At 42.7% G+C, this 104417-nt stretch overlaps 1 protein-coding gene across 1 annotated transcript; it reads right to left on the minus strand.

Moving 5' to 3' along the window:
- Nucleotides 1-8058: 8058 nt before the first annotated feature.
- On the minus strand, nucleotides 8059-74744 carry LOC126252579 (sialin-like). Its single transcript, XM_049953480.1, has 9 exons — nucleotides 74676-74744; nucleotides 73685-73918; nucleotides 73210-73294; nucleotides 69103-69317; nucleotides 59768-59920; nucleotides 50102-50234; nucleotides 25379-25617; nucleotides 15906-16026; nucleotides 8059-8282 (listed from the first exon to the last, which is right to left on the minus strand). The coding sequence occupies exons 1-9, from the start codon at nucleotides 74742-74744 to the stop codon at nucleotides 8059-8061; spliced, it is 1473 nt and encodes a 490-aa protein (XP_049809437.1).
- Nucleotides 74745-104417: the final 29673 nt, after the last annotated feature.

Here is a 104417-nt window from a genome sequence, read left to right on the forward strand (position 1 = left end):
ACTATGGTCGCAGGTTCGAATCCTGCCTCGGGCATGGATGTGTGTGATGTCCTTAGGTTAGTTAGGTTTAATTAGTTCTAAGTTCTAGGCGACCGATGACCTCAGAGGTTAAGTCGCATAGTGCTCAGAGCCATATTTAACTTATGTTTTATTTTATTGCTGGACCATCGACACCAACAGGTGTTTTACAGTAATAAGTGGCATTCTTAAAGGTACTTCTGCTATCGTACTCAACATTTAAAGTCGTTAAACTAGTACCTAAAGATTTCAAATGGCTCTGAGCACTATGGGACTTAACATCTGTGGTCATCAGTCCCCTAGAACTTAGAACTACTTAAACCTAACTAACCTAAGGACAGCACACACATCCATGCCCGAGGCAGGATTCGAACCTGCGAACGTAGCAGTCGCGCGGTTCCGGACTGCGCGCCTAGAACCGCGAGACAACCGCGGCCGGCCCTGAAGATTTCATTTAATTGTAATCTTTCATTTATAAATTAATATGTTACATTCAAATTTCGCAATTGGCGAGTGATAGAAACCTTCGACCATTCGATTCATGTGTGTATTCATATTGTATACTGTAGATTCAGTAGTATCTGGCATGTAATGCGGCTACTACGTATCTCAGCCTCTAGACAACAAACCCAGCCCAAAATTTTAAATATTTCAACTCTGAGTCTGAGGGTTCGTAGTTGAGGGCCACCATTAATTTTTTTTTTTTTTTTTTTGAAATACCGCAACTCTTCTTTATAGACACATCAAAGCTTAAGTTGAAAAAACGTTTTTAGTTTACCAAACCAATTCCAGGCCTCTTCTGTTAATTTCTTTCTCTGCGACATTCAGCCGTTGTCTTCGACTGCTAAATGTAAAATCTCCTTTACAGATTGGTATCTTAATTTTTGATTTATGCTTTTTTCGCTTCAGTGTATTGGCTGGCGAGAACAGTTTTGGTGATTTTTCTGACTCGTCTTTCGTTTCTGATGAAGTCTGGTGGAAGCTGTAGAATTGACGTATATATTCTTCAGTAAGCCTTGATCTTCAAGAGCTGTGAGTAATGGTTTTGATCAACCTGATCAAAAAACTCTCTCTTAAGATATGTGTTCCAGATCAGTCTGTAATTCATACTACATGTTTCACTTACGACTAGCAAATGGTACACAATGCTACAGAATGAGGTGACGAAAGTCACGTGACACCTCCTAATATCGTGTCGGACCTCTTTTGCCCAATATAGTGCAGCAACTCGACGTGACATGGACTTATCAGGTCTCTGGCAGTCCCCTTCAGAAATATTTACCCTTGCTGCCTCTATAGCCGTCCATAATTGCTAAAGTGTTACCTTTGTAGAATTTTATGCACGAATTGACCTCTAGATTATGTCCCCTAAAGGTTCGATAAAATTCATGTCGAGTGATATTGGTGGCCAAACCATTCGCTCGAATTGTCCAAAATGTTCTTCAAACCAATCGCAAACAATTGTGTGACATGGCACTTGTCATCCATAGAAATTATATCGTTGTTTACGAACGTGACCTCCACGAATGGCTGCAAATGGTGTCGAAGCAGTCGAACATCCGAAGAACCCAGTCAGTTCCATGTAAACAGAGCCCACACCATTACAGAACTACTATCAGCTTGGACAGTGCCTTGTTGACAGCTTGAGTCCTTGGCCTCGTGGGGTCTGCGCCTCACTCAAACCCTACCATCTGCTCTTACCAGCTGGAATCTGGACTCATCAGACCAGGTCACGTTTTTCCAGTCGTCTAGGTTCCAAGCGATATGTTCACGAGACCAGGAGAGGAGCAGCAGGCGATATCGCCTGCGGCCATAGCCCATTAGCGCCAAATTTATCCGCACTGTGCTAACAAATACGTTCGTCGTAAGTCCCACATTGATTTCTGTAGGCAGTGTTATTTATCCGTTAGCACCGAAAACTGCACGCAAACGCCGCTACTCTTAATCTTTAAGTGGAGGTCGTCGAACACTGCGTTGACCATAGTGAGAGGATTATCTGAAATTTGATATTCTCGGTACACTCTTGACACAGTGTATCGCGGAGTATTGGATTCCCTAACGATTTCCGAAATGGAATGTCTCGTGGGTCTGACTCCAACTACCATTTCTACATCTACATCTACATCCATACTCCGCAAGCCACCTGACGGTGTGTGGCGGATGGTACCCTGAGTACCTCTATCGGTTCTCCCTTCTATTCCAGTCTCGTATTGTTCGTGGAGAGAAGGATTGCCTGTATGCTTCTGTGTGGGCTCTAATCTCTCTGATTTTATCCTCATGGTCTCTTCGCGAGATATACGTAGGAGGGAGCAATATACTGCTGGACTCTTCGGTGAAGGTATGTTCTCGAAACTTCAACAAAAGCCCGTACCGAGCTACTGAGCGTCACTCCTGCAGAGTCTTCCACTGGAGTTTATCTATCATCTCCGTAACGCTTTCGCGATTACTAAATGATCCTGTAACGAAGCGCGCTGCTCTCCGTTGGATCTTCGCTATCTCTTCTATCAATCCTATCCGGTACGGATCCCACACTGTTCAGCAGTATTCAAGCAGTGGGCGAACAAGCGTACTGTAACCTACTTCCTTTGTTTTCGGATTGCATTTCCTTAGGATTCTTCCAATGAATCTCAGTCTGGCATCTGCTTTACCGACGATCAACTTTATATGATCATTCCATTTTAAATCACTCCTAATGCGTACTCCCAGATAATTTATGGAATTAACTGCTTCCAGTTGCTGTAGCTAAATGATAAGGGATCTTTCTTTCTATGTATTTGGAACACATTACACTTGTCTACATTGATATTCAATTGCCATTCCCTGCACCATGCGTCAGTTCGCTGCAGATCCTCCTGCATTTCAGTACAATTTTCCATTGTTACAACCTCTCGATATACTACAGCATCATCCGCAAAAAGCCTCAGTGAACTTCCGATGTCATCCACCAGGTCATTTATGTATATTGTCCCATGACACTCCCCTATGGCACACCTGAAATCACTCTTACTTCGGAAGACTTCTCTCCATTGAGAATGACAGGGGAAACACGTGAAACCTAAACCACGGCAGTCAGAAAGGAATTCGAAATCGGTTCTTGGCAAACCTGAGTCCTTAGCATTTCTGTTATCTAGGAACTCCTCAATCCCATCACACAATTGGTCTGATAGTCCATATGCTCTTACTTTGTTCATTAAACGACTGTGGGGAACTGTATCGAACGCCTTACGGAAGTCAAGAAACACGGCATCTACCTGTGAACCCTTGTCTATGGCCCTCTGAGTGTCGTGGACGAATAGCGCGAGCTGGGTTTCACACGACCGTCTTTTTCGAAACCCATGCTGATTCCTACAGAGTAGATTTCTAGTCTCCAAAAAAGTCATAATATTCGAACATAACACGCGTTCCAAAATTCTACAACTGATGGACGTTAGAGATATAGGTCTATAGTTCTGCAAATCTGTTCGACGTCCCTTCTTGAAAACAGGGATGACCTGTGCCCTTTTCCAATCCTTTGGAACGCTACGCTCTTTTAGAGACCTACGGTACACCGCTGCAAGAAGAGGGGCAAGTTCCTTCGCGTACTCTGTGTAGAACAGAACTGGTATCCCATCAGGTCCAGCGGCCTTTCCTCTTTTGAGCGATTTTAATTGTTTCTCTATCCCTCTGTCATCTATTTTGATATCTACCATTTTGTCATTTGTGCGACAATCTAGAGAAGGAACTACAGTGCAGTCTTCCTCTGTGAAACAGCTTTGGAAAAAGGCATTTAGTATTTCGGCCTTTAGTCTGTCATCCTCTGTTTCAGTACCATTTTGGTCACAGAGTGTCTGGACATTTTGTTTTGATCCACCTACGGCTTTGACATAAGACCAGAATTTCTTAGGATTTTCTGCCAAATCAGTACATAGAACTTTACTTTCGAATTCATTGAACGCCTCTCGCATAGCCCCCCTCACCCTACATTTCGCTTCGCGTAATTTTTGTTTGCAAGGTTTTGGTTATGTTTATGTTTGCTGTGAAGTTCTCTTTGCTTCCGCAGCAGTTTTCTAACTCGGTTGTTGTACCACGGTGGCTCTTTTCCATTCGCGTTCTAAGTCTGTTAATTCTCTTCGTGCTGCCATAATAACGTCGGAAATCTTTTCGCGTGAATCACTTGAATACAAATGACGGCTCCGTCAGTGCACTGCCCTTTGATATCTTGTGTACCCGAGATTGTCGCCATCTGTATGCAGGGTGTTCGGAAATTCCCGCTACAAACTTAAAGGATTTTAGAGGGGGTGCGTACGCAATATTCTGAATAGGAACCTTTGTCCGGAAACGCTGACCTTACCCAAAGTTTAATTTGTGAGACTCATGAAGAGATAGAGGAAGATCCGCTGGCACGAGGTATGGTCGTTGCACCACAAACTGAAGAGACACCAGGTGGGATGGAGAATGTGTATCAGAAAATGCTTCGTGGGCACCGTGTCTATGACAACTCTGATGGTCGCCACATCGCGCCGCATCAGTATAGGTAAAGGTGGATAAATGGGCCCCTACTTTGTTTTTTTTATATAACACCTTTTATTTTTAGTATAATCACCTGAAATTAACATAAAGCATTTCTCTAGTATATCCTGCAAATAGTGACGACATGTTTTGGTTTAACCTTTTAATAGTTTAAACAAAATTTTATTTTTCCTGATAGTCTGCATTTTGTGGCGTCAAGAATTTGTGCTGGTAATATGGGCCCCGATGTAGTTTGAAATAAAAAGAAACAAAAATTTGAAAAAATAATTTTATTTAATTTTTGTGTATAATGAAAGAAAGATTCACTCTGAACATTGTTAATTGAGTCTACTGGTGGGATGATTTTCACAGCCTACGCCTAGTCTATTCACTAACGTCACACACATAAGTATCAAGTGATCCTGTTACAGCTGCAGATAATGCACCAACTTGCCTTTTTCCCTGCAGGCCGATGACACGAGAAATTTTTCTTTGAACGACACTAAGACCTGACTCATGTGCCGGCTGGGGTGGTCGAGCGGTTCTAGGCGCTACAGTCTGGAACCGCGCGACCGCTACGGTCGCAGGTTCTAATCCTGCCTCGGGAATGGATGTGTGTGATGTCCTTAGGTTAGGGACAGAGTACACTTTAACCGCTTTTTTCAACCCAATCTTTTTCTCTTTAATAGCTACAATAGCATTTGACATATTTGCTTTGTCCCACGATTGCCGTTTCGATTGTTTTGGTGGTACAAGATGTCTTCGAGGCATCTGAAACATAAAGAGTAGCAATATTTGTAAATGGTCCCATACAATCTGATTGATTTTACGGGGCCCATAATACCAGCAGCAAAAGGGGCCCATATATCCACCCTCGACATCTTGGGGAAAACGATTTTGCCCACGGTTAGTTGGTTCGCAACCGACGTTAATTAATGTAAAACGGCATCCCAACAACAACCCAAATAAGTACCTTACCTTAGTTTTAGTAATAAAATGTTAGAAATTTGAGTTTTATTCAAATAAACACTAACCTTTCAAACTTTTGATGACAGCGAAAAAATTCACAGCACAACTACTCACAAACCATGACAGCTACTACGTCTGCACACTCTACAGTGAAGTTAGGCAACTAGCTCTAGTAGCTCATGTGCTCTCCGCTAGAATTCATGGCCTGTACTTCCAAATATGTAGGGGGCCCATAATACCAGCAGGGGCCCATTTTTCCACCTTTGCCTCTACTGTTCTGTACGTAGAATTTGCTGGTTTTTTTTTGTTCTGGGATAGTGTAAACATGCAATGTGTAGTGTTAATACAAACAAATCTGCTTCAGGTTCAAGTGGCTCTGAGCACTATGGGACTTAGCTGCTGAGGTCATCAGTCCCCTAGAACTTAGAACTACTTAAACCTAACTACCCTAAGGACATCACACACGTCCATGCCCGAGGCAGGATTCGAACCTGCGACCGTAACGGTCGCGCGGTTCCAGACTGTAGCGCCTAGAACCTCTCGGCCACCCCGGCCGGCTCTGCTTAAGGGATTAATGTATGTTTCATTATGTTTGCTTTCGAATTGTTATTTTATAATCGTACTGCATCACTCCTAATTCCGTTCCGCAAGCAGAAGTTCGGTAAAACCATAATAGAGTCGAAACGGTACGTTTCCAGAAATGGTTCCTGTTCAAAATATTATGTACTCACTCCCCTCTACAACTCCTACAATTTTGTAAGACAGAAACGCTGTTCCTTCTTAATTAAATGATGTAGGAAATCGGCAGTAACCTTCTTGGAAAAAAAGAAACCTGCTCGATTGATTCAGGGGAAACACGTGAAACCTAAACCACGGCAGTCAGAAAGGAATTCGAAATCGGTTCTTAGCAAACCTGAGTCCTTAGCATCACTTCCTCCAGTCTTTGCTTTTTTTTTTTGCGGTCGTAGTGCACCATTTAGTCGTAGAGACGTATTGATGGCTACTTTCTAAAGAAATAGAGATTGGTTAATGTAGTCATAGTAGGAGCAACACTCGTAAGAAGAATCTTGGAGTAACAGGAAAAATACTGGAATGTGTAACGTAGAATGTTAAATACATTCTACCTGAAACTATTGTAAATACGGCAAAAATTATCACTCTGAAAAGAAGAGGGATGAATTGTTCATAAGTAGTTCAAATTTTATCTTTTTTTATTTATTGATATAAATTATGTACAAAAATTGCACCCACTGTATACGAGGTCCATTCGTAACAGTATAAATATACCACAACGATTCAATCATCATATTTCACTACATACACTTCACACATTTAACACAATAAACACAGATCGGACAAATGCCGTGGAAATCGTCTTTACATTGTTGTCAGGATAAGTTGGCGTGTTATACGTGAGTCAAATGCACAAGTCTGCTTACATTTATACTGTTACTTTCATGTGAAATTGTAGTTGTAATGCTTGCTACCAGAGCGGGCAAAGAGTGATGCTTTGAATTCCATCACACACAGAAGGTCAGTAATACAGTTTTGCAGATAGTATTCTTGTGACTTTTAAATCATTTTATGCTGAGAAGATGAGGTATGTCATGGATAGTTACAAATGAGATTCGTGACAGTAATGAAATAGGCTCTGGTGCAGGTCATTCTGAGTAATAAGTAGTTAACTGCTGTTATAAGATACACAGTGCCACTAAACATAACAGCTTTAAAATTTATCCTTTATTTCACTGTGTCAGTTGGACATTTATTTTTATGACTACTATTTTCTATCAATATTTGATCAGGTTCAGAACAGTGGAGTTGTGTACTGTCTGATGTATAGTTCCACAGCGATACGAAGCTTTGCTTACGGAACTACACTGCTTTGAAGAAGATAAAACATTGATCGAAATTGTGCCTGACAAAAACAAATATGCGACTGTGGCGTTGAAATAAAGGATAATTTTTTAATTTGCTGAATATCATAATCTTTAAAATGGCTGTTAAGAGCAACTGCGGGTAAGCTTCGATCATAAAGTAAACAGCCAATCAATTGCCGGAACTGTTCCGGTAACTGATTGGCTGTTCCCTTTATTAATCGAAGCTGTTAAATATCTTACGCGAATATGTCGGCAATAGCGAAATACAACAACTATTGTAAATAATACTGACAGATTTAGGGCCAGAGGCTATAATGTAGGCTCCTGCAATGTGGGCCATATTTCTAACATTGCTTCGTATCTACATCAGAAAGACCACTGGAATGTCTACGAAACTGATATGGAAAACGGCAGTCACATTCCGTGAAAGTACATGAGAAAACCTGGAAATAAGACGCTTACTTAGACATTGTACACTACGTATAATGCTAAACTGTAAACATTACTAAATTTACACGCACCAGATACGTGTCTTGAAGGAACTACAAAAATTGATGTATGCGACTCTATGGAGACTTGAACATAATTTAAACTGGAGTAAATGAGTATTTCATATGTCCACGAGCATCTAAATGCTTCCATTCTCTGAACATCTGTTCAGATCGTTCATCCCGATACGGGTTAGCGGTCCTTTGTGCTTGCTCTAAACAACAGGTACAGACGTGGTATTGTCTACAGCGTGCTGGTTGGCTTTACTAGGAGAGGATGTGGTACTGTATTCAGTGTGCTGGTTCGCTTTAATAGAAGAGGACGTGGTATTTTCTACAGTGTCATGGTTGGCTTTAATAGAAGAGCTAGGAGATCTCTGATCACCATCGAAGATCATGCTGTCGATTCCTCTTCCGCAGTTTTCTTTGGGTTGCTCGTCTGAAACAAGAAAAAAGACGTAAACACGTGAATTAAGTAAAAAGAAAGAAGATTCGTAAGACTAGAAGGAAAAGTAATGCACGAAGCATGCTTGCTAAAGCAATAAAGTGCAAGAGAAAATACCAAGAGAGTCATTTATCATTTGTTTTTTGAAATTCTTGTTGTGCAATGAAGACACTGTGAATTTTTTTTTTTTTGACGAAGCCTTTACAAATACTTCACAGAATTCTTTTACTTGATGCACTGAATATACAGGGTGTTACAAAAAGGTACGGCCAAACTTTCAGGAAACATTACTCACACACAAATAAAGAAAAGATGTTATGTGGACATGTGTCCGGAAACGCTTAATTTCCATGTTAGAGCTCATTTTAGTTTCGTCAGTATGTACTGTACTTCCTCAAAAAAAAAAAAAAAAATGGTTCAAATGGCTCTGAGCACTATGGGACTTAACATCTGTGGTCATCAGTCCCTTAGAGCTTAGAACTACTTAAACCTAACTAACCTAAGGACATCACACACATCCATGCCCGAGGCAGGATTCGAACCTGCGACCGTAGCACACCGCCAGTTGGCCCAATTGAAGGAAGGTAATGTTGACTTCGGTGCTTGTGTGAACGTTCTGTGAACATTTGGGCAGGCATTGTTGGTGATATCTTGATTGGGCCCCATGTTCTTCCACCTACGCTCAATGGATCACGTTATCATGATTTCATACGGGATACTCTACCTGTGCTGCTAGAACATGTGCCTTTACAAGTACCACACAACATGTGGTTCATGCACGATGGAGCTCCTGCATATTTCAGTCGAAGTGCTCAACAACAGATTCAGTGACCGATGTATTGGTAGAGGCGGACCAATTCCATGGCCTCCACGCTCTCCTGACGTCAACCCTCTTGACTTTCATTTATGGGAGCATTTGAAAGCTCTTGTCTACGCAACCCCGGTACCAAATGTAGAGACTCTTCGTGCTCGTATTGTGGACGGCTGTGATGCAATACGCCATTCTCCAGGGCTGCATCAGCGCATCAGGGATTCCATGCGACGGAGGGTGGATGCATGTATCCTCGCTAACGGAGGACATTTTGAACATTTCCTGTAACAAAGTGTTTGAAGTCACGCTGGTACGTTCTGATGCTGTGTGTTTCCATTCCATGATTAATGTGATTTGAAGAGAAGTAATAAAATGAGCTCTAACATGGAAAGTAAGCGTTTCCGGACACATGTCCACATAACATATTTTCTTTCTTTGTGTGTGAGGAATGTTTCCTGAAAGTTTGGCTGTACCTTTTTGTAACACCCTGTATAACTTAACTTGCCAAAGTAATGACTTTACACGTTCAAAAACACTACGACTTAACACCTGTGTTTCACTTTCAACCGTATGATTCAATGTGTGACAAATATTCCGTGATATATGTGGACGGTTCTAAATCCTCACATGTTTTCAGGAGGGTTCAGATCATGTGAATTTTGTGGACAAGACATCAACGTGAGCACTGGCAGGCTCTTGAAAAAGACTGTACTACGATTCTGAATTTGTTACACATACAGTTATTCTGCTGGAAGATGATGTCGCCGTCAGAGAAAACATCAAGCCTGAAGGAATGCAGGTGGTCCACAGTCCCTTTCACGAACTCCACAGCTGTTACAGTGCATTCGATTACTTCCACAGGTCCTACGGAAGCCCGAGTGAATGTCCGACATAACGTAAAGCTACTAATGGCTCGCGTCCGTGGCGCGGAACATTTTTCGAGCAGCCATACTCCTGGATGACGGTGTATCGACCTGATGTAACAAGAAACGTGATTCCATTGATCCATGATCCAATCTCGATGATCCTGTACTCACTGCAATAGTAATCGATGAGGCCGTTGGGCCAACATCGCAATACGTTGCACTCGTCTTCTACGAAGCCTCCTGTTCATCAATGTGAACTGAACGGTGTTCTCCGAACCACTTATGTCTGAAAACTCATTGTACTTTGGCGTCAAATATTCCACAGATCGCCGCCCATCCTGTTTTATCGAGTTGGTATGCGTCCGACCCCCAATTTTTGTGATGAGGTGTGGCTATCTTACAGCCTGTCGAATGCTCGTGATTTCACCGTCCTTGAACTACTTTCTATATGTGCTCAACACAGTAGCACACGAACCAACGACCAGCTTCGCGGTTTGGAAAATGCTCGTTTTCAGGCGCCAGATCATTACAATCTGCCCTTTTGTCAAGGTCGTTTGCGTCACCACGTATTTTTCCAGTTTGCGACCCGTATCTCCCTTGGAATGATTTCCCATTCATATCCACTCTGTTTACATAATTTTCTTAGTGTATCACATGCTCGCAGTGACGGTCAGCCGTGTTCAGTCTACTGGTATCTGGCAGCCACAATGATTTTACTCATCAATACAGACCTCGTTGTGCCGGCCGCGGTGGTCTCGCGGTTCTAGGCGCGCAGTCCGGAACAGTGCGACTGCTGCGGTCGCAGGTTCGAATCCTGCCTCGGGCATGGATGTGTGTGATGTCCTTAGGTTAGTTAGGTTTAAGTAGTTCTAAGTTCTAGGGGACTGATGACCAAAGCAGTTGAGTCCCATAGTGCTCAGAGCCATTTGAACCATTTGAAGACGTCGTTGTGGATATATAGGTTGTCTGAAACCTTTTGGGTCAAATTGAAACAGGTGATAGTGGGCCCACAACCGATTATATTGAGACAAGTAACTAATGGTCGAAAATCGATAGTTATCGTGTTATGGACATACACAGTGTACACCACGGAACAACATCTTGGTTCATAGTAACTGTTTAAAGCGATGACCTCAAATCTCAGTGCATGTATTGCAACGGTTCATGCAGTTGTGGCTCTCTCTCGCAAGTATCCCAGGTGTTGCACACTGGAAACAAACATACTGTACATATCCCAGCTCCTAGCACGTCGTCATGTGACAAATGCATGCATTGCATCAGCGCATTAACCTGTTCCAAACGCACACCACTATCATTGGTGTCACATGTCCATTGCATCAGGCAGCTTGTGATCTGTCCATGGTGAGGTGTGTAACTGTGCTCAACGCATGATGCGAAGTTAAAGATGGGACATTACTTGTCACGAGAGTAGCCATACAATCATTTAATGTGTGGTGTGGCAGGATGTAGTACCCGTAAAACAGCGCGAATATACACGGAACGCTTCCCAATGAGGCGTTATCCTAACTGTATAAGGCATCCAGATTTTACGGACCTTACATGAGCTAGATCGATAACGACAGGACGATACAGTATGAGATCCTCAGAAAATAATAATTATATGAGGGTCACTCCAAAAGAAATGCACACTATTTTTGTAAAAATACAGTTTTCATTCTGTATGTGTGAAAGTTTTACAGTGTGTAGATACATCCTTCCTGCTTGTTTTCAAACTTAGTTCAACCTGTTCCCGTGAGTGGCGCCGTCACAGCATGTCTTCAAGATGATTGCTACACTTGATGTTCGTCAGAAGCAACGTGCTGTCATAGAATTCCTGTGCTGTGAAAACGAGACAGTGGGAAACATCCACAAGAGGTTGAAAAGGGTGTATGGAGATGCTGCTGTCGATCGCAGTACAGTTAGTCCGTGGGCAAGCAGGTTATGTGATGAAAGCAGGCATGTCAATATTTAGGACTGTCCTCGCAGAGGCAGGCCTCGTACAGCACACACTCCAGACAATGTGCAGGGAGTTAACGAATTGGTGACTGCTGACAGACGCATCACAGTGAACGAATTGTCACGCTACGTTGGGATAGACGAAGTTTTTGCAGAACACTGAAATTGTTGGCGTTAAAAAGGGTTTGCGCCAGGTGGTTTCCCAGGATGTTGACAGTGGCTCACAAAGAAACAAGAAAAACGGTATGCAGTGAACTTTTGGAACAGTAAGAGAATGGTGGAGATGAATTTCTTGGAAGAATTGTGACAGGTAATGAAAAATGGCTCCATCATCTTTCACCGGAGACGAAGAGGTAATCAATGGAGTGGCGTCATGCAAATTCACCCAAGGAAAAAAAAATTCAAAACCACTCCTTCTGCTGGAAAAGTTATGGCTACTGTGTTTTTCGATTCCGAAGGACTCTTGCTTGTGGATATCATGCCAAGTGGAACCACCAAAAATTCTGATACATATGTGACGACACTGAAGAAACTTCAAGCTCGACTGAGTCATGTTCAACCACATTGGCAAAAGCAGGATGTTTTTCTGCTGCACGACAATGCACGGCCACATGTTAGTCAAAAAACCATGGAAGCGATCACAAAACTCGGATGGACAACACTGAAACACCCGCCTTACAGTCCATGGCTCCATGTGACTATCATCTCTTTGGGAAACTGAAAGACTCTCTTCATGGAACACGGTTTGAAGATGATGACTCCCTTGTGCACGCTGCCAAACTATGGCTCTGACATTTTGGTCCAGAATTTTACCGTGAGGGTATACAGGCGCTGGTTCCAAGATGGTGTAAGGCAGTTGAGAGGGGTGGAAATTATGTGGAGGAATGAAAATACTGTTCCTAAGGGATGTATCTACACACTGTAAAACGTTCAAACATATAGAATAAAAGATGGATTTAAAAAAATAGTGTGCGTTTCTTTTGGAGTGAACCTCATTTTATATCAACAAAAGGCAATTACAGTTAATCTCATCTACCAAAAACTAACAAAACAATCTCTACCAATATGGACAATGGCGTGGAACAAACAAGTTGAATAAACGCCGGCCGTTATGACCGAGCGGTTCTAGGTTAGTTAGGTTTAAGTAGTTCTAAGTCTAGGGGACTGATGACCTCAGATGTTAAGTCTCATGGTGCTCACAGCCATTTGAACCATTTGAACTAGAATAAACCCCAAACTTTCATTTTTATTAATTCATGCATTCTAGGTACGTAACAAAAGCATTTATAATGATTTTTGTTATGGTCCGCACCTGATATTAGCTGCCTTACAGGGCCAGTGTCATATTTATTTAGAATGTCTGTTTGACACCCTAAGTTTGAGAAGACAGTTAAGATGTTTTGTCTATTTGCATGCTAAGTGGTAAGCGAAGTTTGCATACATTAGTACACACTCTGTGCAGATACAAAGGTTGGATGTACGACAACTGAAAGAAGTTTATCTATGTGCACATAAGATTACGAGAGATGGGGTCATTCATGCCACAGAGAGCCGGCAAAGCTTCCTGTCAAAGATGTGTCCTAACACCAGACCTTGAGGAGATGGTGTTGGATCGTGGCCGACCACCTAGCACTACGCATCCCTCATTATGCCTGTGAAATGTACACTTCTAAGGACACAATGTGAAGAGTGCTGGTGGAACAGTTATTACATCCCTATCATAATGAACATGTGCAAACAACAGGGCTAAAGGATTTTCAGCCCTGCAGTCACTTCTGTCAATGGATTATCTGCAGCAGTGCTTTATTGCCAAACTTGTACAGTTTGTATTGTTCGCAGATGAGGCCTCATTCACCCGTGATAGTGTTTACAACAGCTGCAACACCCACATCGGTGGCCACTAACAATGATTCTCTGTCAACATATGAGTGGGCACTTTCCAAGATCACCTTCTAGGACCTTATTTGCTGCCTCTCCATCTGACTGGTCCATGTTACCAGGTATAGCTGCAAGATGTGCTGACACAGTTCTTGGAGACTGTTCCCCTGATGTTTGTGAAAGGATATGCGTTCAAGACAATGGTGCACCAACACACTTCGATGTCAATGTTCATGAGCACCTAAACAACACGGACCCTCGTCATAGTATTGGAAGGGGAAGTCCTGTCCAACAGTCAGCACGATCTCCATATCTCACCAGACTTTGAGGAGATGGTGTCAGGTCGTGGGCGACCACCTAGCAGTATGCATCCATTGGTGTATGAAACCTCCGTAGAAGCGGATGAAGACCTGCTTGTTAGGGTCAGAGCTGTCTCTCTCCTGGTACAACAAACAACAGGGACCATTGAGAGAGTGTGGCAGAACTCCATGCGCCGTTGCATCTCATTGAGACTGACGGTCACCACTTTTTAATAATTTCTATGAGCTACATTGTTGTTAAGTGATGAACACTGTTTATGTCCATAACACAATAACAATGCTTATCTCAATACGAGGTGCATTCAAGTTCTAAGGCCTCCGATTTTTTTCTAATTAACTACTCACCCAAAATCGATGAAACTGGCGTTACTTCTCGACGTAATCGCCCTGCAGACGTACACATTTTTCACAACGCTGACGCCATGATTCCATGGCAGCGGCGAAGGCTTCTTTAGGAGTCTGTTTTGTCCACTGGAAGATCGCTGAGGCAATAGCAGCACGGCTGGTGAATGTGCGGCCACGGAGAGTGTCTTTCATTGTTGGAAAAAGCCAAAACTCACTAGGAGTCAGGTCAGGTGAGTAGGGAGCATGAGGAATCACTTCAAAGTTGTTATCACGAAGAAACTGTTGTGTAACGTTAGCTCGATGTGCGGGTGCGTTGTCTCGGTGAAACAGCACACGCGCAGCCCTTCCCGGATGTTTTTGTTGCAGTGCAGGAAGGAATTTGTTCTTCCAAACATTTTCGTAGGGTGCACCTGTTACCGTAGTGCCCTTTGGAACGCAATGGGTAAGGATTACGCCCTCGCTGTCCCAGAACATGGACACCATCATTTTTTCAGCACTGGCGGTTACCCGAAATTTTTTTGGTGGCGGTGAATCTGTGTGCTTCCATTGAGCTGACTGGCGCTTTGTTTGTGGATTGAAAAATGGCATCCGCGTCTCATCCATTGTCACACCCGACGAAAGGAAAGTCCCATTCATGCTGTCGTTGCGCGTCAACATTGCTTGGCAACATGCCACACGGGCAGCCATGTGGTCGTCCGTCAGCATTCGTGGCACCCACCTGGATGACACTTTTCGCATTTTCAGGTCGTCATGCAGGATTGTGTGCACAGAACCCACAGAAATGCCAACTCTGGAGGCGATCTGTTCAACAGTCATTCGGCGATCCCCCAAAACAATTCTCTCCACTTTCTCGATCATGTCATCAGACCGGCTTGTGCGAGCCCGAGGTTGTTTTGGTTTGTTGTCACACGATGTTCTGCCTTCATTAAAATGTCGCACCCACGAACGCACTTTCGACACATCCATAACTCCATCACCACATGTCTCCTTCAACTGCCGATGAATTTCAGTTGGTTTCACACCACGCAAATTCAGAAAACGAATGATTGCACACTGTTCAAGTAAGGAAAACGTCGCCATTTTAAGTATTTAAAACAGTTCTCATTCTCGCCGCTGGCGGTAAAATTCCATCTGCCGTACGGTGCTGCCATCTCTGGGACGTATTGACAATGAACGTGGCCTCATTTTGAAACAATGCGCATGTTCCTATCTCTTTCCAGTCCGGAGAAAAAAAATCGGAGGCCTTAGAACTTGAATGCACCTCGTACAATCGGTTGTGGATCTGGTATCCCCTTCTTCAACTTGACCCAAAAAGTGTGAAACACCCTGTGTTTGTGGTGGACTGTTCTAGCTGTCACAAGAACTAGTGTGTATCTTTAAGAGTATGGAGAACAACTTGGTATATGGCGCCTGCAGAAGGCGAGTTCCCTGGAGAGCTTACCTGGAGGGGGCGTGTTCCATGGCTGCTCCTCAGCTCTGGTGCACGTGGCGTAGATGGTGTAGCCCGCCACAGCCAGGCCCGCTGACAGGTAGAACACCGCGTCCCATCCTGATCGCGTCCTCTGTAGACATACAAGATCAGGAGTTACCCCACCGTGCAGCTTTACTGAAAGGGCCGCTGACTGGCCAGAGCTACTGAATCTGCAAAACAACGAAAATTTGAACCGTAACAGAACTCGAATAGGGATTTTCTTCTTTTCCTGAAGAGATCCTTTAACCTTTAGGGCATCTGAAGACGTCTCCAGCCCTGTATCAAGTTTTCATTGTCAATAATGTGTGCACCAACGAATTTACAACAGAACTAACTTGGATTCCAGAAGGATTTCTCGACTCAGAATGCTATTTATACGTTCACTCATCAAACAATTCAAGCTTTATGTAATAGCACATCACCAGTTGGTATTTTTGGTGATTCTTGCAAGGCGTTTGATTGAGCAGACATGATACCCTCTTAGAAAAACTCAAGTTTTATGGAACTGATGGCTTTACACACATCTAATCTGAATCACTTAACAAACAGCATGCAAAGAGTTGTGCTGAATAATGCAGACGTTGTCGTAAAGATAGAAAATTCTAGTGGCTCAGGATAAAACAATCACAGAAAGAGTCCCATAGGGTCCAATTTTGGGTCCACTGCTATTCCTTATATAAGTGAATGACCTTCCACCTAAGATTCAACAAGAAAAACTGGTATTTTTGGAGGTGATACTAGTGTTATAATAAATTCCATATGAGAGAAATCAACAGAATAGTTGTTAAAAGACATTTTTCAAAGAATTATTAAGTGTTCTCTGAAAATAGGCTTTCCATAAATTTGGAAAAAGAAAAAAACACTATATTCACTTCTGAACAACAAGTAAAGTCATACCAAAAACTGATTTCATACATGAGCAGCAGTCAGTAAATAGATTGAATGCTCCAGATTTTTTGGTGTAAATATTCACGAAAAATTGAACTGAAACAAAGATATTACTAAGCTTCTCAAACAATTAAAAAAGTAAGAATACCACTTGCTGTTCACCTAGAGGCGTGTTCAAGGAGGTAGGCATTTAAGCTGAGCCGTCCCAATATATATATTCGCTAATGAAATTCGTCATAAATAATCCATCATAACTTGAGAAGAACAGTAATGTACATACCCAAAACATTAAAGGGAAAAAAGTTTTTTTTTTTTTTACTTATTGTTAAATCTGTCAGTAGTCAGAAAGGAGTTCACTACGTAGCAACCAAATTTTTTATCATTTGACCAATAACACAGAATGCCTGACAGGTAGAGAAGCAAGTTTTAAATATAATTTAAAACCATTACTCGTGGACAATTCTACTCCATTGATGAATTTCCACTTAAAAAAATCGCAGCCAGGACTAAAAATAATGTGTCCATTTATGTTAACACCAATCATTTACACTATCCTGTGAACTGAATCGTTCCACATCATTCTACACAAAAAAAAAGGTTCAAATGGCTCTAAGCACTATGGGACTTAACATCTGAGGTCATCAGTCCCCTAGACCTAGAATTACTTAAACCTAACTAACTTAAGGACAACACACACATCCATGCCAGAAGCAGGATTCGAACCTGCGACCGTAGCAGCAGCGCGGTTCCGGACTGAAGCGCCTAGAACCGCCGGCCACAGCGGCCGTCATTCAATAAAAGAATCGTTCAAACAATCTATGGACCATGCAACTAACTAACACAATTTGTCCCATGGGACATGTGATAATAGCGCACCTGGGGGAATTTAGTCGGTGTGGGGACGTGGATTATGATTCCACGTCAATGAATATACCACATGTCCTTCATAAGAATCATAAGGCCTCATTTTCTCTCGTATTTCAGCAGATACTTAGAATTTGATTTTTGCAGTGTGTAGAAGACCAAAGAACTCACCACTTTCATGTGATGCCTAGCGTAGAGGAAAGTTTCGATTTGTTTACCATTTCAAGAAAAATAATTTTTAAAGTAGGTTTTACGTGCCCATTCGATAGAGTAGTCCCAAATCGGTCAATTGGTATATTCGTATATACATGAAAAGGAACATTAAAACACTACGATGATGGGTTGCCCAGCAACGAGCCAAATACCACCCTGACGCGCGATGCCTGCTACTGCCATGCAGCACAGTAACGTATTCGCTGCTGGAGTATTGTTTAATCATGGTGTTTTATTGCACCTGTTAATACCGTAGCAATAAAAGGAATATCGTAACTGACTAATTTGGGAAGCTCTATCTACATCTAAATCTACATCTACATTTATACTCCGCAAGCCACCCAACTGTGTGTGGCGGAGGGCACTTTACGTGCCACTGTCATTACCTCCCTTTTCTGTTCCAGTCACGTATGGTTCGCGGGAAGAACGACTGTCTGAAAGCCTCCGTGCGCGCTCGAATCTCTCTAATTTTACATTCGTGATCTCCTCGGGAGGTATAAGTAGGGGGAAGCAATATATTCGATACCTCATCCAGAAACGCACCCTCTCGAAACCTGGACAGCAAGCTACACCGCGATGCAGAGCGCCTCTCTTGCAGAGTCTGCCACTTGAGTTTGCTAAACATCTCCGTAACGCTATCACGGTTACCAAATAACCCTGTGACGAAACGCGCCGCTCTTCTTTGGATCTTCTCTGTCTCCTCTGGCCGACCTCGGTGGCCACGCGGTTCTAGGCGCTGCAGTCCGGAACCGCGCGACTGCTACGGTCGCAGGTTCGAATCCTGCCTCGGGCATGGATGTGTGTGATGTCCTTAGGTTAGTTAGGTTTAAGTCGTTCTAAGTTCTAGGGGACTGATGACCTCAGATGTTAAGTCCCATAGTGCTCAGACCCATTTGAACCATTTGTCTCCTCTGTCAACTCGACCTGGTACGGATCCCACACTGATGAGCAATACTCAAGTATAGGTCGAACGAGTGTTTTGTAAGCCACCTCCTTTGTTGATGGACTACATTTTCTAAGGACTCTCCCAATGAATCTCAACCTGGTACCCGCCTTACCAACAATTAATTTTATATGATCATTCCACTTCAAATCGTTCCGTACGCATACTCCCAGATATTTTACAGAAGTAACTGCTACCAGTGTCTGTTCCGCTATCATATAATCGTGCAATAAAGGATCCCTATTTCTATGTATTCGCAATACATTACGTTTGTCTACGTTAAGGGTCAGTTGCCACTCCCTGCACCAAGTGCCTATCCGCTGCAGATCTTCCTGCATTTCGCTACAATTTTCTAAAGCTGCAACTTCTCTGTATACTACAGCATCATCCGCGAAAAGTCACATGGAACTTCCGACACTATCTACTAGGTCATTTATATATATATATAGTGAAAAGCAATGGTCCCATAACACTCCCCTGTGGCACGTCAGAGGTTACTTTAACGTCTGTAGATGTCTCTCCATTGATAACAACATGGTGTGTTCTGTTTGCTAAAAACTCTTCAATCCAGCCATACAGCTTGTTTGATATTCCGTAGGCTCTTACTTTGTTTATCAGGCGATAGTGCGGAACTGTATCGAACGCCTTCCGGAAGTCAAGGAAAATAGCATCTACCTGGGGGCCTGTATCTAATATTTTCTGGGTCTGATGAACAAATAAAGCGTGGAAAGGCAACGGCCATGCCACAGTGGTAACACCGGTTTCTGTCAGATAATCGAAGTTAACTGCTATCGGTCTCGGATAGCACTTGGATGGGTCACCATTCGGTCTATCGATCTCTGTTGACAAGCGGGGTGCACTCAGCCCTTGTGAGGCAAACTGAGGGAGCTACTTGACAGAGGAGCTGACAACGGCGGGGAGTACGGGGTGTTGAACACGTGCTCCTCCATATCCGATTTAATGACGCCTATAGGGTGAGGATGGCACGGCGGTCTGACTGTTTCGTTGGGCCTTTAATGCCTGTTGGGACGGAGTTTAGATTTTCTATCGAATGGAAACGTAAAATTCCGCTTTAAAAATCATTTTGTTGCAATGTGGTAACAACTGACACTTTGTGTCCACACTGGGCGTCCTATGGTGGAGCTGATAAGCAGTATTTATTTGGGATGACTCCAGCTACATATTGGTAGGGCATGTTCTGAGGCATCAAGGGATCACAAATTTAGCATTGGAGGGCAGCGTGGAAGGTAAAAATCGTATAGGGAGACCAAGAGATGAATACATTAAGCAGATTCAGAAGGATGTAGGTTGCAGTAAGTACTGGGAGATGAAGAACCTTGCACAGGATAGAGTAGCATGGAGAGCTGCATCAAACCAGTCTCAGGACTGAAGACCACAACAACAACAACATATTGAAAAAAAGAAATTGCAAACATCTGCCGAAACACCAGAGAAAATGCGCATGACGACTATTAGGAGGGAGTCCCTATGTAAATATTGCTTGACGGAAAAACTGAAGCAGCCAGAAGACATTGGCAGATGTCAGTGTAACTTTGTACCCGCAGAGCTGCTGTTTTGTGTTGCAGGTAGAACTGCCATCAGACTGCATTAGTCATTGCTGCTGTTCTTATTTGGTGGTGTTACCACGCCTCGTACTGGGTGTCAACAGCGTCGAATGTTGAGTGTGCACTGCGAACGAAACGGAGATGCCGCGTACTCATGTGAAACGGTGTTATCAGCTCCTAACCGTCTGAAAGGGGCGGAACTGTGGGTCTCCATTTGGCCTGCTGGGCGAATGATGTTATATATAGATTTGTGTGGCGTTCGAATATTATAGTGGCCCGATGTTGCACTGCATGGCAACTTTAGGGCTGCAGTACTCGGCGTCAAGTTACCGGTCGACAACGTTTGATCGCAGCAGGGTAATATAGGCCTACTGTGCAGCAAGAACATCATCACTTCTTATCTATGCTTGTCATCCGAGGAAGAGTAACGGACTCAGTGCACCATTCTGTGTGATCCCACACTATTGGTCGGACACTAGGAGCAGTCAAACTAGGGAATTACCCTCCCATACACAGGTTGCCGTTAACAACACGAAGGTCTGATATATAGTGGTGCTGTGCCTGGGGCGCATGGACTGTTGAATAATGGCTTCGCATTGTGTTGAGCAAAGCGTCGCGGTTTTGCACTACTACGGAGTATGACGGCAACTTGTGGAGAGCTCCCATTCTTCCAGTACTTCGGAGAGACACAGTGGTTTTGCTCCTGGAGTCATAGTGCAGGGATCTGTTGCGTGTGACCTCAGATCATGACTGGTAGCGTCCGCCTCCATAGCGTAGCGGCAGCTTTCCGCCTATCACGCAGGGGGCCCGGTTCCATTCCCGGCAGGGGACTGGGTGTTGAGTGTCCTTCATCATCACTGACCCGCAAGTCGCCAAAGTGGTGTCAACTAAAAAGGACTTACAACATGGCAGCCGAACTCCCCCGCTTGGGGCCTCCCGGCCAACAATGCCATACGATCATTTAATTTTTATGGCTGGTAGCGATTGAGGGAGCTCAGACGGCACAGCAGTGCGTCAAGGTCATCCTATGTCGTCAGGTGTTACCTCTCATACTACAGTACCGTGGTTCCTGTTTTCAACAGGACTGTATCGGTCCACTTATGGAATGTGTGTCTATGAAATGTCTGCATAATACTGAGGAACTCGAGTGGCCGGCAAGATCCGCAGACCTGTCTCAGATAAAGCAGGCGCGGAACCATCTCGGACGTCAACTCAGTTCCAGTGTTAGTTTCCAGGATGTGACAGGCAGTTACAACAACTGTGGGACAACGTGCTTCAAGGAAGATGCAACGATTTTGTGATACCCTTCCCAAACGAACAGTGCCTGCATAAAGGACAGACAGTGTGCAACGTCGCACTGACTCATGCTGCTAAATTTGACTCAGTTTTGTAATCACTGAAGTAACATCACATGTGCTATCAACCTGTGAAGTTTCTTTTCGTTTCCTCCTCCCCTTCTGAGTGCTTCAGATTTCTGTCGGGCAGCCTATGCCGTGTGGATTATATTCACTAAAAGGAAATGAACTGAGCTATGTGTCCCTCTGTTAAGACGCTGCAATCGTATTTGGGTAGGCGGCGGTTCAAATTTTTGTCCGGCCATCCGTATTTACGTTTTCCATTATTTCATTAAATCTCATGAGACGAAAGCTGGGATGGTTCCATTGAAAGGGCACGGCCATCTTCCTTCCCCGTTCTTCTCCAATCCGATCATGTAGTCCTCGTCGTTGAGCGAACGTTAAATCCTAATCTTTCTCTTTCCTTTCTTGAAATAAAATGAATAGATCACTGGCCCTGAAATGAAGGAAGTAGCACTGACGTGAAATGATTAGAGAGCGGTCGGACATGCTGCACGGCTACGTCTACAGCAGGTACCTTATGAATTTTATGTCTCGTGAAGTGCAAGGGACTTTTAAATGAGCCAAAAGTCTGTTTGAAATATTTACTGCTGTTATGGGTAACAGAGAGAATTAACTGTGTACCGGAAAAGAATGTTAATTTATTTTTCGTTGAGAGGATGTCTCTGTAGCAAAGCATGTGATGGTCGATGTGCAGACAGGCATGGAGACAGGAGAGAAAGCATTTTGCCACACAATGTCGCAACACTTCGTGGTCCTCCCCTCTTTGTAGGGAACGTTCTTAAGGACCCATAGTTGAGAATAATTCAAGAAATAAAACCTCTGCAGCTACGTTTCACTCCTTTATGTATTTATTCTGTCACTTACAGTTTCAAGGCTACGGTCTCATTACCAAATATTGCCATCTCCATAGCCGAGGTTTTGCCGGCACGGTACCTCAGCGTTTTCGGTCAGACGTTTAGCAGCCTTGTGTAATAAAAAAAACTGAGTGAACGGAGCAACGATGAACTTGAAGGGGTGCCATGGGACGTCCGCCATGAACGAATACAACGAACAAAAGGAAATTAAAAAAAAAAGTCCTTAACGAACTCCCTTGCGGTGGTGGATGGCATTTTTAGCCTGGAGGGAAGGGAGAAGTGATGACGTAAAGTTCCTGATCAACATTTTTTGACTCACAAAAAGAGGGCATGTGACACTGTTGGTGGCGATCTGTCCTTCGGATTGGTACGTTAAGCTATTCGAGACAAGTAGGCTATGTGCCGAGCTACACTCTCTTCCTTTTATTAGCAACATCATACGACACAAAAGATAACACAACACTGTACACACATCCATTACAATCCCTTTTCTTGAATCATCTGTCATCTGACTGGTTTCATACGGCCTGTCACGAGTTCCTCTCCTGCGCTAACCTACCTCCTCAATTACTTGCTGCAGGTATTAACATATCAGTCTGCCTCTAAACTTTCTACTCTCTACAGCTCCTTCTAGTACCATAGAGGTTACTCCCTGATGTCTTAACACAAATTATATTATCGTGTCCCTTCTACTTTTCACTGTTTTCCGTAAGTTTCTCGCTTCATCATTCTATATCTTATCAGTCCACCTAAGTTTTAACATTCTTCTGCATCAGCACATCTCAAAAGCTTCGATTCTCTTTTGTTACGGTTTTCCCACCATCCATGGTTTGCTACCATACAATGCTGCGCTTCAAACGTGCATTCTCAGAAATTTCTTCCTCAAATTATGGCCTATGTTTGATATGAGTAGACTACTCTTGGCCAGGAATGCCCTCTTTACTTGTGCTAGGCTATTTTTCTTGCGTGCATTGCTTACCCGTCACGCATAATTTTGCTTCCAAGGTAGCTGAATTCCTTAATTTCGTCTATTTCGGGATCACCAATTCTGATGCTAAGTTTCTCGCTATTCCATTTTTCTAGTACATTTCACTATGTTTCTCTTGTTGTCGGTTTACTTTCAATCCATATTCTGTAATCAGTAGACTTTTCAAGTCATCCAACAGATCCTGTAATCTTCTACACATTCACGGGGGATGGCAGTGTTATGAGTGAATGTTACCGTTATATTCCACCCTGAACTTTAACCTCACTCTTGAACGTTTCTTTTGTTTCTGTTATTGCTTCTTCGATGTATAGATTCAACAGTACTGCATCCCTTTCTTACACCTTTTTTAATTCGAGCAGTTAGTTCTTGGTCTTATAATCTTACACTCATTCACAGCCCACAAATATGTGCACATACGACACATTTCTCACTTATTCTTAAGGGAAGGAGCCAATGTGAGCGCAGAAAGAACATACTTTCCAACAGTCGGCTGAAGCTACCTCGTGCTACGCCATAGCTATGAATGCCACACGAGGTTTTACACCAAATATCGCCATCAACGTTATCATGCAGCCTTAAAACTTTTAATGTGAGCACAAGGAATTTGAGCACTTATGCCTGATACTGTCGAAGGCTGCTTGACAGCCATCTTGTTGTAACTTCAGAATTCGATTCGTGGACCGTGATTATTCTGATGTATTAGATGCCACACATTGAACTGCAGGCGCAAAACATTACTAATAGGTAGTTTCTTTTTGCATGCTATCGGGTTACAGATGCAGGCATGACAGATAGACGAGTGGTGTTTCAACGATCGCTGCCTGCACATTATTGTGATCTTAGGTGGAAATTATACTTGTGAATTATGTGGTTATTTTGATGGGTTAAGTGTTCTTTTGTGTTTAAAGTCAATGACAAAAAACAGAGGATCAACGTCATTAGCACTATTGGACGCTATAAGCAGAAGGAAAACACTTATTCAAATCTCGATCACTTTTTTGATGAATTGTTCGGTATTTAAATGGTAGCTGTTTCAAGCCCTTTTTTTGATGAACTGGATTATGTTAGTGTGTGTGTGTGTGACCATTTGTATTGAACACTGTGAGTCAGACTGTGCTTCACAGTCGTTTTCTGAGGTATAAGTTTCATACTTACTGTAGCGTAGCTCAGAGGCTCAAGGCTTAGCTATCACTAGGTCCTTTTAGATCACACAAACCTACAACTGCCAATGAAATGAAGTAGGTAAGTGATTAATGCAAAACAATTACTTATACTTTTATTGCCGGCCGTGGTGGCCGAGCGGTTCTAGGCGCTTCCGTCTGGAACCGCGCGACCGCTACAGTCGCAGGTTCGAATCCTGCCTCGGGCATGTATGTGTGTGATGTCCTTAGGTTAGTTAGGTTTAAGTAGTTCTAAGTTCTAGGGGACTGATGACCTCAGATGTTAAGTCCCATAGTGCTCAGAGCCATTTGAACCATTTGTACATTTATTTACATTCTGACATCAGTCACTCGCCTTCAGGCGAAATTATGTGAAAATCAGGTAATTGGCAGCAATAACCGCAGGACTAACGGTAGTGGAATTAACGTTGGGCAGCACATACTGCGACAGATATCAAGTCACTTTCATAAATCCGTACGTGATGCTGAGGACTGCTTGCTTTTAACGTATGCATCATCAAGCCATTAACGTTATATCCAGTGGAAGATATGCCCGCTCTGTAGCGGGCAGCCTAATCGCTCGGAAGCAGTGACTTTTTAAGTTACGTACATCGGCATTCGTGAAGGCTCCGACGACGTAAGGGACTGCGATGCCCGTCAGGTTGGCGATGCTGTTGACGATGCCGGTCATGGTACCAGAGTAGTTGGGCGAGGTCGTCTGCATGTTCATGTAGGGCGCGGCGCAGTAGGTGGACAGGCAGAAGCCGCTGATGGCCAGCATGGTCACGACCACGGCCGTGTCGTCCACCAGAGTCACCACGATCAGCGTGGCGGCCGGCACCAGAGTGTCTGCACACACACACACACACGGAGCAGCCGTTACACACTTCTAGTCACTCCGCAACAAAGAGAAAACAAAAACACACTCTACATTCACGCTCCTATGACAGTTTTCAACATGTAAGCGTATTGTCATATCGCTGGCTTAGTTGTGGAGTATCTTTGCGGGCAGCTGCGTCAGTAGTGAGTCGAGCACGGGACACGAAACTGTTATATTGTGTAGTGTGTAGCTCTGCATGTAGAAGCATTGTTAATATTCAGGTTGAAGTGTTGCTACAAGTGCTATTATAGTAAAGTGATGACATATGGAAATGGTTCAAAGGAAAGTGCGTCAAGAACTAATTGAAAATGAGCAGTGGCGTTAATAACGTATTTATGTATCCTCTCGTTGCATGTCGCATAGCATCGATCATCCGCACCGTGTTCGGTCTCCCAGAATGAACAAATGTGAATCAGTAGTTATTAATTACCATAAAAGAGTGCAGTCAAGTGCCTGTGTCTTGTAGCGAGTGTGAGGATGTGCGTTCGATCATCGCGTTTCCGCATTATCAACAATCAGCCGCGCCGCGACGGTTACGCGCACGCTCGTACAAGTGAGAACTTAACTTTACGAACAGTGTTATATCATTACTAGTGACAAGGAGGACTATTACCAGACATCTGTATGTGTGACGAGCGTAAGAACTTTCGTTCGATCATTCGGCTTCCGCATCATCAACAATCACCCGCGTCGTGTCGGTTACGTGTACGCTCGTCTAAATGATATTTTTTGGACTGTTAATCATCCATTAATTGGGATAACACTTCTGAACTGGAATGTAAACAGGGCAACCTGCGATTTTCCTTTAATCGTCTCAGAATATAGTTGTTCATACCAGACGCCGAAGAGTGTTGTGTTGTAACGTTGAGTGGCTCCCCTTATTCGCTTCCATATTTCGATAAATAATTTCAGGCAAGCAAGCAGCAGTGTGGAGCAGAACAGTACGACCGCCGCGGGATTACTAGGTACGTGGTGTGGACAGGGCGCACAGTCACGAAACGAGAAGTCAGTATAAGGAACCCCCCCCCCCCCACTTATTCGTACTCCCGGGCTTGTTACAAACAGAAATACACATATTCTCCCGATAATAATTTACTGATCGGCACAATGACAACAACTTCAGTAGGAAATCACCGGTTTCGGCCGTCAGTGGCAATCCGCACATCATAAAACGGAAGCCATGATTCACGCCCGCCAGTGCTGTGGTGGAAGTGAATCATGGTTTCTGTTGTATGACCTGAGGATGGCGGGTGACGGCTGAAACACAAAATTTTATACTGAAATTGTTATGATTGTTCTGGTCAATACATTATTTTCAAAACAAGCAATCACTCGCGTCTCCAGTAGGAATGAAATGTCGTTCTTTCTGAAACATATATTGCTTACTAATCAATTTAACCGATTTGACTGTAGGTTCTGGGTAACATGTCTCTATCCCTAAATGGCTAACCCGGTGCATGGTCCTCCTCACATCAGGTTGCAGGTTGCCTATCTAACGGCTTCCACGAAAAAAAAAAAAAAAAAAAAGTTTTGAATATGTCATGGAGTTACTGAATTGAAAAACTTAAAATTATGGCATAATGTTATTCATAGATTTTTCCATTACTTCTTGGGATAACAGTTCTAGATTTAAGGTTGAATAACAAGTGCACTGCTTTTGTTTTACTGATTTTTGTTCATTTCAAACTAGTTTTCGGCTTATTGGACCATCTTCAGGGAACAACTAACTAGCGTAGGGGAGGGACACTAGTTCTTTGGTAACCAAACATTACAAGCAAAGATACAATCCACTTGTTTAGAGTGTTGTGCTTCAAACTTGTTTCTTAGCGTTGAAATTACGCTTTACCCAACGAAGAATATGAAGGACGGTAAATAATTAATCTACACAATATTACAGGTTGAATAGTTATAATGCTGAAGTTTGTTAGTACATGGAATTGACAGAGGTACTGTTAAACAGAGTACTCTTTATTTATGTTGTCCAACGAACATGTTTTTTAACATTGTAAATTATACTTTAGGCAATGGACAACATTATACTCAATAATAAAAATACACACTCTTACAGTATTACAGGTTATACTGTTACGATGCCGTAGTTCGTAAGGTCTTGACACTACTTGATAGCTGTCTAACTGAGCACTAGTAACTTATATTGTGCAACAAATATGTTTTACTTTGTAAATTACGTTTTATGCAATGGGTTATATTAAACACAGTACGGTGTTCAAATACACATTATTACAGTGTTACAGTTTATATTGTTGAAGTTTGTGGGGAAGGCAAGTAAGGAATAGGAAATTCTAATGTGTTTCAATTTTGTGTAGGAGTTATGCCATTTAGGCGGACTAAGGGTATGTGGCTGGTTGATTGCAGCATGTGAAACTTAAAAGTGGAGATGCGCATAGCTGCAATTGAACATTTAGAACCTCCCATACAAAATTCAAAACATAAACTGTGATACTGTAATAGTCTGTATTCCAACCGTGTACTGTGTTTAGCGTTATCCATTGCATAAAATGTTACAATGTGAAACATGTTTGTTGCACAGTACAATTTACTAGTGGTCAGCTAGACAGTTCTCAACCAATGTCGCGAGCTCACAAACTATGGCATCATAACAATACAACCCGTAATACTGTAACACTGTGTATTTTAATTATTTTGTATAACATTGTACATTGCCTAAAGTATAATTTACAATGTTAAAAAAAGATGTTTGTTGCACAACATAAATGATCTCGCAAACTTCAGCATTATAACCATATAACTCGTAATATTGTGTAGTTTAATTATTTATTGTGCTTAATAGTGGCCATTGAATAAAGGGTAATTTCAATGTTCAGAAACAAGTTCATGCACAGCACTCTATGCAAGTGGATTATATCTCTGCTTGTAACGTTTGGTTATCTAAGAACTAGTGTCTCTTCCAGACGCTAGTCAGTTATTTCCTGAAAATGGCTCAATAATCCGAAAACTAGTTTGAAATAAACAAAGAGCAGTAGAACAGAAACAGTGCACTTGCTATTCAGCCTTGAAAAACTCTGTCATAATCTATACGTTAAGAGGAACGGGCTGCTTATCATTAAACATTCGCCACGTGAGACGGTCTCCATGAATAACGAGCGATCGCAGGACAACGAAACTTTGTGGTAACATTTGTAAGAACAAACGGAAGAAAAATAACGAATAAACTATTGAAAGAAACACACTTTAATTTCCACATGAGAGGATAAGATTTGTTAATTGCGTACCGTATTTAGGGTCCAGTTTACAAACTTTGCTCATTGTGACGACCATATGCATCCACGACAGCCCTGAAAAGCTCTAGAGATACCATGTTACTTATTTTCACAGCAATTTTCAAAGGGTGGAGCATGTAACGATCAACGATCGTGACACAGCTCGTGCGCTGCTTGAAGATCGAGCATTGCGTCCAGCATTCCAAGCCATGGCAACAGTAACTTCTTCAACAATTTTGTGGTGAAATTGGCCGTCGGCCTCTTGCAGGAGCGGTTCACAGATCGCCAGTTAATTTAAATTTCCAAATCATGTTCTTCACGCCCCAAATGCAAAGACGACATATCCGATTACGCAAAGAGCAGTGGCACTATTTCTGTTGTTTTGATAAAGCTTGTCCAGGCTGTCTGTTTGCAACTCTAATGCACACTGATAGGTGTGTTTCAGCCCTAGGTCACCGTATCAGTACCGACGCCTAAACCACTCCGAACAACGTAAGCACACAGTCTGAACACCTTTCCTATAAAGTTTGGTGTCCATACGATGATGATGATGATGATGATGTTTGGTTTGTTGGGCGCTCAACAGTGCGGTTATCAGCATCCTTACAAACTTCTAATCCTTACACAGTCCAATCTAGTCACTTTCACGAATGATGATGAAATGATGAGGACAACAGAAACACCCAGTCCCCGGGCAGAGAAAATCCCCAACCCGGCTGGGAATCGAAGCCGGGACCCCGTGAGGTGCCCATTCGGTACTTTTCCTTCTACACCGGCTGAGGTAGCGAAAGTTTGAAATGTGTATATATCATGAGAAATATCGATGTGTTTTGGTATGTTTGTCATCATTATAAGCATCTTTGCATACCTGAACACACAAGTGAGACGTATTCTTTACCTACCAGATGTTGTATTATTGAATGGAGCTCCAGCGAGCGAGCGAGTAAGTTGGAGTGTGTGTGTGTGTGTGTGTGAGAGAGAGAGAGAGAGAGAGAGAGAGAGAGAGAGAGAGGAGAGAGGAGAGAGTTTTTGAGAGTGTTGTGTCATAGTACATTGAGGAGCTTGGTTAGCGGACGTGCCGCACAGAGAATGAATTTTATTTGAGATGCTCCCTGATGTCTAATTGAGGATTAAAGATAAATGATGATTTTTAAGATGAGTTTATGGAGAGAAAGCTCATCTGGACAAAGGTAATCTTTCTTCTTCGTTTATAAATATTTCAGTGAAACTAATCCCTCCTGTAGACGCGTGTATGTGTGAAAGCTCCAAGAACAGGGAACGTTCATGGTTTGTATTCGCATTTGTTATAGGCCTATGTCGTTGATGTCAGTCTGTTGTATAATTATGGAACATGTTTTATGCGTATTTGTTATGACGTTTCCAGGGAACGAAAATCTCTTCCATAAAAATTAACATGGAATTCGCGAACAGAGATCCTGCGAAACTCAACTTGCTCTGTTCCCGCATTAGATCCATAGCGCCGTAGAGAACGGCATACAAGTATATTTGTTCCTTGACTGCAGAAAGGGGTTTGACACTGTTTCGCACTGTTGTTTAGTGAAAAAAAGTACGAGGTTACCGAATGTCGGACTAGATTTACGAGTGGCTTCACACAGAACTCAGCACGTCGCTCTAACCGAAAAAAAGGACAGATGTAAAATTAGTTTCGAGAGTACCCCAGGGAACCGTTTACAGTGTTTATAAATGATCTAGCAGAATGCGTTCAAATGGCTCTGAGAACTATGGGACTTAACTTCTGAGGTCATCAGTCCCCTAGAACTTAGAACTACTTAAACCTAACTAACCTAAGGACATCACACACATCCATGCCCGAGACAGGATTCGAACCTGCGACCTTAGCGGTCGCGCGGTTCCAGACTGTAGCGCCTATAACCGCTCGGCCACTCCGGCCGGTAAAGCGTCGGAAGCTATTTAAGACTGTTCCCAGCTGGCGCGTTTGTCTGTAAGAAAGTAGCAACGCCAGAAGACGGAATAGATTTGCGAAATGACCTACAAGCTCTGGCAGTTGACGCTGGACGTGGATAAATGTAACATGCTGTGCATACATAGGAAAAGAAATCCACTACTGTACAGCTACACTATTGATGAGAAACTGCTGGAAACGGTGTATACTGTAAAATATCTAGCAGTAACTATCCAGAGGGGCCTTGAGTGGAACGACCACATAAAACAAATAGTAGGAAAGCAGATGCCGCACTGAGATTCATAGGAAGAAGTGGCTTACAAGGCGCTTGTTCGACCGATTCTTGAGTATTGTTGATCGATCTGGGACACTTACCACGAAGGAATGATAGAAGCGATAGAGATCGTGTAGTCAGCGAGAGAGCGTTACAGAAATGCTCAACAAACTCCAGTAGTAGATACTATAACGGAGCCGTTTTGCATTACGAAGAAGTTTACTATTCAAATTTTCAGGGAGTACTTTCCGTAAAGAGTCGGACAACGTATTACTTCCTCTCTCAGATATCTCGCGAAATGTCCACGATGAGAAAATTCTAGAAATTAGATCAAATGCAGACACTTACTAACAATCATTCTTACCATGCGCCATTCGCGAATGGAACGCCGCCTGTGTGGCTGATCCCGGCGGAGGTTCGAGACCTCCCTCGGGTATGGGTGTGTGTGTTTGTCCTTAGGATGATTTAGGTTAAGTAGTGTGTAAGCTTAGGGACTGATGACCTCAGCTGTTAAGTCCCATAAGATTTCACACACATTTTTTTGGGACGAATTCAATGCACTCTTTTCTCCTATCTAATCTCGGCTCTGCATTTAAAAGTGAAACTTCCTGTTCATCTCTTAATGTTTACGCTATTTGTTTTAATGTCGTCGAAAACTGTTTTGATTTGTATGCTGAATCAGTCCTTGCGACGATCAGCTCCTTTTCGATTTGTTCGTGGTTCTCTTGCAGCCATTTCGCCTTTGCTTTTCTGCAATTTCCAGTTATTTCATTCCTAACTGACTTATATTACTGCATTTCTGGCTTTCCCTGAACATTTTTATATCTCCTTCTTTTGTTGATCAATTGAAGTGTATCTTCCGTTATCCACCGTTTCTTATCAGTTATCTGCCAAGTAGTGCCTGATGGGCTAGTGGTAAAACACGTGCATGGAAGCACAGAAGTCGAACCATGGAAATTTTCAGGCTGCCTTTAATATTTCCTTCACCTTTCAACGATGTGAGCAGTCTAAAGGAATGACACGTGGTTCAAATTTCAAGTTAAACTGCAGGTCTTGTTTCCCCTGTTGGGTAACTGGGATAGATTTGCAAGGCTCCACTAGTGTTTGATCCTAGTCAATCTGCTTCACTACTGACGTGCACTGAGTAACCACTGTAACGAAACAAGGGTTACAATTTAAGTACATTTATTCTTTATGAATTCAATGACTGCACAGAAAAATGATTAAATACTCATCACGGAAGAATGAGTGGACATACATATCATTGTGAATCTTCAGAGGGAAAGAACTCGAAAAGTTCTCATAAAATAGACGAAACGAACAAGAAATCGTGTTGTTGTTGTTGTGGTCTTCAGTCCTGAGACTGGTTTGATGCAGCTCTCCATGCTACGCTATCCTGTGCAAGCTTCTTCATCTCCCAGTACCTACTACAACCTACATCCTTCTGAATCTGCTTAGTGTACTCATCTCTTGGTCTCCCTCTACGATTTTTACCCTCCACACTGCCCTCCAATCCAAAATTTGTGATCCCTTGATGCCTCAAAACATGTCCTACCAACCGATCCCTTCTTCTAGTCAAGTTGTGCCACAAACTTCTCTTCTCCCCAATCCTATTCAATACCTCCTCATTAGTTACGTGATCTACCCACCTTATCTTCAGCATTCTTCTGTAGCACCACATTTCGAAAGCTTCTATTCTCTTCTTGTCCAAACTGGTTATCGTCCATGTTTCACTTCCATACATGGCTACACTCCATACAAATACTTTCAGAAACGACTTCCTGACACTTAAATCTATACTCGATGTTAACAAATTTCTCTTCTTCAGAAACGATTTCCTTGCCATTGCCAGTCTACATTTTATATCCTCTCTACTTCGACCATCATTAGTTATTTTACTCCCTAAATAGCAAAACTCCTTTACTACTTTAAGTGTCTCATTTCCTAATCTAATCCCCTCAGCATCACCCGATTTAATTTGACTACATTCCATTATCCTCGTTTTGCTTTTGTTGATGTTCATCTTATATCCTCCTTTCAAGACACTGTCCATTCCGTTCAACTGCTCTTCCAAGTCCTTTGCTGTCTCTGACAGAATTACAATGTCATCGGCGAACCTCAAAGTTTTTTCTTCTTCTCCATGAATTTTAATACCTACTCCGAATTTTTCTTTTGTTTCCTTTACTGCTTGCTCAATATACAGATTGAATAACATCGGGGAGAGGCTACAACCCTGTCTCACTCCTTTCCCAACCACTGCTTCCCTTTCATGCCCCTCGACTCTTATAACTGCCATCTGGTTTCTGTACAAATTGTAAATAGCCTTTCGCTCCCTGTATTTTACCCCTGCCACCTTCAGAATTTGAAAGAGAGTATTCCAGTTAACGTTGTCAATAGCTTTCTCTAAGTCTACAAATGCTAGAAACGTAGGTTTGCCTTTTCTTAATCTTTCTTCTAAGATAAGTCGTAAGGTTAGTATTGCCTCACGTGTTCCAACATTTCTACGGAATCCAAACTGATCTTCCCCGAGGTCCACTTCTACCAGATTTTCCATTCGTCTGTAAAGAATTCGCGTCAGTATTTTGCAGCTGTGACTTATTAAACTGATAGTTCGGTAATTTTCACATCTGTCAACACCTGCTTTCTTTGGGATTGGAATTATTATATTCTTCTTGAAGTCTGTGGGTATTTCGCCTGTCTCATACATCTTGCTCACCAGATGGTAGAGTTTTGTCATGACTGGTTCTCCCAAGGCCATCAGTAGTTCTAATGGAATGTTGTCTACTCCCGGGCCCTTGTTTCGACTCAGGTCTTTCAGTGCTCTGTCAAACTCTTCACGCAGTATCACTGAAAATCGCGGAATTGGTGTATTGGTGGAGATTGCATCGGAAGGTTTGTGAGTAAAGAGAAGTAGAACCCCAAAGAGTAAAATCATGGCCTAAAGGTCGCTACACTATGATACGTGTTCTTCCAGGCAACTTGCAATGCCATCCTATGGTACATTGCCGCTCCCAAAGATTCCGTGATCCAGCCTATCAAACGGCGTTCCTCCAAAAACTTTCCATAACATTGACTTCTCGATGTTTATGCTCAAGGTGTTAGCGGCCCGTCGGCACTGCACAGAGGGCTTGCCTGTGCTGGCTCCCACTGGTTATTGCACAATATTGCGTTTTTATCGCACGAAACACGCCATTTGCGTAGGCGGTCTGTCGTTCGGAGAAACCTCTGTATTAATATTCGTCAACTGGCGAGGACAGGGCGAGTTCACTGCCCTTGGTAGCTGAGTGGTCAGCACGACGGAATGTCATGCCTAGCGACCCGGGTTCGATTCCCGGCTGGGTCGGAGATTTTCTATGCTCAGGGACTGGGTGGTGTGTTGTCCTTATCACCATCATTTCATCCCCATCGACACGCAAGTCGCCGAAGTGGTGTCAACTCGAAAGACTTGCACCAGGCGAACGGTCTACCCGACGGGAGACCATAGCCACACGGCATTTCCATTTTATCACGCAAGTGTATTCTTCCCTGTGCGTGGCTAATTTTGTCAAATACGCTCACCGCACTCTGCCAAGGCAGGGCAGGCAAAGACTAGTAGAAACTGTAAGGGCCATGCTTTTTCAGGTTCAAATGGCTCTGAGCACTATGAGACTTAACATCAGATGTCATCAGTCCCCTAGAACTTAGAACTACTTAAACCTAACTAACCTAAGGACATCACACACATCCATGCCCGAGGCAGGATTCGAAACTGTAGCGCCTAGAACCGCTCGGCCACTCCGGCCGGCGTTGAATTCAGGTTGCGCTTTTGAATTAGGGGAATTTAAAGGAAATCTTCTACAATCATCACCCACTGTTACGAATAGTACCTCTCTTTTGCATATACATGGGAATTTATTGATGAATTAGGTCTATCTTATCGGTGGATTAAGTGTGCTGAGGTAAGAAAAGGAGAATGAAACACGAGGCTGGCTACAGCCAGATGCGTTCGGATTAGGGACACCCAAGCCGTCGAAGAGGCGTCAAATTGAAAGGTCACGCCTTATCTGGCAATTAAGCCACGCGAAATTATTATTAGTTACCTTCCATGTACCTACGTTTGTCCTACTTCTGTGATTGACCTTGTTATGCATGTCTATTCATCTTCAACTGGCTTATGTACCATGGTATCCGTTATAGAATCTTCTACAATCTTAGAGACCTTCAAACTTTCCTCATCATTTCTCGGTTTATCACAATTCGTTCCACATTGATTTTTACGGACGATTCTCTTAACTTAGCCTATTCTTCATCATTACTAAATTGTGATCTGAGTCTGTATCTGCTCCTCAGAACGCCTTACAATGCAATATCTGATTTCAGAATCTCTGCCTGAGCATGACGTAATACAACCGGATATCTTCTCGTGTCCTCGGGCTGATTCAAAGTGTACTTTCCCTTCTTGTGAGTTTTGAACAATTTATTCGCTCTTGCTAATTCATATTTCTTGCAGAACTCGATTAGGCTTTCTTCTCTGTCTTTTCTACTACCAATCCCCTGTTCTGCGTCTATCCTTCCTACATCTACTATCTCATTACAATTTCCCACGATTACTAAATTTTCATCTCTCTTTATATACTGAAATGCCCGCTCAATATCATCACTTACTTTCTCTGTATGTTCATATTCTGCTTATGACACCGGCACTTTGCCTGAAAGTATTACTGTGGACGTTGATTTGCTGTTGAACTTGATGAGAACAACTCTGTCACAGAACTGTTCACAGTTAGACACTCTCTGTCCTACCTTCCTATTCACGACTAAATCTACTCCCTTTATATAATTTTTGCTACTGTTCATTGGAACAGAAATCTTTATATTCTTTCCATTTAATTTTAGCGCCCCCTTACTGAATACATATTGAACCTTTACATTTCCCTTTTCACATTTTGTAGTTATTATACCACATTCAAACTTTGACATTCCACAGTCTGACTAACAGAATGTTACCCTTTCGTTGGTTATTCAATCTTTTTCTCGTGGCTACTTCCCCTTGTGAGTCTCTTCCCTGAGATCAGAACAGGGTATCAATTCGGAGTCTTTCGCCAGTGAAGAAGTCAGAATGGCACTATTTCAGTAACATACCATGTGTTTGGATACACATTCCGCGTACGGACACACTTTATTTCTCTTTAATTCAGGAATTTCTGTTGCCTTCTGCATGCTCGTGCAGTTTATTGCTGATTCTTCCGCCTTTCAGAGCTAGTTCCCCCTCAAGGGCAACTGAAACTATGTCCACTCCTCCGCCCTTTTTGATGAGGCCATTTGTAGAACGAGGGTCACGATTGCTGATTATTTTTATTCAAAATTTAAGGAATAGCTGAATTCGAAAACAGGGACTCAAGATGTCCTGACTAGTAGTCAATGGAGCTACCCATATACCGTACAGTTCACCGAAATTGAGAATATGAGCCGGCCGCTGTGGCCGAGCGGTTCTACGCACTTCAGTCCGGAACCGCGTTGCTGCTACGGTAGCAGGTTCGAATCCTGCCTCGGGCATGGATGTGTGTGATGTCCTTAGGTTAGGTTTAATTAGTTCTAAGTGTAGGGGACTGATGACCTCAGATGTTAGGTCCCATAGTACTTAGAGCCATTTGAGCCATTTGAGCCATTTGAGAAAATGAAAATAGTTGCAGTGTATATTTCACTTATATGTTGAAGGACGTAGATAATGTCACTGACGATTTACGGCACGGGGTACGGTAGTGATGAAGACTCGGAATTTGCATTCTGGATTATTAGGGCTCACATCATCATTCTGTCACCCTTATTTAATTTCTCTGTTATCTCTCTAAATAGCTGAAGGTAAATATTGGCATGATTCCTTTGAAAAAGAGGATGGTGGTCCTTATCTGAAATTAGCTGAATTTTGGTTCTCTTTTAACGTAACTCTATATTTGTAAACTAAAGGGGTCATCTACCATTATCTTGTGTTACACATTACTGGACGGTATCCTAGCGGAAACGGAATGCCGTTTCCTTCGTCCTCATTGAGAACCAGCTAAACTGGAGTGCTGAAGGGGATCTATAACGTGGAATAGCGATCACGGCGTACAGAAAACATTTTTGCAATTCAGATTTGGATTTACGGCAAACTTAATCCTAGGGTTGACTACTGGTCAAATTTCAAAACAATGCATCAGCCATCAACTCTTAGTCCTACTCTGCTGTAGGCGATTTCGACGCTCTTCTCTTTGATAAACTTTTTTGAAGTGAACATGTCACTAAAGCGTTAATCACACTTCTCAAAGCGGAAAAGCCTTCCTCGTAGCGGAGCAACTACGCTTTGAAACTTTGAGGCTTTAAATTATAAGACACAAACTGCATACCAAGTGCGAAGCTTAAGTATTGCAACCAACGATTCTTCAAGATGCGTTTCGATGACATAGCAGCGTCTTTCGAAAGTAATTCTTGGAAGCTTTCGCGAACTTAATATGCATTCATCAACGCATTCATTAATACGCCTACAGATTCATCATTAGTGTTGAAAAACTGAAGCAGGGAAACAGTGTCCCACTGAATACATTTAGACAGCCGTCTCAAGAAGATTTTGCCAGAAACACATTTGTCGGAGGCAGGGAATGATCGCCGTTCAAAGTGACATTTCCCCTATGGCCTCATAAACAAGTGAAATTTACGATAATGATGGAAGCTGAAGAAATGAATCAAATTTTGTGCCATCCCTAGGACTTCAAACCGGGTGTTCTTGTTTACCATGAAGGTATGCTAGCCATTACACCACCACAGCGTAATAGGTAACATAGCTGAACTTCTAGTTCGATGCCCTCCCCCCCCCCCCCCTATCCCAATACAAACCTCAAATCACATCTTCAGAAGGGGGAAATAAGCTGAAGATGTGAATTGAAGCTTATGTTAGGGTGTAATGGCTAGCATACCTGTATGGTAAACCAGAAGTCTTGGGGTCAAGTCCTGAAGGTAGAACACATTTTAATTCATTTTTTCAGCTTCCATCATTATCATAGATAAAGATGAGACTCAAATGTCTCGAGTAAAATCTAATAATATAAGTGAATTTTAGATATCTTCATTAGACACCTTCTAACAATGTACGAGGCGCCTTCAATAATTAATGCGATACTTTTCTCTGAAAGCAAGTTGTTTGCTTCAGGATTCCAATACACAATATTATTCGCTACTCTTTTGCCTACAAACTTCTGTTTTTCAACATAATCTCAGTTCAATGTGATGACCTTACGCCATCTTACTGGGAGGGTCTGTATGCCCGCTTTGTACCACCTTACTGGTACTGTTGGAGCGAACGTCTTACTGCATCAATAACCTCCCGATCATCCACGTACTTCTCCCCATGGAGAGCATCCTGCATTCGGCGAAACAGATGGAAGTCAGAAAGTGCGAGATCCGTTCTGTAGGGTGGACGAGGAAGAACAGTCCTGTGAAGATCTGTGAGCTCCTCTCGGGTGCGCAGACCTGTGTGAGGCCTTGCTTTCCGTTTGCATTTTTGTGGTGGCGAATAAGCTGAAGCCTTTTCTTCATTTTGCTGAGGGTAGCACAGCACACTTCAGAATTGGTCGTTGCACCATCAGAGAGGACATCAAATAGAATAACCTCTTCACACTTCCAGAAGATCGTCGTCATGACTTTACCTGTCGAGAGTGCGGCTTTGATCGTTTTCTTCGGAGGACAGGTGGTCTGGCGCCACTCCATGGATTGCCGTTTTGTTTCCGGTTCGAAGTAATGAACCCATGTTTCATCCCCTGTCACGATGTTCAACCAAAAAAGCGAGAAAAAAGCAAAAACAACTAGAATAATTCATCACACAGGAGTAACGCATGATCGGGAAATCTTACACAAGGGCCCTCTAAAGCATTAACGTCCCCGGCGCAGCAAATGACAGAAAATCAAACAAGCAGCAATACTATCATGGACAACGAAGCATGCGAGCGTCTCCCACAGGAGTGGATGCAGACAATAACAACGATACAGGGTATGAAATAAGCCGTAGGAAACCAGATTCATTGGTAATACATCTACATCTACATCTGCATTTATACTCCGCAAGCCACCCAACGGTGTGTGATGGAGGGCACTTTACTTGCCACTGTCATTACCTCTCTTTCCTGTTCCAGTCGCATATGGTTCGCGGGAAGAACGACTGCCGGAAAGCCTCCGTGTGCCCTCGAATCTCTCTAATTTTACATTCGTGATCTCCTCGGGAGGTATAAGTAGGGGGAAGCAATATATTCGATACCTCATCCAGAAACGCACCCTCTCGAAACCTGGACAGCAAGCTACACCGCGATGCAGAGCGCCTCTCTTGCAGAGTCTGCCACTTGAGTTTGCTAAACATCTCCGTAACGCTATCACGCTTACCAAATAACCCTGTGACGAAACGCACCGCTCTTCTTTGGATCTTCTCTGTCTCCTCTGGCCGACCTCGGTGGCCACGCGGTTCTAGGCGCTGCAGTCCGGAACCGCGCGACTGCTACGGTCGCAGGTTCGAATCCTACCTCGGGCATGGATGTGTGTGATTTCCTTAGGTTAGTTAGGTTTAAGTCGTTCTAAGTTCTAGGGGACTGATGACCTCAGATGTTAAGTCCCATAGTGCTCAGACCCATTTGAACCATTTGTCTCCTCTGTCAACTCGACCTGGTACGGATCCCACACTGATGAGCAATACTCAAGTATAGGTCGAACGAGTGTTTTGTAAGCCACCTCCTTTGTTGATGGACTACATTTTCTAAGGACTCTCCCAATGAATCTCAACCTGGCACCCGCCTTATCAACAATTAATTTTATATGATCATTCCATTTCAAATCGTTCCGTACGCATACTCTCAGATATTTTACAGAAGTAACTGCTACCAGTGTCTGTTCCGCTATAATATAATCATACAATAAAGGATCCCTATTTCTATGTATTCGCAATACATTACATTTGTCTATGTTAAGGGTCAGTTGCCACTCCCTGCACCAAGTGCCTATCCGCTGCAGATCTTCCTGCATTTCGCTGCAACTTTCTAATGCTGCAACTTCTCTGTATACTACAGCATCATCCGAGAAAAGCCGCATGGAACTTCCGACACTATCTACCAGGTCATTTATATATATTGTGAAAAGCAATGGTCCCATGAAACTCCCCTGGGGCACGCCAGAGGTTACTTTAACGTCTGTAGACGTCTCTCCATTGAGAACAACATGCTACAGGCCTACAAGTCAAATATCTTAAACGTAGTAATATCTGAACAAGTTAGTTATCTTATCAGAGCAGGCCAAATCTGTTTTTTGTTGGTGACCATCACAGTTTTAATAATGACACATATACTTGCAAAAGGCATGGATGGAGACACGAATGATATCAGGCAATCACAGACGTTGGACACAGGTTAACACATGTACGAGGAATGTAACTGTGAATAAGTTGAAGAAGTCTAGGTAACAGAAGAAATACGTCATCTGCTCGTCGAAAGAATACTAGTACAAAAATTTTCAGGGAAAGACAGGAATAAACAAATATCTCACTTAGGAATGAAATAAATATGAAGTACAGGAAGCTAACACGAATCTCCTACAGGAAACGTGTGAAGAAATCAGAAAAGAATGGTCATCCGAAGGACTGATTCGGAAAATATAAGAATAAAAACAAAATTAGGTGAAATTACATATTATTCCTACGTGCAATCAATTGCTGACCTAACAGATGCCGTACAAAAATGGGAGTACCAGAAAACGACTAGACATCTGTTCTGTAGAAGCCAAAATTAGTGAATGTAGACAAGAAGGATTCGGACATGTTTTGAGAAAGAACAAAAGCTTCGTAGTAAAATAAACACGAGGTACGGTTCATGCAAATAGATGTAAACACGATGCACAGTAGCCTCCGTACAGTCGATCACCATTGTCGGACATGTTGCCTTCCTGTTAGGCAGAGCGGAGCGCTCCACTACTACAGACCCACTCGAAGTTGAAGATACCACCAAATGAAACAAGTTAAAGGGCAAATTTCTTTTTAGACAAACACGTGATGTAGTTGCAAATGTCTGTCACTTTATAGAGAAAGAAGCTGTGTTAGGTGCTCCACATTGAAACGAGTGGCCAAAGCAACTGATGTGTCCTTTACTTCCGTTCAGCAAATCAAGAGAGAACTGAAAAGAGTCCATGCAGGTGAATCCTCGACATTTTCAACATCTCATAAGAAAAAACCCAGAAGATCTCGAAAGGCCAGTTTAGACAATTTTAATGAGCAAGTCGTTCACCACGGGATGAATAATTTCTACATTACAGATAAAAGAAGATTCACTAAGAAGGAAATTCATTAAAATTTACAGAGTTTAATAAATTTTTAAGGAGGTATAAATACGCCTCGTAAAATTCTTCGCAATTTAAGAGAGGCGGATAGCCAAAAAGTTCTCCTGGAACAAAGTAGCATCAGGGTAAACGAATTGCTTAGAGCGAAACGAATTGCTTACTTAGAAAGTATCCCACAGTGCAGATATGAGTGTCACCCAACTGTCTGTTGGTCGAGACATACCTTCTGCGCTGATAACCTCGGCATACAGCACCCGTAAGCTCCGATTTACGTTCTCACTTCTCACACAGCTTCGTACGGATGGAGTAACAGTTCACTACAGGGTCTGCTGAAACCTGTTTCGAAAGGAAGCAGAATTATCGTCCTACATGCTGGCGGGGACGACGGTTTTGTACCGAAGGCCTACGTATGGTTTAAATCTGGCCAGAAAACAGGGGATTACCAAAATTTCGTGGATTTCCTAAATTATGAGAAGTGCCTGAGAGAGAGGTTTATATACCTAATCTAATATCCAATACTATCTTCATTATAGACAACGCCCCTTACCATGTCGTCATGGTTAACAGGAAAGGGATCCCATTTGTATTCATTGATGAAAATGAACAAACCAGGCAACATCACTTATAAAATAGACATAAATGAGCGCACGCTGTTACGACTACCCACATGGCACCCAGAATTGAATACTACAGAGCTGATATGGGCAAGAGTCAACTACGGCGTTTCTGAACGCAGTGAGACATTCAGAATGGACACGTTATTAAAGCTTACAGATGAACAAACTGCTTCCATAACAAGACTGGAAAGAAGCTGCGAGCTCCTTAAGTAAATTGAAGAGCAGTATGTTTCAAGGGACCTTTTACTGGACGAAGCACTGGAGATGATGATAAATGTGCGAATTGGTATAGATTCGAATAGGGATAGTTATATTTATGGAAGCAATACTGATTCCGCAAGCGAAGGTGACAGTGAACGAACTGACGCTGCCAGTGGAAGCGAAACAGACATGGCCTCTATTATTTGTAATGTGCAGTTGTGTCTGCAATTACTGTAACCATCTGTTTATATATTAACGCCGAAATTACTGTTTCCGACCAAATTGTACGTTTCACATGGCTATACTTGTAAAATAAACCCACTACCATTTTCTTATGTTTGTTCGAGCCGCCTCTAACCGCTTTGCTCGTCCGCTGCCCTCCTCCCTCATATTTCCTCTCCTGGGCATACGAGTGTACCCTGTCTGCATGAAGTGTAACATATATAACCGCTGAGTAAGCGCCACAGAGTCAGCACGAGTTAGCGGCGTTGTCGTGAGATAAGCGAAACCACAACACAGAAAATTTAGCTGCGTGAATCTGCAAAAGTGCCTCAATTCCGTGACGAAGGTATCACTGCGAAGACTTTGCTCGGACAACGTGGCAGTTCATATTTGTCTTGCAATAAAACTGCAAGGCCAGAGAGCTATTTTCTTCTCTATGAAAATCCCAAAACAGGTCTCGTTTACTGAAATATCGCAGTGACCTTGGAGCGCGTTTCTGGATGATCCTATTTGTTCCTTGGTGATAACGAGTGAGGTCAGCAGAAACAGGTGGCAGTAGTTGTTTACCACGTTACATTGCCCCCCAGACCATTTATTTCAGTACCTTCGGCAACACGTTTACCTGATGTATGTTTATGAAAATCGAAATTAACTTGAAGATACAACTCAAACATGTGAACTGTGGCAGTACATACCGAAAATTCTTAACGAGATACTGTTTACCAGAGCATCTTCTCATATTTACAGCATTCGTTTAAGAATCCTTGTCTCGTTTGCTATAGTCGAAAAATATTTCACATCTAAAGATAATTTTAATTAGGAGCTGTATAATACTACAGCACCGTACATTCCAAGAGCTTTGCGCGAAGTAAAATTCCAGCTGCCTCATTTCCCTGTGGAGTAACTGCTTGTGAGTATTGTCTAGTCGGTTGCGGCGCACTTTTCGGTAGTCACTGGTCATAAAATCATAATTCTGGAGCTAGGGCAACGCAGCACACTAAATTTTGGAGGAACATTTTTGGCTGAGAGCCCATATTCGTCGTGCGTTGAATGCTCAAGAGTATAATGAAGCCGGCCGTTGTGGCCGAGCGGTTCTAGGCACTTCAGTCCGGAACCGAGCTGCTGCTACGGTCGCAGGTTCGAATACTGCCTCGGGCATGGGTGTGTATGATGTCCTTAGGTTAGTTAGGTTTAAGTAGTTCTAAGTCGGGGGGACTGATGACCTCAGATGTTAAGTCCGATAGTGCTTAGAGCCATTTGAACCATTTAGTATAATGAAGAAGTACAAAATCGAATCGAGAAGAAAAGAAATTAATAGAACAACTTATTTAAAAGAAGGGCTCTGTTGACAGAGCACATCCTGAAGCATCAAGGAAGAGTGAGTTTGTGGAGGGAAGTTTGAGGGTGAAACTTCTAGACGGTGACCAACGTTTGACTACAACAAACAGGTTCAAGTGGAATGTTTGCAAATGATAAACCAGCATGGAGAGATGCATCAAATCAGTCTTAAAAAATCAAGAACGCGGCTAGCAACGGTAGATACGAATCTTAGTGATACATTGAAAAGTAAAAGTGACTGCATTCAAAACAATGATTAGTATTAAAATGTTATGCGAAACACATTTCATATCCGGAAATGATCGTAATTTCGAGACTACCTATCTACTCACTAATATGGGCCCTTTATTCTGCTATAAACAGTCTACAAAATGTGGTTATAAGAGTATCTTAAATAAATAGATGTTTCAGAACTATCTGGAAGTACAAGGTTATTTTCTTTGAAGGGTTACAGGACATTTCTCAGCATGAGGTTAAATTGAGTCTTGATTCTCGTAAGTACACGGTTACGCGCGAATCACAGGACAACCACGAGGACTAACTTGTGAAGCGAATGTTTGCCGAATCCGTAAACTTTTCAGACTATCCTGGTAAAGACAATGTATGACACAGGTCAATTATCCCACCGTCACCTTCACGAGCTCCCGTAGACTTTTCGATACTGTAAGAGGAGATCAACGTTTGAAGGCCAAACTATCTCATTGCCTACATGTCGGTGATTACATACCAGCATCGGAGTCGTACTGGGTTGTATATATGCTGCAATAACGCTTCAAAAGGAAATGTTTTCGCTCGTGATATGTTTAATGTATTTCAGTCTATTAAGATGTATTCAGTTACTTTTGTAACCCACTTATGCTCCAGTCTGCTTATGGTTCTCAGTTGTAGAAGGGCACAGATTCATCTTATAACAAAATTCAGATTTGCCCAATCAACATAGTGACTACTCTTGTATTTAAATGGACATAAATACAATGTTTAACATGAGCGTTTATTACTCTCTCTTAAGACTTTTCAATGGATTATTGATAGCCATTCTAGACGTGTGCTGCGATGGTTTCTCAAACAAGGCAAACCAGCTTCGTTCCCTATCCGTCTGTAACATCACGGAAATTATAAGTTTCGTTCTGGAAACATCCCCCAGGCTGTGGCTAAGCCATGTCTCCGCAGTATCCTTTCTTTCAGGAGTGCTAGTTCTGCTAGGTTCGCAGGAGAGCTTCTGTAAAGTTTGGAAGGTAGGAGACGGATACTGGCAGAAGTAAAGATGTGAGTACCGGGCGTGAGTCGTGCTTCGGTAGCTCAGATGGTAGAGCACTTGCCCGCGAAAGGCAAAGGTCCCGATTTCGAATCTGCCAGGAAGTTTCATAAGTTTCGTTCTTAGACGCTCTATATAATTCGCTTTGCATACTCAATCAGCGGTTTCACTGTACAAGCATTCTCAAATCATGAGCGAGTGTGTGTTTCTGTTGTTGATATATGCTGATATATGCTGATCCCGCATGAAACTGATTTTAGCAGTAATACTAGCCATCACAGTTACACGGCTGCTGAATTCCCTGTATCATAATAATATTCCGACAATAGTAAACACTCTTTGCCCTGTTACATTGTCGCATGTAGCGAGGGAAAAGACCTTATGCCTCACCATGCAACTTAATTCTACTATTAACTGTTTCTTCCGTCGCTTCTTAGCAGACAGGCATAATAATAAAGAAAAAGCAGAACACTGTGTATGTTGTACAGGAATAATGTATTCAGTTAACCGGTTTTCAGCCTACAAGAGCATCATCAGACTTGGACTATTGTCGACAAAGAAGTTACAATATTTGTAAATAATATCGGAAAAATGTTACTCATTAGACTGATGAACCAACAAACAGTAAATGTTGAACAATGGAAATGGAAATGATCGTATGGCATTGTTGGCCGGGAGGCCCCTTTCGGGGGAGTTCGGCCGCCGTATTGCAAGTCCTTTTTAGGTGACGCCACATCGGCGACTTGCGAGTCAATGATGATGAAAATGATGATGGACACACAAAACCCAGTCCCCTGCCGGGAATCGAACCCGGAAATACTCGTACATATGAACGAAGCGAAGCAGGAAAAACATTATCACTAAACGCGAAAAACAGTATCCATATAAAAACTGAAATTGAATTAACAATCTGAGTAAAATAAAATTAGACCTGACAGGCCTACTTAAGAGTAGCTTGGTGTTTGACAAGATTGCTAAAGAATTGCTGAAACAGGCATTACATATGAAAAGTAATACAGAATCAGAGTACTCTTGTTTTCATTCTTGGCACTGCTCGAGATAGAGGTAATGTTCTCCAGGCACAGGCCAGACCCAGACTCTTCCATAGGACTGCCACAGGCTATAACGTACTTCGTCACTTAAAATCAAAAGTTTCCAGTCATCCAGTGTCCAGTGGCGTCGCTCTTTACGCCACCTCAGGCGTCACTTATTATTGGTTACAAAAATGTGTGGTTTATGAGGATCTGGTCGACCATTGTCCCCACTCTTTTCATGTCCCTACGCACAATCACTGTACTAGATGGATTACTGGGAACATGTTTGAAACTCAAGAATGATTGCTTCCGTTGATTTTAGGCGAGTCATTACAACCACTCTCCGCCATGCTCAATGATCCCCGTGCGTCACTACATGCGGTTTGTCTGCTCTGTCCTTAGCTGTTGTTCCTTCGCGTTTCCACTTCACAATCACATCACCATCTGTCTATTTGGGCAGCTTCACAAAGGTTGTGTCTGACAAACGACATCCGATGATTAACCCACGTTCGACGTCACTGAGCTCTGCTGACCGACCCATTCTGTTGTTCCTGCCCCCCCCCCCCCCCCCCTACTGACAACACAGTATTCCCCGCCTCCTGCCACACTGCCTCGTCCGACATCTGGTGGTCAATTTCGCATTACATAATGGTTTTAGGACGCTTTCAATCAGATAGTGTACGACGCAGTAGCATTATTGCGTCATTTATATCAAATATTGGTACTCCACATTTACCCAATAGGTTTTGCAAGAACAACATCGACTTCCTTCCAACGATTTGCACTTTAGTTTCCTTTTTATCTCTTTAACTCTTTCGTACGATCCATCACGATTCTAGCAGCGTATCTCTGTATTCCTCCATGATGACACATTCGTTATAAGGATCCCAAATGTTGGAGTGTTGCTCAGTATCTTGCAGGTGATTTGCCTAAGTTTTCACTGCACCTAAACATAATCCTCATAACAAATGTATATGTTACATTCGCCTTCCCAGACATGATGTGCTTGTTCATTCCATTTCCTATTGCACCGATTACACTTAGATATTTAAAGTGCCTGAGGGGCTCCGAAATTTTACACTGTTAGTGAACAACTTGGTAGTGCTGGTGACCCTATTGAAAAGAAAATGTTTATGCTTATTGAGAACATTAAACACTTTCAGTCATCCTTACCTTTGTTAATACACTTAGTAATACAGTATTTTCGTTACCAACCGGCAACACTGTACATGACTGATTATTTTCCGGGTGTCCTGGAAGGCAGAATCTACTTACCATATAAATACTCGGTAACACGGTTCATAATATGCTTACATACAACTCAAGGACTACACTTTCTGTCTTCCGTCTACTTTGAGAGCGTAACGAATGAGCGATTTTGCTTTACAATGTCACACCCGAAAGCGACATAACATTTTTATTTTACCGCTCGCCTTCCAGAAATTTATTGCCATAAAGACTTCCTTGCAACCATGGTTTGGTCTGCTTCGTTTCTGTCTGTTTGCAGGAAAATACTTCCAAACGATTCTGGCAACTTCTCTTTGGTTAAACTCCTTACGTGACCGTAGCATGATAAATGCTTGTCTTCTGCAATACGAAATAAAGTTTTCTTTACATTCCCGTTGTTCCCTTAATTCTCGTCTTCGTAATTTTATCTCCTAAAGTCGCCCAGCAGCATCGCTCTCAACCCTCTTCCCCCACCCCAAAGAAAGTTGTTTACATTGCTTATTCTTGATTGTAAATTTACGTAAAAACCCATGTTCCGATATATAGATAACAGTAACCTATACAAATAAACTGAACATATGGATCTTTTTCCTTTATCTGGCTTTGGTATTCCACAAGATATGGATTTTACTTGTCCCATTTTTGCAGCATATCTTTTTCATGTGTTCCCTCTGCAGTTAGTGACCAACAGCTATATGAACTCTTCAACATTTGACTTTTTCAATTATTACATAAGGTCGACAACTGCTTGTATAGCGTAACGTGCAGTGCGCTGGCCTTCGAGATAGGAAGGCGAGCCAGACCTAGATCGAAACAGCGTGGCAGATTATCAGTTGTGGATGGTACTTCGATCAACCTGAGTTTGGTTTTGAGGCGGTTTCTCACGCTCGTTTAAGCAAATTCTGTGTTGGCCCTAATTACCGTCTCAGAAAATACGATACACAAACATTAAAAATGCGATCACACACCCGACGAAGTTTACACAGTTCACAGACAAGTAGCCCATCCGGTTTCGCCCCTCACTCAGGTAATTGACGGCTGCGGCGACATCTACATTTACATCTACATGTACATCCTTACTCCGCAAGCCACCTGATGGTGTGTGGCGAAGGGCACCTTGAGTACCTCTATCGGATCTCCCTTCTATTCAAGTCTCGTATTGTTCGTGGAAAGAAGGATTGTCGGTATGCCTATGTGTGGGCTCTAACCTTTCTCATTTTATCCTCATGGTCACTTCGCGAGATTTACGTAGGAGGGAGCAATATACTGCTTGACTCCTCGGTGAACGTATGTTCTCGAAAATTCAGCAAAAGCCCATACCGAGCTACTGAGCGTCTCTCCTGCAGAGTCTTCTACTGGAGTTTATCTATCATCTCCGTAACGCTTTCGCGATTACTAAATGATCCTGTAACGAAGCGCGCTGCTCTCCGTTGGATCTTCTCTATCTCTTCTATCAACCCTATTTGGTACGGATCCCACACTGCTGAGCAGTATTCAAGCAGTGGGCAAACAAGCGTACTGTATTCCTTTGTTTTCGGATTGCATTTCCTTAGGATTCTTCCAATGAATCTCAGTCTGGCATCTGCTTTACCGACGATCAAATTCATATGATCATTCCATTTTAAATCACTCCTAATGCGTACTCCCAGATAATTTATGGAATTAACTGCTTCCAGTTGCTGTAGCTAAATGATAAGGGATCTTTCTTCCTATGTATTCGGAGCACATTACACTTGTCTACATTGAGATTCAATTGCCATTCCCTGCACCATGCGTCAATTCGCTGCAGATCCTCCTGCATTTCAGTACAATTCTCCATTGTTACAACCTCTCGACATACTACAGCATCATCCGCAAAAAGCCTCAGTGAACTTCCGATGACATTCACAAGGTCATTTATGTATATTGTGAATAGCAACGGTCCTACGACACTCCCCTGCGCCACACCTGAAATCACTCTTACTTCAGAAGACTTCTTTCCATTGAGAATGACATGTTGCGTTCTGTTATCTAGGAACTCTTCAATCCAATCACACAATTGGTCTGATAATCCATATGCTCTTACTTTGTTCATTAAACGACTGTGGGGAACTGTATCGAACGCCTTGCGGAAGTCAAGAAACACGGCATCTACCTGTGAACCCGTGTCTATTGCCCTCTGAGTCTTGTGGACGAACAGCGCGAGCTGGGTTCACAGGCTGATTCCTACAGAGTAGATTTCTAGTCTCTAGAAAAGTCATTATACTGGAACATAAGACGTGTTCCAAAATTTTGCAACTGATCGACGTTAGAGATATAGGTCTATAGTTCTGCACATCTGTTCGACGTCCCTTTTTGAAAACGGGGTGACCTGTGCCCTCTTCCAATCCTTTGGAACGCTACGCTCTTCTAGAGACCTACGGTACACCGCTGCAAGAAGGGGTCCAGGTTCCTTCGCGTACTCTGTGTAAAATCGAACTGGTATTCCATCAGGTCCAGCGGCCTTTCCTCTTTTGAGCGATTTTAATTGTTTCTCTATCCCTCTGTCGTCTCTTTCGATATCTACCATTTTGTCATCTGTGCGACAATCTAGAGAAGGAACTACAGTGCAGTCTTCCTCTGTGAAATAGCTTTGGACAGAAAGGTCGTCCGACCGCAAAGTTGAATATAAAATTTTACCAAGTCTTGACCACAGCGGACCTCAACTAGACGCGATTAACGCTCAGTAGAAGAAGTTGAATTAAATAATGGCGACGGAGACGTAAGAGTTTAGTCTGGAGCTCCATACTGCAAAGCAGGAGCGTCAGCAGCACTTACTCAGTCCGTTTATGAGGCGGAACCCGTTGAGCTTGGATATGCAGCCCTTCCGGAACCACGGGTCGCCCAGCCAGCCGAAGAGCAGGCTCCCCACCACTGCGGCGATTTGTGGAATGGCGGACAGCAGCCCATTCTGCAAAGAGATGTCAAAAACATTGATTTTAGTTCTCGATATACGTGCCAAAACTTATCTCTCTTTCATCCTCGTTCTTGTACCAGTACGTAGGTAAAAACAAAAACTATTTCTGTTAACAACAGAGTTTACTCTTATGCATAAAATGCAATAGTGTGTTCCTTGCAATTGGCGACTCTCTTTTTCGTTTGTGTTTTACAGAACACAGTGTGAGCCGCCTAGGACGTAAAGTCTTGTAACTCGTGAACGGTCTTCCTCCACAGTTCTTTTCCAGCTTTTCCACTGTTCATCATTCACTACCATACAATGTTGTGCTCCAAAAGAACATTCTAAGAAGCTTCTAGCTCAAATTAAGGCTTGTATTTGATACTAGTAGATTTCTTTTGGCCAGGAATGTCCACAGTGCGTGTGCTAGTCTGTTTTTTATGCCCTACTTGCTTCGTCCGTCATGGATTATTTCGCTTCCTAGGTAGCATAATTTCTTAACTTCGTCTACTTCGTGATCAACAGTTTTGATGTTTTCTCGCTATTATCATTTGTGGCTACATCTCACTATATTTGTCTTTCTTCGATTTATTCTTACAAGGCGACCGCGCCTACGTGCCATCACCGATTTCGTCCAAATTTATTGTATATGCAGAGAAAGGGCTGAAATGAAATTGAGGGGAGCAGGAGATCCAGATGGCCAAGCATTAACAAAAAATAGCATTTTTGGTGAGCGTCGGGTGACTTGAAATATTTATATTAATATCGGATCCAGGCAGCGGTTAGCGCAGCGGAAAGACAACAGAATCCGAAGCTCGTGGGATTGAATCCTTAAGCGGGACTATTTTTATTTTCAATTTTCTGTTATTTATTTCGCAAATAAATCGAAAAAATTCTCAGTATACTTTGTTATTAATATTTACATGAAAGATACGAAAACAAAAGGCAAAGAAAAATTTGGCATTGCAGATATTTCCAACAAGAGACTGTAAAGCAACACGAGGGTTTCGTATGTGAAATTATATACCCCCATTGATCGGTTACATGTGCTGGCGTGATAATCGACATGAAAATGGGGGAAGCAATAATTTTCTCAGCAGCTTACACACGTTACAAACGCCGCAATTTTACAATTACGTGGTCGTTTTAAAGTTTCCATAGAAAACAAACGTAGTTTACATTTGTAAATGGTTCTCTCTTATCACACAATGTGGTAGCAAACTACGCATGACGCATTATTTCTCCAAATGTGGGGGAGGACAGCTGCTGATGTACTGTATTTTGATGCCGTCTGCTCCAAGGTGAAAATGAAACCAATGGAATACGAAGTCCTGTAAGCTTTAATTACAATCTTTTGCTCAAATGTTATATTCAAAGTCCTCGTGGACACTGCAAGTACAATCCTTTATTGGAATTTTATTTGTAATACCAGATTTTACCTTGCCTTTCTTCTTCATTCCTTTTATGAAACTTTTAACTCCAGTATACTGAACATTATTTTGGTTTATTTGTGGTATAACTGAGGCAAAAACTGATAACAAAAGAAGAAAAAAGTCTCCGCATTTGAATTTAACCCCATGGCGGGCGCACTACCATTCCGTAATTTCCATTTGCAAATCACGTAAAGTAAATGGCTCATGTCTCGTGCGAGCCGTTCCGAAAATGATATTTTTTATAAACGGTTGGCCATCTGGAGCTTCTACTCTGTTGCTTTCATTTCTGGCCAAGTTATGCATATAGCATAAATTTGGAAGAAATCGGTGAGGTCCCCTTGTCAGTACATATTCTATACTCGGATTGTCCTTTTCATTCAACAGATCCTGTAATTCTTCTTCATCTTCAATGATGATAGTAATGTCATCAGAAAATTTTATCATTGATATCCTTTTGTGCTGAATTTTTATCCCACTCTTGAACCTTTCTTTCATTTCCGTCATTGCTTCTTTGATGTAAAAACTGAACGGTATAGCTGAAAGACTGCATCTTTGCTTTACCCCTTTTTAATCCTTTTTCAATCCTTTGTTCCCCCTTGTCTCTTGTACATATTGTATATTAACCCGTCTTTCCCTGTAGCTTACTTCTATTTTCTCAGAATTTCGATCACGTTGCACCATTTTATATTGTCGAACGCTTTTTCCAGATCGACAAATCCTATGAACGTGTTTTGATTTTACATCGGTCTTGCTTCCACTGTGAAGCGCAACGTCAGAACTGCCATTGGTGTCTTTACCTGTCCTATAACCAATGTGATCGTCGTCTAAGAGATACTCAATTTTCTTTTCCATTTTTCTATATATTATACTTGTCAGAGCTTGGATGCACGAGGTGTTAAGCTGACTGTGCGATAGTTCTCGCACTTATCTACCCCTGCTATCTTTCTATCTGTATGGATGATATTTTTCCGAAAGTCTGATGGAATATCGTCAGTCTCATAAATTCTACATACATCTCGACAGTCGCTTGGTTTTTAAAGCTCTGTTAATGTCTTTCCACTTTATTTTTAGATTAATTTTTGCAACTATCGGACTATCTGAGGCGAGTAATGGGTTTTACATAGAGAACATGCTTCGTTACGAAATAAACCTGACCATGAGTCTAATACGAATAACCATCGCTGATACTTTTCAAATACTAAAGTTATTCATTAGAAAAATCGAAAATTCAAATAATAACACAACACGTCAAATTACTTTAAGGCACAAAGGAATTACAGACATTGGCTGCGAGCGGGCATTGAGTGAAATCGATGGGGAAAGTTGGAAATTAAGACGGGGTTGGGATTCGAATGTGGGTATCCCTCTTACGAGGCAGATGCTCTGACCACTTTTTTTATTTATCTCATTTTGTTCGTAATTGATCGTTGTATTTGTTCGGGCTGGACGTTCTATGACACTTGTTGAAGTTCATCGTTGACACATTAACTCAGGCTTTTTAAATTTTTTTTAAAATTTTATTTGCAGAGGGCAGCTATCTCACTGACCGAATACGCTGAGCTACCGTGCCGGCGTCGGAACACACTGCTCATTACAACTGCACGGAGTACCTTAGTACGCCTCGCGTGAGAACCAAAACCTCAACTTATCCACACGTAGTGCCCCTTGCCCGTTATTCTCATTACTCACGACATTTCGCCGATTCACGTATGAATTCTCACTGACCGAATACGCTGAGCTACCGTGCCGGCGTCGGAACACACTGCTCATTACAACTGCACGGAGTACCTTAGTACGCCTCGCGTGAGAACCAAAACCTCAACTTATCCACACGTAGTGCCCCTTGCCCGTTATTCTCATTACTCACGACATTTCGCCGATTCACGTATGAATTCGAGCTTGTCTTTTTTCTGCACTAAAGGTATCATTTGTCGGCCCGCTTATGTATGTAATTACTTTGTTTTATTGTCCCTTTACTACATAACACACTTCCATAACAATGTCATTGCTGATGATTTTTTTTTCAAAATTTTATCAGGGGCTGAGTTCGAACAAGGGTCCCAGTACGTTTTTATTACTAGTAAAAGATGCTACCCCTAGACCACGTATTCAGGCAATATCTTATCATAAATAACCGCTTCATCTAAATCACATCATCTGCGAAATGTCTTAGGTTTTCGTTAATATTGTTTGCAAGGTCATTAACGTATAACATAAGCATCACGGGTCTAAGCTCACTTCTCTGAGGCAAACCTGAAGTTACTTCTACATCTGTCGATGAAGCTCCATTCAAGATGAGATGCTAAGTCCTCCCTACCACAACATCCCCAATATAGTCACCAATTTTTGTGGAACTCCATACGACAATACGATAATAAGTGTAGATGTTATACGTAGTCAAATACTTTAGAGCCGACCGCTGTGGCAGAGAGGTTCTAGGCACTTCAGTCCGGAACCGCGCTGCTGCTACGGTCGCAGGTTCGAATCCTGCCTCGGTCATGAATGTGTGTGATGTCCTTACGTTAGTTAGGTTTAGGTAGTTCTAAGTCTATGGAACTGATGACCTCAGATGTTAAGTCCCATAGTGCTTAGAGCCATTTGAATCAAGTACTTTGCGGAAGTCAAGAAATACTGCGTCTACCTAACTGCCTTGATCAATGGCTTTTAGGGTGTCGTGTAAGAAATGTGCGAGTTGGGTTTCACATGACCGATGTTTTTTGGAACCCGTGCTATCTGGCGTGGAGAGAGTCATTCTGTTCGAGAGATTTCAGTACGTTTGAGCTCAGAATATATTCTAAGATTCTATAAGTAACCTAAGTGTAGCATATTAGGCGGTAGTTTTGTGGTTTACTTCTGCTACTCTTATCGTACACGGTTGTAAACTACTACTAGTGGGAACGATTTTATGTTCTAAGGATCGCCGGTATATTATGGTTAAAAGAGGGGCTACATCAGCTACAAATTCGGTAAAGGATCTGATAGGGATTATTGAAGATTTTTTCAATTTTCATCGCCGACACTAACACATAATCACTCATCTTTGAAGTGGTGTGAAAATTGCACTGTCTGACAAAAAGGTGAAGGCATGGTCAGATAGCAATGTAACTTCACGTACACACAATAGCTGTGTATGAAAATGATAAGAGCTGCGTTTCACTGTAAGAGATAGAACGGCCACCAGAGCCCATTAGTGGTTTCAAATGATTCAAATGGCTCTAAGCATTATGGGACTTAACATCTAAGGTCATCAGTCCTCTAGACTTAGAACTACTTAAACTTAACTAACCTAAGGACATCATACACGTCCATGCCCGAGGCAGGATTCGGACCTGCGACCGTAGCAGCAGTGCGGTTCCTGACTGAAGCGCCTATTACCGCTCGGCCACAGCGGCCGGCATTAGTGGTTTCTTGTTTGTTGTTGTTACCATGCCTTGTAGGATATAGAAGAGGTGTGAACAGCATCAGATGTTGAGTGATCACTGTGAAGGTCACGGAGAAGCTGCGTACTCATATGAGGCAACTCTGTCAGCAACTCTCACTTTCAAAGGGACCTCATTGTGGGTTCCCATTTGGAATATCCAGATTAGCGGGCCGCTCAGATCCGACAATGGCTCAGTGTTCGGCTGCATAGGAACATCTGGGCAGGTCTCACCGTCAAGGTAAAGGTCGACCACATCTGGCCACCACAAAGGAGGATCTCCGTACTGTGCGCCAAGCATTTTGTAACTCCTTCGTACCTACGTCTGCCACTCAGGAACAAGTAATGAACTCCCTATAACGTTCTGTGTCATCCTACATCAAAGGTCGGAGACCGGCAGCAACCGGACTATGGAGTTATCGTCCCATGTGTAAGATCACAACACAAACGATCACGTATGGAGTTGTACCATGACCGGCACTGTTGACGAAGGCCATCGCACTCTGTTCAGCGATGACCCGTGGTTCTGCATTACCATGGACGGTGGCCGCGCGGTTCTAGGCGCTTCAGTCTGGTACCGCGCGACCGCTACGGTCGCAGATTCGAATCCTGCCTCGGGCATGGATGTGTGTGATGTCCTTAGGTTAGGTAGGTTTAAGTAGTTCTAAGTTACAGGTGACTGATGACCTCAGATGTTAAGTCCCATAGTGCTCAGAGCCATTTGAACCATTTTACCACGGACGACCGTCATAAGGGAGTGTGCCAGCAACCAAAGGAGAGCTCCCAATCTCCCAGTGTTCTAGGCACAGCGACGTTACTCCTGGCTGAATGGTGTGGGGTTGCAGTGGGTACGACTTCTGGTCATGGCTGGTAGTGTCCGAGGGTACCCTGACAGCAAAACGGAGTGGCACGGAAATCCTGCGTCCTCGTGTGTTACCTCTTAAGCGACCATATCATGGAGCTATTTTTCAGCAAGACCTCCCCCTCTTGGTATCTCAGCAGGAAACTGAGAGAAATCATCATCCTCTCTTTCCTTTGTCGAAGCTTACCCAGCTTCTTGATGTTGCGCTTATCTCCTCCCTGTAGAGTCTCCTGATTTAGCTCCGTTTTCTTCCGGCGATCTGTTGACATGTCGAATAATAGGGATCTCTGACGGATCTGCGCGTCGTTCTCTCACGATATTTCGACGGTTTGACTCGCTGTGAGCGAGTGTGATGGGGGAACCCACCTGAAGAATTATATCAGGAGACTCTACAAGCAGTTGGATAAGGTTCGACAAAGGAAAGACAGGATATTGAGTTGTCTCAGTTTCCTGCTGAGATGCCGAGAACGGCGAGAGGGGGAGCTAGTTCCACTTTTCGCCAGGATCACACCATTCAGGCATAAATACTGGACTAGATCCACCCAAGGACCATTCTTGGGTAGCACCTGAAGAAGACAGCAAGTTACGCCGTCGAAATATCGTGCGAGAACGATGTGAACATCCGGCAGAGTTCCCGATTTTTCAACACGTCAACAAATCGCCGGGAAAGCCTGACGAACTGTACCAAAGTTTGTTACATCCTAAATTATGTTGATATTTCTTGCCGATAACATTCATGCAGTTGGTCTACAAAGAAATGGGGGAGGGTGATGAAGGAACTCACCATTTTTAAATCATCCTATTGGCCAAATTCTCAATGAGGAGAAGGGGGCTGGATTTAACGCTTTCTTTAAGTCATCCTATTGACCTAGATCGATGGGGGAGGGTGACCTTAACATTGATCGTTACCCAGGCTAGAGACAGCACAATGAATGGCTGATCTTCATTTTTATGTCACACAATTACCCGAGAGTAATGGGTGGGGTATCGAGTTACATCCAGACGTTGAGTGTGGCACACGCAAAGTGCTCGAGGAGTGTGGACAGAGAGAGGTTCCCCAGAGGCGTGGGCATGACTCGATATAAGATCGCTGTCTGTGGTAGAACTGTTCTTGATATGCTACTTAAATACGGAAATAATTAATCGGGAAACTGGAAGAAGGACGAATTGTAAAGTGTTTCGTAATGCACATAGCTTTTTTTCACGTGCGTGGGGCGTTCCAAACCACAGGCGCTGCTGTCCGAAGTACAGCAAATAGTCGACTTGGTCAACGGCTGCAGCAAATGACCGTTACGTTGTGCAACGGGCAAAAGGGGAACCACATGAAACAGTCGGTGCAGCTGCGACCACACTTAACAGGACTGCAAGGCAGGCAACCTCACGCTCCACGGCGACTGCATGCGGGTAGTCATTTTGTGTTCCATTGAAACGACACGTCCGCGGTACTGTTTCCGATGATGTCAAGTGCATGGTGATCGGCCCTGTGACGAGTGGGGTCACGTGCTGTTCTAGGATGAGAACAGCTTCAGTCTGAGTACTGATCCCCGGTGAGAGGTGGGAACATGTAATGCACCAAGGCCACCCTCGAACATGATCGTCTTGGAGTTCCATGTGTTATGGTGTGCGGAGTCATTATGTTTCATGGGCTTACCGACCCGAAATGTTTCAATATCGTACACTCACCAGTCATCACTGACACTGTACTTCATTCCCATGTGCATCTTTTCAGGAGTAAATTCGGCCTGAATTCATTTTCATGAATGATACGGCGCTGCAGTATCGAACAGCACATATGGAGGATCTCTTGGAACGAGAGGATGTTCAGCGAATGGATTGACGAGCCCGTTCCACTGACATAAAATTCAGCGAGTACATGGGGGATGCGTTGTGGGAGAAGGCGTGCATCAACGACGATGCAGCAGTTGTTAACCGTACTGGTGAAAGAGTGAAACAGCCCACCACAGAAACTCCTTACCAACCTTGTGGACAGTAATGAAGGACTTTGGAGGGCATGCATTGCTCTCCGTGGTGAACACACACCAACACTAACACCAATGACTTGCGTGTAATTATTATCTTTGAATAAAAGTTTGTTTCTATTTGTTTCATTTCGCATTTCTCTGAGTAGTACAAGTTCTTTCTTTGTATGGTCCAAGTTTGATCGAGCTACGTTATTTGGAAGAGAGACTCCATGCGAAAGTTTTGCACACCAGTGAAAATTGGTTCGTTAGCTGAACCAAACGAAACTAACTGACGACAAAGTCGAGCTGAAGAAGCAAATAGAGACACAATGAAACTTGTAAACGGTGGAACCAGGTGAATATCGAAAGATGTTTCCCGATACGACACCTTACGATAAGACCTCCATCTTCGTGAGGAGACAGGTATGAATAAGAACACATTATGACTAAGGAGAAAGTCGTCGAAGACTTCAGCCCTTATTTAAACCTGAAGCGGCAAGAAGAGGGAGAAAATATTCAAGGCAGGCGAATGTCCTCGTAATAATGCATGTGGAGTTTGCTTGAAGGGGAGATTTACACAAACCAGAGTTTGTATAAAGGGTGCTAAAGTTTGACGCTGCTGTTGCTGATTATGATGAGATAGAGGTAGGAGAGACATATGGCGACAACGTACACTAGGCCAGACACCAAAAGTTGGCTTGAGAAATGTAGATGTGGAAGAGAGTGAGTTATAAAAAGGTTACGCACTGAAAGACGTTTTTGGCCAGGTACTCGCAAGCACCTTACAGTATATACAGTAGGAAAATAAAAGAACAATAGGGGCAAATTTAATGATTTTGAGAAAAGGATGAAAGCAATTGAGGACCCACGACTGCTTCCTGAACATGCGTTATATGAATCGCCGTTACTCCTGCATGTTTTCTAGTGTCATCCTTCCGCTTCCCATTAGGTCTTCGTCCCGTTGAAGGAACCCGGTGCAGAAATCATTGGTCAATTTCCACGCTAGTTTTTTCCCTGGTCCATTTGTGAGTATACCGGTCTCTGCTAGAAATATCCAACATGCAGCTCTCCAAAGCACATTAGGAATCCATCGGTTTTTGAACGGCTTTTGTATAAAAACCCCATATGCTACTGGCAAACGTCACGGTCGATAACACGTACATATTGTAAATTCTGTTTCAGTCACATCGCAAGCTTAGTTTTGAGAACTCTGTGTATTTTACAGAAACACTCCACGTGATTTTACTGCTTATCAAGTCGTTCAAAGTGCGCCAAATTAAAAATAAATAAATAAATAAACAATAAATAAATAAAAAACTCTTCTTCAAGTTCTGTAACTTGATAGGTAACTTCTGTTGTTTTTTCCTTCTTTGTGTTTATTGTGATTTTTTTGCTTGATCTTAATTAATTGATAGTTATGTTTTTAAGCTAAGTCTATTAAGCTGTTCTACTCGTTTATCTGCTCTGGAGAGAAACAGCACAATTTAGTCAGAAAAAGACAATAATTCAGGTATGATCCATTAACACATATTACTGCTACATTTCCACAGGTTAAGAATCTGAACATTTCATTTAGGACTACTGAAAATAATTTTTGGTGACATAGAACTTTCTTTCACGGGTGATGGGTGGACATCATCCCTGAATTTCCCACTGTCCTGATGTATAATGGAAGTTGAAGAATTGCTGTGTATCAGTATTAGCAAATGATTTGCCTCATCGTCAGTAGACCACCGGTAAATTAAAAATTTTCTAATTCTCGCTTATAGCTTGTAGATGCTACAGCAGTGTTTCCTGTCTAAAATGGGAATATTTACACTTCACTGCTATCCTTGGAAGAACACAACACCACCATCTCCGAGTTCTCTACTTACACTTTCTATGTTGAAGTGCAGAACGTTGGCAACGTATTGTGGCAGCGACGTGATCAGGAGGTAATACGTCCAGTCCAAGGTGACAAAGAGTGCAGCGAAGGCCCACAGCACTGGAGACGTCAAGATACTCTTCCAGGGAATCGGCAATTTTTTCTGCATCAGTAAAAAGGTATACAGTTTAGATAATGCTATAAGACAACTGGTAGATCCTGGCTCAGTTAATATGGCAAAAGACCTCATCGTTATTTGTCATACGTGAATGTGTTGTCATGATAGTTGTAGTTAGTGAGTATGAAAAAGTGTTAATTTGGAACAATAATTCTCAGACTCTGTGTACTGTATTTCATGTGGAGACTAGCGTATATCCGTATAAAGGCGTGATGACGATATTCCACTAGCGGGCAGCCTTACGGAGGTGGAATCGGTTAGTCGCCTCGACAGCGGCCAGAGCATAAAGTTATTGAGCTGCAAAGCACCTGAGACAACCAGAAAGCGCAACTCAGCTGAGTAAACCCTTTGGTTATGACCGTTTTACATAAGCGCGCTACGTAACCGGAAGGCAATTCACTTGTTTACATGAAACACACCCTTACGCGTCATTATAGTATTGTGTTGACTACTTCACTCTGGATTTGGTTTTAGTCTTTTATATATTTTTTTACAACTGGGACTATTTCTATATTGGTTACGACAGGTTTGAGATCCGTTATGGAACTTACCGGCTTGCTGCTTCCTGGGCGAAGTCGTGCATTGTCCCCCGATTGTTTGTGAACTTGTTCGTCATGAGTTAAATTTTAATCCAAGTACCGTGCAGTTGGATTTGACTATCGTGCATCTAAAGAACAATTCATGTTTGTATCAGAGGGATACAAAAGAGACTCTGTGCGACTTTATGTTGGCGTATAACATAACCAGAAAATCTGTGTATGATGGCTGGATATTACACAGGAAACCTAACACTGTGGTTAGGTGCACGCTATCTAACTGGTACTCACCCTCGCCCAACACAGTGAAATGTCATCTTTGACACCCAAGTAACTTTGACTACTCCAGCGAAGTAAAACCTGAATCGCGGTCAATAGGATTCTTGTATTTGTGGCAAAGGAACTGTTTCGCTTCCATAAGAGGACCCCGATTCTATTTCCTATTTCGACAGCATTTGTCTCGATGATGTTCATATCTGCTAATTGTCAAGCCAGGTAAGCCACAGTACTTCAATCGAATGGTCAACAAAGTCATAAAAGTGGCGGAATGAGCGTCTTGGAAGATGTAATACCTGCTCGAAACAGTGTTTGCGTCGTACAGTGAAAGTGGTAAATAAAATGATTTCGTACGCCGTGATAGATTTCCTTTCAGTAAAGTCGAAGTTAAAACTCTCTCTGATACGTTTCACTGAGGTAAAGAAGTCTGTATCCTAAGATTTCCCTAGTGCTTTCATAGTTAAACACGTCTTGCAAAAGGGAACAGTGTGACATAGACTCGCCTGAGTACATCGTATCTTTCTCTTTACCAATATTCCGTTCTTTTTCTCGATTTGGTTCATAAGAGGTTAGCCTATGACAGTACTTCGAAGAAAATTTTCGTTATGCACTTTCTGTCGCTCCGAGTTAATTTTTTACTTTATAATCTGTACACAAGGTAGATAAAGCAAATTAATGACAGTGGTCTCTTTTGTCAGCGGCGAAAATCCACTGAAACTGTTCTTCCTTTGTCAATAAGTTTCTCATAATAAACAACCCTTATAACTGGTCTTAGCGTCATCGCAATAAAAGTTTATTTACTGAATTATTTTGTTCATTTTTGGAGCTACATATACAGGCCATGAGCATTTAGATGTCAGATCATAATCCTAGGACAAGACAATCCATGAAGCAAACACAAAACAGAACTGAAACTTCCTGATAGATTAAAACTATGCGCAAGAAGGGGGCCTCGAATCCAGAGAGTTCCCTTCCGTGGCCACTACTCTTACCAACAGAGCAAAGAGCCTGTGAACTTTGACTGTTGGTTGTACTTTCAAAGCACAGCAGGATGTCTCGAAATAGTGCACACTCCATTGTATAGTCAGACATTCCTGTTGACAACGCTGCATTCTCTCAATAGATAGTCAGAGCCGTGGAAGTAATGTGACATGACAGCTGCCTACATTCGCCTGTAGAACAAAGGCAAGACAGCTCTCGCTCTTTCGTTTGGCTGCCGTCAGGTCATCGGAAAGGAACGGAATGCGACATCACATCAGATGGTGGTGTGTTCACGCTAGACGTAACAGCAAAAAAGGCGCTGTGCTTAGCCAAGTTCCGAACAATGAACGTGAGGTTATGACGTACTATCCGTGATACATACAGTTGCAATATACACTAGCTGATGAAAAGTACCCGGACACTCCTACGAAAAGTTACATTGATCACTAGATGTCACAAGAAGCGGAGCCACCACTATAAAAGGAGGCGGGGAATATTGCGTTGTCGGCAGAGACGTACTAACAGTAGAATAGTTATGGCAGGAGATCTCAGTGGCTTCGAAAGTGGACTAGTCATTGGATGTCACCTGACTAACTAATCCATCACGTGCATTTCAGCCTTTCTAAAGCCGCCCGAGTCCACTGTTGGTGATGTAATTGTTAAGTGGAAACAGGAATAAACAACTATAGCTAAATCAAGCCTAGGCAGACATGTACAGATGAACAGGGAACGTCGAGCACAGCGGAGGGTGGTTCTGAGCCATCACATGAAATCAGCGGAAGAAATCACTCGTTAGTTCCAAAGTGCTACAAGCAACCCACCTAGAAAAATTACTGTGAGTAAATACACTGTAGCGCCACAGAAACTGGTATAGGAATGCGTATTCAAATACAGAGGTATGTAAACAGGCAGAATACGGCGCTGCGGTCGGCAACGCCTATACAAGACAACAAGTGTCTGCGCAGTTGTTAGATCGGCTACTGCTGCTACAATGACAGGTTATCAAGATTTAAATAAGTTTGAACTGGTGTTGTAGTCGGCGCACGAGCGATGGGACACAGCATCTCCGATGTAGTGATGAAGTTGTGATTTTTCACATTCGACCATTTCACGAGTGTACTGTGAATATCAGGAATCCGGTAAAACATCAAATCTCCGACATCACTGCGGCCGGAAAAAAATCCTGCAAAAACGGGACCAACGACGACTGAGGAGAGACGTTCAATGTGACAGAAGTGGAACCTTTCCGCATATTTCTGCATATTTCATTGCTCGGCCACCAACAAGTGTCAGCGTGCGATCCATTCAACTAAACATCATCGATAGAGGCTTTCGGAGCCGAGGGCCCACTCGTGTACCTTTGATGACTGCACGACATAACGTTTTCCTGGGTCCGTCGCTGGATTGTTGATGCCTGGTCGGACGAGCCTCGTTTCAAATTGTGTCTAGCGGATGGACGTGTACAGGTATGGAGACGTCATGAATATGGAGTCACTGTAATGGGCAATTTCAGCAGGACAATGCGACACCCACACGTCCAGAACTGCTACAGAGTGGTTCCAGGAACACTCTTCTGAGTTCAAACACTTCCGCTGTCCACCAAACTACCCAAACATGAACATAATTGAGCATATCTGGGATGCCTTGCAACGTGCTGTTCAGAAGAGATCGTCACCTCCTATTACTCTTACGGTCCGCCCCCGATAGCTGAGTGGTCAGCGCGACAAAATGCCCTAAGGATTCGATTCCCGGCTGGGTCGGAGATTTTCTCCTCTCAGGGACTGGGTGTTGTGTTGTCCTAATCATCATCATTTCATCCCCATCGACGCGCAAGTCGCCGAAGTGGCGTCAAATCGAAAGACTTGCACCCGGCGAACGGTTTCCCCGACGGGAGGCCCTCGTCACACGATATTTATTTTATTACTTTTACGGATTTATGGACAGCCTTGCAGGATTCGTAATGTCAGTTCCCTCCAGCGCTACTTCAAACATTAGTCGAGTCCACGCCACGTCATGTTGCGGCACTTCTGCGTGCTCGCGGGGCCCTAAATGAAGTTAGGCAGGTATACTAGTTTCTTCGCTCTTCAGTGTAGTTAAAAAGAGTGGGGTACAATGCTCCAGGAGGTTTTCATAAGCCACACATTTCTGCAGTCAGTGCCAATCGCCGCTTTAAGTGGTGTAAAGAGCGGCGCCAGTGAACAGTGGATGACTGAAATGAATGATTAGAAATGATGAATCATGACGTACTCTAAGACAATCTGAAGGAAGGGTTTAGGTTTGGCGAATGTCTGGAGAATGTCATCTACCATGTGCAGTGCCAACAGGAAATACGGGGGCGGGGGAGGGGTTGGGAGGGGGCGTGTGGTTGACGTGGCTAGTGTGTGGTCCCATTATTACGCTTGAGAAAACGCGAAGTACGGAAGGATATAGACACATTTTATAGCATTGTGTACTGCATCCACTAGAGGAACAATTCGGAGACAGTGGCTGGTTGTATCAGGTTGACGATGCGCCCTTTACTAAAGTAGCATCTGTGAGGCAAAGTGTTGTGGACAGTAACGGTCCTACTCCCAGCCTGAATGCAATGAATCATCTTGGAATGAGGTAGAACGCTAACTTCATTTCAGACTGCAGCGGCCAACATCACTACGTTCTCTGGTTTTGGATCTTGACGAAAATAGGATGACATTCCTTCAGAGACTTTCAGACAGCCGGCCGGTGTGGCCGTGCGGTTCTAGGCGCTTCAGTCCGGAACCGCGCTGCTGCTACGGTCACAGGTTCGAATCCTGCCTCGGGCATGGATGTGTGTGATGTCCTTAGATTAGTTACGTTTAAGTAGTTCTAAGTTCTAGGGGACTGATGACCTCAGATGTTAATTCCCATAGTGCTCAGAGCCATTTGAACCATTTGATCTTTCAGACACCACGTTGAAAGTGCCCAGCAGAATTCAAATCGTCATGAAGGCGAAAGATGGAAACTCTTCATATGAACATCCGCTGATAGGTGTTCGGATATTTTTGCTCAGCTAGTGTAATAATTAATGCACTAGCAATGACAAAGTTTATTAATGGTCAAAGCGAAATTTACAACTGATGTGATTAACAAAGTTTTTGTGGTAAGCAGGTGCTAAATGTGTAAGTAGGCTGTTTAGTTTTTTATGTTGGTAACGCCACGTAGCGCTCTGTATGAAAATCACTGACTGTGCTGTGTGCACTCTGTGGCTCGTTGGCATTGTTGGAATATTCGCTATTGTAGTGTTGGGCAGTTGGATGTGAACAGCGCGAAGCGTTGTGCAGTTGGAAGTGAGCCGCCAGCAGTGGTGGATGCGCAGAGAGAGATGACAGAGTTTTGAGAGATTGCGATGTGAGCACGATCTGGACATGTGTCCGTCAGAAAAAGGAAATTTGTTTAATTGGAACTTCTGAACATTATTAAGGTAAATACATTGTTTGTTCTCTATCAAAATCTTTCATTTGCTAACTATGCCTATCAGTGGTTAGTGCCTTCAGTAGTTACAATCTTTTATTTAGCAGGCAGTATTGGCGCTCGCTGTATTGCAGTAGTTCGAGTAACGAAGATTTTTGTGGGGTAAGTGATTCATGAAAAATATAGGTTATTGTTATTCAGGACCATTCTTTTGTAGGGATTATTGAAAGTCAGATTGCGTTGCGCTAAAAATATTGTGTGTCAGTTTAGTGATGATCAGAATAAGTAAAGAGAGAAATGTCTGAGTACGTTAAGTTTTGCTCAGCTGTTTGAAAATCAAATAACGTAAGAGGTTTACTAGCACAGTCATTCACAATTTTTCAAAGGCGACGTTTCAAATGAAACAACGGAAAAATATCCAAATATTTGAAAAAATGAACACTTACTCGCATTTTCTTGGGTAAATATATACACGCAGACTAATAAAATAGTATTTAGAACCCTACAGGTAGAATCGTTTTACTTTTCCCCTGCAGTTGTTTCTCTTTCTACCAATCAAATTACGTAAAAGCTATATTTCTCTCTTCAGTAGAACAGACTTTTTCACGTACGACGAATATTATTTAATAAAAGCCGTTTCATTTGTTTATGTTGTTATTTATGCACGCTACAGGCTTTTCCTTCACCCAGGTAATGTAAAACCTAAATTATTTTTCTTTTTCAGGTATTTGGCCTCTGTGCAGCAGAACTCTCATAGAAATTATATTTAAATCCTCATGGGAGCTTTACAAAACATCACGAAGACAAAGCATACAAATAAAATTATGACTAAGAATACACACAATCTGCTACAATTACCCGAGTTGGCTCGGGGAGAATATGTGAATGCTGCCATTTGAAATGTGTTGTCGATTGTTGTATCGTTTGTGAAGCACACAAGTTAAGTAGAAAGGAATTACCACCTCATTTGCGTTATCATCGGCACCTTACCCTACAACAAATATTGTAAAGCTTTTTGAAATGTGTGGAAATTTCAAATGAATTATAGTCTGGCTACATCCCCTCACTGCTGTTGTAACCTAATGGAAACCTAATGAAAACAGCGTTGAGTGGTAACAGCATCTATAAAATTTGGCGAGATGCGAGTAGCACTCGCCTTCTGACAGTTCCGTACAAACTTGACAATGTATACAGTATAGACAGTTTATACATTCCAGGAATCGAGGATACTGACAATTTTTGCCTGTTATGGACGTCTATACTCGCAAGATATCGGTCCCAGGGATTCCAAAACTCTCGAGAATGTTTAAATTTCAAGTTTGATTTGAATGACCAGAGAAGATTTTTTTGTGTGATACAATTTCGGACGTTTTCCTTTACTTTTACTGTGAAACCTTACTCATTGCCAAATTGCATGATTCTAGGTCAACGGGCAGTACCATGTAGGTGTTGATGAGCTAGTTTTCGAGCTTCAAAATATGTGACACGGATGGCCGTATCTTTTGAATGAAATGGCTTACTTGTTAGAAGCTTAAAATTTTTGCACTGTCAAGGAACCATAGACCTTAACATTTGACATAAATTTGAACTTGATACGTGAGCCGTGGTAAAAATTGCTGTTTTGAAGAGCACGCCGCAGTGCGTTGTGTGAAGCAGTCGCCCTGCGTTTCTGGCGGTTGCGCCGCTGTGGCAATCGCAGCTTTGGTGTCTCCCTATGGTGGGAAAGGTCAGGCTGTTCACGTGCATTTAAGGGGCGCTATAAGCTCGCGAGTAGGTTTCTACCTCACTATTTACGGCCGTCCTATCCACCTCACTCCTACCCTCAAATACCTTGGCCTCACACTCGACCGCCACCTCACCTGGACTCCCCATCTCCTTACCATCCAAAACAAAGCTCACAACCACCTCCACCTCCTGCAACTCCTGTTCGGCCGGACGTGGGGTCTGCATCCTTCCACCATCCTTCACACCTACAAATCCTTGGTCCGCCCCATCCTCTGTTATGCCAGCGTCGCTTGGATTTCCGCCCCTCCCCGGTTCTATAAAGCCCTCCAAATCCTCGAACGCCATGCGCTCCGCCTCGCCTTCCGCATCCGTCTTCCGTCCCCCACGTGCATCCTCTACGACCTCATCCCCTTCCCCCACCTTCTGCTTTTCCTTGAACACATCTGCACACTATATATTGTCCGCCGCCTTGATCCCCCTCATCCCCTGGTGTCTCCCTTCCTCTCCACCCCCAACCAGTTACCGCGCCTTTACCGTTGTGTCCCACCCTTTGTCCATCTCCACACCCTCCATCTCCTTTCCCAACACAACTTCCAGCGTCTACCCCTCCTGGATGATGAGCTTCGCCCTAACATCTAACCTTCCTACCAACTCTAACCCCATCTTCCTGTCTCCTCCTCAGGGCTCCCTCTCCTCCCCCTCCCTCCTCCTGAGAGGCTTCCCCCTCCTACTCCCCCTCCATTTCTTGTGCCTCCTTTCAGTGTCTCTGCGCTCACTCCTGCCCTGTCTTCCCTCTTCCTCTCCCACCCCACGTGTCTCCTGCCTCTTCGTGAACCCACCAATGCCCCTCCTCTCTTCATCCCGCCGCTTCCCCAGCTGCCCCATGCTCTCCCCTCCTTTTCCATCCTCTCTGACCTTTCCCTCAGCAGGTCCCACCTGGCAGTTTTATTCTTCGTCGTGTGTGCTCCAAGTGAGTTTTAAGTGTGTTGTTCCGGAGTGTTTTTAATACTGTGGCCGACTTTTAACCTGTGCATGCGCATTCAGTGTCTTCTCTGTGTTTTAAGGATCGCCAACTGTGTTTTTTAACTTTCTGGTGACTTTTTTAACTGTCCCCCATGAACGTCTCCATGTCAGTGTATTATTACCTCCATTTTCTCCCCTTACTCTGTTTTATGTTCCCCTGTTTTATCTCCTTATGTATGTATCATTTTATTCTTGTTTTAGTTGTCGTTTCACTCGTCTGAAGAGCGGCGGATTGTGCCGCTGACAGCCCTCCCCTGCCCATATGCGGCAGGGGAATGAAATCACAATAAAGAAAAAAAATAACTCGCGAGTAGGTCAGCTGGTCAGCTTGGGTCAGTGTCTGTCTGTCGTCTGGAGAGCTAGTATGTGTTAGGCCGCCAGTCTGGTCGAGTTTGTTGGTCATTGGCGGTTGGTTCGGTCGGTTAGTTAGTCGCGCACTGAGACACAAGATGACTTGTCCGTCTCGAGCGTCGGCGCATGTGAGGTCGCCACGTCAGTCCAGTGGGCCGCACCGTATAGCGAGAGGTAGTGGCTTCGCGGCCCACGCGAGAGCAACAGAAGTCAACCCACGACATGGGTCTGCCCGGTGCGAGCTGCGACGCCGTGAGACGGGAGATCGGCGCGCCTTCATGCGTCCGGTGAAGCGGCTGGCAGCGGGCGGTTCGGGAGAGCGTTTTGGGGGTGCTGCGCCAGGTCTTCGCCAGACATCCCAGTTTATTAGAAGTTAAGTGATTCGTGATACGTTGTTTCATTTACTTGTTAAATTCTACTTGTTTTCTTGGTCAGCCTCTCGTCCCCAGCTTGCTCGTCTGTCTCTCGTCCGCATTTGTTAGGCAGTTAGTGTCTGTCTGTCTGTCTTTTGGTCTGCCGTACATTAATAGCTGCCTCTGTCATGTTTGTCGGATTCGGTGTTAACGAATTTATTGCTTGAAGTGTAACGGCCGAATTCCTGAAATATGTTTTTATCTTTTCTATCATCTTGAGAGGCGGTATATGTGTAATGTAGAGCATGTTTGGCTAACCTTGTATATTTTATGTAAGACTGCGTTTCATGAGTTTTATTTTGTGGTCATTTTAGTACAAGTTGCACCTTCGGTGGCAAGTTAATATTTTAATGTTAGTGTTTTGGGGTTCCCTTTTCACGGATTGAGGCATGGAACCCAAAATATACCTTATTTAGCCTCGAGTGCACAACGGTACCTTGGCGCTGGACTCTATGTTGGCCTCTATGAAGTAGCGCTCGGCTGGGTCAATGTGCTTGTGCTGGGCCGGGGAGTCCGCGACGTAGAAGCACCAGGGCACGCACCACAGCAGGCCGACTCCGCCGAAGAAGTAGAAGGCCAGCGGCCAGCCCACCGACGTCACGCACAGCGCGCCCGTCAGCGCCATCGAGATCAGCGTCCCTCCGAACACGCCTGCCGCACGGCACACGTCACAATTAATTACAGTGAACGCGTAAAATCTTGTGACTCTGTTCATTGAAACAACTATTGTAATTGCTGAAGTGTTACTCAGCTCTGTTTCAGTGTATCAGCCCCATCTTCAGGGGCAACTGAAAAGTAAAAATGAAACCAGGCACCGTAGCAAGACTATGTAACAGTGCCGCGGACCCCGTTCCTAGTGTGCTTTTTTGCGTTTGTTGGCAGTTTAATGTCTGGTTGCGTGGCTACCGGTTTGGTTACTCATCGAAATTTTTGCGTTTTTGGTCCTGTTGCCATGGGGCTTTACATTACGTCATAAGTACTTTTTGTGGCATGTTTGGTTACTCATCGAAATTTTTGCGTTTTTGGGCCTGTTGCCATGGGGCTTTACATTACGTCATAAGTACTTTTTGTGGCACTATCTTGGAGTTTTATTACTGGTATTTATTATTTTGTTTACTTATTTGACCTTGTGAGTCCGCAGCTCGTGGTCGTGCGGTAGCGTTCTCGCTTCCCACGCCCGGGTTCCCGGGTTCGATTCCCGGTGGGGTCAGGGATTTTCTCTGCCTCGTGATGACTGGGTGTTGTGTGATGTCCTTAGGTTAGTTAGGTTTAAGTAGTTCTAAGTTCTAGGGGATTGATGACCATAGATGTTAAGTCCCATAGTGCTCAGACCCATTTTAACCATTTTTTTGACCTTGTGGTTTCTTCAGTATTGTATGTACTTTTTTCGATGTTTACATTTTAATGCTTGTGGCATGTGTTTTTACTATCACAAATGCTTCTGTGCTTTTATTATATCTGTTATTTACACTAGACTCTTGCTAAACCGCCCATTCTTCTCACGTGTGGGTGCCGGATTAGCCAAAGTGCTGGATTTTTGAGAGTGTCTAAAATTTAGTATAAACACACAGGGATTGTGCTTTATCAAATCAAAAGATACATTCATTTTTAGAGCAAACGTAGTCCTTGAGTGTATACACGCATATTAGTATCACTCGACACTCACTGTTAAACATGTCCCAAAGTTTGGTTGTCACCGTGATGATACGCTACTGTAGTATGCTTTATCACACAACGGCCTTATAAGCATTTCATAGGTCCTAGCATGTTTCTGAATGTTGCATAATGTACTCCAGGAAGACGTATCCAGCTTCATGAGATATCCTCAAGTTCTCTCCTCCAACGTCCTTCATCACTTTCGTCGTAACGTTCATATGAGCTTATGATTACCCCTTTCCTGCTGAAGTTTGGTCATAAATAGTTGTTCGTCCAACACTGTTACCAGCAACAATGGTTTTCTACTAGAAACCTCCAGTTTATATCTAATTTCGAGTTTCTGCTTGAGGTATAGCATAACATGTTTCGATTTAGAAGCCGCTATAATGATCCGTAAGGAAACCCACAATTTCAAAGTGTACACGAATGCTGAATATTATAATTAACTAACAACATTGTTGCAGACGAAATTTCATTATTGTAGGTGCCATTTCAGGTTGAACGACTAGATGCTGGAAGTGTGGCGGATTACTGAAAGGCCGGACTACTCAGGGCCGTATTAGCGAGAGTTTGGTGTATTTGACTTCTATATCCGTCTTGCGTAGTGCGCTGGTTTGACATTACATGTGATCCATGTAAGTTTTTGTGTTGGTTAATTTTATTGGTTTCACCTCGGGTTTTTTATACTTTGGGCTTGGTCTACTACATTTTTATGGGGCGCTCATCTCTCGTACATTCGCTTTATTTTCAGCTGCTCATTACTATTTTCGTCACTTTGAACTTTATCTTAACTTCTCCTTTGCTCGGGTGGGGCGCTCCTCACGGCGTGCTTACTTCAGTGCAGCTTGTAATCACGTTACTCAGTTCTCGATCCACTGTTCGGGGGACACTTTGCTGCTTCCTATTAGTAATTGGTGTGTGGCAGACTTTGCGGTCGCGTCATTTCCCAGTCGTTTAGTTGTTTAGTTATGACTGAGTGAATAGTTTTTTCGTTTATTACAGTTACGTCAATTTGCGTGCTACCATCAATGACCGCACTGTGCAATCTTGACATCTGTTGGCCTTCCGTAATCTATGGGTCAGTTTTAACCTTACATTATAGCTCTTGACTTTTCTTATAGTCCTTAATACGGCTCTGTTTGCGTTTATTTAGAGTCTAGGCCTTCGACTATGCTTGAAATATATGATTGATTTACATCAGGCACATTTGAGAGATGGTTTTAACGTGGTCACTTTTCCATACTCCCACTAATGAGCCATGCACAGTAGATGTGCTGCCGTTAACTTAACTTGGACATGTACACTTTGTACTGGTTTTAGATATGTTGATTTTTCCTCGGTATATCTTTTATCTTATTTGATTTTGTATTACTGGTAGGTTTTTCATGGGTCTTACTGCTCAGAAATATGGCTTCATTTTTAATTTACAGTTCCACTTGAAGACTGAGCTGACACTTCAGTAATAAATATTTTGTAGAGCTGTAGCGGAAGTTTCAGTTATGAACCATTTATATAACAGCTGTGGACGTCCCACTAACAGAAGTTTATAACATTATTCCAAATGGTGAAAGAAATGAACTTAAACAACAAAATAACAGCGATTATCCAACAAAAGATGACTGAGATCACCTTCGGACTTAAATATAGAAAACAGATCTAAGAAGCCTTCGAGATCAGGCAAGGAGACTGGCTCCTGCCTTTACTGCCGAACTTCTTGGAATTCAAGGGAGGAGTGAAAAATGGAGTCAGAATGGATTGTATGAGCGTAGAACAGACAGCTGACTGCGTAGCTTCTGCTGATGGCCTTGTACATTTTCCTCATCGTATGATCACAGTCACAAAACAAATCTATGAACTTAATACCCACAGAGGCCAAACCGAACCTCTAATTTCCGCTCCGAAAATGTAGCTTATAACTAACATCAAGAAAGCGCTCATAGAGCTAAGTTTACATCGTAGAAAAATTGAACGCAAAAAATGTTTGAGTATATAAGAAAATCAATATAACCAAAAATTTCTTTCAAAGAAGCCTCTACACCTATGATGAAAAAGATGGTTGTTCTACACTAGCTGACTAGAGGTGTTTACAAAGGCGATCTGTGCCGTTTCATGCAAGCCCATACACTATTAGGCAGTCACTCAACCGGAACAACAGTATGCCACGTGATGAATAGGAACGGGTATGAACGAGAAGTTAGAAGCCAAAGAAAGAAAGATCTCAGGGAGACCATAGACCGACAAGAGAGAATGCTTCTATGTGCATAAGGTGGCAGGCACCAATTGGGAAAGTTGTATGTCTTTCTATGGATGCATGAGACGAAAGAGCCGAATTATAGTAAGATTCTTTTATAACTAATATCTGGAAAAAACACGAGGAACTCTTGTTTCCTAATGTTGAAGAATATACCCAATAACTTGATATTACAAATTAAACACAAATAAATGTGCTCTTCTGAACAACTCAGAGCACGCCAGCATTTTGAGAAAAGGAAAAGTTAGGCAAGACATGGTCCGTAGAAAAGAAGGCGAATTTACTGGTTGCAAGGTAAAGTTCGCATAAAGATATGTCTGGAATAATATGCAGCACAACTGGCCAAAATAACGGAAGAAGTAGGTGGGACGCACCAAACGATGTTTTCATCGAGTAATTGACTACCCTTCTAGAAATTTCGGGATAGCGAAAACTAGCTCAGATGTCTGCACCTCGTAGTTCCAAAGAATCATCAGCGACCAAATTCCGGCGACAGCCAGCTCTCAGTTACCTGTTCACAATATAATAATAATTTGTTGCGTTGGGTAATTAACCTACAACTAAAAAGCGCGTGTGAGAAATACTGTTTGTGGAAAAGACGAATCTCTGATGATATTTCCGTAATTTGAAACTCACCAACATAGATAACGGAAAACTTGCTTCTCTCGTGGTCAGGGGCCCATCGACATATAACTGTCTGTATGGCTGGTATAACGCCGCCCTAGAAGTTAAGAGAAACAAAAATGACATACAATCCCTTTATATATAAATAAATACCAAATTGTGAAATGTAGCAGTGAACTTTAAGCAAATAAAAAATAAGGATTGTGGAAAATAAATGAAGGATTGTTCGAAAATTTTATTCTTTGCAATTAATCCCTTTTTTTGTATAAAGGTCACCAATTTTTTATTTTAAACGAAACAGTTTAATATTTCTACACCAATGTTGGCAGATGCGTTCAGTGTTTGTCGACCATTCTGTAATTGTTCCAAATGTCCAAGGTTTTTGTGCCTTTGTATAGAAGCTATGCTTTCATTAGTGTAAATATTATCAGGCATGGACCATACCTAATGCGTAAGGAAACTGGCAGTAGGAGTGGAAAATACGTACCAGAATAAATCCCTGTCCGATCCTGTTGGCGAAAAGGACGTAATAGCCAGCCCACGCTGACGCAGGAGTCAGGATTGTGAGGATGGACGAGATGAAGATGCCGAGCCCGAAGACGATTTTACCTCCGAAACGGTCGGCCATCACGCCCCCGGGGATGTGGCCCGCCGCGTAACCATAGTAGTAGGCAGCCAGCAGCTCGCCTTGCTCCTGTCTGTCCCAGATGAAATGCCCGTCCTGGAACACGAGGCGGCGAACTGTAGCAGTTTGCGCTTTAGCAGAATAGTCACTAGATGGCCAGGACATCAGACCACACACAGCCAGCTACGACTGGATGCACAAGTGTTCGTATACAGATATTGTAAGAAACTCTACACAATCATCGTCATCTTTAAGCTTTTGCGCCTGTGGTTAGTGAGGGTACAACAAAACGAAAACAACTGAATTAGTAGGTTGTTGTAAAATAAAAATTGGCACATTCGGCTGGAGTTTTACTCGCCAGTAGAACTACTGATTTATTCTTTTGAGTGAATCCAGTCTCTGGGAGCAACTGAATGAAAGTCACCTGATCCCCGGCACATTCAGTTTAGAGCAGAAACAACTGATCGTTTTGGCGCTGTTACATCGTTGTGATGTGATCCAGGGTTTGTTCAGGTACCCCACAGTCACTGCTTGAGTTATCTACGAATCCACATTTACAGAGCATGGCCTTGCATCTAGTGTGGTCCCTTCGGATATGGTTGAGCTTAACCCAGTCTTTCCTAGCAGAGTCGAACCGTTTTCGTGCTTTTGAAGGGTCAGTTATAACGTGACAATTACTGACTGAGTTCTCCCATTCCTTTCTCCAAGCGTCTGTAAGGTTGAAGCTATCCTCTCCTCTTATGTAGCTGTTATTCCATATCGGGTTTCGTGACTTCAATATGTGATTTGGTAAATTTCTAATGACCTCTTGAATAGGTAGGCATTTTGCGTCATCTATTTGTATTATTTTTACCCATTCTTTAATAGATGTTTTTTGGCGTCTTAATTTTGGCGGTGCTATGTTGGCGATGACGAGAGCCATGGTATCGGGGTAGATTTTAATGTTCCAGTGATAATACTCACGGTATCGCTTCCAATTCACTACTTTCTGTAGAAGTACGTCAAAAACTTTGACCGTCGTTTTATCAGAAAATGTCAAGTTGTAACCTCACCACTATATTTGTCTCTAAGAAATTTAGTCCAACTTCACCTCCCACTCTATAAAAAACTACCTATTACCAAAACTATGTATCCAGAAACTGTTATCCAACTTAAACTCATATGTTAACCTTTGGCTAAACAGAACCTAATTTGAATTGAATTGTAACTGGTCTTAATACAACTTGTCTTCATGTTAAATGCGCAACTGTAGTAAAAGCAATAATCTGGCCCTAATCAGAATTTCCACTTACCTCGAGTCTTGACAACATTGTTGCATATTTCTCGAAAGCATAATAACAACCAGCAAGCAGGCAGCGGCTAAGCCAGATTTATCTCTAAATAAAATTACCAAACTATATTCAAACTGTTTCATACCATATGGTGCAATGTGGTACTGCCTAATGTTAAACAGCGTGATAGGGAGAGGAGCTATTCCTATGAAATGGTATTCAAAACAACAATTAGAATGAACTATGTATTCCAACGGACAGAGTAAAATTTCGCGTGATCTTCACACATTAACATTGGTCTGAATAATAGTATGCTTAACAAAGTGAACAATGATTTGAAAAGGGGACACTGTTAACTGAGAACGTCTATAAAAATCAGGCAGCTTGATAAATAAATGTCGTGTGACTAGGGCCTCCCGTCGGGTAGACCGTTCGCCGGGTGCAAGTCTTTCGATCTGACGCCACTTCGGCGACTTGCTCGTCGATGGGGATGAAATGACGATGATTAGGACAACACAACACCCAGTCCCTGAGCGGAGAAAATCTCCGATCTAGCCGGGAATCGACAGGATTGGCATTCTGTCGCGCTGAACACTCAGCTACCGGGGGGTCATACAGCTTGATCAGTTGATATCTTAATGCGTGATTCAGGGAAGTGGGGTGGTCTTTCTCTCAGTTCTCAGCAAGTGAACAAAGTTAACTAGCTGCCAGGAATCATTTCTACAAAGTAGATGAGCAATGCTGCCGTCTTACGTCAAACTTCTTCTCTCTCTCTCTCTCTCTCTCTCTCTCTCTCTCTCTCTTTTTTTTAAAAAAAAGAGCATTATTCAAAATTCATCACAGCACTACTAAATTCGTCCATCACCTACCATACTTCATCTAAGAATGTATCAGACAGCACAGAGTCAAAGACTGTGCCACGACAAGACCAAACACTGTTTAACAGTAACGTAACTTCCTCTCTCTCTGACCTGCACTGCATGCCGCTAACATACAAAAATCAAAATGACATGTCCAGAATGAGATTTTCACTCTGCAGCGGAGTGTGCGCTGATATGAAACTTCCTGACAGATTAAAACTCTGTGCCGGACCGTACTCGAACTCGGGACCTTTGCCTTTCGCGAGCAAGTGCTCTACCACCTGAGCTACCCAAGCAGGAAGGTAGGAGACAGGTACTGGCGGAAGTGAAGCTGTGATGATGGGGCGTGGGTCGTGCCCGCGAAAGGCAAAGGTCCCGACTTCGAGTCTCGGTCCAGCACACAGTTTTAATCTGCCAGGAAGTTTCATGGCATGTCCATCTTGCAATCTACAGATAGGCCAAGCCACGGACTGAAGTTTCTGGGAAATCGCGTTATGGCAATTGCTGTGTTCTCCTCGTGAGTCGCGACGCGTGCCAATATCTGCGTTCGCAGGCGGCGCGGGACTTACCTTGCGGTCAGCCCAGTCGGCTATACCCAGATTCTCCAGTTCCGTGTCCACTTCAGAGGAGTAGATTTCGCGCAGCGCCGTGTTGTTGACCATGTCGACGATGGCCATGGACAGGTTGACGCGGGTCGCGTAGCTGATGGCCAGCCCCACCAAGTTCAGCACCAGCAGAGTGTACCGCGTCTTCCAGAAGCCTGAGCTCGCCGCCAAACAAGCAGGAATGTTACTTGGGGATATCGGCGAGCCTCTTGTATCATACCTAATCTATTCAAAGTTTCGCACCGCCTATATGTATACAAAGTATACGAAGTTGTGTTGTTTTTGATTCAAGGAGAACTAAGAAAATAGCTGTACATCTACATCTACATCCATACTCCGCAAGCCACCTGACGGCGTGTGGCGGAGGGCACCTTGAGTACCTCTATCGGTTCTCCCTTCTGTTCCAGTCTCGTATTGTTCGTGGAAAGAAGGATTGTCGGTATGCCTCTGTGTGGGCTCTAACCTCTCTGATTTTATTCTCATGGTCTCTTCGCGAGATATACGTAAGAGGGAGCAAAATACTGCTTGACTCCTCGGTGAAGGTATGTTCTCGAAACCTCAACAAAAGCCCGTACCGAGCTACTGGGCGTCTCTCCTGCAGAGTCTTCCACTGGAGTTTATCTATCATCTCCGTAACGCTTTCGCGATTACTAAATGATCCTGTAACGAAGCGCGCTGCTCTCCGTTGGATCTTCTCTATCTCTTCTATCAACCCTATCTGGTACGGATCCCACACTGGTGAGCAATACTCAAGCAGTGGGCGAACAGTGTACTGTAACCTATTTCCTTTGTTTTCGGATTGCATTTCCTTAGGACTCTTCCAAAGAATCTCAGTCTGGCATCTGCTTTACCGACGATCAACTTTATATGATCATTCCATTTTAAATCACTCCTAATGCCTACTCCCAGATAATTTATGGAATTAACTGCTTCCAGTTGCTGACCTATGTTGCAGCTAAATGATAAGGGATCTATCTTTCTATGTATTCGCAGCACATTACACTTGTCTACATTGGGATTCAATTGCCATTCCCTGCACCATGCGTCAATTCGTTGCAGATCCTCCTGCATTTCAGTACAATTTTCCTTGTTACAACCTTTCGATATAGCACAGCATCATCCGTAAAAATCCTCAGTCAACTTCCGATGTTATCCACAAGGTCATTTATATATGTATATTGTGAATAGCAACCGCCCTACGACACTCCCCTGCGGCACACCCGAAATCACTCTCACTTCGGAAGACTTCTTTCCATTGAGAATGACATGCTGCGTTCTGTTATCTAGGAACTCTTCAATCCAATCACACAATTGGTCTGATAGTCCATATGCTCTTACTTTGTTCATTAGACGACTGTGGGGAACTATCGGACGCCTCGCGGAAATCAAGAAACACGGCGTCTACTTTGGAACCCGTGTCTATGGTCCTCTGAGTGTCGTGGACGAATAGCGAGAGCTGGGTTTCACACAATTGTCTTTTTCGAAACCCATGCTTATTCCTAAAGAGTAGATTTCTAGTCTCCAGTATAGTCATTATATTCGAACATAAACGTGTTCCAAAATTCTACAACTGATCGACGTTAGAGATATAGGTGAAATAAAAATAAATAAGAAGATAATAAAGTCTGTTGAAAAATGCACTCTTGTGTTTGGTAACATTCAGTGATTTGTTATTCCATCCTGTAGATTTTGACATGCTTGGATTGTCCTTGGCATACTGTCCACAAGGTGGTCGAGGCGCTGCTGATGAAGTCTGTCACACTCTTTGAGAAGCAGTATTACCGCCGTGTTCATATCTTTCATGTAAATACTAGAAAGACAAGATAGGAGAAATTCAAGTGCGTACGAGCCTGCCTTGCTTCTTACTCTGTCTGTATAGTGATTGACGCTAGTGTTAACAGCGTACTTTATCCACCAATTAGTATTCAGTGTGCAGGAAATAATGTACGATATTCTGACCGACCTCTATGTTTCGATATTTTCGTCGTTTCACTACACCGCTTATCGTGGATTCCACAATTGTTCCACGAATGCGAGACGTATGGTGCCCTTTTCCGTTTCTGTCCAGCATTTGCGAATGTTCCGTCTGTAATGACTTTAGGAAATGTATTCGCAGTTGTGAATATGAGCCACTTTCGACTGTATATTAGAATGACGTCAATGAAAATTTGTGGCGGAGTGGTACTCGAACCCGTCTTTGCCGCTTTACGCGAGCTATCGCCTCAACCGCTGCGGCTACTACCGTGCAGGAAACACGGCCGGACCAAAAATTCCATATATCGCCGTCCTGTCACGACTTGCACTTGTACGTTACCTGTATTCCCATCCAGCAAGGTGTTATAAAGAGAGTCGAAGGTCTGGCATTGGCGAATAAATACAAAATAAAAGTGCCTGTGTTATTAAGAAGTACGATGCGTTGTTCCATAGGAGGTGCATACATGTGCGAAGGAGTACTGCATCTTACTTCTAAATAACACAGGTACTGCTACTTTGTATTTAATGACCTCGTATTAGACACAGCGTTAAATTCTAATCTTCTTGTCAAAATATCTGTGCAGCTTGCGTACTTGAAAATATTGTATTTTCCTGTTCCATTTCCCTTGAGAATTTTCGAGATGATGAATCTCTCAATTCTTGCTATATCTTCCATCCCCAAACTTCTCTCCCAAATATACATTATTCATGTGAACAACGAGTACAAATAGTTAAAACAGACAGCGTATATTAAATAAGTGTGATATTTAACACGTATGACTACAGAAGGGTGTTTACAGGGTTGGCAGTCGAAAACATGTTATCTACATTAAAACATTTCTTACATTTTTTTTATTTATGTTTCTTCTGCCGTACACACAGCTCATATTACCAGCCTAACTTCAAACAGAAGAAGGGGACTGACAGCTTTACATGTTAATAGAATCAGAAAACGATATATGTAACATACTGGAACAAAAACAACAGTTCCGGAATTGGGAAAAGATTTTCTCATCTAATCATTCGTGACCGGCAAGCTCAGGAAGAAAGAAAGCAGCAGAACATGTATACAAACGTGTCAGTTCTGCTTATCAATGCAAAATTTTTCAGAGTACGTAATAACAGCGTAGCTCAAAACATTAATCTTACTTTAGAAAGGTGTAACTCAGTAACAAGCAGTTACTGACAGTCAGCTAATGACTAATAATTTGACGACATTAAATGCAGGTAGATCTGAAACAACATTAACGTGATATATAGTCCCATTTTCAGTATCATTGCAATACCAACATACAGTAGACAAAAAGCCAAACCACCTGAAATTTTGAAAACGAGCAATATCTATCTAAAAAGAAAGAATCATTTATAGAGTTCAATGGAAGTATAATGCTACTTAGAATGACAATTTCCGAAATTGAATTTTATACATTATTTGAATTTTCATATACGTATCTCAGACATCCACGTTTGTTATCCTCACTTCCACAGCCCGCGTTTCGCTCGCCTAGACAGTGTTTCAGTATTACCTGCTGGAGGTCTTGTTTCGATCTTTGCAGACACTTCATATTTTGTCAACCCCTTTTCAGGTTATTCTTCATCGAAGTATTTGTCGAATTTATTCATTAATTTTTGCATGAAACATGGAGGTACCAGTCGTTATTCTTTATCCTCTAGTCTTTGGTATCGACAAATTTTTAAGAGATTAGGAACTTTATTATTATGGTTATTATTATTAGCGAATTCTTCTTGTTAATAGAGGAAGTCAAACAAATAACTAAATAAACATTTGTTTAGATTCTTCTTGTTGCACCCTTAGGCTTTCATTCTTTCCGGAAAGGTTTGTTAATGTCAGCCGACCACTTTGGTCTGTACTTTATTTTGGTTGCTCTGATCTAACTTCCCATTTGTCTACTTTATGTCTGAAGTTGTCTCTTTCTGAAACGTTGGTTGGTCATATGTTTGCGTTTTTGAGGTCCTTTCGAATCTCGTTCAGCCCAGGTGTTGAGTTTTTAAGTGATATAACATAAGGTATTATCCTGTTCGTCAACCACTTTTCTGGTAATTCGCATTTTCTTAGTGTCAGTTTCGTTATTTGAAAATTTATATGTTGTTTTGATTGATTGTAACCTGTGACCGTCTTGGGCATGCCTTGCTCCTAAACTTTTCCTAATGATCTCTCTCCCTTCTTTCTTGATGTCTTCAATTCTTTTTTGTGTTAAGTGTCAGTGTTTTCGCTTGCGTAGAGGACTGTTGGTTTTGTGAATGTCTTGTAGTGCCGATTTTTGCCTGTCTTGAGATATATTTTTTGTTGTAGAGGCTTTGGACTAACACTAATGCTTTTTTGACCTTTTGGGGATGATTTTGATGTTAGATTTTTCAAGTCCTGTCGGTTCGATGAGTTCTCCGAGTTTTTTAAAGTGCAAGACGCTGTTTTCGGGCACGCCATTTTTGACTTTGAACATAAGAATTCAGTTTTCTCGAATGAGATTTGTAACTTTACCTTTTCTTCACATTCTTTTAGTATTTTGAACTGTTTGACGGCTGTTTCTTCGTCCTCTTGTATAGCCAGGTCGTCTGCAAACGCGAGGTATGGTATGCAGATGTTGACCTCGCGAAAGCCCAGTAGAATTGGCTTCCAAAACCCACGTTTCTTATTTTCTTTCGCCCATTCTTCATAGGCTCGTCTACACCGACGTGGAACAAAATAGGAGGGAGTCCATCGCCTTGTCTGGCACCTGTTTGACTATGAAAGGGTTCTGAGATCTGCCTCATAAACTTTACTTTCGTGCCACTTAGTGTTTGTTTCATGAGTTATTGTGTTGTGTGATCTAGTCCCCTCTCTTCTAAAATTTGGATCTGTGAGCGCTTGCCTGCCGAGGTTCTTTTTTAAATCAACACATACGCATTTTGAGTACGGTTTTGAAGTCAAAAATTTGTTCTGGGCATGACTTGTTCGGTCTGAATCCTGCTTGATATTCTGCTAATTATAGTTTAAATTGCTTTTTTGTTCTATTCAAGAAACAACTGATAGGATTTTGCAGGTGACCGCTAAGAGGGAGATCCCCATTTGCTAAATGTTTCGAATTATTTGTGAAATTTATTTGACTGGTTTTGGATCCAAATTATTCAAGAGTTCAGCTACAGTTCCGCCCTCCACTGATGATTTGATGTTTTTAAGTTTCTTTATGTGTTAATAACTCTCTTCTTGTATTGGTGGTGACGAATTTTCTGATGTGATTTCTGGATGTAATTTCGGGAATCTCTCTTTGGGCTCCGGAGAATTAAAAGCTGTGAAATATATGGCTAGTCCTAGGTAATTTTCATTATTTGTCAAGGCCTAGGGACTTTATAATTATTATTATTAATACCTTCTTGGGTGTGTGATCAGTCTGTGAAATCGAATAAAAGTCTGTTTTTACGACATACACGTTTCGCTTCTTTTTTTTTTTTTTATTCGCGAAGGATCCTCAGTGACCTGTAATAGATTTGTGTTGCATACATATAATAAAAGTGTGTACAGAATACTGTTATATTACAGTTTTGGAGCGCAAGATTTTACCAATTGCTCTTTGAATCTGCTTACGATTTTGTGGGACGCTGTACTCAGACTTACGTCGGCCTATAATTATACCTCATTGACCCTGGCAACATCAAGGACGTCCGATTTTCGCCGTTTGCGAGCACATTTTACAGCATGTATTTTTAAAAACGGGGTGAAATGGGCCGCGAACGCTGAAAGTAGAAAACGCTGGTGTACGCCGGACAACGAGGTATAATTATAGGGCGACGTACATCTGATACCAAGCTCCCAGAAAAGCAGAATGAGACAGCAATGTCATCTTACGAAACTTGGGCTCCAGAAAGTTGTTTCTTATTTCGAAATAAGACAATAATAGTAAAATACTGTGATATAGTAGTATATCTGTTTTACAGCCCACTGAGATTGCTTGGCAAATGAAACTAAGCGAAGAGCCTACGTCATTGAAACAAAAAGCCTTCTGTTTAGTTGCATAGTCGGTTCACAATCCAAGAAGATATTGATAAAAGTATTAAAATGAAAGCAACTACGAAACGACAGAAAACATAAAAATGACGATTAGGAACTATGTTGTTAGGTATTTCAGTCCCAAGTTACACAATACGGCTACTGTCTGTCCCTAAGGGGGGAGCATTTCTGGTTTGTGAGAGATCAGAAACTCAGTGAAATGAAATTTTGTTAATGGTTCTTTCTTTGCCATACTAATCAGAAGCAGACTCCACTACTACGACGCGATGCGCATTAGAATATGTTGGCAATACTGAGACGTTCCACTTCGTAGATCAGCATCTATAACATCCACGTTTGGGTTCATTGCAGTTTAATACCAATGAAAACTGAACGAATTATACTGTAACAAATGATCAGGAACAGAACTGAAATATACAGTGACGGAAAATAGCAAGACCAACAAGGAGTTGTGTCATATAAGCGAAAGTTGGTAGGCGTGTTCTACATCTGAAGGATGATGTCTATTCAAATTTGGCGCCAGTTGCATAAGATTTATACTATGAGGATGCAAATCAGGCTTGATTTAAACACACGTTGTAGCGGTCATTAACTTTAGTTACCATTCATTTGGACGTGGTGAGTTGATGTTAGTCAAGAATGACTTTGAGGCGACAAAGACACCATTCCAGAATGAGATTTTCACTCTGCAGCAGTGTGTGCGCTGATATGAAACTTCCCGCCAGATTAAAACTGTATGCCGGACCGAGACTCGAACTCGGGACTGTTGCCTTTCGCGGGCAAGTGCTCTACCACTTGCACTTGCCCGCGAAAGGCAAAGGTCCCGAGTTCGGGTCTCGGTCCGGCACACAGTTTTAATCTGCCAGGAAGTTTCAAAGACACCATTTTCAACCTGTCACTGAGTTTAACAAGGTCATGTAATAGGGCTAAGAGAAACTGAATGTTGCTTCTGCGATATTGCAGAAAGACTTGGCAGAAATGTAGCCACTATATGGTGCATCGTACTGCATCTGCAGCAGCAAATTGAGCAGCTGTTGGCACCATACTGACACAAAGAATTGTTACAAATCCGTTACTTCAAGGACAGCTGCGAGCCAGAAGCCCTGTAACGTGCATTTTAGTGGCCCCAAACGACCGCCATGTGCAACTTCAGTGGTGTAAAGCGAGAGATCATTGAAGGGCATGGTGTAAGTCTGTTGTATTTTCTAATGAAAGCCGGCTCTGCCTCGGTGCCAGTGATGGCTGTGTGTTGGTTAGGTGGAGGCCAATTGGTGGCCCGCAGCCAACCTGTTTGCGTGCTAGATACACTGGACCTGCACTTGGAGTTACTGTCTGGGATGTTACGTCTTATGACAGCAGGAGAACTATCGTAGTTATCTCAATCCCACGAACCCTTACTGGAAATTTGTACGTCAATCTGGTGATTCGATATTTTGAGCTACCATTCATGAAAGTGTTCCAGGGGGTGTTTTCCAACAGGATAACGCTCGCCGGCATACCACTGTTGTAACCCAACTTGCTCTGCAGAGTGTCGACTTGTTACCTTGGGCTGCTCGATCACCAGATATGTCTCCAATCGAGCACATATGGAAGATCATCGGACGACAACTGCAGCGTCATCCACAAAGAGCATTAACCGTACTTGTACTAACCGACCATGTGCAACAGGCATGCAACTCCATCCCACCAACTGACATTCGGCACTTGTACAACACAATGTATTCCCGTCTGCATGCTTGCTTTCAACATTCTGGTGGTTGCACCGGTTATTAAGGTACCAGAATTTCACATTTACGTACAATGGTTTATCTCGCGCGTAGATTAATCCGTGATCTTGCAATGTCAATCTCTTACGTATGTTGCGTAGACAAATGTATTCTCTAAATATCATTACTCTGCTTTAATCATCTCTTGGTGTTGCGATTTTTTCCCGTCAGTGTGTATAAAATTTGTTACAGTTTTATTCAAAGCAAATATTCCTAGCCAGTCAACCCCGTAGGTCAGTTTGTGTCACGCAGAGTCGAATAGGCTTGCTGTATCAAATTCTGCATAGGCGTATGGTGGTTCAGAGAGGAAAGTTTTTAAACAGTTCTACTGCGGGTTGGTAAAAAGTTAACCTGGAATTTCAGATCTCGCTTAAACACATTTTCAAATGGTCCGAGAGGTGAAGAACTTCACCAACTAAAAATTTTAGTTATGGTGTGAGGAGCTTCGGAAAGTCAGAGTTGTCTCTAGATGAAAATGTTGTAGGCAGGTTGGAAGAAAGTCTCACATCGCAGTCCCACCGGTCACCAAAATGAAATACGAGACAAGTACTAATGTATCCCCGATTTCCTTGCATTCGACTTCGTCGCTTAATTAAAGCGACGTCATATAACGTACGTGAAGCAGAGTAGCGAGAGACAGGAGGCAGAGAGTCCGCCAGTACTGTAACCTGACAGCTGCCCCGCCTTCGGCAGTGCGTGGTTTACGTGTTGCACATATACCAGCGATACATAACGTCAGTGACGCTGGTGCATTTCCATCACAGAGACTACCCAAGTCTTCAAGATGGGCGCTAGAGACTCCTCGCTTTGTTCGTGTGACTCGACATCAGAAATGATTAAAATCACATTTTCTTCTCGAGTGTATGAAAACATCACTAAGTAACTTCGTGGAAAAAACTCAGTAAGATGAAACTTCACTTACGCGCTTTGCGCCAGGAAATACAGTTTACAGTATCATCGTAGACTTTTCTAGAGCTTCTAACCTGCCTGTTAATTGAGACTCTATCCCAGGAGAACTGTTCCAAACCATGGGCTATCAGACCTGGTACCTTCTGCAAGCCCTGCTATGACCAGAAGATAATGTTGCAGTATCACTCGAGAACCAGTTAGAGTTTCTGCATTGTTGTTCACTTTTTTGTGTTTCAGTGATATAACGGTATTGTATTTGTTTCGCATTACTATTATGACTTATTAAAGATGCATAAATAAGCAAACAGATTCGCTACCATTCGATCACAATTTTGGTGGCAAAAAACTGGAGACCACAATTACCGTACACCTGGAGCGACATAAAGTGGAATGACGATGTGAAACAAACTGTACGAAAAACAGATGCCTGACAGAGATCGACTGAGAGAATCTTAAGCAAATGTAACGAAAGAAATGGCTTAAGAAACCCTTATTGTTGATCGTCTGGGAAGCTTACCACGTTACATTAATAGAAGAGTTGGAGAGGTACAAACGAAGAGCGATGCGTTTCGTCACAGAATCGACTAGTCAGCTTGAGAACATTACCGAGATTCTCAACAAACTCCAACAGCAGACGCTACCAGGGACTTTATGCATCGCGGAGATGTTTACTGTTGAAATTATGAGTGCGTACGTTCCAGGAAAAGTCTAACAATATGTCACTTCCTATCGGATACATCTCCCGAAATGACCACGATGGAAAAATCAGAGGCGCTGCAGCTGGTTCAAAAAATGGTTCAAATGGCTCTGAGCACTATGGGACTCAACTGCTGTGGTCATAAGTCCCCTAGAACTTAGAACTACTTAAACCTAACTAACCTAAGGACAGCACACAACACCCAGCCATCACGAGGCAGAGAAAATCCCTGACCCCGCCGGGAATCGAACCCGGGAACCCGGGCGTGGGAAGCGAGAACGCTACCGCACGACCACGAGATGCGGGCGCTGCAGCTGGTAAGGAGATTTGTGGACAGTCATTAAGCCCACGCAGCATGCGCGCCTGGAACAGGGAAGGGGCATCAGATAGCCATACCAGAAGCAGTAGTTGCCAGGCACGGTAAGGTGGCCTTTGGAATGTAGATGTAGATGCGGAATTGAAAATCTAGGCTATCAAAATGGTTCAAATGGCTCTGAGCACTATGGGACTTAACATCTATGGTCATCAGTCCCCTAGAACTTAGAACTACTTAAACCTAACTAACCTACGGACATCACACAACACCCAGCCATCACGAGGCAGAGAAAATCCCTGACCCCGCCGGGAATCGAACCCGGGAACCCGGGCGTGGGAAGCGAGAACGCTACCGCACGACCACGAGATGCGGTCTAGGCTATGACATCAGATGTGAGTGTCAAAGCAGAACGATATCGAGAAGTCAAACCGAGATCCCATGGTTAAGAGATGTGGATCTGGGTGAATCACATCATCCTTGTGTCTCGATTTGACGCCGAAAAGTCATGCGACTTTCACACTCACATCTTTGCATAATACCCTAGACTTTTACCATAAAGTCGTCCGTTGGGAAAGACTTAATTCTCCCAGCTACTATGTGCTGTGTACGTACTTACATAAACTTGTTTTTAACATCAGATTGACTTAGTATGTATTACGACTCTCGCTGTACAGTATGTACAACAAAGGCCAAAAAAGCAAAGTAAATAATAAAATGCGCGTGCAGCACATAGGCGTCACAAGCTGCGACACAGTCGCGAGTGGAACAGTGGTCCAAAAAAAGAATATTTTTTTTAAATTTACGTCTATGATCACAAAATTGTTTGATCCTTAGACTATCGGTTTCGGTCAGCGGTGACCGTCTTCAGATACGTATATTAGGCCATGTTTTAAATACAGATCTGAAGATGGTCATCGCTGACCGAAACCGGTATTCTAAGGACCAAACACTTTAGCGATCATAGACATAAACAAAAGTAACTTATTCTGAACAGTGACGTGTGTATGTGTGTGTCTGTGTGTGTGTGAGTTATGGAGTGTCTGTGCGCTGCTTACCGACGCTGTCTTGCGGTTTGGACGGCGGCGCCGCTACAGCCATGTCGGTCGCGAGTGCGGTGCGCTGTTTGCGTTTCTCGTCAGCTGGAGACGTTGTTAGCCGCTCTGTCCTGCGCCCAGGCGGATCTGTGGCTACGAGTACGAGCCTGTGGCGTATTTCATGTTTTTATCTGCGCGGGAATCCGCGACGGCGAAGGAGGGGGAGCGACGCCGTTTGTCGCGCACGGCGTCATCCGCCCCTGCTGAAGCTGCGTCGGTAGCCTGGTGCCCATTGTACGCACCTTGTTACACGGCAAACGTTACATTACGCATGAGTCGCCTTAGGCTGTTTGTTAGCGCTTTCAAGGCAAAAGGACCGAAATCTTCCATCCAGATTCTCAGAAACGCTTGTAAGCGAACTCCGCGTCATTTGCCGCGCACTCTGTACCTCGCTAAGCGTCAGTCCTGCAGTACACTTCCTTTGATTCCTGTACCTATAGGCCGTGCGGTTCTAGGCGCTACAGTCTGGAACCGCGCGACCGCTACGGTCGCACATTCGAATCCTGCCTCGGGCATGGATGTGTGTGATGTCCTTAGGTTAGTTAGGTTTAAGTAGTTCTAAGTTCTAGGGGACTGATGACCTCAGAAGATAAGTCCCATAGTGCTCAGAGTCATTTGAACCTGTACCTATAACTTTGTCCGCAAAATTATTCTACGCTTACCTTTTACTTACTGTGCATGGTCTCCTTCGAAATACTCTCCTCCACAACTGATACACCGCTCACAATGCCGATTCCACATCCGGAGGCTGTCTTGGTAGGCCTGTTGCTGGATCGCGCGAACCGCCGTCTTTGAATTTTCTTTTCTCTCGTCCAACCTTTCAAATATTCATCCTTTCAACTGGTTTTTCCACTTTGGAAATAAAAAACAGTCCGCAGGGGCCAGGCCCGTAGAGTACAGAGGATGAGGCAGTACAGTGATTTCGTTTATCGTGCAATAGTCACGCACGAACAGGGTTGCACGTGCGGGTGCGTGACGCAAGAGCTATGAATTGTCTCGCCACATTTTAGGTCGTTTCTTTCTCATATTTTCTCGTAGGCGTCGCAACACGTCCCGATATTACCATCGATTAACAGTTTGTCCCAGTTACCGAGAATTCTTCCGGGTTGTATGCTGTAACGCGCCAACGACCACCAAGTCAATTAAGAAAGAACATGAAGTAGGGAAAGTTATCTTGGCAGTTACGACATCTTTGCCGATGAGTTAACACGAAAGAGTTTTGTCAACAACTACGTTGTACACCACTGAGCGTATTTGTTAGCGAAAGAGAAAGAAGAAACATTGTATTTCAGCAATGGACAAATATCCATGTGACAAATGTGTAATTAAAATCTCAAAAGTTAAGTCCAAAGTAATGTCATCAGAGATAACTTTTATGTGGAAGAGAGTTGTAAGCACAACGAAGAAATTCAATGCGCCTACAATGCTCTTCCACAGAAGAAGTCGTTTGCTAGAACTCATCCAGTGCAGACGCACGAGAGCAGTTCTGATCTCAATTATTGAGATTGCGAATCGTGACGAAATTGTTTTCGAGTTTAGAAGTGTTTGTTGCGTGACGGGATTCACGGCTTAAGAAACTGATTTTATGAACTGAGACAGGAACAGATAGACTCATTTAGCCGTGCACTACGGGTTAATTGAAATCTAATAACGGAAGTAGTGAACATTGGACTTGACTTAAAATTAGTTGGACCTTAAGGAGAAGTGAACTTTCTATGAAATAATACGCGCAATTAGTCTTGAGTAGGACCCAAGTACACGACATCATGCAGATAAAACAATTACGCTAAAGTGTTGAGTTGTGGTAATTGCCAAGAAACTATAACTCAGTCGGACTGACTTAACTAAACTATTCCGTGTGCGTGTGGTGCGGGAGTATTTAGTGACAAAATAACAATAAACTGTTCGTTACCAGTTAAATACCCGGTGTGGACTACATCATTAAATTGTTTGATAAATGACTAAATCAACGACTACTCATGAAAGACTATTTCATTGAAGTGCAAATATTCACGTCATTAGTTGAGAAGTGAACTTTAAAATATTTTCGTATTACGACGCAATCTTACAAAGACTGAATCAAAGAGTGTCTCTGGATCTCGCTGCATACCAGCACAACAATTCCATAGCAACGAGACAACAGCGTAATAAAAAACTGTTAACTAAAATATTTCCTCGCAATCAGTGGTGTGTGCTACGCGAACAAGAGAAGAATTAATAACTACTGAAAATCCGGGCAATTAACAATACAATATTAATAATAAAAAGCATCAATTATACGAGTTCGCATAAGTGGAAACGCTGCGGACTTGTAATTGAGATACAACGACTACGCGAAGAACGCCTTTTCGGAAGTTTTTCAGGTTTTTTCTCCCGTTAATCTACGGGGACTGGCGTTATATCGCATCGTGTCTCTACTCTGCCGCGAGAGCTGTGGCAGTAGAAGCTCTACGGCCTCGACTACATCAGCACGCGGTTGGAGTCCGGGTCACGCGCCACAATGCCCGTAGTCCATGGAACTCTTGTATCCCTGACGTTTCGTCCAAATCCACGTTGAACACCTTAGGAGGTGCTCCTGGTTGTGCTGAGTCTTTCCGACTGACGAGTCGGACGTCGAAGAACGGCCTAAATACCGTGGAAAGTGGGCGTGGTCTGGATTTCACGTGATAGCAGAGATAAACCTTATCAAGTATAAAATATAACTGTCGATCATAGTACGTCAAAGATAAAAACTTCTCGTCTCTTCTGTAGCACCACTGTCTATATATCGCTGAGTTTCACAGCTTCTTCTCTTCTGTTAAAATTATACCCATGTTTATATATTTCGATGGCTTCTCTGTATAGCCGTGGATAATAGTTCGTCATAGTATATAAAACTTGAGTTTCCTAAAATTCCACTACGTGATCCCCCGACTGCAGAGCATGTTCCGCCACGGCTGGCTTGTCTGTTTTCCCTAGTCCGCAAAGACTTTTATGTTCCTTCAACCGTGTATTCACACTTGTCTTTGTTCTTCCAATGTACACCCTACCGCATGGAACTACAAAGAGAAGTGTGAATACACGGTTGAAGGAACATAGTGCTCAGAGGCATTTTTTTGAACACACACGAACAAAACTCTGTGAATTTGTCTCTCACATAAACCAAACATGGTTTGAATATCTCAATTCGCTTGTGTGCTACAACACATTCATGTTGTAGCGTGTCTTTTGAAGTACCCTGTACACTGTATTGCTCTGGGCGCACAACAGCGAGGACTTGGGTGCCCGTACTAAAATTTTCATAAGAGGAACGTCAATAAAAGTGGCAGGAAAATAAAAAAAATCTGTTAGCACGAACGTATAAAAATGCCCTTAAAACACAGAACCATTTACACAAAGCACACACATACACATACACACGCTCACACCACACACACACACACACACACACACACGCGCGGGAGAGAGATTGGGGGGCGGGGGGGGGGGGGGGGAGGGGAGAGAGAAAGAGAAATCCTAAAATAAAACTTTTAGGTTGTTCTTAAACAAAATAAAAATGAGCAGTTCAGTGGAAAGAATTAAAATCGTACGGCACAGGGCAGTTACTCTCATCAGATAGCAATTAAACTTGACTAAGACAATGTATCACTCCTTTTTCCTTTCCAGTTCGTGCAGTTCACATCGTATTCAATAATTTCGACGTATAGTCGTTCTTTTCGTTAGCATTAAGACGCGACGGCTACAACACGACATCTTCAAACAATCGCACAAAATCAACTGACGAGATGACAATGTCTGAAATGAGATTTAAAAAGGAGCTAAATGTATATAAAGACCGACAGAAAAAGGAAGATATCGGAAAACCATGTAACTAAACTTAATGACGTAACAACACAGTACAGATGGAAATGTTTGGCACATATGACACGAATGGAAAACCGAAGAGTATCATTACAATTGTCGAACTAGGAGAAACTTCAGTTGTGGGAACCGAGACTAAACTGGGCGAATTAAGTCTAGGAACGTATGCATGACTGATGATGAAACGTGATGTTAAACGTCGATTGAATGGTTCACTGTGGATATCAAGGCTTTCCCTACTTCTATTCAGTTTTTAAGGTTCGATAACCAAAGTGAACCACATGTTTTTAAAAAGTCTGATAGAAACAAGTTATCCTTCCATCACCTCAGCACGCATACCTGATGTTACAGCTGTTATTTTCTGCTTTGAGACGACAGATACAGCAGAAAGTGGTACTGATTTGAAACTTCCTGGCAGATTAAAACTGTGTGCCGGACCGAGACTCGAACTCGGGACCTTTGCCTTTCGCGGGCAAGTGCTCTACCATCTGAGCTACCCAAGCACGACTCACGCCCCGTAGTTCGAGTCTGGCACACAGTTTTAATCTGTCAGGAAGTTTCATACCAGCGCACACTACGCTGCAGAGTGAAAATCTCATTCTGGTACTGATTGTTTGTTGTAGACTTCCGTATAAAGGCGCTGATAAGGAGCGTTGTTGCACTCGAAAATGGAAATGATTCATTCCACGTCTGTCTAGGTTATTAACAAAAGTGATCAACCTGATTCATCTGAATCATGTTGGCTATTTTTCTTTGGCAATCAATGTAAAGCGTATGCTAGGGATGGTCGTTTGGCTTCAAGTGGACAGCACCATCTTGCAGAGCCTGAAGGTAGAGAAATACCGCTTCGAAGTCTTGCACAGGATGAGAGACTGTTTGTCCGAGACACTGGTTAGCATTTAAGACATTTTATGACGCCTGTTAGGCCGGTTCTTTGTCTGCGTCTCAGAAACACAATACGTAAATACTTAAAACAATTCGAAAACACACAGGACAGTTGTAAACGGACGCAAGTTTGTCACATGACATCCTGAAACCCATGGATCAAGACAATCAGATGGGTACGGCATTTCTAGAACTCTAAAAAGCATTTGACTAAATATCGTAGCAATATTTACTCTCGACAGAACGGTGATATGAGGTTTCAAACCAAATTTATGACGGTACTGAAGATTTGTTGGTGGAGAGGAAACAGAATGTTATCTTGGATGGAGAGTCAACGGAATTAGAAGTAACTTCAGGCGTATCCCAGCGAAGATGGGACACGTGTTGTTGGTGTTACATATTAATAAGGTGACAGATAATTTTAATAGTAACCTCAAATTCTGGAACATGATAACCTTATTTATAATGAAGCCTTGTGTAAGGAATTTTGCACGGATACCTGTGCAGACCTTGATAAGATTTCAATTCGATGCAAACGTCGGCCACTTGATTTAAATCTCTGAAAATGTAAAATTCTACAATTCACAGAATGAAAGAACTTTGCGTCTTATGGCTACAGTATTACCGAATCAAAAGTGTAATTCGTAAACTCACAGAAACACCTGGGTGTAACAGTTTTAAAGATGTCCTATGGACTGATAATAGAGGCTCAGTCATACGTAGAGCAGGTGGCAGATTTTAGCTAGTTAATAGAATGCTGCGAAAATGCAGTCAGTCTAAATAAATGTCTGTTTACAAAACACGTCATTGCACAAGTGTGTGGGGCTCATATCAGACAGGACTAATAACGCACGTCGACTGTATAGAAAGAAGGGCGGCATGAGCGATCACACGTTTTTGTGATTCACTGGAGAGCGTCACGGAAATACTGATAGCTTGAGGCGGCAGACACTTGAAAATAGATGACTGTTATCCCTTACATAGTTTCAAGAACTAGTATTAAGTAAATGAGCTAGGAATACACTACAGCTCCATGTGTATGAAAGAAATGAGTGGAATAATTACAGAGTGCACAGACGCATTTAACCAGTCATCCTTCCGACGATCTAAAAGCGAAATTGGAGATTTGTGGTAAGTTCCTATGGGACCAAACTGCTGAGGTCACCGGTTCCTAGGCTTACCCACTATTTAATCTAACTTATGCTAAGGACAACACGCACATCCATGCCCGAGGGAGGACTCGAACCTCCGAAGGGGGAAGCAACGCGAGCCGTGAAAAGGCACCCTAGACCGCGCACCTCTAAATCGGAATGGAGCGGAAAGAAACACCAATGGGAACTAACCTGTGAATGCACTTAAAAGTGCCTTGCAGAGCACGTATGTGATGATGGAGAGAGATTTTTCCTTTAAATTAAGGAGACACTGTAGCGCTACGGAAGGCATCTGGCACTTAAGTACCTGTTTAGTGGTACGGGCGACGAGAAGAGTGTGTTAAATTTTCAAAGCTTTTTGTGATGCCTGAGCTCCAGCCAAAGCTTTTGCCATGCAGTTTTTACAGAATGTCTGGCCAGTGATGAGACGCGTGTTGTGCTATTTTTGGATCATTACATGGTTCAAATGGCTCTGAGCACTATGGGACTTAACATCTGATGGCATCAGTCCCCTAGAAGTTAGAACTACTTAAACCTAACTAACTTAAGGACATCACACGCACCCATGCCCGAGGCAGGATTCGAAGCTGCTACCGTAGCGGTCGCGCGGTTCCACACCAGGCGGCAGATCATTACATGAAATTTCTCTTTTTTATCCGAAGTTTTAGAAGTGACCATAAACATGAGAGATCTGGAGAGCATTATAGCCTAGACAACAGTCGAACAGCATCTTTGTTGAGGTAGGTCGTAGCAGCTCTGTCACATGTGGGCCTGCGTTACCTTGGTGAAAGGTAACACCACTTATTCGTCGAAGGCAGGATGTAGCCACCTGCGGTAAAATGTCAGAAAGGTAATGGCTGTTGTCCAAATCACCAGCAATGCCCGCAGGAGGTTCGAGTCCTCCCTCGGGCATGGGTGTGTGTGTCGTTCTTAGCATAAGTTAGTTTAAGTAGTGTGTGAGTCTAGGAACCGCTGACCTCAGCAGTTTCGTCCCTTAGGAATTGATACACATTTGAACATTTTTTGAACCAGCAATGAGAACCTGAACTTATCGTGACGTGTATCCAGTGGTATACCCCGTATGACGACGCAATATGACAGTCTCTCTCCCACTCGGAGATTCCAGACACAGGCAGATCTGTGATGCTGTACGCAGAATCGGGACGCGTGAAAAGAAGACTTGCGCTATATCTGTGTTCAATAGACTTGGCCACTGTTTCTATGTTTCGATACAGGGTATCGATACGTGGAACTGTCTCAGTGTTTCGAAACGGCTATGTTTCACTGTTTCGAAACAGTGGTGTTTCATACCGCTCTGTCTCGGATACCGGGACCAGTTTCGATCTCGAGCCAGACACAGAAACAGTATCGCTGTTTCAAAATAACGCTGTTTCAGTCCACTTGTTCTTGGAAGGGACTAACTGTGTCGAAACAGTGACGTTTCATTCTGCTCTTGTCTGGGACGAGATTCGGGGACGGTACAGATACTGAAACACATTTAACATCTCACTTTATGAAATACTTTTAAGTGTGTCGAAATCTTTTTGACACACGACAGCACGAAGCTTAAGGTTTCCGAAAATAAAGCTTCATTTCTAATTGACTGCCCTATTCCGAAATGGCGTAATATCTGCTTTATAAACACCAACAAACAATAAAATAACGCACATTATTCACTTTCAAAATAATAAAAGTGTGAAAAACATTCAGTTGAATTACACATATCTTATAACATACACGTGTTGCAACTACAGTCGAGCTTGATAAATGTATGAAGATGCCACTGATACACGAATCACAAAATCCATTGCTGTGGTGGAAAGAAAATTTTACGTTGTTTCCTACGATGTTTGAAATAACGAAACGACGTCTTTGTGTTATGGCCACCTCTGTTCCATGTGAGTGCGTATTTTCAAAGCAGGGACAAACAATGACAGACAGGCGATCCCATCTTTCACGCTAGAAGGTATGAAAAATGATATTTCTAAACTACAACTTAGAATAGGTACAGTAGATCTACACAGAAATGAAACAGTAAAATTTCAGATGATTTTGTTCTTCTCTGGCAAATAAGCACTGAATTTATATTTGACTGGATTTTGTTTAGTCCACTAAATCTTAACTGTAGCTACTTTATAAGAACATTTTTCTCACATTTGTTGCACGCAGAAGACACTTCCGTATTGGCTCACCGTTCAGTGAGTTTAATGTTTTTTTTCAGTACATTTATTTATTTATATGTTCGAGAATAATTATCTGATTTATGTATGTATATGTTTGTCTGTTGTAAACGTGCTATGTTTGGTTATTACACAATATAGGCATTTTAATACTTGTGTATCATAGATAATTCTCAGGCAAACCAACAACAGTACTTCGATACTTTTGTCTTTGGCTTTCAGATGCTGTGATAAAAATTGCATTTCGACATCAACTTAACTTTATCTCTGATTTCCTGGGTAAGTTTGTAATAAAATGATAATACATCTGCTTGTTGTGGGTACTTGAGGGAACTCCATATACCTGTACTTCAAAAAAACTTCCTTAACAAGAATCGTAGCAGATACAGATCATCACTCATGAAACCTATCAAAATTAGACGCTAGAATACAGGGAAACGAGTTTGGCAAAATCCGTTATGTCAAACATACAAACTCTGACCTCAGCCAATTGAAAATATGAAAGTCACATGACACGAAAACAGCGCATTTGCTGTAGGAAATACGAGACTGCCAAGACACCTAAGTGAAATTTTCATACTTTCAGCGATATGATAGGCGCTCTCACACCTTATTTGTTTCGAAACATTATACTGTACTGTCTCATTTGTTTCGAAACAGTTATGTGTTTCAGTTTGCCCATGTCTAGTGTTCAACGTTATCTTTGGGCTAGCAGCAGTCACCGCACCTCCATCTGCTGCAGCGTGGAAGAAAATCGCAGCGCCGACGGTCCGTGGTTATCTGCGAGTAGACCAGGCCTGTTTCGGAGGTGGCTAGGAGAGCGTGAGAACTCGTGCTCGCTCGCGGCCTCAGTAATGAGCGCTCGCGGTACAATGTGGCTGTCAGATGTCGTTATGTAGCCCAGGGCGAGTGCAAACTGTCCACTTTCTTCAGAGGAATTATAATACGTTAATTTCGCCGTAGTTTTAAGTGCAGGCGTATATACTTAATGGCGCAGTGCTTCAAGTGGACAGCAGCTGATTTAAGATCGATGAAAACAATTATTGTCAGGAGAGGAACTTCAACATTAATGGCAGGCACACCAGTATGAATTTACAACTACGTTTAGAACTTATCAACCTGTACTGTGACAGGCAGTTGTACAGTAAGTTTCATAACAAAACAAGTCTTATAGACTCTATAAAATAGTGTTTTAACATAAATTTCCACAACTTCACAAGCATGCATCTACGATCATGCCGATGTTTGCATCTATATATTTCTGCAAGCAACTTTTTGGAACAATGAAGAGGAAAAAATGTACCCACAGAAACTCGCTGACAAACTTCAGTTTAAAAGCTTAGTTTCGAATGAGCAGTGCTTGGAAAATGATATGAGACATTGATGATTTAGTGAAAAGCAGAATGAGTAATATTTATCTTTTTCTATGTTTAACGTGCAAATATTATAGTTACGAAATACCAATTTAATGTCAATTAAAACTTCGTCCGAAAACGACATTCATAATAAGGCTGCATCAATCGTGACAAATATTTCGTAGTCAGCTACCCCACATTCTTTGCCTCAGCAATCAGAAGAATTGTAAGTTTCATTTCGTTGCAACTGTTAAAGGAAATAAATTTGGGACGAAAGGCATTAATTAGTCATGGTGAAGCGATAGATCTCCGTAGAAGTATTAGCAGCCGTAGAATAAATTCGTTGACAGCAGTTTCGTGAAACGAGTTGCTTTGTTCCGGTTCCTCCTCCCCTCCCCCACGCCCCCTTATCCCCTGCCATTACTCGCCGTGAGCCGGGCGCTTGATCACTGCTGAGGCGTCAGAGTGAGCCAGCTCACAGGGGCAGATCAGTGAACAGGTCTGGTCTGGACGACCTCCAGTGTCCGTGTGGATACTTGTCTTGCTACAAACTAGGTCATTTCCTGACTCCACGTACATGACATGGCTGTAAGATCCTGTACAGCTGAGTGAACACTGGGTTCTCTTGGGTGCTGGTCGCATGGGAAAGTTGAGATCCAGCATCGCGTTAACTGAAGCCCTCCTCAAACCATCGGCTCGCATTTTGCTTACCTATCGTGAGTGCACCGACGATTACCGCAGAATTATAAGACACCATCTCCATTGTCCATGATCCTGCCGCTATGGAAATTTGGTACATGTTGGTAGATGTTCGTTTTTCTTCTGTGAGGCATAACACGAATTTCTCATAAAAGAACAACTTTGATATGTGATTTCTGAACCAGAAACGCACTGCATAATCCTTTCTTGTAAAAGAATGTAGATGGTGTTACTTCTGCCTACTTTGTGTGCTGGTGTTCAAATGCTAAATCGTTTTCATAGGGGAGAGTCCAACAGTACCTACCATCTTACAATGCTGGCATGAACATGGCCAGGATTTTGTCAAAGGGGGGGGGGGGGCAATTTGTTAAAGATGAGCTTAAAAAGGCTCATGGTTTTCATTTATTATGAAAACACACACACACACACACACACACACACACACACACACACACACATATATATATATACACACACACACACACACACATATATATATATATATATATATATATATATATGTGTGTGTGTGTGTGTGTGTGTGTGTGTGTGTGTTTTCATAATAAATGAAAACCATGAGCCTTTTTAAGCTCATCTTTAACAAATATATATATATATGAGAAACACCCAAATGCCCAACTGCAATTAAATATTTCTTTATTTGGCAATATGATAACTTCACTTTATTGCAAAAAATTGTAACTAAGCCAGAATTCCTTCAGTAAATCAAAGTATCCTAAGTTTCTCAAATCAGTCTCAAATTTTATTAAAGTGACTTTCATTCAGTTAAAATTATTCAGTTTCCTTAAGTGGTGCCGAAATTTCTTAAAATTATTATTCAAACAGTCAACTTGAAACTATTGCAGCCAAATTTATTTACAAAACAAAATTAGGAGCTACAGTTTTGGGATCTTGACATTAACTCACACATTGATTTTGAATAGATTCAAAATGGTTCAAGTGGCTCTGAGCACTATGGGACTTAACTTCTGAGGTGATCAGTCCCCTAGAACTTAGAACTACTTAAACCTAACTAACCTAAGGACATCACACACATCCATGCCCGAGGCAGGATTCGAACCTGCGACCGTAGCGGCCGCGCGGCTCCAGAATGTAGCGCTTAGAACCGCTCGGCCACTCCGGCCGGCGATTTTCAATAGACTTCTAATATACAGGGTGTCCCAGCTATCTTGTCCACCCAAAATATCTCTGGAACAATAACAGCTATTGGAAAACGACATTCACCGGTATCAATGTAGGGCTGAGGCCCATGAATGTACATATTTGGAAACATTCTAAAACGAAATCATATGTGTTTTTTAACACAAACTTATGTTTTTTTTTAAATGGACCTCCTATATTTTTTCTTCAGCAATCCATAGCATGACAAAGCACATACACAATGGCGTTGATTGCATCGCAATATTCCCATTACATCCCGAGATATTGAGACGCGAAGTTGACGTTTGAAACACCCGACATGCGCTGCTAGCGCACGTCCTGAGGCTCAGGCGTGAACCCCATGCTGCCCGTAATCGTGATGTGATTAACATGCGTAATCACACTTCCATACTTATCAAGAGGTCCGAAACGAATAATATGGTCTGCTGCCATCCTGCATTAACGCATGGGGTACTGACATTAACGCTACTGAGTTCATGTGAGGCCAACAATGAACAAAAGTTGGTCGTGGATAAAGCAGGGATGAGCGACAGGTAATAATGCTGTCGATATATCGATAGTTTGAATACACCTATGGCCATGTTGACTGTTAATACTGCGTATCTCTTTTTCGTTGTATTATTGAAAATCAAAATATCTTCTCAACACGGCGGCTAGGCCGTGTTTAAATTTAGGCGATGGCGAGATCCGGACGCCTCAGACCCCCTTTGGCCATGTCCTTGGTACCAGCCATCGCTAGTTCTCGTTTCTAGTGCTAGGTGGTAGGACATATAAGGGGTGAGCTAAAAAAAATGGCTCTGAGCACTATGGGACTTAACTTCTGAGGTCATCAGTCCCCTAGAACATAGAACTACTTAAACCTAACTAACCTAAGGACAACACGCACATCCATGCCCGAGGGAGTACTCGAACCTCTGAAGGGGGAAGCAACGCGAGTCGTGCCAAGGCACCTTAGACCACGCACTTCTAAATGGGAATGGTGCGGAAAGAAACACCAATGGGAACTAACCTGTGAATGCACTTAAAAGTGCCTTGCAGAGCACGTATGTGATGATGGAGAGAGATTTTTCCTTTAAATTAAGGAGACACTGTAGCGCTACGGAAGGCATCTGGCACTTAAGTACCTGTTTAGTGGTACGGGCGACGAGAAGAGTGTGTTAAATTTTCAAAGCTTTTTGTGATGCCTGAGCTCCAGCCAAAGCTTTTGCCATGCAGTTTTTACAGAATGTCTGGCCAGTGATGAGACGCGTGTTGTGCTATTTTTGGATCATTACATGGTTCAAATGGCTCTGAGCACTATGGGACTTAACATCTGATGGCATCAGTCCCCTAGAAGTTAGAACTACTTAAACCTAACTAACTTAAGGACATCACATGCACCCATGCCCGAGGCAGGATTCGAAGCTGCTACCGTAGCGGTCGCGCGGTTCCACACCAGGCGGCAGATCATTACATGAAATTTCTCTTTTTTATCCGAAGTTTTAGAAGTGACCATAAACATGAGAGATCTGGAGAGCATTATAGCCTGGACAACAGTCGAACAGCATCTTTGTTGAGGTAGGTCGTAGCAGCTCTGTCACATGTGGGCCTGCGTTACCTTGGTGAAAGGTAACACCACTTATTCGTCGAAGGCAGGATGTAGCCACCTGCGGTAAAATGTCAGAAAGGTAATGGCTGTTGTCCAAATCACCAGCAATGCCCGCAGGAGGTTCGAGTCCTCCCTCGGGCATGGGTGTGTGTGTCGTTCTTAGCATAAGTTAGTTTAAGTAGTGTGTGAGTCTAGGAACCGCTGACCTCAGCAGTTTCGTCCCTTAGGAATTGATACACATTTGAACATTTTTTGAACCAGCAATGAGAACCTGAACTTATCGTGACGTGTATCCAGTGGTATACCCCGTATGACGACGCAATATGACAGTCTCTCTCCCACTCGGAGATTCCAGACACAGGCAGATCTGTGATGCTGTACGCAGAATCGGGACGCGTGAAAAGAAGACTTGCGCTATATCTGTGTTCAATAGACTTGGCCACTGTTTCTATGTTTCGATACAGGGTATCGATACGTGGAACTGTCTCAGTGTTTCGAAACGGCTATGTTTCACTGTTTCGAAACAGTGGTGTTTCATACCGCTCTGTCTCGGATACCGGGACCAGTTTCGATCTCGAGCCAGACACAGAAACAGTATCGCTGTTTCAAAATAACGCTGTTTCAGTCCACTTGTTCTTGGAAGGGACTAACTGTGTCGAAACAGTGACGTTTCATTCTGCTCTTGTCTGGGACGAGATTCGGGGACGGTACAGATACTGAAACACATTTAACATCTCACTTTATGAAATACTTTTAAGTGTGTCGAAATCTTTTTGACACACGACAGCACGAAGCTTAAGGTTTCCGAAAATAAAGCTTCATTTCTAATTGACTGCCCTATTCCGAAATGGCGTAATATCTGCTTTATAAACACCAACAAACAATAAAATAACGCACATTATTCACTTTCAAAATAATAAAAGTGTGAAAAACATTCAGTTGAATTACACATATCTTATAACATACACGTGTTGCAACTACAGTCGAGCTTGATAAATGTATGAAGATGCCACTGATACACGAATCACAAAATCCATTGCTGTGGTGGAAAGAAAATTTTATGTTGTTTCCTACGATGTTTGAAATAACGAAACGACGTCTTTGTGTTATGGCCACCTCTGTTCCATGTGAGCGCGTATTTTCAAAGCAGGGACAAACAATGACAGACAGGCGATCCCATCTTTCACGCTAGAAGGTATGAAAAATGATATTTCTAAACTACAACTTAGAATAGGTACAGTAGATCTACACAGAAATGAAACAGTAAAATTTCAGATGATTTTGTTCTTCTCTGGCAAATAAGCACTGAATTTATATTTGACTGGATTTTGTTTAGTCCACTAAATCTTAACTGTAGCTACTTTATAAGAACATTTTTCTCACATTTGTTGCACGCAGAAGACACTTCCGTATTGGCTCACCGTTCAGTGAGTTTAATGTTTTCTTTCAGTACATTTATTTATTTATATGTTCGAGAATAATTATCTGATTTATGTATGTATATGTTTGTCTGTTGTAAACGTGCTATGTTTGGTTATTACACAATATAGGCATTTTAATACTTGTGTATCATAGATAATTCTCAGGCAAACCAACAACAGTACTTCGATACTTTTGTCTTTGGCTTTCAGATGCTGTGATAAAAATTGCATTTCGACATCAACTTAACTTTATCTCTGATTTCCTGGGTAAGTTTGTAATAAAATGATAATACATCTGCTTGTTGTGGGTACTTGAGGGAACTCCATATACCTGTACTTCAAAAAAACTTCCTTAACAAGAATCGTAGCAGATACAGATCATCACTCATGAAACCTATCAAAATTAGACGCTAGAATACAAGGAAACGAGTTTGGCAAAATCCGTTATGTCAAACATACAAACTCTGACCTCAGCCAATTGAAAATATGAAAGTCACATGACACGAAAACAGCGCATTTGCTGTAGGAAATACGAGACTGCCAAGACACCTAAGTGAAATTTTCATACTTTCAGCGATATGATTGGCGCTTTCACACCTTATTTGTTTCGAAACATTATACTGTACTGTCTCATTTGTTTCGAAACAGTTATGTGTTTCAGTTTGCCCATGTCTAGTGTTCAACGTTATCTTTGGGCTAGCAGCTGTCACCGCACCTCCATCTGCTGCAGCGTGGAAGAAAATCGCAGCGCCGACGGTCCGTGGTTGTCTGCGAGTAGACCAGGCCTGTTTCGGAGGTGGCTAGGAGAGCGTGAGAACTCGTGCTCGCTCGCGGCCTCAGTAATGAGCGCTCGCGGCACAATGTGGCTGTCAGATGTCGTTATGTAGCCCAGGGCGAGTGCAAACTGTCCACTTTCTTCAGAGGAATTATAATACGTTAATCTCGCCGTAGTTTTAAGTGCAGGCGTATATACTTAATGGCGCAGTGCTTCAAGTGGACAGCAGCTGATTTAAGATCGATGAAAACAATTATTGTCAGGAGAGGAACTTCAACATTAATGGCAGGTACACCAGTATGAATTTACAACTACGTTTAGAACTTATCAACCTGTACTGTGACAGGCTGTTGTACAGTAAGTTTCATAACAAAACAAGTCTTATAGACTCTATAAAATAGTGTTTTAACATAAATTTCCACAACTTCACAAGCATGCATCTACGATCATGCCGATGTTTGCATCTATATATTTTTGCAAGCAACTTTTTGGAACAATGAAGAGGAAAAAATGTACCCACAGAAACTCGCTGACAAACTTCAGTTTAAAAGCTTAGTTTCGAATGAGCAGTGCTTGGAAAATGATATGAGACATTGATGATTTAGTGAAAAGCAGAATGAGTAATATTTATCTTTTTCTATGTTTAACGTGCAAATATTATAGTTACGAAATACCAATTTAATGTCAATTAAAACTTCGTCCGAAAACGACATTCATAATAAGGCTGCATCAATCGTGACAAATATTTCGTAGTCAGCTACCCCACATTCTTCGCTTCAGCAATCAGAAGAATTGTAAGTTTCATTTCGTTGCAACTGTCAAAGGAAATAAATTTGGGACGAAAGGCATTAATTAGTCATGGTGAAGCGATAGATCTCCGTAGAAGTATTAGCAGCCGTAGAATAAATTCGTTGACAGCAGTTTCGTGAAACGAGTTGCTTTGTTCCGGTTCCTCCTCCCCTCCCCCACGCCCCCTTATCCCCTGCCATTACTCGCCGTGAGCCGGGCGCTTGATCACTGCTGAGGCGTCAGAGTGAGCCAGCTCACAGGGGCAGATCAGTGAACAGGTCTGGTCTGGACGACCTCCAGTGTCCGTGTGGATACTTGTCTTGCTACAAACTAGGTCATTTCCTGACTCCACGTACATGACATGGCTGTAAGATCCTGTACAGCTGAGTGAACACTGGGTTCTCTTGGGTGCTGGTCGCATGGGAAAGTTGAGATCCAGCATCGCGTTAACTGAAGCCCTCCTCAAACCATCGGCTCGCATTTTGCTTACCTATCGTGAGTGCACCGACGATTACCGCAGAACTATAAGACACCATCTCCATTGTCCACGATCCTGCCGCTATGGAAATTTGGTACATGTTGGTAGATGTTCGTTTTTCTTCTGTGAGGCATAACACGAATTTCTCATAAAAGAACAACTTTGATATGTGATTTCTGAACCAGAAACGTGCTGCATAATCTTTTCTTGTAAAAGAATGTAGATGGTGTTACTTCTGCCTACTTTGTGTGCTAGTGTTCAAATGCTAAATCGTTTTCATAGGGGAGAGTCCAACAGTACCTACCATCTTACAATGCTGGCATGAACATGGCCAGGATTTTGTCAAAGGGGGGGGGGGGGGCAATTTGTTAAAGATGAGCTTAAAAAGGCTCATGGTTTTCAATTATTATGAAAACACACACACACACACACATATATATATATACGAGGGCCGTTCAGAAAGTAACCTCCGGTTGATTTAAAAAAATACACCAAGTTAAATAAAATATTTTAATATATACATCTTACAACTACATCTTTGCACTATTTTTCTCCATAGTCTCCATAGCGATTGAGGCACTTATCGTATCTCTTCACAAGCTTTGAAATTCCTTCTGCATAAAAATCACCCGCTTGTGCCTGGAGCCAGCCTGTGACCGCATCTTTGAGCTCTTCGTCGTCATCAAACCGCTGTGACCCGAGCCATTTCTTCAAATGCATGAAGAGGTGATAATCACTTGGCGCCAGGTCTGGG

This window comes from Schistocerca nitens, chromosome 4, assembly GCF_023898315.1.
Source record: "Schistocerca nitens isolate TAMUIC-IGC-003100 chromosome 4, iqSchNite1.1, whole genome shotgun sequence".
NCBI classification, from domain to species: domain Eukaryota; kingdom Metazoa; phylum Arthropoda; class Insecta; order Orthoptera; family Acrididae; genus Schistocerca; species Schistocerca nitens.

Coding starts and splice junctions, on each gene's coding strand:
- LOC126252579 (XM_049953480.1), bottom strand. CDS start 74,744: ATGGCTCTCGTCATCGCCAACATAGCACCGCCAAAATTAAGACGCCAA. Junction 50,235..59,767: donor TGCACTTCAACATAGAAAGT/GTAAGTAGAGAA, acceptor ATCTCTTTGCAG/AATGGGCTGCTGTCCGCCAT. Junction 25,618..50,101: donor CCGCCTCATAAACGGACTGA/GTAAGTGCTGCT, acceptor GTGTGTGTGCAG/ACACTCTGGTGCCGGCCGCC.